The 144179-nt window shown below is 40.4% G+C and overlaps 6 protein-coding genes across 9 annotated transcripts in view; 4 read left to right on the forward strand and 2 right to left on the reverse strand.

Moving 5' to 3' along the window:
* Positions 1-4262: 4262 nt before the first annotated feature.
* ca4a (carbonic anhydrase IV a) lies at positions 4263-33785 on the reverse strand. Its single transcript, XM_055658061.1, has 8 exons — positions 33281-33785; positions 23128-23163; positions 21640-21813; positions 18737-18882; positions 16601-16693; positions 13339-13402; positions 10482-10648; positions 4263-9552 (listed from the first exon to the last, which is right to left on the reverse strand). Exons 1-8 carry the CDS (start codon positions 33339-33341, stop codon positions 9373-9375), a joined length of 921 nt encoding a protein of 306 aa, XP_055514036.1. The 5' UTR covers positions 33342-33785; the 3' UTR covers positions 4263-9372.
* A 10466-nt stretch (positions 33786-44251) lies between these two features.
* LOC129710469 (lysophosphatidic acid receptor 3-like) lies at positions 44252-45232 on the forward strand. The gene has a single exon (XM_055657424.1). The coding sequence runs from the start codon at positions 44252-44254 to the stop codon at positions 45230-45232; it is 981 nt and encodes a 326-aa protein (XP_055513399.1).
* Positions 45233-53711: 8479 nt separating this feature from the next.
* znhit3 (zinc finger, HIT-type containing 3) lies at positions 53712-58394 on the forward strand. 2 transcript variants are annotated; one of them, XM_055658066.1, is made up of 5 exons: positions 53712-53878; positions 55490-55521; positions 56030-56107; positions 56857-56919; positions 57914-58394. In XM_055658066.1, exons 1-5 carry the CDS (start codon positions 53811-53813, stop codon positions 58099-58101), a joined length of 429 nt encoding a protein of 142 aa, XP_055514041.1. In that variant the 5' UTR covers positions 53712-53810; the 3' UTR covers positions 58102-58394. The 2 variants fall into 2 exon arrangements, with proteins under 2 accessions (XP_055514041.1, XP_055514040.1); XM_055658065.1 differs by having other exon boundaries at positions 53717-53878; positions 57911-58394.
* A 2244-nt stretch (positions 58395-60638) lies between these two features.
* LOC129710812 (unconventional myosin-XIX) lies at positions 60639-108437 on the reverse strand. Of its 2 annotated transcripts, XM_055658063.1 has the most exons (24): positions 108139-108437; positions 100524-100671; positions 97365-97513; positions 97028-97141; positions 95704-95836; positions 92603-92672; positions 89819-89921; positions 88842-88938; positions 87514-87590; positions 86582-86672; positions 86150-86321; positions 84870-84943; positions 82781-82902; positions 82030-82143; positions 77943-78119; positions 76112-76252; positions 75914-76021; positions 75161-75231; positions 74706-74818; positions 73568-73743; positions 69526-69655; positions 65566-65651; positions 64947-65291; positions 60639-63246 (listed from the first exon to the last, which is right to left on the reverse strand). In XM_055658063.1, the coding sequence occupies exons 1-24, from the start codon at positions 108397-108399 to the stop codon at positions 63133-63135; spliced, it is 3186 nt and encodes a 1061-aa protein (XP_055514038.1). In that variant the 5' UTR covers positions 108400-108437; the 3' UTR covers positions 60639-63132. The 2 variants fall into 2 exon arrangements, with proteins under 2 accessions (XP_055514038.1, XP_055514039.1); XM_055658064.1 differs by lacking the exons at positions 60639-63246; positions 64947-65291; positions 65566-65651; positions 69526-69655; positions 73568-73743 and adding an exon at positions 73751-73901.
* Positions 108438-108471: 34 nt separating this feature from the next.
* Positions 108472-113060, forward strand: pigw (phosphatidylinositol glycan anchor biosynthesis, class W). Its single transcript, XM_055658067.1, has 2 exons — positions 108472-109023; positions 109936-113060. The coding sequence occupies exon 2, from the start codon at positions 109944-109946 to the stop codon at positions 111468-111470; it is 1527 nt and encodes a 508-aa protein (XP_055514042.1). The 5' UTR covers positions 108472-109023; positions 109936-109943; the 3' UTR covers positions 111471-113060.
* An 11710-nt stretch (positions 113061-124770) lies between these two features.
* The window catches only part of ggnbp2 (gametogenetin binding protein 2), a 43642-nt gene continuing 24233 nt past the window's right edge, over positions 124771-144179 (forward strand). For both annotated transcript variants that reach the window (XM_055658068.1, XM_055658069.1), the window contains exons 1-2: positions 124771-125116; positions 143249-143329. In XM_055658068.1, coding sequence (XP_055514043.1) covers positions 125024-125116; positions 143249-143329 — 174 coding nt within the window. In that variant the 5' untranslated portion in view covers positions 124771-125023. The remainder of the gene's footprint in view (positions 125117-143248; positions 143330-144179) is intronic.

Genomic DNA, 144179 nt, shown 5'->3' on the forward strand with positions numbered 1-144179 from the left:
TAACATTACCGTGTTCAACGCATTAGTACGAGGGAGTTTCACATTTCTTCACATTTAGTTTGTATAAAATAGTGAGTCGAACATCCATTTGTTTTAGTCATGTTAACTGATATAAATGACACTGCATTGGTACGTTACAGTCTAGAGAAACTGATTGCTTGCCCATATGTTGTCATCATATTATCTGATACCAAACAAAATTGTAAGCTTACCTTGATTCCCTCTTGCATGCTCTAAGGCAAACATATCTAGCCAGCCCTTCCTGTTTACCCCAGTCCCAAATGGAGGAATTCATTGTCTTCATGTAACAATGGTGCATTGTAACAAACCACCAGAATGGTTTCAACTGCTCCATCAACCAGGAAATGTATGTTGCACTTTCAGAGCTGGCCTCCTTGAAATTGGTAGCCAGTCATTTCCCACCTCCCCACTAGCAGCGAGTCTAATGGGACTGAACCGCGCTCTAGGTCACAAAGAATTACGGATGCAGTTTTCTGTAAGTACGTTTTCATGCATCGGCTTCCTGGTGTGCCTCCAATTTAATTTGAGTTTGAAGAACTTAGCGGCACCTAGATGTGAGAGAGAGCCAGCATGGAGGACCCATAGAAACAAGGCACTGCAGATGCTGGCTTACAAAAGTGCTGGAGTAGCTCAGTGAGTCAGGCAGCATATCTGTCTGAAGAAAGGTCCCGACCCAAAGCAACACCAATCCAAGGTCTCCCGAGAATCAGTCTGATGGAAGACAATGCTTTCTTCGTTGGCCATCATGTTGGAGTTGCTTGCCCATTCCCGTTGACGATTTCTGGGATGGTTGCAGGTCACACTAGCTGCAACTGCACCAAGTCCGCCCCGAACAGTTCACTAACACTATCCTGCAGACTAGGGACAAATTTACAACCTACCAAAGCCAATTAACCTACAAACCTGTACGTCTTTGGAATGTGGGAGGAAACCGGAGCACCCAGAGAAAACCCACGCGGTCACAGGCAGAACGTACGAACTCCGTACGGACCGCACCTGTAGTCAGGATCAAACGTGGGTCTCTGGCACTGTAAGGCTGCAACTCTGGCACCCTAACAAAATAAGTGAATCACTTGCCATGTAATCTGAAACAGTTACCCCTGGTTCTGGACAACTTTCTGGTCGATCTCCGTCTCGCTCCTGAGCTAGTCAGAGCAGCGGAGCAGTGGGGCGGCAGAACTCGCTGTTCATCCATGGCTTCTGATTCGGGAATATGGTCACCCGTTTGAGGGAGGTGACACTGTTGATGGTGGAGTTTATAAAGTCTATGAACAGTACGCTGTTTCATTTTTCCCCATCAGAAACATCCCCAAATCTCCATAGTGTTTGTCGTGTGGTAACTCTGGGAATTGCGATGACCTCCAGTGTCATTGGTCTTTTTATTTTCTTTTACAGATTCATAGAAGCTTTAATCGTTCAATTTTATGTTCCTGAAAGTTTAATTCCCCTCTTCTATTTCTCGCCCCCACTTTATCAGTTTCCTCATCCTTCCATCCTCGAGTCTGCCTTGTTATCTGACAACCTTACATGACTCCTCTTTGAATCTAACACCATCCCTAACTTATTTTGTTAAGCCTACGTAACTGTATGCAAAAAGGCACAAAGTGCTGGTGTAACGTGGTGGATCAGGCAGCATCTCTGGAGAACATGGGTAGGGGACATTTTGGGACGGGACCCTTTTTCAGGCTCTTTATTTTTATACCATTATACCATGCTGGAATTGCTTAGTTCATATATTCATTCCTTAGATGTCAGCTATTCACCGTCATGCCTCTCAGTGAAACTTCCCAATTACAATTAAATCTTCATAGTTGTGTTTAGATTTCGGACCCCAATTTCAACTTGAACTAATTCACTTCACTTAAGTACTCTCAGAAGCTGCAAGAATGTGAATGCCATCTGATACAGGGATTACTGTAGCTGGATTACTTGGGTCAATGAACTTTATTTGTTGGCATCTTGATTCACCACATTTTCCAGGCAAATTAAATCATTGTCCTTTTGACCGAGCTCCTGGAATGCTCAACATTGCAAACCTCCCCCCCACCCCCCCCTCTCCCTGCAAAGCCATAGCGATGTCTCCCCCAGTATTCCATCTCACTCTGTTCTAACTCCCCCAACATTCCATCCCTCCCTGCTCTAATGCTTCCGCCTTCAGATCTCATCACTGGCTTGCTCCAAACATGGACTGAACGGCTGGTTTCTAGAGGTCAGATGAGAGTGGCATCCATTGATATTAAGATCATTGATTGAGTGTGGCATCAATCACCCTTCTAAACTGAAGTGAATGTATATCAAATGAACAGAGTCACATCTTGTCCAACGGTAGATGCTATGGTTGTTGCAGGACAATTATCGCAACCCAAAGACATCACTAAAGGGTTTATCTTTTAGTTTAGTTTAGAGATACAGTGCGGAAACGGGCCCTTCGTCCCATTGAATCCGCGCTGACCGCTGATCACCCACGTACACGAGGGACAATTTACAACTTTTACCGGAGCCAAATTAGCATACATACTTGTACGTTTTTGGCACGTAGGAGCGCCCGGGGGAAATCCACACGGTCACAAGGAGAACGTACAAACTCCGTACAGGCAGCATCCGTAGTCGGGATCGAACCCGGCTCTCTGGCGCAGTGAGACAGCAACTCGCCCACTGCACCACCCTGCTTGATCCCCAGACCAAAATCTTTAGCTGCTTGTTCAATGACCTTCCTTCCGTTACCTAAGGTTTATAAGGTTGGAAGTAGGTAGTTGAATCGTACTGAATGTACGATTACAATTCCATTTGTATCTCCTCAGCAAAAAATGCAGCCCAGCCCTAGACATTCTACAGTCATCAGATGGCAAGAGACAGGAGTATTCATGCCCCAATATTGGCAGGTAAAGACCATCATGGACCAAAGATAATCTAATCATCCATTAATGACAATTAATGGGATTAATATTGCCAAGTCCCTCAATATTCAAATATCCTGTGGCAAGTGGCTTACTTCCTGACTTTCCAGAGTCTTTCCACCATTTATAGGAGTGTGCTGGAATTCTTTCCATTTGCTTGGATAAGTATAATATCAGACAATTCCCTGAAGCTTGACAATATCTAGAACTAAAGATAAACACAAAATGTTGGAGTAATTCAGCGGGACAGGCAGCATCACTGGAGAGAAGTAATGGTTGACGTTTCGGGTCAAGACCCTTCTTCTTGCTGCCTGTCCCGCTGAGTTACTCCAGCATTTTGTGTCCACCTTTGGTGTAAAGCACTTTCTGCAGTTCCCTCCAACAGAATATCTAGGACTAATCAGGCTGCTTGTTTGGCATCCCATCAACCAACCTACACATTCCTTTCTTGCACCGCAAGTGCATAGCGGTTGCAGTGTGTACCATCTACAAAATATACTGTGGTTAATTATCTAAGCCACTCCAGCATCACGTTTCGCGTCGAGACCCTTCTTGCAGATGCTGGTTTGAACCAAAGATAGACACAAATTGAGTGTGAAGAAAGGTATCGCCACAAGACATCACCCATTCCTTCTCTCCAGAGATGTTGCCTGTCCCGCTGAGTTACTCCAGCTTTTTGTGTCTGTCTAAGGACAAGCCCTTTGCGTATTAACCATGATTAACAACCACTGCGGTAATTATCGTTGAGGTCACCGGGTTATGGAGTGAAGGGGGAGATAGCAGTTTCACCTCAAACAGCCACGAGGAAACACTTTGTTGTAAAATACAGAATTCACACAAATTGATTGTTTACTGCTAAGAAGGGAGGAAACAGAAATGTCTTCAATTTTAAGTGAAAAAGCTATGTTAAGATCTGGCATGCTCATCAATTCTGTTTTTAAATGATGTGTCATTCTAACCAGCCAAGAACCTCTGTAATATAGTCCACTGTCAAGTTAAATAAATAGTTTAACCATCACATAGGTAACTCTATATTTTTAAAGAAAGAGACACAAAGCACAATTGAAAAATATTTGGATTTTTTAAAGTTTCACATTATACAACATATCTTTCAATTTACATATCGATAACAGGCTACCATTTCCCACTTTACTTCGAGAAGCATTCATACCATTGACAAAGTTATAAGCAGTTATAAAATGTATTTAAACTTATCTGTACGTTCAGAAGCTGCAGAAATATGACAGGAATTCTTTATTGCATACAATTTGTACAGAGTCCAAATGCATTTGCCATATCTGTTCACTAATATGGATTTTGAAAAGAAGATTGATAATTTTATAATTCTTATTGAACTATTCTTTTATTCAACAGAAGCAACTTGCTCCATCCAGGTAAAGACAAAAGTAGTTACATTTGTTCAAAAAGGCTGTAGTTCCATTGTTAGGTTGCGGCCACAACAGAAAGTGCAAGAAGAAATCAACTGATCTAGGTACAGCTGCTCTAACCGGGAATACGAAGGCATAAACTCTGGATAGATTCATTTTTGCTCTTCAGGTCTGCACTGTTCCCCTACTTGAAGCCTCTTCAGCACAAATCCAAATTAGATCACTAAATGGCAAGTGAAAAACATTCTTCTCCATCTACCATATTAGAGAACCTTCAATGCTTGAAATTAAGTAAAATAGCATTTATTCTCAATCTATGTGTATGTTAGACGCAAATATATATATATATATGCATGCATTATATATTAAAGGAAAGACAGCTTCCTCATGCCAAAGATAAGTGAGAGGTGAGAGGTGCACATATATTACTGAACCATCCCAGCCACTTTCACATCAAGTATATTGTTTCCTGATTTTGTTACTTGCTGTTACTGAGGATAGCACTGACCAAACTCAATGCTAAAGCTGTTAAGTTATCTGTCTGTTTATAATAGAACAGCATTACATTCTCTTCCATTAAAAAAAAATTCTGCCAAGTGTCATTGTTCACGGTCCCATTCATCAGCAACGTATCACTATTCTCAGATCTCTGCAGATGCTGCTCCATTGGTAACTGCAATGAGGTATATTGAAGCATCTTGGGTTTAACTAAGAAACAATTTCTGTTCAGTCCCTGATAAGATGCCGTAAACTAGGATCCAGGGGATGTGCATCGTGCATCAAAGACCAGCATCGTTGTAACGCTGCCTCTGTCAAATTACTGCCGTAATAATTGGTTTCTGCAAAGGCAGATTTTACATAAAAATCACGATATTACTCTGGGCTAAAACAATCAAAATAATCAGCAATACAGAAAAAACCACCGAAGCCAAAAATTCAGGCATCACTCAACATTGGGAAAACAAAAAAAACACATTTAATCATTTTAAAGATAGACACAACATGCTCGAGTTACTCCAGAATTTTGTGTCTATCTTCGGTGTAAACCAGCATCTGCAGTTCCGTCCTACACATTTCTGCATGTTCCTAATAATTATAATTTTTATAGATTCAATATTTGGGGACAAATATTCTCAGTTTTAGACACATACTCAATATCTTTGAATTATCTTACAACTTAGTGAACAAGTATAGAACATTAATTTCCTCTTTTGACTCACTTTGATCTATCCAGATTCTGCTATGCTTACTAAGATAATAAATGCAATAATCTTTTTTGATGTATTATCTTATATCAGTGATCCAGTGAGCATGACCCCAGAGCTCCAACTTCTGAATATAATATTCTGGAAGGTTAGATTCCCTTGTACGATAGAGGCAGGATGATGACCATACCAAAGTACATAGCTAAAAGCACCATCCTGAATTCAACATACTATATATCACTTCCTGGACACATTCCACAAAGCTTTATTCATAACATCTCCTAAAATCACAACCTCTTACAACTAGAAGGACAACGAGTTAATGGGAACAGCACTGCCTGTATATCTAAGCTTCACTTTAATATGAATATGTATAGTGATTTGTTTATTATCATTGGGTTTAAATTCTGGAATTCCTGAGCAATTAAGACCAAATGCAGCAATTAAGGATGGGCAATAAAAAGAAGACACAATGTGCTGGAGTAACTCAGCGGGTCAGACAGCATCTCTGGAGAATATGTTTTGGGTTGGGACCCTTCTTCGGGATGTTTGTCCTGACCCTAACACATCCCATAGATGAATGAACCTTGAATCTTGATCAAAATCTTCATTATTTAATCTATATTCTACAAAGTATTATGTTGACTATCTACTGATCACCTTAAGTCTTTGTAATTTCTTACGATGAATTTGTATACATTTTCTAAATGTTCTCTCAACGCTTCCTTTAGATATCTGGACTCTAATTCTAATTGGCTTATCCATGTTATTCCCCTGTAGTGTGACCTCAGCGTGCTTCAAGAATAAAACAAACACGTTTTTGAAATGGCTACTTGGCATGACTTTGAGGCACTGCACTGTTCAACTGACATCAACAATGCTGAACAAAACACAAAGTGCTGGAGGAACTCAGCGTGTCAGGCAGCATCTGTGGAGGGAATGGACAAGTGGCATTTTAGGCCAGGATTCTTCTTCAGACAGGATCAGTCTTGAAGAATGGTCTTGACCCGAGTCGTCACCTATCCATTCCCTCCACTGATGTTGCCTGACCTGCTGAGTTCCTCCAGCGCTTGTGTTCTGCTCAAGATACCAGCATCTGCAGTCTCTTGTGTCTCCATTACTACAATGCTTCTTCCAAGGCAATTGTTTGCAGCAATCTACTTGAAGATAATGCCGACTAAAATTAAACTGGATACATTATCAACAATTAATTTTCTTCATTAACTATCAGTGACTGAACTATTGCTTGAGTAGAAAAGTTGAGAAAATGAAACCAATTCTAATTTGATTTTAAATTCTACAGTTTTAAGAACTGTAAACTTGATGCCGAATGTGACTATCTAATTGTTATACAAAATGTATGAACCCTATTGGAACATTTAGAAAAAGTTTACAATGTTATTTTAAAGGGAAACAAGCAATTCTAACATTTAAACTAATTCCTTGATTTTTTAAATAAAGCTACTGATTTTTAAGTATGAAGTGAAGTTGAGGAATCTCAACCTGGCTAAGTCCATCATGACAGAGTGAGGCCAAATGCAACTTGGAGGAACAACGTCTCATGTTTTGCTTGGGCAGCTTACAATGCAGCAGTATGAATATTAATTTATTTAACCTCAAGTAACCCTTGTATCTCCTACCTCTCTATATCCATTCCCTGCCCGATGTACTAGCTTTAAAGTCTTCTTGTTGCGTCTCATTGTCTGTAACTGGTTTGCACCTAACAATGTCCTGTTTCCTTTTATCACCGTTACATTTTTGCATCTCTTTCATTCATTTGTTCTATATCTTTCTGTATCATGGTCTATATCTCTCATTTCTCTTTCCCCTGACTCTCAGTGTGAAGAAGAGTCTCGACCCAAAACGTCACCTATTCTTTTTCTCCAGAGATGCTCTTTGACCTGCTCAGTTTCTGCAGCTTTTTGTGTCTATCTTCGGTTTAAACCAGCATCTGCGGACCCTTCCTACACATGACATTGTCAGGCCAGTGGACTCCTTCATAGCGGATTCATACGGTATCTGATGGCAGCAGCAGATTCTGGCTGGAATTTTAATTGAACCCTGAATGGCAATATAGCTGAGGTTTTCACATTGAGTAAAATTAGCTGCGAAAATTATAGGAGCGGGATAATTATCCAATGTAGTTTTTTGGGAAGGGAGGAATAAAGCAGGATCCCCAACACCCTACAATGAATTCAGTTCCCATCTCCCAGAGAAATTTGTCAGGAACAAAGCTGGAAGAACTCAGCAGGACAGATAGCATCTACCAAGGCATAGGGATATTGTAGGCAGTTCAGGTTGAGACCATTCATCAAACTGAGAGTGCGGAGGGAAGATGGCCAATATATATAGCAGTGGAAGATTGACACAAAATGCTGGAGTAACTCAGCCGGACAAGCAGCATCTCTAGAGAGTAGGAATGGATCACGAAGGGTCTCGACCTGAAACGTCACCCATTCCTTCTCTCCAGAGGTGTTGCTTGTCCCGCTGAGTTACCCCAGTATTTTGTATCTATCTTTGGTTTAAACCAGCATCTGCAGGTGAAGTGCTTCCATCTATTCATCACCCACATACCTAACCATCAGAGTTTCTACTTCCTTGCTATCCTATCCTCTTCCCCTCCATTTGCCCATTATTGTACCTTTCCCGGTTTCCCCTGTGCTCTAGCAGCCCTTGTCTCTACCTTCTCACTCCCTGCTATAGACTGCGGATTCTTCCTCTGCACTCTGTCTTAATACAGAGTATCAATCTGAAATGTTGACTCTCCATTAGACTCCAAAGATGCTGCTTTATTGACCTGCCCTGTCCTTCCAGTAGTTTATATTTTGCTTCCAGATTCCAACATCTATTGTTGCTTCTGCTTCCAAATTCCCTCAGAACCCTAATCTGAAAAAGTTGAAACCTGAAGCATGGAAGAAAGCTATTTCAAGTGCATCGGATCTCTGAACCAAATCCCCAATTAGCCACACCACCTCGATTTTATTTTCCTAAGACATTTTTAATATCTTTACAAGTACGTATCCAGCACCCTTTGCTTCCACCACTCTAGTGTTGATCAGCACATGAAAGAGAAATGTCCTTCTCTCCACTCTGTTACTCAATCCCAACTGTCCCAGACTCTCCATATAATGGACATCCCTCTTCCCACCTGCAGTTCCATTGCATCTTGTTTAAGGTCAAGCCTTTCAGTGTAAAGTCTTCAATTAAAATCACCCTGACACTTTTCTGCAATAGTTGAGCAGATATTTACTGTAAGTAAATCCTCCTGGCAGTTAGTTACAAGCTTTTCCCATCACCGCCATCCCGTGATCCACTACCGCCACTATCGTTTTTTGTTCTTCCCTCATAAAGGGATCAATTGGGAAAGTAACTCGTGATAACTATGGGACTGTCGGCTTCCATTTCCGAAACAGAATGAAATCACTAGCTCTTTTGTTATACCGTTTAAAAGTATATAACAAAGAATTAATATAACAATGGTTTCATTTCCTTTCACTTGTAATTACTTAATATGTTATGACAATTTAAAATGCTGTCTTGGTTTGAAGGACAGGCCAATCCGTTAATTGAAGACAAACGTGTTTCAATAAGATTAAACAGCCTCTGGTATACCACTTTGCACATTTACTGGAAATAACAAGCTAGTACATGTGTGCCAATTGTCTTGGAACTGCGCTGGTAAGTTACATTGAAGAGAGGATAGTCTTGGTGTATTTGTTTCCTTCAGGAATATATTTTCCCTTCCAAAGGCAAGTCAATTGTTGCTCTTCTGTGATGTTTGGCATATTTCATTACTGAAATTTCCTTTTAAATCCATTAGGCAGGAGGGAAAATGCCACAGAATTCCAATCTGTTCGTCTCTCAGTTAAATAGTAAAAGTGCCTGGATCCCAACAACACACATCAACAGATTAAGGCGGAATAAAAGAGATCCTGAATTGAAAACATTAACCGTACGACCATTTAGTTTTTGAATTGATCTGAAGTTTGAAACTATGCGCGATGATTCATTGTAGTGAAGAATTTTAGGAAATGCATTGAGCTGAAAAAAAAAAGGTATATTCAATGTTAATTTTCCAAGTTACAGAGTTTTTTTTTGCATAATTTATGGGGATTTTTCTCCCAAAAATACTGGAAGCTAAATAACTCACACATTATTGCATGCCTTAATCTACAGTGACGTGTTAAGCTGGGTAAAAAATTAACACTAATGTGCGATCTACTTCCAGCTAGAAAAAGTTACTTAAATCAAAATACAAGGTTTTTTTTAGAAAGGCTAGTTTTGCTAGGTTAAATTGGATTAAATGGCCCTATTACCCTTCAATGGGAGAGGAAATTGGTTAAACCAATGTTGCCAAAATTCTAGTTTGAATCCATACTCCCTTACAATTTGGAAGCATGCCAATTACCATATAAAATTACCATATCAAATCTATATCGACTCAAAGAGCAATCCCATTTCTCCCAGCGCTGTATCTGTTGGAGTTTAGAAGAGTGACAAGTGACTTGATTAAGTTCCTTAGAAATTCAGATAGGGTAGATGTGTTTAGTTTAGTTTAGTTTAGAGGTACAGCGCGGAAACAGCCCTTCAGCCCACTGAGCCCGCACTGACCAGCGATACCCGCATCTTAACACTATCCAACACTGGGGACATTTTTTACATTTATACCAAGTCAAGTAACCTACAAACCTGTACGTCTTTGTAGTGTGGGAGGAAACCGAAGATCTCGGAGAAAACCCACACAGGTCACAGGGAGAACATACAAGCTCCGTACCTACAAGCACCCGTAATCAGGATTGAACCTTGTTCTCTGGCACTGTAAAGCAGGATCTCTACCGCTGCACCACTGTGCTGCCCACTAAGATGTAGTGAGGATGATTCTTTTGGGGAGAGAACAGGGGGGGGGGGTCACTGTTTCAAAATAAAGTGTAGCACATTGAAAACCGAGATGCCCAATGCACAAGCCTTACCTGATCCTTGCTGAGAGGAATGGGTTCTTTATATACAGTCCAAATTACGGCTTCATTACAAGTTGGAGTAGTTAATGAGCCTTGATAGCGATAGTATACTCTACTCTTGCTTAAATCATTCGGAATCATATTTTCCAATGAAAATGGTTTAATCGTGTATTTATCATCTAAAACAAAAACATATCAAGGAAAGAGCTAAAATTATACAGTTGATTTAGAACAGAAATCAATTGCAAACTATCAATTCAGTATTTTGACAAGCTTGCTAACATTAAATTCCTTAAAAATGGGGCTCTATAGGTGTTTGTGAATGCATTACTTGTCTTAAATTGGATTCCAACGTAAACGGAGGGAACTAATTGTGTGATGCTGGATAATCCAAATACATATGAGGATAATTCTTAACCCCCAAAAAGGTAATACTATAATTGTAAAAATCCTAAACACACTCTGACCTATCTCCAACCCAGCCCCTTCCAGCTTTAGAAAATGAAGACAGAAGGAACTGCAGATGTGCAAATGGTATAGATAGAATGGTAAAGAAGGCGTATGGTGTGCTTGCCTTCAGTAGTCGGGGCATAAAACACACGAGTCAGGATGTTATGTTGCTACTTTTTGGTCTTCGGTTAGGTTGCATTTGATGTACTAAGTGCAGGTTTGGTCACCTCATTACAGGAAAGATATGGAGGCTTTGGAGAGAGTGCAGAAGAGGTTTACCAGAATGCTGTGTGGAATAGAGGGCATTAGCTAAAAGAAGAGGTGAACATACTTGGATTGTTTTACCTGGAGCATTAATCCAGAGGGGAGCCGTGATAGAGGTGTATGCAATTATGACGTGTATATAGGGTGGACAGTCAAAACCATTTTTCCAGGGTGGAAATATCATAGAGGGTACAGTTTTAATGTGAGAGGGACAAAGCGTAAAGGAGAAGTAGGGGAGAGGTTTTTATACACTAGAGTGTGTGGGTGCTTGGAATGCATTGCAAAGAATAATGGTGGATATAGTTACAATTATTCCTTTATAGTGGCTTGTAAACGGGCATATGTACATGCAGAGAATGGAGATATCCGGATCACAGGAAGGCAGAGGAGATTAATTTAACTTGGCATCATGGTCAGCATGGTGAGTCAAAGGACCTGTTCTTGTGCTGTATTATTTGGTGTACTATGTTCGATAGTCGAATTTCTGAATCCTTTTGCATGCTTCTAAATGTTAAGAACGCACAATGAGTAATAATTTGTTGGAATATACTAAAATAAAAACAGATAACATAAGAGATATTCTATAGGTCAGGCAACATGTGTTTGATCAGAATATGCCCAGCTAATCTGAAATGTTGACTGTTTCTCTCCCTATAAAAGAGGAATGGGGAGAGAATTATAGAATAGTTCCAGATTAGTAAGAAGTAACATTTCTTGATTAGTAGGGGTATCAGGGGTTATGGGGAGAAGGCAGGAGAATGGGGTTGAGAGGGAAAGATATAGATGAGCCGCGATTGAATGACGGAGTCGACTTGTTGGGCCGATTGGCCTAATTCTCCTCCTAGAACAATTCATCATGGAAGCAGAGTATTCAGCCTACTGTGCCAATGCAGTCCTGGCTCATTATGATTAGTACCATGTATCTGTTTTTGTCAAAACCTAGTTCCACACCCTTCTTCAGAATTTTCTGTTTTTATTTCAGATTTCCCTTATCTAGCTAGTTTACTTGTGTTTGGGGTAGCCTGGTATCAGTAAACAGGCAGAGAATCTTTACGCTTTTTCTGATCCACATCCTCTAATGTGGGCTAGCTCTGCCAATTGTAGAATCCCCTCAGCTTAACTGCACAAGTAAAAAGTAGACTCAAATGCAGAAAAGAAAATGGCTGTGAGAGTGAAATGAGAGTGACATATAGGCTGCATAACAGAGTCATACAGATGATTAGAGGGAGATAATGGGAACTAAGCGAATTATTAGGCTAACCAAAGGCCAGAAATAACTCGAATGGCGAATAGTTTTAGTTAAAGGCAAATTTAAAGACAAAAGCAAAAAAAGGTTTGCAGTGATCTAGAGGTACTATTAGAGAGAGAGAGAGAGATAGAGAGATAGTTTAGTTTAGTTTATTGTCACATGCACCGAGGTACAGTGAAAAAGCTTTTGTTGCGTGCCAACCAGTCAGCAGAAAAACAAAAACATGATTACATTCGACCCATTTGCAGTGTCTGGTAAGGGAATGACGTTAAGTGCAATTGTCAAATTCCGATCAAGGATAGACGCAGGGTCACCAATGAGGTAGATCAGGAGTCGGCAACCTACGGCCCCCGGGCCGAATGCGGCCCGTAACCCAAAATCATCCGGCCCGCAGACGTTTTTTTTTTCCCCGTAATCATCCGGCCCGCTGAGCGCCGAGCCCTTGCTGTACCGCATCCTGCACAAAGCCGCCGGCACGGCCGCGGACCTTTCTGTGAACACGTTTAAGAAAGAACTGCAGATGCTGGGAAAATCGAAGGTAGACAAAAATGATGGAGAAACACAGCGGGTGAAACAGGCAAGAATTGCATGAGGCTGCCTCACCCGCTGAGTTTCTCATTTGGATAAATTTTAGGAGCATTTTTGTCTGCCTACTGTGAACACGTGATTTGATGCCTGCCAACCGGGGCGGGGCGGGGGCGGGATCCATGTGTACATGTGATAGATGTGGCCCGCCATCGGCTCACAGACATGCATCCTGGCCTGAGGTAGATAGTAGTTCAGCACTGCTCTCTGGTTGTGGCAGGATGATTCAGTTGCCTGATAACATCTGGGAAGAAACTGTTAACTCTGAATCTGGAAGTGCGCATTAGACTAGAAAGTTATTCTATTGTTATTAAGACTTACTGTGATTCTTAACATGTTTCAGATATTGGATGAAATTGTAGTCTTTTGCATCACTATCAGATTCCTGCAAAAAATGATAAATAAAAGAAAGTGGCTCAACATGGTGTGAAGCGGTAATGGTAAATCAGATAGCACTTTTACGTAATCACAAAGAGGAAGCTTAGTCATCTCAGTAGATGCGAGTGCAGTCCTTTATCTGATCTCAGTCCAGGAACAAGATTGGAAGATTACAATTAATCTTCCTACGCTAGATGAGAGAAGGATCGCTATCCGAAAAGTCACCCGTTCCTTCTCTCCAGAGATGCTGCCTGCCCCGCTGAGTTACTCCAGCATTTTGTGCCTATCTTGAGAGTTATAGTATGACTTAGCTAAATAAATTAATATCAACCAACACCAAGAGCAAAATGGGTTGCTTGCTGGTCATCAGCCAACACCTGCGATAATCCCCAAACACCTCTAAAGTCACAATTTGGCTTAATTGTGAGCTTCCAATTCTCAGGTGAACAATCTTTTGACACAAAGGACTTGATTTCTTGCTTGTTCAGAATCAGTGAACTGGATGTGAAAGGGTGATAGTTGTGGTGCATGAATGCCATAAATGTTGCCAAGCAGAAATTCCAACGGTAAATCTGAAAGTTTCATTTCTACTGAATATAACTTAAGGCCATGGTATATCAGCTCAGTCCTCCAGAGGTCAACTCAATTGCATTTTAGTCAATTGTAAAAGTCAGGTGACCCCAATCCACTATCTCCTAACAAAGGGAGGTTCTTTAGTAACTTGTCAGTTTCTTTGTTGAACTAAATTAAGGCGCATGTTGCAATCAAAAGCGCTTGAACAATTTTGATTAAGAGATTTGAGGAGGTGGTGGGGGGGGGCTTTTCTTAATTCCAAAGGAAATCCATGTGTTGAAAGGAACAGCAGATGCTGACATATAACAAAGATAGCCACAAAGCAACTGGAGTAACTCAGTGGGTCAGGCAGCATCACTGGAGAAAACGGATGGGTGTCGTTTCGGGTCGGGACCCTTCTTCAGGCTGAAAGTATATAAGGGAGGAAATTGGAGATAGGAAAAGGGCCAGCAACAAATGTCCAGAACGACCCATGGTTGGCTGGGGAAGAGCTGATGACAAAGGGATACAATGATGTGAACAGTGGAACTAGTAGGATGACTAGGGTGGGGGAGAGGGACAGGGAGGAGGAGGGGGAGGGGATGCAAGGAGAGGAATTGAAATGAGAGGAATCAATATCAATGTGTGCGCATCTCCATTTAAAATAAATCCTCGAAAGGCTCTTAACTCCTCCCCAAAGCTTCTAAAGCCTCATGTCCAGAACCAGGGCATACTCTGTAGATTTAGAGATTGTCAATCTCATCACCAAACTATCTCTTCACAAAGAAATGTCTGTAACGCTGTCTCCCCTCAACAAAATCTGTTCATGGCTGAACTTCTCAACTCCTAAAACCCTACACAGAGTTTACCCAATATCTAATCACAGTCATGGAGTTATTTGCATCATAGATGGGAGTTTAGTTTGGTTTAGTTTAGAGATGCAGCGCGGAAACAGGCCCTTCGGCCCAACTTGCCCACACCGGCCAACGTGTCTTATCTACACTAGTCCCACCTGCCTGGGATTGGTCAATATCCCTCCAAACCTGTTCTATCCATGTACCTATAGAACTGTTTCTTTGAAGTATTTCTCTGGAATGTGCAAAGGTTACAGGTGGCTGGGCTTCACCGGCACAAATAAGGAGAAAAAAGGAAATATAAAAAACGATGCAAAAGTTCATGTTTATAAGTGATAGGAGTAGAATTAGGCCATTCGGCCCATCAAGGATACTCCGCCATTCAATCATGGCTGATCTATCTCTCCCTCCTAACCATTTTCTCCTGCCTTCTCCCCATAACCCCTGACACCCGTACTACTACTACTAATAATAATAATAATGATATATTTTATTGTCATTGCACATAAGCGCAATGAGATTTGGTTTGCAGCTTCCAACCGATGTCATAACATAAATAACTAATAAATTTTGGATTTAGATATTTAGATATCCCGAGAACATGGATTGTAAAAAGAACAGTAAAACAGTCAAAACAGTTCAACAGACTAAAGTGCAGATGTGTCTGTGCGACGTGACCATCCGAGGGAGACAGTCTGTGGGGGTGGGGGGCACTCAGCAGGGCCGGTTCAGAGCCGCTATATAGCTCTGGGAATGAAGCTGTTCCTGAGTCTGGAGGTTCGGGCGTAGAAGGCCTTGTAACGTCTGCCGGAGGGAAGTAGTTTGAACAGTCCATTACAAGGGTGTGAGGAGTCTTTAATCAAGAATCTATCCATCCCTGCCTTAAAAATATCCACTGGCTTGGCCTCCACTGCCTTCTGCGGCAAAGTTATAGTGAGGTGATCTCACCTAAGGTACAGGCAGGAACTAAATGGGTGACCCCCAGGAAATGGAGATTGCGGAGAGTGCAGGAATCTCCTGAGGCCATCCGCCTCAAACACAAGTGTACCTTTTGAATACTGTTGACATTACAGAAGGTTTGCCCAGTGAGGCTATATGAGTGGAGCTCAGAAATAAAAAAGGGATGATCGTCCAGACAGATAGATGGACACTATATTGTCACATTTACCGTGAGGGTACAGTGAACTTCTTTGTTTTCGCATGCACCGTACACAAAAGAGTTGTGGCATGGCGCAGACCAAGTGACAAAGTACCCTTCAATACCTTTGGTTCCTTCTACGGCAGACTTTCAGAGGGAAGACGGCAGACTTTCAAAGAGAGGGAATGAAGGTGGCCTTTTCAGGGTTGGCGGGTTGGTGACTAGTGGTGTTCCGCAGGGTTCGGTGTTAGGTCCGCTACACTTCACGTCGTATGCTAATAATCTGGACAATGGAATTGATAGCTGTGTGGCCAGGTTTATGGAGGATACAAAGATAGATGGATACAAAGATAGATGGATGGCCACAGGTAGAGTTGAGGAAGCAGGGGTTCTGCAGAAGGACTTTGACGGCTTGGGAGAGTGGACAAAGAAGAGAATTTGTATGGCCATACTCTTTGTTAGAAGGAATAAAAGTGTAGATTATATTCTAAATGCGGTCTCAACCTGAAACGCCACGTATTTCTTTTCTCCAGAGGTGCTGCCTGACCCGCTGAGTTGCTGCACCATTTTTATGTTTTTTGGTGTCAACCAGCATTTGCGATTCCGTCGTACACATATTGTTTATGATAACCTTCCAAAGTCCCATCTAATCAATACTCACAACAAACATGATTCCCACCACAGCCAGACCATCTGGATGCTTCAGAGCTTCCTGCTTGGAATGGTAGTTTTGATTCAAATGGACTATATGCATCTGTAAAAGACAGAATCGTGAGTTTCATAAATCACGCTGAATGCTGCATTCTTAAAATCTAACGGCAGGAAACCACGGCATTACTGTATTCATAGTACAGTTCCAGAAAATAATCATATTTTGAAAATTATATTTATAAATAACTATACTTTGACTTCACGATGGCACCTTGATTGTTGCAATTGAATAACGATTACACTACCACCCACATATAGCACCCTGCTCTTTACTGATCAGATTCCAGGCCTTGTAGGCTTTGTATTTCCACTTATAACCCCCCAGCCTTCAATTCCACCTTCACCCCTCCCCCTGCACCTGGCACCACACAACCCTTTTGTAGCTCACCCCCCTGCCTCTGTCCCCTAACCCCTCTCCCTAGCCCCCCGTATTCCATATGGCCATAATCCCTCACCCCTCCCTCAGTCCACCGATCACCTACCACCCTCTGTCTCCCCCCCCTTCCCATTTCTTTATACTGGCTATCATCCTTCTCCATCCTTTCTTGATGCAGTGTCTTGATCTGAAACATTATCAATTCCTTTCTTTTTTTTTTGTCTCTAATCAGGGGTATTTTCTTCGCTCTTTTTTGTATTTTTCTTCTTTCTCTACATTCTTTCCTTTTTATTTATTTTTCCCCGATTCACTTATCAGTTTATAAAATGTTAAAAATGAAGCTGTACGAAAATTGTATAATTGTTATGCTTTATTCTTGTACAATTGCTTCTATTAAAATAAACATTAAAAAAAAAACTTCATCTGCCATGCATCTGCCCACTTCCCCAACCTGTCCAAGTCACCCTGCAATCTCATAGCATCCGCCTCACAGTTCACACTGCCACCCAGTTTTGTGTCATCTGCAAATTTGCTAATGCTACTTTGAATCCCTTCATCCAAATCATTGATGTATATTGCAAATAGCTGCGGTCCCAGTTTCCCGTTTTCTCTCTCCCGCCTTTCTTAAAAAGTGGGATAACATTAGCTACCCTCCAATCCACAGGAACTGATCCTGAGTCTATAGAACATTGGAAAATTATCACCAATTATCACCACTCCCTTAAGTACCCTGGAATCCACACCTGACTCCTGAAGAGTGTTTCTGATCTGTTGGACAGGTGTTTGGGGATCTTTCTTGGCTTGCCAGTCCCTTTTCGATTAGTAAGCTCACCAGTGCTCTCTTTCTTCTTAATGATGTTCCAAACAGTTGATTTTGGTAAGCCTAAGGTTTGGCTCATGTCTCTAACAGTTTTATTCTTGTTTCACAGTCTCATAACGGCTTATTTAACTTTCATTGGCACAACTTTGATTCTCTTGTTGATAAACAGCAATAAAAGTTTCCAAAGGTGATGGAAAGACTGGAGGAAAGACTAGGTGCTGAGAGCTCTCTTATACCTGCATTAAGGAAGCAATTAAACACACCTGAGCAATTACAAACGCCTGTGAAACCATGTGTCCCAAACGTTATGGTGCCCTGAAATGGGGGGACTATATATAAACACAGCTGTAATTTTTACATGGTGAAACTAAAATGTATAAAAATGACCTTTAATAAAATCTGACAATGTGCACTTTAACACAAATCTCAAATTGTGGAGTACTGAGGCAAATAAATAAATGACGAGTCTTTGTCCCAAACATTATGGAGGACACTGTACATTCCTTCCAGGCAACAAAAGCCATCTTTCACTCAAGATAGTCACAAAATGCTGGAGTAACTCAGCGGGTCAGGCAGCATCTCTGGACAGAAGGAATGGGTGATGTTTCGGGTGGAGACCCTCCTTCAGACTGAAGAAGGGTCGCGACCCGAAATGTCAACCATTCCTTTTATCCAGAGATGCAGCCTGTCCCGCTGTGTTACTCCAGCATTTTGTGTCTATCTTCAGTGTAAACCAGCATCAGCAGTTGCTTCCTACACTCCTTCCATCACCTTCACTCAGCTGGTTCACAAATGGCATGACTGATAGCGTTAAATCTTTCATTTCCACAATTCAGGAGATTTTCTTTTTTCCCCCCCAAGATGTTCAATTTAAGATGCTCTCGCCTTACCTCCATGGGAAACTGCATCCCATCTATAGTATGTTCTGACCCAGGAGAAGAATCCGTTCCCCAGTGGAAGTGCAAATGATCTGCCTTGTATGTACCGGGGAGCATTCCACCACTGATGGTTATGGATCCGTTTAAAATCAGCTGAACTGTAAACAAGAAGGAAACAGTGCAGAAGAACAAATTAACATATTACAGATGACTAGCCACAATTACTAAGCATATTTTTGTTTGTGATCGGACTGTCAGCTGTGATTGGATGTATGACTGAAGATTTCACAACAGGACCTCCTGCTCCAGATCCTTTCTTCCATCTACAGCCCACTTCCCCAAAGATTCATTGTTTGATTAGTCAAACAATTACAGAGAAAATCAAACACAGCACAATTGCTCAGTGGTGCAATGGTTTTCTTCTGTTTTGGTTACAGAAATGTCCAGGAGTTTAAACCTTTATATTTAGCAACCTCAAAAGAACCTTGCTCAATACAGACAGGTGTGTGGGTGGCATGGTGGTGCAGCAATAGAGTTGCTGCCTTACAGCGCAAGATTTGATCCTGGCTATGGGTGCTCTCTGTACAGAGTTTGTACGTTCTCCCCATGACCTGCAAGGATTTTCTCTGGGAAATTCCGGTTTCCTCCCACACTCCAAAGACGTACAAGTTTGTAGATTAACTGGCTTGGTAAAATTGTAAAATTGGCCCCAGTATGTGGGAGATGGTGTTTTAAAACTTCAAGCCAACGCAAAACTCTCGTATTCTATGCTTCATGTACCATCTCCTCTTTCATCCATTCTCAACCCCCCCCCCCCCCCCCCCTCAAACAACAATTCACTCTCATCATTTCTCTCTGCCCCTTTACAGGATCAATATTTTTCCCAGTGCCCGGTTATATACGTAACCGGCTCACTTCAAACTGCACAGTGATAAAGTACTCAGCATCAAATTGTAAAACTGAAATGCCCTGGGGCTCAAGACCAAGGATTTATTTTCCGACACAAAGCCAACCCAATGCAAACAACTGCATACAGTCGAGCTCTGTTGGGATCACTTCCTGGTAGTAAACATTTATTTTTTGGATGCTTTTGGGTTTGGGATATATGGATTGCAAATCTGCTACAGGTGCACAACCTTTTATCTGAAATTCCAAATAACGAAAAGCTCCGAATAGCGGACATTTTTTTGGTCCTTGAAGAAAAGTCCTTGAAGACGTTCACCGAGGGCAGCCCGCAGAGGTGACAGCGGAACCTCTGGTCGGTCCTCGAAGAAAGGGGAACTAAATCCCCATTCATTAAAGAGAAGGTGAGGGTATATTGCGCGGGAGGGTTAATAATTGACAATCTGCTGCTGCCTGCCCGCTGAGTTAAAAAGTTCCCACGGTAGACTCACGATACACAGTGTATCGTGAGTCTTGCGTGGGAACTTTTTAACTCAGCGGGCAGGCAGCAGCAGATTGTCGCTCCCTTCAGTTTCACCCCACCTACACCCCTCTGCTTCCCGGCCATGTGTGTGACCCCTTCCCTCCCCTCTCCAGCTCCCCGCCTATTGCACCGGCATGGGGGCTTTGCACTGTCTTCACATCGGCGATGCCAACAGGTCAGTGCCAGTCACCGGAGACGTCAGGACCAACGGGACACCGACCCCCAGGCCCACTGCAAGCACGGAGATCCCAGAGACTCACAGCCAGCAGCAGCCCAGCCCCGTTCCAACTCCAGAGGAAAACTGCAAACTGGCCGGAGATGTCAGGCCCACCAGAAGCAGCTCCCCGATGGGCCACTACGGCGACAAGTGGCAGTTCGCCCACAGCCCGAGTTGCGCCCCCTCATTGGGACACTGACCCCCACACCCACTACAAGCACGGAGATCCCAGATCAGCAACTCCAGCCCAGCCCCGCTCCAACTCCAGAGGAACACGCTCCCCGTAGGGGCAGAAGCTGATGGTGTGCAAGGTACATCTTGTTCTTGGGGTGGCGCAGCTCGGTCTGTGGGCGAACTGCCACTTGTCGCCGTAGCGGCCCATCGGGGAACGGGTTCCTCTGGAGTTGGAGGGGGAGGGGGGTATTGTGCTGTTTGATCGCCCCCTGCTATCACAGGGACAGGGAGACACAGCGGCTTTTGAGAATGATGGGCAATCACTTCCAAAGTTCTGCACACACAGTCAGTACACCTCTCCTACACTTGTCTCCCGCACTAAGATCATCTCGCAGAGAATGATCCCAGCCTAACCCTCCCTATTTTCTCCTATTCTGCAAGAAAAAACTACATTGAAGACTCAAACTCACGATCGAGTAACTGCCGGGATCGAGGCGCAAACTCGCGACTTTGCGGATATGAGCCGAGCACTCTACCACTGAGCCAGCCGTTAAAATCTACGCTAAAAATCTTCCATTCCGAAAGCCGAAAAATTCCGAATTACGAAAAGTGTCTGGTCCCATGACTTTCGGATAAAAGGTTGTGCACCTGTACTGTATAATTTCATGTTTATGTGATAGGAGCAAGATTAGGCCATTTGGCCCATCAAGTCCACCATGGCATTCAATCATGGCTGACCTATCTCTTGCTCTCAACCCCATTCTCCTGCCTTCACTGCATAACCCCTGACACTCTTGAGAATCAAGAATTCTATCTATCTCTGCCTTAAACATATCCATTGACCAACTCCACAGCCTTCTGTGGCAATGAATTCCACAGATTCACCACTCTCTGCCTAAGGAAATTCCTCCTCATCTCCTTCCTAAAGGAATGTCCTCTTATTCTGAGGCTATGACCTCTGGTCCTAGAATCTCCCACTAGTTCAAACATCCTCTCCACATCCACTCTATCCAAGCCTTTCACTATCTCCTGCATCTCCTCCCTTTGCGTTGTAGATCAAATCCTTTTTGTTGGATTGACTGAATTTGGAGAACTTACCTGAGTGACCATCATTATATAGGGTCCAATCCAAAGATTTATCAGGATCTATGTAGCCTTTAAAAGTAATATCACTCAATTTGGGATCAGGCTTAGCTTCTTTGGTTAGAATATCAATGGGAGACTGGCCACTCCCTGCGCACTTTGGATGGTCCCGTGGCCATGTGCTGGGTCCTAAAAATGATGACATAATTCATTAGTCAGTGCACAAAGAGCAAGAGCACTTGAAAAATAAGTAATTGATATTATGCGAATTGCTTCATATCAATTGCTTTGTTTAGTTTAGCGTGGAAACAGGCCCTTCGATCCATCGAGGCCACGCCGACCCGCGATCCCCGCACACTAACACTGTCCTACACACACCAGGAATGATTTACAATTATACAAAGCCAATTAACCTACAAACCTGTACGTCTTTGGAGTGTGGGAAGAAACCGAAGATCTCGGAGAAAACCCACGCAGGTCACGGGGAAAACGTACAAACTCCGTACAGACAAACACCCATAGTCAGGATCAAACCCGGGTCTCTGGTGCTGGTAGGCAGCAACTCTACCACTGCGCCACTGTGGTTCAGAGTTGCTGGCATTGCTAATAATCTAATTGTTTATCTCTGATTTCCCTTCAACTAAAGAGGAATTTAGGAGTCAACCGCATTAGTTAAATAAAGTCTACTTCACTGATGATGGACGATTTAATTTCTTGAACTTGATAATTAGATTTTTTTAAATAACCTAGTATATTTGTAGGTTACACAAAAAAGCTGGAGAAACTCAGCGGGTGCAGCAGCATCTATGGAGCGAAGGAAATAGGCAACGTTTCGGGCCGAAACCCTTCTTCAGATATAGTCGTATATTTGTAGTTATTTTTAGTGGAGGATATTCCATTTACTCCAATTTTCTTCCATATCCCATAGATATGTGGATTTGGAGGACCAAAGGGCCTGTGTCATTTAACTAAACTAAACTAAACTAAACATTTACTTGGAAAGACATTACCCTGAGAAAATGTATGATTTGAAACCTTTTAATACATTTGGGAAAAATCTTCTTTCAGTTCTCTCAGGGCCAGCATGGTGGCACAGCTGTAGAGTTGCTGCCTTACAACGCCAGAGACCCAGGTTCGATCCTGACTAGGTGTGTTGTCTTGTATGGAGTTTGTACGTTCTCCCGTGACCTGCGTGCATTTTCTCCGGGAGCTCCGGTTTCCTCACACACTTCAAAGACCTACAGGGTTGTAGGCTATTTGACTTGGTAACATTTGTAAATTATCCCTAGTGTGTATAAGATAGTGCTAGTGTGTAGGGATCGCTGGTCGGCACGGTCTCGGTGGGCCGAAGAGCCTGTTTTTGCGTTCTATCTCTAAACTAAACTAAAGTTAGTGACAGTGTTGAAGTGTGTTAAATTAAATGCTTCCATTTTTTTTCTAAAAAATTACGTAACATGATATTTTTTTTTAATACTATATTAAAAAATTTGACCAGCTACTTACCGCAATCCGGTGACATAGAGTCATAACACCAACCTCCTGCACAAAAGAAAACACAATTATTTGGTTGTGATCTTCAAGCATTGTATTTACCACTTTCACCACTGTGGCTTCTCTCCCTCTCCTCAAAATTTAGAATGGAAATATCTCCAAATTTACAATAGCATTCTCATAAAGATTAAATATTAACTTAAATGACTATATGTAAATGCAATGTAAATTCAGGAAACAAAACAAAATGTAAATTCACCTTATTCTTTTGTGTTTAACAGAAATGGTTATTATTACACCTTTACTATTACACTTAGAATTATTCTTGTTTTATTCTGCCTAACATTAAGGAATATCACAAATTCATCCATGTTAATTTCAATTGAATATTGGTGACTTCACCTAAAGATCTAAACTAAACTACATTAAATTAAACAAAAAATAACAAAATAATACTGGTCCACCTTGGGTTAAAAGGCTGATTTTAACAAATTTAGCCAAAGCCTATCTCAGATAACAGTTACAGTTTAGTTTATTTAGTTTATTGTCACGTGTGCTGAGGCACAGTGAAAAACGTTTGTGGTGTGCTAACCAGCCAGCGGAAAGACAATACATGATTATAATCGAGCCATACACAGTGTACAGATACTTGATAAGTGCAAGGTAAAGCCAGTAAAGTCTGATCAAAGATAGTCCGAGGGTCCCTGATGAGGTAGATAGTAATTTAGGACTGCACTCTAGTTGTGGTAGGATGGTTCAGTGGCCTGTTAACAGCTGGGAAGAAACTGTCCCTGAATCTGGAGGTATGCATTTTCACACTTCTATACCCTTTGCCCGATGGGAGAGGGGAGAAGAGGGAGTGGCCGGGGTGCGACTTGTCCTTGCTGGCTTTGCCGAGGCAACGTGAGGTATAAATGGCGTCAATGGAAGGTAGACTGGTTTGTGTCATGGTCTGGGCTGCGTCCACAGATACAGTAGCAGCAATTTCTTGCGGTCCCAAATTGCTACTTCCGGATAAAATGTTAAATGCTATTGACAATTTTCAAAATGATGTGGGTGCGAGTGCAGATGATGTGTTGCCAATATTTGCAAATATTTGCAAAATGGATATTAACATGTTAACTCTAATGTATTCTTCATGGTTTTGACATGGCAAAATTCCAGTTAGTGTCAAGAACAGTTGCTTTCAGCTCCGTAGCACCCAACAAATCCATCCCACTGGTCTACCAAAAGATCATTTGAATGTATGAGCTGTATATAAGTTGGGCTAACTATGGGTAACCTGTAAGTAATGTTTTGCTGGTCAACACAACACCCAGCTCCATTTCTTGCACTTAACCAGCACAAACCTCACACCTCACAAGCAACAACATGCCGCCAGCCATAAAGTTATACCGTAAGGAACTGGGCCCTTCTGCTTCCCACGCCTACACAAGCCTTTTTGCCCATCGACACGTCCTATTTGCCCATACTCGATCTGTATCATTATATGCCTAATAACGGTTAGCATTTAATAATGGTTGAAATAGTTAAGTGATTTATGTGAAATATTATTTTAGAAGTTAAAGAATTATATATTTATGTCAAAACACATTTAGCCGATAAATAGTACAGCCTGTATATAAAATATTAATATTAAAATAAATTAAAGATTGTTTACCTTATCTTTTCTATATAGTTCGCACTAGATATCTCAGCCATGGGTGACATGAATGTGAGGAACCAGATGTACAGTGTATCTGGCCTCTCATCTTAGCACAATTGAAAGACATGATTGGATACTGCTGACGAAATGTGTAGGAAAGAACTGCAGATGCTGGTTTTACACCGAAGATAGACACAAAATGCTGGAGTGACTCAGCGGGACAGGCAGCATCTCTGGGGAGAAGGAATGGGTGACGTTTCGGGTCGAGACCCTTCTTCGGACTCGGGTCTCTCTCTTCCCGAAACGGCCTTCATGAGGTCGTAGGAGGTCGTAGGCAGGCCGTGATGCTAGTCGTAGGTACTCGTGGCATCAAGTAGGTCGGGGCATTTTTCTAGCATGATGAAAAATGTCCACGAGTAAAAAAGGTTGTGAATTAGGTCGTGAAAGTGGGACAGGCCCTTTGTGTCTATCTTCGGTGCAGTTCCTTCCTACACGCTAGTATATGGGTTGTTATTTTAATAAACTATAGAATCTTGGAATCATTATTCTGAGCAAAACAGTCGCTATTGTTAAAAAATCACCAGATTTGGTAATATTTTTTTTTCAAACTCTCTCCAAAGGAAATGACATTTTTAATGACAATCATTCTATTTGAAGTTCATTTCAAATCAGTTGCTTCTGTGACTTCCACAGAGGGAAGGCTACAGCAGCGGCACCTGTGGAGAATCAAGGTATTACTGAATTTAATCTCTGCATTTCTGCGTTTAACTTTTTCACGCACAGACGCCCGAATTACAGCTTCAGATCGGCAGGCAGAATCAAAGATATCTTTGGGTAGAATACGCGAGGTTGTTTCTATAATGATCTTCTTGCCTTATACCATCCCGATCCGATAGGTGGCTTTTCCGCTCCGGGAATTTGCATGTTAAAAGTGATCTATGGACCAGATGTAATCCGATGTGATGTCTATCCGGTAACTCCTTTGTCAGTTCAATGGGTCAAGGAGTTAAGTGGTCTATAACCATGTTACCAAGATTTATGTGGCCGGTTATATCGTTGATCAAAAGCATCGTGGATGTATTTTAAAGACTTCCGAACTTTAAATGAAGAAATATTAAATAGTAGATCGTTTTAATTGAAAACTCGTCCATATAAAAGCACGAACCATCTCTAATGGATTAACCCTGCTGTTGGCTGATCACACGTCTCCTGGAACTACGATTGTGTGTCTGAGCTCACTCTTAAAGGTCGTTATTAATGTCAGGATTTGCACTTGTTTATCATTCCCACTTCTATTGTTCCACTTTTCGTTTTGCGTTTTGTGTGGTGAATGTTATTTCCATACGGACATTAAAGAAATACCAATTTGACTAAATTATGTTAAAGGCAAGGGGGAAGGGGGGGGGGAAGGGGGGGGGGGGGGGGGGGGGGGGGGGGGGGGGGGGTTCTCATGCCCGCAGAGCTGATTTCATGATCAATAGGGGACGACATACGATGATCAAGAATTAAGATTGACCATAGTCGTTAATATGTAAAATACAGTTGAAGGGAATAGAGGGATTGTAGGAGAACCAGAAGAATGGCAAACAATCTGTCGGAAGGAACTGCAGATGTTGCACTACAACAAAGATTTGTGGATGTATTTTAAGCTGGAGTAACTCAGCGGGACAGGCAGCATCTGTGGAGAGAAGGGATGGGTGGAGTTGGCGGGGTTCAGTTGTGTAAAGACTGTGGTCTGTAAAAGAGGTCAAACACATGAGGATCAGGACTTCTATTGAGTGGCATACTTATGTGTTATCGACTCATTTTTGATTGATTGAAAGCCACAGCATGGAAACAGGCCCTTCGGCCCTTCAAATCCATGGATCAACCATTCAGTTCTATGTTATCGCAATTTCGCATCCACTACTGACACACTCGGGGGGCGGGGCTGGGGGGAGGGAATTTACAGAGGGCAATCTTGTGAAAAGGTGCGAATTGAAATTGACTGGTGGGGTCAGAGACCAACGCACCCCGGGGGGGTTGGGGGAGGGGGCGGCGCCTGAAACATTCACTCTCTCCCCCTGACCACACGCCCAATAACCCCCCCCCCCCCCCCCCCCCCACACGCACACACATCCATGCACATCGTTCTTTGTGTTCAAGGGGAAATAATGAAATAATATAGATGAGACGTCCTCGATCTGAAAACGTTAGCCATGTTTCACGCTTTACAGATGCTGCCAGATCTGCTGAGAAGGTTCAACATTTACCGATTTCATTTCAGTTTTCCACCACTGGTCTTTATTTGTTTATTCTGTTATTGGTAAAATGAGTTTTATTATACAAAACCATGAAGTATCTTAAAATAATCTGAAGAAGCGTCTCGACCCGAAACGTCGCCTATTTATTTGCTCCAGAAATGCTACCTGACCCGCTGAGTTACTCCAGCTTTTTGTGTCTATCTTAAAATAATTCCCACTATACTCTAAAATACAGATTGCACGCATGTAGAAACAACCACTCGATCCACTCGCTACAGATTTTGAAAGATAATCTAGCACAGATCATCAGTTATTTGCCCGTTGGCATGCATTTTCGTTGTACCCGGGATGCTACCAATGGAGTTATGCAGCATTGATGCTCGAGCACTATTCTATGGCAGGCCCGAGTCTCCCCTTCTAAACAAGACAGAATTGCTGCAGTTGAAATTTCGCATGCAGGCTAGAGTATGGGAAATGAATCTCCCTCATTTAAAACTACTGGATGGAAAAGAAGATGATTGGCTTCATAATCAATCTAGTTTCTAGAACATCAAATGTAGCAGCGGCTAAACAGGTTGAACGGGAGATTTTTTTTAACCCTGCAGATGTGTGGAGTTAGATTACTGCTCCATTCACTTGGCAGTAAATTATTGCCACGGGTTTATGAGACTTGTCTTTTCTTGCTGTCTTTACTGTTTCTCAGTTCCTGAAGTTACTTTGAAAAAAAACGTCATTAGCTGTCAGCACTCACAGATGCCCTGAGATCATCGAGCTGATTTAATAATACAAAGCCTTCTTTATATCCGACTTCTTTATGCCAGATATTGGTCCACAATGCTCCTTGGAGCTCCAGTGAAAAAGCATTACCACAAATTAGCAATATAAGGTGATGACTACTTGTAAAAATAAAAGTTAGACCAGCCTTCTACAGAACCTGCAAGAACATACAGAATTTAGGGAACAAAGTGGGAGAAAAGTTAGCCATGAAATGCCAAGTGTAAAAAGTCATAGTGACTTGCAAGATTTTCAATAAATGCATTTGGCCAAGTGAGAGAAAGGGGTCAGTGTTGTGCATCCTAAATATTGCTGCAAATATTAGGTGAATATTTAGTAAAATTAAGCTCAAATTAATCTGTAAAGTCAGTATAAGCTGCAATTTAAAAATATTGCCTGGACAATGCACATTAATACACATCCACTAAGAAATTGATAGCGTTTTGTACTCTTAGACCTAAATAAAGTAAATGGAATAACGTAGAATTTACAGTGGAGAGGTTGACAGTGGAACCAACATGTACTATATGATTTTCCACGTCATTTACTTCATCTCACTACATCAGTATGTCCTTGTACTCTTTACTGAATAAGCCTTTGTTTGGCTTCTTTGTACACCACACCACACCACACCAGGACATATCAGTGTGAGTAAAGTTTGCACATTTAAAGTGGTGAAATCTAATACAAACTAATAAATACAACAAATGAATTAAAAAGGTTAGCTGGATAGGCAATGTGCTGTAACTGCAACCTGTGGGAACTGGTGGACCCCATTGTGGTAAACAATGGCCTTATCTACATCAGGTGTTGGCTGCTCGAAATAATTTGGCTCAGGTTCGATAAGGTGGAGTCTGAGCTCAAAACATTGTGATTCAAGGAGGTAGGAAAGGATTTTCTGGATACAATATTCCAGGAGGCAGATTCACTATTTCTATATAGGTGAATGGTCAGGGACTCAGTGCATTGGAAATATCCAGAGAATAGTTCTAGAGAATCCCCAGTCCAGAATGTACGAGGGTCTTGCTGCTTCAGTGGATAAGGGTGAGGATTGCAGAGAGGATGAGCAAACTGTCCATAGCACCATGGCACAGGGAGCCATTCAAGTGGGGAAGGAAAGATAAGTTTGCATAGTTAGGTAACAGACACAGTTCTCCTTCGCTATGACAGGAGGTCTTTCAGAGGCTAGGGTTAAGATGTCTCTTCTGAACTAGATTATTATATGTTATTGCTAGGAATTAGATTCTCTTGAGGGATTATGCGGAGCTCATGGAAAAAGTGAGAATCAGAATCACAACGGTGATAATCTCAGGATTATTACTGGAGCCACATGTGAATTAGGAAAGGATTAGGGAGGTAAATGCAATGCTCCAAGCAGGTGTGATAGAAATACATCTCACATAACGGGACAGCAGTAGTGGGGAAGTAGAGAGCTGATCCGCTGGGATGGGCTTTATCTGATTCATGCCAGGATCCATGTCCTGTGAAATTTGATTCCGTTTAGTTTATTGTCAGTTGTACCAAGGTACTGTGAAAAGCTTTTGTTATGTGCTACCCAGTCAGCAGAAAGACAATACATGATTACAATCGAGCCATTTACAGTGTACAGATACATGATAAGGGAATAATAATAATAATAATAATAATAATATCTTTCATTGTCATTGCACGTCAGTGCAACGAGATTTAGTATGCAGCTCCAACCGATGAAAAAGAAATAACGTTTAGAGCAAGATGAAGCCAGAAATGTCTGATCAAAGATAATCCGAGCGTCACCAAAGAGGTAGATAGTGGTTCAGCACTGCTCTCTGGTTGTGGTAGAATGATTCACTTGCCTGATAACAGCTGGGAAAAAAACTGTTCCTGAATCTGGAGGTGTGCGTTTTCACACTTTTATACCTTTTGCCTGACGGCGGAGGGGAGAAGAGGGAGTGGGATACTTAGATCTGTAGACTGGATGACAGGACATTAAACTAAATAGAAAATGGGAAAATAATGCTTAATAATAATCAAGATTATTACTATTAATAAATCAAGAGGAAATGAGATGGGGGAATTTGTAAGCAAAGTGTGAAAAGCTAGGGCAAATAATGTAAATTAAAGCATGAGGCACATAGCAAACCCAGTAAGTAAAAACAGTAAAAAGTCAAAACATAGCAGTTTTTCTATAAGTGCACATGCAGTGGCATATGCAATAAAATGGATGAGTTGACAGCACATCTTGCACCATTTGAGTATGATCTATTAAATATTATGGAGACGTGATTGCAGAGTTAGCAGGACTGGGTACTCAATATTGTAAGGATATATGATGGATGTGCTATGTTCCAAAAATGGGAAAGGAAGGATTCATAATATATTTTGAGGTTCTCTTAGGAGGTGGTGAACACAATACGATAGAATTCCAGATGCAGTTTGAGGGTAAAAAATATCCCTAACATATTGGCTAATTTAAAACAACAGGGACGAACACGTAAAAATCCAATCACGAGAAGTAAACTAGGAAACTTTAAATCGCTGGGACTCAATAACTTACATCTAACGGTTTTAAAAGAAGTTTCCTAGAAACAGTGGGACCTGAAGAAAGGGCTCAACCCGAATCGTCACCCATTCCTTTTGTCCAGAAGTGCAGCCTGTCTCGCTGAGTTACTCCAGCATTTTGTGTCTATCTTTGCAATAAATAGGTCTTAGAAACATAGAAAATAGGTGCAGGAGTAGGCCATTCGGCCCTTCAAGCTTGCACCGCCATTCAATATGATCATGGCTGATCATCCAACTCAGTATCCTGTACCTGCCTTCTCTCCATACCCCCTGATCCCTTTCGCCACAAGGGCCACATCTAACTCCCTCTTGAATATAGCCAATCAACTGGCCTCAACTACCTTCTGTGGCAGAGAATTCCACAGATCATCACTCTGTGTGAAAAATGTTTTTCTCATCTCGGTCCTAAAAGACTTCCCCCTTATCCTTAAACTGTGACCCCATGTTCTGGACTTCCCCAACATCGGGAACAATCTTCCTGCATCTAGCCTGTCCAACCCCTTAAGAATTTTGTACATTTCTATAAGATCCCCCCTCAATCTTCTATATTGAAGCGAGTACAAGCTGAGTCTATCCAGTCGTTTGTGGCTGGTAGGATGTAACTGGTGAAATACCCCGGTTGTAACTCGTGGAGTATTCAGAAATCAGATCCTGGCTCTCAATTGTTTACTATTTACATAGTTGATGGGAAGGAGGGAATTAAATGTCAGGTTCTCAAGTTTGACAATGATACAAAGGTAGATGGAAGGGTGTGCCATGATGTGGACAATGTGATTTACAACAGGATATGGATACATTGATTAGGTGAAAAGCTAGCAAATGAATTTTAATGTGGGGAAGTGTCAGGTCATCTACAATAAAAATAAGTCAAAAGGCGATTGTTATCTAAAAGGAGGGATGACAGAAAACAAGTTCAGATGTATTATTGTGAAGCATGAAATGCCTACAGGCAAATCTAACAAGTTGTCAAGAAGATATGAAAAGAAGGGTCGGCATATCTTGAAGAGATAACGAAAAGAGATAACGTGAAAAGAAGGGTCAGTGTTTAAGAATAGAGATGCTTTGTTAGTCGTAGGGCAGATGGTGAGACCACACCTAGAAGACTATGCACAATTGTGATCCCCTTACCAAAAAATGACTAGAATGTTGGAGGCAGCTCGCTAGAATCACCAGAGAGTAATTATTTAAAGATAATTCTTGCATGACAATTTATGTAGGAGTTTAGAAGATTGCCAAGCATCCTTAGTCAAACATACAAGATCCTAAGGGTGCTTGACAGGATAGATGCTAATGTGTAGGAAGGAACTGCAGATGCTGATTTACACCGAAGATAGATACAAAATGCTAGAACACAGCGGGTGAGGCAGCATCTCTCACCGGAGATGCTGCCTGGCTGGTTGAGTTACTCCAGCATTTTGTGACTATCTTCAGGATAGATGTTAACGTGCTTTTACTGGTGGGATAGCCATGAACAAGGCAATGTATGAAGCGGTGGTCGTATAATACTGACACTCGTATACATTTTTCCTCTCAGGGGAAGTGAGTCTCTGGAATTTCGGACCCGGAGGGCAAAGGAGACCAGATCACGAGATGTATTTAAGGTGGCGATAGTTCAACATTTGAAAGATGGAAGAATTGAGGATCGGGGGGAACTAGCACAGAAGAGGAGTCGAGGCCAGCAGAGATCACATTGCGTGATGGAGCGGAGTTGAATTGAGTTTATTGTCACGTATTCCGAGGTACAGTGAGAAGCTTTTGTTTTACACTGTACCTCGGTACACGTGACAATGAACTCAACTCGGCTCATTCACCCAGTATGATCACGGCTGTGATGTGTAGGAAGGAACAGCAGATGCTGGCTTACGCCGAAGATAAGACACGAAATGCTGGAGTCACCCCGCGGGACAGGCAGCATCTGTGGAGAGAAGGAATGGGTGACGTTTCGTGGCTAGACCCTTCTTCTGACTCGTTTCGACCCGGAACGTCACCTATTCCTTCGCTCCAGCGATGCTGCCTGTCCCGCTGAGTGACTCCAGCATTTTGTGTCGATCTTCGATGATCAGGGCTGATCTCTGCTGGACTCTGGCGGGCGGGCGGGTCGTGGCCACCAAGTCTTGCTCCTATTATTGCGTCCCCGTTAATGAGCGCCTCTCATTGTGATGACTGGCTTGGTGTCATTTGCCGTCAGCGGGCTGGCAATTTACATTCAACACCCTGGGTTTCAGGTCAAATATCCCTACACCCAATACACACACTACAAACAAACACAGCGGCAACCTGCAGCAAACGCCGAGTCAGTATGTTACAGTCACCAGGGATGGCATCAAATAGGACCGAAAGTGGCAATAATAATAAGCCTGTAACTAACACACACTGCATAAACTCACCGAAGAACAACAGCACAATGGAGTAACCCCTCTCTCGACAAGGATATACCTGTGAGAGACGGGGAACTTCAGATGCGTTTGAGTTTGGATCTAGCTAGCTCCCAATGAATGCGTTGGCACGCACAGTCATTGCCCGTGATCTCGTTGGCACTAGTGGGAGACCGAGCGGGCAGGAGCAAGGATCGGGGCCAACATTTCAGCCCCGGGTTGCCGAGCTGAGCAGATTTGCAGCGCGCCCGTCCCTCGCGGCAAATGACACCAAGCCAGTCATCACAAGAGCGAGAAACGACTGCACTCCAGTCTGACGCCAGACATCATCCTCAGCTGCTGTTCAGGGGCGGCTTCACCTCACTGTCACCACGAACCGACGAGACACAAGGCACTGCAGATGCTGGAATCATGAGCCAAAAAAAAGAGAAAGAAACTGCTGGAGGGACTTAGCCGGTGCAGTCTGACCATCCGACTTCTCCCAGCGCGTTATCTGTATTATTTTGTTCACATGAAAACGAGACAGTTAAAAGAAAATTTGTTACATATCCCAACAATTTGAATATCGAAAGCGATTGAAGTCCTACCTACTCCGGAGGCCAGCGAGGACAATAAAAGGCTGACGAGGAAGAGATTAAGCGAACGCATGGCTCTGTGTGTTCTTGGCTCTCTGATGTCAAGATAGCAGGGGATGAGGAACACGTTATGGCCGATAGCGAGGTGCTGGCCTTTTTATTTCTCTCAAGGACAGTGGGACCTGGCAGGGGAAGATGAGCTCCTCCTCCACTCCTCCTCCACTCCACTCAGCACATTTCTAGATCGTACCAAGGGCACGGGACGCAATGCAGGAGGTGTCTGTGTCAGCTCCGGTAGGGAGAGGGGGTTGTGGTGAAAGGGGGGGGGGGGGGGGGGGGGGGGGGTGGGGTTAAGCAGTTAGGTGATACCTCGGGGGAGAGGAAGTGACCTCTGTTGGCACTTTCACCCTCAGGTAAGCGGCATGAGGGCCAATCCAAAATCGAATTGGAGGGAACAGCTTTCAAAGTATCTTGGATCAATCCCACGTCAATCGCTCTTCCTCAATATGATTTGCCCTATACCATTTTTTAAAAAAACATTAAATGGCAATCAAGACGATATTACGACAAATGACGATTCGTGAGTCATAGCCCATGTAAGTGTAAAGTAATAATAAGTTGGCTTAATAATGTGGCCGCTGCAGCGGGAAACATTATCTCACTTTTTGCAGTGAAGACGAGATCTCCAATTGGCAAGGGTTGGATGTTTATTTCTGGCATGGTTCTGCTGTATGCAAGAATATGTCGATTCTGAATTAGAATTCACAATTTTCGAGACCATGTACATACAATTCAAGTGGTTTACCGGTGACACTGTCTGTGGAAACCGCGACCTATTCAATCCCACTTCATATATCAATTATAAAATGTGACCAACACGGAGAATTCGCGGGCGCAGACACAGGGAGCGTTTTTATTGCCGACTAGAAACGGGGGAGTGTGTACATCGATCCACGGGGAACCGTCAAACTAATGTCCATCGATAAGATATTTACTGCTGGAGTAACTCAGCGGGACAGGCAGCATCTCTGGAGAGAAGGAATGGGTGATGTTTCGGGTCGAGACCCTTCTTCAGGCGAATACATGACCGTGCCCTATAAAAAGTTACAATCATTCGCTCGTCTGGTCGTATCAGACCACAGGGCAAAACAATGAATTTCCTGATGAGGATTTTCTCTTCACCCCAATATTTCCCCAACACAGCGAGGAATATCGACACCATTGAGCGACCGATTATTCTTTTCTCCAGAATTAGAGGAGCTTTCAAGAGAGAGCTAGATAGGGCTCTTAAAAATAGCGGAGTCAGGGGATATGGGGAGAAGGCAGGAACGGGGTACTGATTGGGGATGATCAGCCATGATCACATTGAATGGCGGTGCTGGCTCGAAGGGCCAAATGGCCTATTCCTGCACCTATTGTCTATTGTCTATTAATAGGTTTAAGTTGTTTAGTGACATTCTCGCAATCGTCTGAAGAAGGGTCTCGACCCGAAACGTTGCCTATTTACTTCGCTCTATAGATGCGAAGGAAATACCTGCTGAGTTTCTCCAGCATTTTTGTCTACCTTCGATTTTCCAGCATCTGCAGTTCCTTCTTAAACATTCTCGCAATACTTGAAGCGTTTGTGTTAAATTCCTTCCCATTCATTACAGCAACAGCTGCGATGTATCATACGCACCGGAGTGCCTATTAGATTGGTAGAAGGATGGGCTAATGTACTGGACGCAAAATGCTGCAGTAACTCAGCTGGACAAGCAGTACCTCTGGAGAGAGGGAATGGGTGACGTTGCGGGAATCTTCTTCTGAAGAAGAGTCTCGACCCGTTCCTTCTCTACAAAGATGCTGCCTGTCCCGCTGAGTTTCTCCAGCAATTTGTGTCTTTCTTCGGTGTAAATCAGCATCTGCAGTTCCTTCCTGCACTGAATAAATGTGCTGATACTCACACACACACACGTACATTCTTGAACACAACTAGGATTGTTGATTACCCACGATTAGTGAGTTCCTCACTTTCGAACAATGATAACAATATAAAAAGAATAACAAAAATAAGCAAATGATTTGACTTCTCTAATTTCAGGTAGTCCTTACTTTCTCCTCCCCTTCTCAGCTCTCCCTCAGCCCACTGGTTCCACCTCTTCCTTTCTTCTTCCCGCCCCCACCCTCACATCAGTCTGAAGAAGGGTTTCGGCCCGAAACGTTGCCTATTTCCTTCGCTCCATAGATGCTGCTGCACCCGCTGAGTTTCTCCAGCATTTTTGTCTACCTAAGCAAATTCTAATTTCTGTTGTAAAGTAAAATGATTTCTCGACTAAAATCCTATCATTATGATACGTATTCAGGCACAGTGTTCTGACCAGGAATTCCGAAATAAAAGTAATTTATTTGTCACTGGAAAATGGCCTCACGTTGAATAAACTATATCCAACACCATTGTGGCACAATGGGGCAGCTAGTAGTCGATCCTGACCTCGAGCGCTGTCTATGTGGAGTTAGCACGTTCTCCCTGTGACCCGCGTGGCTTTCCTCCGGGCGCTCCCCAACCTCCCCCCCCCCCCCCCCCCCCATCTCAAAGACATGCGGGTTTGTAAGTTAATTGTCCCTCTGTAAATTACCCCTCGTGTGCTGGGAATGGATGAAAAAGCGGGATAACGTAGAACTAGTGTGAATGGGTGATCGGTGGTAGAATTATATAATTTATTTGTAGTAATTTGAACCTCATTGAGGTTCAAACGAAATTTGGTTTCTGCAGTCATACACAAGTAGAAGAACCAAGACGCAACACAATTTACACAAACATCCACCACAGCGAATCTCCTCCTCACTGTGATGGAAGGCAAAGTCTTATCTCGTGTGAACTAGTGTGAATGTGTGGACCTTGGTGGGCCGAAAGGCCTTTTTCCATGGTGTATCTCGAAAAAAAACAAATGGACAAGGTGAGTCTGAAAATATACAAAAACAGGAAATGAGAAAAAGTAATTGATTGACACCCCCCCCCCCCCCCCCCCCCCCCCCCCCCCCCCCCCCCCCCCCCCCCGGGTAATGCAGAAATTACCTGTTGTGGATTAAATAATTTACTTTGGCTCCTGAAGAATGGAATTTCAACGGAAATTTCCAACAAGAAAGCGCTCTGGTAGATATTCCCTATGCATGAAGCTGGAACTTTAGTTTAGGCTTATTATTGTCACATGTCACATCTAGGAGGTACAAATACTACACATAATTACGATCGTCAAGCTCAAGTACAATAGGAAGAGCAATGGGGAATATACAGAGTGCAGAATATATTTCTCAGCGTTGTAGCACACCAGTTCCATTGACAAAGTCCAATGTCTGTAACGGGCAGAGGTGAATTGGTCAATACTCCAAATGGCCAATGCTCCAACCTTATGTAAGAACTGATAACAGAAGGGAAGAAGTTGTTCCCGAGTCTGGTGGTGCACACTTTCAAGTTTCTATATATTTTGCCTGACGGGAGCAGGGAGAAGAAACATAGAAACATAGAAAATAAGTGCAGGAGGAGGCCATTCGGCCCTTCGAGCCAGCACCACCATTTATTGCGATCATGGCTGATCGTCCCCAATCAATAACCCGTGCCTGCCTTCTCCCCATATCCCTTGATTCCACTAGCCCCAGAGCTCTATCTAAGTAAGAAGAAGGAATGACTGAGGTGGACCAAGTCTTTGATTATGTTGGCTGCTTTTCTGAGGCAGTGTGAATGGAGTCACTGCTATGTGTGATGGACTGGGTGGCATCTCCAACTCTGCAATTTCTCGCAGTCTTGAGCAGAGCTGTTCCCAAGTGATATCGTTGAAACTATCATTGTAACCATCTTCAGGAAAGGAGACAAATCTCTGTATTAACCGCAGAGGGGTCTCCCGACTGCCTGCCACAAGTAAAGCCGTTCCTTGAATTGCAGTATGTTTTTTCAAACATCTAAAGTCACAATGGAAACGACCCTCACTGCTCCAAGCCAAATGCAGGAAGCAGAACCAAACACCTCATCAAAGCCTTTGCTTCTATCAATTGAGAAGGAAGATGAAACATTCGCCTCTTATTAAACTTCACTCAGAAATTCACCTCCATCTTGGATTTACCTCATGAAGGCATGCAAGCCATGATCCTAAAAAATGGGTCCACAACAGAACTAATCGCAGTGTACGACACTGCAAAGCAACATTCTTCTCAATCTTTCTTGCCTTAATGCTGTACCTTGCCGTCAACTACCTTGCACTGGAGTGGAACTAATCTGCACGACTAATGGGAAACTTCATACTACATTACCTCCATTCCAGAACAAAGGTTAAGTCAAACTCCATGGTTGAGCTGCAGTGTAGTTTAGTTTAGTTTAGTTCAGTTTTGTTTATTGTTGCGTGCTAGCTAGTGTGATGCTTGCAAATGTATGTGGTTGGAGACCAAGTTCTAAACGTACTCCCTGAAACAAGCAATATGATTAATGTCCATGTGGTAAAGGTAATCCATCCACCAGTCCTACTGCTCATCACCACTCTTGAACATCAAATGTCCAACACATCCTGACAAATGTTGGTCACTTCCAAGTTCTCAGCAGTCACCCCCGAAAGTGAAGCCTTACATAAACGATGAAAATTGTTATAGCCTTCTGCTAGCACAGTCTTTAGCCATCTGAGGAAAGTTAAAGACGTCAAACACAGCACAAAACTCATGTTGTACTGAGCTCCTGTGAACCTGCCTTCTTATATGCTCCTGAGACTTGAACTACTTACAGCGGGCACCTTGATCACTGAAAAGATACCAATGCTATCGCCACAAAAGCCTTTGGATCCACTGCAGGATAAGTGAACCAACATCAGTGTCCTCTCCCAGGTGAGCATCGTGGTTCTAATTACATTCATGGTTCTGATTAACAGCCTCGTTAGTCACATGCCAGACTCCCAAAGCAGACAAAATATGTATGTAGGGAAGAACTGCAGATGCTGGTTTAAGCCGTGGACACAAAAAACTGGAGTAACTCAGCGGGTCAGACATCTGTGGAGAAAAGGAATAGGTGACGTTTCGGGTCTGAAGAAGAGTCTCGACCTGAGACATCACCTATTCTTTTTATCCATAGATGCCGTCTGAGTTACTCCAGGTTTTTGTGTCTATCCCAAAGCAGACAGTCTATTCCAAGCCCTGTCATGGGAAGAGATGGACCACGAAGCATTCTACTCCATTATAGCTTCTCGCAGAAATTCATACCCCTCTTAAAAGATTCGGGGATGGTTCCAAAACCTCACTGAAAAATTGCAGTATCTCCACCAATTCCTGGGAATCTCTAGCACATGACTGCACAAAGTTGAAAAAGAGCATTTGAGTTGGCATTGAAAACTTCAAGTCTACACAGCACAATGAAACCTTGTGCAGGTGACAGGAAAGTATTGCCTCACAAACAACCTACCCAGCTCACAAGTATCTCTTGTCCCACCTGCGACAAAGTCTGTTGATCCCACGTTGACCTTCAGAACCGAAAGAAATAGAATGGAAATGTTTAAGAAGGAACTGCAGATGCTGGAAAATCGAAGGTAGACAAAAGTGCTGGAGAAGCTCAGCGGGTGCAGCAGCATCTATGGAGCGAAGGAAATAGGCAACGTTTTGGGCCAAAACCCTTCTTCAGACTGATGTGTGGGGGGGGGGAACGGGGAAAAGAAAGGAAAAAGGAAGAGGAGGAGCCCGAGGACTGAGGGAGAGCTGAGAAGAGGAGGAGACAGCAAGGACTACCGGAAATTGGTGAAATCAATGTTTATGCCGCTAGGGTGCAGACTGCCCAAGCGGAATATGAGGTGCTGCTCCTCCAATTTCCGGTGGTGCTCACTCTGGCCATGGAGGAGGCCCAGGACAGAAAGGTCGGATTTGGAATGGGAAGAGGAGTTGAAGTACTGAGCCACCGGGAGATCAGGTTGGTTAATGCGGACCGAGCTGAGGTGTTCGGCGAAACGATCGCCAAGCCTACGCTTGATCTCACCGATGTAGATCAGCTGACATCTAGAGCAGCGGATACAATAGATGAGGTTGGAGGAGATGGAAATGTCATCTTCAATCCCAAGAGACTGCCAAATTAGGCTAATAGAAGTTGACAGGCTATTTGAAAGTTGGTAGATCTATGGGAGTTGGGGACGGGGGTTGATGAGGAAATCTAATTCAAATATGTTCCTTTCCAGCTGATTTCTGTATCATTTCAATTCAGCTAATTCAGACAAATCCCCCTGCCATGTGTAACATGGTGAAATAAACAGGAGGCGAGCAGCGAGAGAGGGTGTTGTAGAGCTCCCGTCGGAGAGAGAACTTCAAAGTAGGCATACCTCGAGGAGATTTTGCAGTGGAGCAGACAAATTCCTACACATTTTTCCTTCCTACACATTTCATGTGTTCAGTAAATACATTCACCTAGTTAACACAGGCAATATGAAGATTTTTATTTGATTCCACTCCCTGCCAGTTTTGAACTTGGACAGGTCAAAACCCAGGACATAAACATAAAGAATCTTGTGTTTCGCCACATTGATTACCAAAGGTAGACAAAAGTGCTTGAGAAACTCAGCGGGTGCAGCAGCATTTATGGAACTGCTGCACCCGCTGAGTTTCTCCAGCCACCATAGATGCTGCTGCACGCGCTGAGTTTCTCCAGCACTTTTGTCTACCTTCGATTTCCAAGTATCTGCAGTTCCTTCTTAAACATAGAATACCGAAGAATTGTTCAATCATAATTGAAAGACTGATTAAAAGATACAGGATGGAAACAGGCCCTGCAGCGAGTCCACACTGACATCAATCACCCATTCACTCTCGTTCTATGTTATTCCACTGTCACATCCACACTCTACACACTAAGGGCAATTTACAGAGGCCAAATAACCTACGAGCCTGCACATGTTGGTTCACTGGGAAAATCCCAAACTCCACACAGGTCCACGCGCCCAAAGGTCAGAATCGAACACGGGCCTCTGGAGTTGTAAGGCAACAGCTCTACCATCCTCTGCACTGTGCCTCCCCTAATTCATGCCTTGTTAATTACTATTTTCACTTCCAACAGATAGGAAATGGTCAATAAGGGAATTGTACAGTGAAATCAGAGGACTAAATATATCAAGGGAAAAAGAATGAGAAGTCAAAAAAAAAATGCTCGGGGAAAAATGGTAGGGCAGGCAGCTTCTGTGCATAATGAAACAGAGTTAACATTTTAGGTCTTTCATTAGAACTTGGCATGGCCACCAACAGTAAAGTGATTAAAATTGGGCACAAAGTGCTGGAGTAACTTAGTGGGCCAAGCAGCATCTCTGGATAGGTGAAGTTTAGAGTCAGGAATCTTCTTCTATCCATGTTCTCCAGAGATGCTGCCTGACCTGCTGAGTTACATTAGCACCTTGTGTCTTTTTTTCTAAAGCAGCATCTGTAGTTCCTCGTATGTCCTGATTAAAATTGGAGGTGCTGAGAAGGGGATCAAGAGAGTTAGGGATTTGGACTATTAAAAAAAAAAAGACACCAAGTGTTGGAGTAACTCAGCGAGTCAGACAGCATCCCTATATGTTACGTTTTGGGTCTGAATCATTCTTCAGACTGCACTACATGTCTTTTTTTGCAAACCAGCATCTGCAATTCCATGTTTCCAAATTAGGACTTATTTAAACAGGATAACATCATTGTGTCACTAAACACAAGTCATAACATTTGAGTCTGAAGTAGGGTCTCGACCCGAAACGTCACCCATTCCTTCTCTCCAGAGATGCTGCCTGTCCCGCTGAGTTACTCCAGCATTTTGTGTCTACCTTTGATTTAAACCAGCATCTGCAGTTCTTTCCTACTCATAACGTTTGACATTGACTTTATTATATCCAATGTCTTGACATGGCATGAATTAAACCAGCTGAATGCAGTCTGATGCAACTGGATAATGTTAGTAAGATATTTTTGAAGCCTGGTGCAATCAATGTTGTCAAAGGCTAGTGACAAGAGGGGATGGATGAGAAGATAATTTATCTTTATTACAGTTTTATGACTTTGATAAAGCTGTTTTTGGTACGATAGCAGAACAAATCCAATTAAAGGAAATAAAACGTGGAGTTCCAGGAATCCAATGCATAGGTTAAGAAGGTGACTGCACTTTCCAAACGAGGAAAGCGAGTTTCAAAATTGTTCAGTAAATTGCGAGTGTGACTGGGGGAAGAGGAGTGGAGGGCAAGGATTATTTTCATAGATTTATTATGATAGCAAATTTGAAAGAGGGGGAAAATGCCTGATGGCAAAAAAAAAGCATGAACGATATCAACTGACTATGAATCAAAGGAGAGATGTCAAAGAATCAACATAGCGAAGGAAATAGGCAACGTTTCGGGTCGAGACCCTTCTTCAGTGTGAAGAAGGGTCTCGACCAGAAACGTTGCCTATTTCCTTCGCTCCATAGATGCTGCCTCACCCACTGAGTTTCTCCAGCATTTTTGTCTACCTTCGATTTTCCAGCATCTGCAGTTCCTTCTTAAACAAAGAATCAACGTAGGTATTAGGGTTAAGGGTGCAGAAGGTGGGTGACATTGAGATGGGTTGCAAGCGGACACATGATGAGATGAGATTGAAACCAGTGAAAGATGTGCAGTCAGGATTAGAGAAATGCAATTTCTACGTAATTTAATCTGCAATCTTTGAGGTTTCACCGTCTCCACCCAAAACATAATTATTCATGTATTTCACAAAGTACAGTGGCTCAGGTAACCTCTCCGCATTAGAAAACAAATGTTCACACTATTTATTATGTTCTGTTTCTTCATTGCGTTCCTATCACTGCAGCATTGCCCTTTTAATCCCATTAAATCAATTTTGCTTTAAGATTTGTTACGAGGAATCTTTTCAAAGTGCACATTACCTTCCCCCTCTGTTACTTAATTAAGTAATGTATTTAAACAAACAAGGTCTCCCATTAACAAATCTTAGATGGTTTTCATTTATAAATTCAAATATCTACTTACCAATTAAGTTTATTGTCTCTAAAGCTTCTCCTATCATCACAACTAATTAGATCATTATATTTGACATTAAGCTTATTATATAGAACCACTTAATATCTCGGATCCTTCATCAAAGGTATGACTTTAAACAGAAAAAAAAAACTTTGGTAGTGGTGCTGTTGCAAGTTATTCAGCTATGGACACACTGTGTAAATGCACCATTGCTCATCCAGTAAAATGCGATCATAGGGATTTGTTTCATACAGGTAATGCAGACTGAGTGTAGGTGGAGTGTAGGTGACACAACTTGATTGCACCAAGCTTCTACATGTAATGCAGACTGAGTGTAGGTGATTGCACCAAGCTTCTACATGTCTCACCGACATTGTCCAGTTGCATCAGGCTGCATGCAGCTGGTTTAATTCATGCCATGTCATTGCATACAAGACATTGGATATAAGGAAGTCAATGCCAAATGCTGTTCCTCACCCATTCCTTCTCTCCAGAGATGCTGCCTGACCCGCAGTGTTATTCCAGCATTTTGTGTCTACATATCCATGTTCGTCAGGGATGCTGCCTGAACCTCTGAGTTATTCAAGCGCTTAGTCCAGTCCTATTTTAAAAATAAGTCCAAAGATTGTTCGGCATATATAACAAGAAGACAGACATACTATCCTTAATCGGACTTTGCTGGCTTTACCTTACGCTAAATATTATTCCCTTATCATGTATCTATACACTGTAAATGGCTCAATTGTAATCATGTATTGTCTGACTGGATGGCATGATGCAAAAAAACGCTTTTCACTGTACCTCTGTACACATGACAATAAACTAAACTGTAACTGTAATCATGGGCCCATGATATGCCTGTCTTCGTGCTGGATATGCAGAACAGCCTTTGTTTCAGTCCTGCTCATCTTACTCCCCCATAATTTCCCCCCTATTTTCCCCACAATGTGGCATATCCATGTTCTCCAGGGATACTGCCTGACCTGCCGAGTTACTCCAGCATTTTGTGTCTTTCCTCTGTAAACCAGCATCTGCAGTTCCTTGTTTTCACATGGGAGATTATCTATTCTATTACAACACCATTTGGAGGCCAGAAAATAGAGATCAATAGGTGTTACCACAATAATCAAAGTACCCAATTTATAAATTTTAATAAAAATAATCTTCCCACGAAATCCCATGAATTGCGAAATCGAGAAATTATCCCTATTTATCTTAAAGTGATTGATTTGTAGAGGAAATTGGGTACAGGACTTTGTGGTTTGGGACCTTTTTAGACTATCTCACTAAAATCCTCCAGCTGTTTGTATTTTACTCAGGATTCCAGCATTTGCAATCTCCAGGGACACCTACATTGAAGTAGAGATACGAATTACTGTACCGAAGAGCATCGATTTAAAATCCAAATTAATTCAAATTCATCTCCAACATGATCCCAATCTGTCACATTTTCTTGTCTCCATTCCTTTCCACCCTCTCCAGAGACTGCTTCCTCAGCAACTCCATGCTTCACGCATCTCTTCTCACTCACATGTTGCAAGTCAGAGTGAAGTTGTATTCATAGCAGAGTGAGGAGGTGAAAGTAAACCATTGACCAATATATATATTTTTACATGATACATTTCCAACTGCGAATATAAAAGTTTCCCAGGTGAAAATCAGATTAATTGAAAACGCATTTATGTGTATCAGTATAAATATTTATCGATGATAAAAAAACAGATGTCACATTGATGTCTATACAGATAAGCCAAATGATGCCGAGTATTAAATCTGCACCACTCTGATGGTAACCTGGTAACGCAGTTATATCCCCGTGCCTATCCAGTTACAACGCCATTAGCTCGGCTGGAATCACCCACTCCTTCTCCCCCAGAGATGCTGCCTGTCCCGCTGAGCTACTCCAGCATTTTGTGCCTATCTTCAATGTCAACGATGTATCTCGTCCATTGTACGCAGCGTGGTCTTTAGGTTTGAAGAACCCATTTTGACTTGTGTGGTCCAGTCACCCAACGAAATGAACCGTGCGTCAAATGGCTCGGTGGGACACGGCAATAACACCGTGACATGGAGCCCGTGGTTGGTGTTGTCGCTGGCAATCCCGCAAATGGGCATCAATGTAATCTCCATCTTTTGCAACTGCCTAGTGATCTTCAGCACCGTCTCCCCAAGGCGTCTTCACAAGCCCATCTTCATTCTCTTTGGGAGCTTGGCTCTGTCTGACCTCCTCTCAAGCGTATCTTCCTTTTGGGTCGCTTTACTGTTTATCTCTGAGCCGGAGAACAGTGTATACGGCTCGAGAGAATTGCTCTACCCGTACGCCATCCTTGCCACCTCTACCCTGTCGACCGCCTATAACCTGATCGGCATTGGCGTGGAACGGTATCTCACGATGATGCCAAACTGTTTGCGACCAAGATGCAGGATATCCCGCTATCAGACCTGGGCGATGGCCATCACCGGCTGGCTGCTGGCAGCACTTTTCGGAGGACTCCCTCTGATGGGTTGGAATTGTTTGGACGAAGAGGCAACATCTTCTGCTCTTTACCGGCCCCTGTGCATCGACTACCTGGTCTTCATTACAATCCCTAACTGCGTGGTGACCTTCGTTTCTCTATTCTTCACCTACGTTTCCATCATTGTTATTTTAAAGAGACAGAAGTGTATCATTGCAGCCCAGGGTCACGTTAGTAACAGATACAGGGCGGCCGAGACCCAGGTGACTAGAACAAGTGTGATCATTTGGGTCATGACTGTGGTCTCTTATGCCCCGTTTTTTTCGGGAGTTCTCTGGGACGCCTTGGACCACTCGCACCTCCGTGACCTTCAAATACACGTTTTTATCCTTAGAAATGTCACCGCCATAATGATAACGCTGAACTCTCTGGTTAACCCCATGGTCTATTGTCACAGATTGAAGGGTTTGGGAACGTTTGTCGGTTCATTCAAATGTCATTTTAGTAAAAGAATCCACGTGCGAACTGTCAAAACTGTCTAAATACACCGCGTTTGCCCCAGCACCCGCTTCTGAACTTGGAAAGAAGCTGGTCTACAGGTAAGGAGTCCGTCACGTTTAAAGACTCGGGGACAGCGACAAATTGCAATTGAAGGAGAAATCAAACACGCCTCGCATACAAAGAGGGCCGGCCATGCAATTAACAGAAATGGTTAAATCAGGAACTGTTTTATTATTTGTTAACAATCCATTCTCAGCAGAGTGTCCTTTGAATATTCTTTGCACATGAACACCGACGCCGAACGGAGTTGTTCGCAACCATGATTCACAAAGTCCGTCCAATTCCTGGGTCCAAATTAAGACCATTTGGCATGATGGGGGCGCCCTGGGGAAACCTCTCCCATAGCACACGTGTGCAAACTATTCCTTCTCTGAGGGACACCGTTCGTGGCTGTTAAATCTTAACCGACGCAAAGCGGATTTCACGTTGATTACATGTCAATATAAGTAGACACTTGGCTAATGAAGGCGTGTGGTATGCTTGCCTTCATCGAGTATAAGAATCATGAAATCATGTTGCATTCTTTATAGAACTTTCGTTAGGCTACATTTGGAGTATTGTGCGCAGTGCTGGTCGCCCCATTACAGGAAGGATGTGGAGGTTTTGGAGAGGGTGCAGAAGAGGTTTACCGAAACAGTGCCTGGATTAGAGGGTATTAACTACCAGGAGAGGTTGGACAAACATAGTTTAATCTGGAGATTGAGGAGAGACCTGATAGAAGTTATATTATCAGAGGGATAGAAACTTAGAAAGGGTAGACAATCGGAACCTTTTTCCCAGGATGGAGATGTCAAAGACTAGATGATATTGTTTTAATGAGGGGCGAAGCTTAAAGAAGATGTGTGAGGCAAGTTTGTTTTTACACAGGGGGTGGTGGGTGCCTGTAACCTACTGCCAGATGTAGTGCTGGAGGCAGTTTCAGTTCAGTTTGTTTAGTTTATTGTCACATGTACCGAGGTACAGTGACAAGCTTTTTTGATGCATGCTAACCAGTTAGCAGAAAAACAACACATGATTACAATTGATCCATTTACAGCGAGCGTATAGATATATAATAAGGGAATAACTTTATACATGGTAAGGGAATAACGTTAGATACCAAAGTGGCATTTAAGAAGCATTTGGATGGGCACATGGATATGCAGGGAATAGAGAGATGTGATCACATGCAGGCAGAGGAGACTATCTTAATTTGGCATCAGGTTCTGCATGGACATTGTGGGCCAAAGGACACGTTTCTGTGCTGTAGTGTTCTATGTTCTAAATACTTATCAGTGAGTAATCAATACTCCACACCCAGGCAGTTAAAAGGAAAGCCAATCTCATTACACAGGATCCCACCCACCCCCTGCACAAGTCTTTCCAACTTCTGCCATCAGGCCGCCGATATAAAGTCCCCCTATCCAAGAAAAACATCCACAAAAACTCATTCATACCCATTGCCATAAACAGCTTAAATAAAAAATGAACAATGGACAAATTAACCCTGACGCATTGTCACTTTACACGTATCCACAACTTTTATCTTGTCTATTTTTACAGTTTTTAATCTTTATATTTGCTTTTAAGATCGATACACACTGTGTGTACTCTCAGAAATCTGTATTGTGTGACTGCTTATCAGTACATTGTCCTGTCTGTATGTTGAGCCACGTCAAAGAAGATTTTCTGTTACGACAGACAATAAAGTTTTCTGAATCTGAATCTGAATCTGAATCTAATTGTGTCATAATGTGACAGCCTGCATTGAATATTTGCTACTTTAAGGATTAAATTAGTATATTCTATTGCTTCACTGTTAATTAGTCGATTAACACTATCTACCTCATTGGTGAACCTCGGACTACCTTTGATCGGACTTTACTGGCTTTATCTTGCGCTAAACGCTATTCCCTTATCATGTATCCGTACAGAGTGAATCGCTCAATTGTAATCTTTGCACTGACTGGTTAGCATGCAATAAAATGTTTTCACTGTACCTTGGTACACGTGACAAGAAACTATACTGAACTGAACTAATTGTAATTAGATCATTTTATTTTACTAAATCTCTTTGGAAAATCAACTATTAGATTAAATTATTTTCAAGTACTTAATTGGGGCCATTGCTTAACTTTTGTTTGGGCTAAAGTTATTTGTGAACATTTTTATGAAATTCACTGCTGCAACATGGTCAAGATGTGTCAAGTTGTGTGCAAAATAAATTAATTATGAAGCTACACTTGTAGTTTGCACTTCCTCAATAATAATTGTGTGATTGAATGGAAATGAAAAGTTAGCCTTTGTCTAAAATTAAAAATAAAAATAAAATAAAATTGTTTCGGCCTGAGCAATTTTCTCTCCAAACATTTTGTGGAACTTTACTGTTTACATTGAAAAACAGAAAATGCTGTGAATACCCAGCGGAGCAGATGGCATCCGTGGTAAGAGAAACAGGGTTAACTGCAATTTTAAGCTTCTTCAGTTTAATTCTAGTTATTTTCAGTGAAACGTTCCTGCCTGGAAATAAAACATTGTTTTTGCAATTCATCAATCGCGATGACAATGAATCACTTCAAATGATCCCATCATCCTACTGCAAATCAAATAGAGCTCAATGAATCGCCGTACTCAACTATTAACATGGAAGCAAACTTCTTCTTCTTGCATATGGCGTGCACAGCCTGAACAGCTGTCAGGTGTGACACTGATTCATTTAATATCAAATTATTCAAAAACATCAAATATTTGTGCGACAAAGTGTAAAATTTCCCTTCCATTGCCCAGCCAATTCTGTCTTTTTTTTATGATCAAGATAATTTTCCACAAAATGATATTTTGAATGATTAATTGAAACAGTGACAAAGAAATCCAATTGCCAGTAAATTATGAGATCTGCTTACAGTTCGAAAGTTGAAAGTCACAATACAAGGACAGCCTAAATTATTAATCTTATTTGGAAGGAGATTTTTCATACCCCACATAGATACAGCTAGAAGTGCTGCATAAATTAATAAACATTATAAAATGTCTCTCTGGCTGGGCACACGAGACAGAAAAAAAGTTCTATTTAAGTTAACATTAATGTTAATTGTCCACACATCAGTTCATTAGATAGAAAAGTTTTTTCTTCTACTATTGCCTCACTTAAACGTAAGTGTACACCAGTAAATAAAATTTAAAAAAAATACTAGTTTGCAACTTAGTCATATAATTAAAATGTATGTTATCTTTGCAAGAAGCCATAAAATCGCATTTGCCTTCAGTATATTACTAATCATAGTTAAATATTGTGTAAGGAGGTATATGTAATTTATTCTGTGTGCATAATTAACTCTAAGAACAGCCAAGGTAAACATGCACAAAATTGTTTGGTTTTCAATAAAATATATTTTTTAAATCCCTTCTTAAGAATATTTAACATTAAACACATATTCAGTGAACAAAACATTTTAAAAAGCAGGAATTTTAGCAAACAACAACAGTCCAGGGATTTCACACATATGTTCATGTATGGAACCCTAATTCCAAAAGAGGAATTTAAGTGTTTTCTGACATTGTTTATCATTAATTAAACTTTGTCAGAACATAGAAACAGAAATATTTATTTAGCAACGAGTTGAATTAATTTGTAACCTCTCGAACATCAGTAAAGAGTTACAATATTTTTGGTTACATGCCAAAACTATCAAAAGATAAAATACAAACGGCATTTCAAAAGATAAGCATATCTTAGGAACAAGGCAGATAATTTGATCATAAAATGTTATTTTGAAAATCACCGTTGCTTCACATGATCATGTTATTTGGCAAACTTAATTGGTTAAGATAAAAATACATTATATTTTTCACTTGATGAGAATGGCCTTGGATTAACGCCAATGTACCAGACAGTAGAATTAGAAGAGAACATTCAATATTAACAACGGGGATTAGTGCTTTTAGGGATATTTACTTGAGTTTCTTGTGTCTGTGATTCACAATTATTTACTGTTTCGCTATAACCTGTACTGCATTATTCATTATCTTTCAATTACTCTTGACTTTGTCTGCCTTCTTCAGTCTTTTGTTTCTCATGCCAAGTTGCTAACCAAAGATTAATTACAGTCATACCAATTCTGCTTTTTCATTTCTGATGTTGTTCCTTTCACAAACCAACTCAGGCATGCAGACAATGCCCAAGGAACCATGCATATGTAGCCCATTGAGCAGCCTTCAGTTCTTGTCAAGTTACAGACGCTTCAACCCTGGGAAAGGAACTATTGCTCTGCAAAAAATATACTTGTTAGCTCTCTTGGAGCTCAGTGACTAACCACGCCGCACTATGTGTTGCACAAGAACGCAGACTAGAGATAAAACAGATATGAGGCAAGAACTCTGTGACAGATATGAGGCAAGAACTCGGTTTCAGCATCCATAAGATGTAAGGAGTGTGCAAAAGGACACGGTCAAGTTAAACGAGTGGTCAAGATGGAAGATGGAGAACCATGTAGGAAAATAGGAAACCACGCTTTGGTTCACAAAATAAAAGTAAGCAGAATATGTTTTTAAATGGTAGGAAACTGAAAAATATTAATATACAGCAATATCTTGGTGTGATGGTACATATGTAAACATGTGTGAAGTAAACGTGGTCATAGCCTCAGAATTAAAGGGCGCTCTTTTAGAAAGGAGGTGAGGAGGAACTTCTTTAGTCAGAGGGTAGTTAATCTGTGGAACTCACTGCCACAGTGGGCTGTGGAGGCCGAAAGTGGATATTTTTAAGGCAGAGATAGACAAATTCTTGATTAGACCGGGTGTCAAGGGTTATGGGGAGAAGGCAGGTAAATGGGATTCGGAAGCAGAGATCAGCCATGATTGAATGGCAGACTAGACTTGATGGGCCGAATGGCCTAATTCTACTCCTTTAACTTGTGAACTTGTAAATCTATGTGTAATGTAAGGGTAAACAGATTATGCAGCTAAATTAGCAGCACTGCATTTCAAACCCTCCTTAGGGAACCAAGTAGATGTTTTCAAAGAATGCTTGGGCTAATTCAAAGGGATCAGTAAATCATGAGGACACCTGAGAGGTCAATAAGATAAGATTTGCTTTCCCAGTGACATCTGTGACCAACTGGGTGTCGGATGGGACACATAATTTGCACCATTATGGTACCTAGGAGGATAGCTAGTTTGACCTGTTGTTCTTGTAGATAAAATGTATTATATAAATACAGGCTTCTACCATGAGAGCGAGCTTCATCTTCAGGGCGAGAAAAGAGCTTCACCAGAGAGGGAGAGGGGGAGAGTGAGAGAGAGAGAGAGAGAGAGAGAGAGAGAGAGAGAGAGAGAGAGAGAGAGAGAGAGAGAGAGAGAGAGAGGGAGGAGAGGTAACAGCAGACTGGAGACTCGAAAACGCAGAGGAGCGCGAGAACAATTGTTTTGTATTGTTACTTTATTGATAGTTGACAGTTTTTCTCTGTTTTACTTGTATTTTGCTTTAATAAATAGTTATTTGTGCTCTTCAGCATATGCTTTCCCCATTCATTGATCCGAATCCTTGAATCCTGCATATATTTTGTTGCAACATGTTATTATAACAAAGAGAACAAGAGGCAAATGCCATGTATATGTGCTTATTGCTAGGAGTTTTGTGCACGGAAATAAGGATGCCTTGCTTCGATTGTACAGGGCTTTAATGAAACAAGATAGGAACAATATAAAATATGTACTTGCCTCTTCTCTGGGTCTAAAACTAGGAGGCACAGACTCAGCTAAGAGGTCAGTCACTGAGGATTGGAATTAGATTACATTTCTTTACTCAATGGGTTGTAATCTGTGGGATTTTCTAGCACAGAGGACTGTGGGTGGTCAGTTGTTAAAAATATTCACAGGTGAGATTGATGAAACTTTGAACCAAATTGATTAGAGGACGTTGAGATCAGATGGAAACGATCGGTACAGGGTTAATTATCATCAGCCACAGCTTGACAAGTACGGTTAAATCTTTGCAGAAACAAGGAAGCGTAGACCCAACTCGCGGGAGTAACTCAGCGAGTCAGGCAACATCTGTGGAGAACGTGGATATTGATGTCCAGGGTCGGGAACCGTCTGCAGACTTCAGATTGAAATGAAACATCTACTATTTGTGTTTTCCAGAGATGCTGCCTGACCTGCTGAGTTACTCCAGCACTTTGTGTCGTTTTTCAACATGCTCAGTATATGCAACAACTAAGCCTGGAAAGCACTGGCACTGTTCTTTGCAGCTAACAGATTCAAACTTCCATTCCTGTAATACTTTATATGGTACACCTGCTGCTGCCAACGTAAAAAGGTTTTTGACAATAAATGTAACCATTGCATTTAATGCCACCAAGTCACCCTAAGTGCTTACTCATGCTTTTAAATTGCCCAAAATCAATTACACCTTTCTAGAAACTAATCCTTGAAAGCAAAGCCGTTTGACATCATTTCAAACATATGATAAATGATGAAAGGAAAAGCCAATACCATTGAGGACTGCAGTGATCAGTAAGCCTCGGCAACACATAATGCACCTGGGACATAACTTCATTTAAGCTTGCATTCTCATCTTCATTGTGAAATAGAATGTTCTGAAAGAACACTGGTGTCACCTGACAAAGACAAATTGCTGACTTGGACTGTTGAATGCTGGTGGATCAGCATTTGTCCAAGGATCTATTTGTCCATGCAAATAGTACAAAGGAATGAAATCGAGCATCATCTGGGCAAAACTGCCCAACAAACCATTCAACATTTATCTTGTCCACTGTCACCTATTTAAAACCGAGATGAGAAGAACTTTTTTCACACAGAGAGTGGTAAATCTCTGGATCTCTCTGCCACAGAGGGTAGTTGAGGCCAGTTCATTGGCTATATTTAAGAGGGACTTAGATGTGGCCCTTGTGGCTAAGGGGATCAGGGGGTATGGAGAGAAGGCAGGTACAGGATACTGAGTTGGATGATCAGCCATGATCATATTGAATGGCGGTGCAGGCTCGAAGGGCCGAATGGCCTACTCCTGCACCTAATTTCTATGTTTCTATGTAAACAGCAGCTTTTATGTGAATGGCTATTACCATTGCACCTCCTCCAATCTCATCTACTGCATCCGCTGTTCCAGGTAGATGTGGACTCCTATATATCGGCATGCTTGGCGATTATTTCGCTGAACACCTTCACTCAGTGCGCCTAGGCCTACTTGATCTCTCGTTCGCTTAACACTTTAACTCCCCCTCCCATTCCCATACTGACCTTTCTGTCCTCGGCCTCCTCCACTGTCCGAGAGAGGCCAAATGCAAATTGGAGGAACAATATTTCGCTTGAGCAGTTTACAACCCAGCGGTATGAAACTTGATTTCTCTAACTTCAAGAACCCTGGCTTTCCCTCTCTCCATCCTTCCCCCACCCCAGTTCTCTGACTAGTTTCATTGTCCTCCTGATTAATTTTACTGTTGGTATGCCTCCTTGTCACCTTCCCCTCAACTAACAATGAACCATTCTACATTTCCTGTTTAATAAAGAACAGCAGATGCTGAAAAAATCGAAGGTAGACAAAAAGCTGGAGAAACTCAGCGGGTGAGGCAGCATCTATGGAGCGAAGGAAGGTGTGACGTTTTGGGTCAAGACCCTTCTACATTTCCTTGTCATCCTCTGTTTAAATCTGTCGTTTTCACACCTTTCCCTTCCATACCTCTAGTCTCCCTCTCCCCTGACCCTCAGTTTGAAGAAGGGCTTCACCTCGAAATGTCACCCGTTCCTTCTCTCCAGAGAAGGTGCATGTCATGCCCCGGGAAACTAGAGGTATGAAAAGGTACAGAACAATCAAATTGACCCAAAACATCGCCTATACATTTTCTCCAGAGATGCTGCCTATCCCACTGAGTTACTCCAGCATTTTGTGTCTATCTTCAGTGTAAAGCAGCATCTGCAGTTCCTTCACACACATTCAACATTTATCTTGTCCACTATCACTAACAACTTATTGATTAGTACCGGTGTCAAGGGATTATGGGGAGAAGGCAGGAGAATGGGGTTAGGAGGGAGAGATGGATCGGCCAAGATTGAATGGCGGAGTAGACTTGATGGGCCGAATTAGTTTAATTAGACTCACCGCAGTAGTGCAGCCGGCCTGGTGGTGCAGGGGGTGGGTGGACATCGGCCCTCCGCCGTTGCCGGGGTAACGCGCCCGGTACATGGGGATGGGGTGAATGCCTCCGCCGTTGCCGGGGAAAACGATGTCGGATTCCGGGAAGAAGGGGGGGGGGGGTGAGGAGGAGGAGTCAGCCCTAGATGCTGTTGCACCCGCTGAACGAGGCCGGATTCTGGGGGTGCAGGGGGGAGGAGGAGTCAGCCGCTCCCCGTTGCCGGGGTGACGCACCGGGGGGGGGGGGGAGGAGGAGGAGTCAGCCGCCACCGTTGCCGGGGTAACGACGCGGATTCGGGGGGGGGGGAGGAGGAGTCAGCCGCCACCGTTGCCCGGGTAACGCGCCGGGGGGAGAAGGGGAGGCAGCCCTCCGCCGTTGCCGGGGTGACGCGCCCGGCCGAGTGGCTCTGGCAGCCGGTAGCGGCGGCACGATGAAGATCTGCGGCGTGTGCGAGGAGCAGGCTCCGAAATACCGGTGTCCCATCTGCGACCTGCGCTAGTGAGTGAGCGGGAGGGAGCTCGGAGGGAGGGTTACCCGGCCAGCGGCCTTGGCTCGTGTCTGAGCGGGAGCTCGGAGGGCGAGTTACCCAGCCTGCGGCCTGCTTGTGGATCGGAGCGGTGCCTGGGCCTGCGGTAGTAACTGAGTGGTGGTGGGGGGTTACCCAGCCTGCGGTAGTGAGTGAGCCGGAGGGTTGCTCAGCCCGGCCTGCGCTGCTCGGTGAGCTGCAGTGTGGGCCTGCTTGTGGAGTGGAGGAGAGCGGTGCCAGGCCTGCGGCCTTCATAAGTGATAGGAGCAGGACTAGGCCATTCGGCCCATCAAGGTCACTCCGCCATTCAACCATGGCTGATCCATCTCTTCTTCCTAATATATAGAATATATAGGAAAGAGCTGCAGATGCTGGTTTAAACCGAAGGTAGACTCAAAATGCTGGAGTAACTCAGCGTGACAGACAGCATCTCTGGAGAGAAGGAATTGGTGACAGAAACATAGGAAAATAGGTGCAGGAGTTGACCATTCGAGCCAGCATCGCCATTCAATATGATCATCTAAAATCAGTACCCAGTTTCGGGTCGAGACCCTTTAGACTGAATCAAGAATCTATCTGCCCGTCTTCATTAGAGGCCGACATATCATCATCGTTGTTCAAGTGATTGTGAGACTTTCATTTTGTCAGAGAAAACGGCCCTCTCCCCAGTTGCCTCTGTGTGACCTCTTTGGGGTAGGGAGTTGTAATTAATTTTGCCCCACTATTTCTCAGTAATTCTCACTTCCCTCGACCCTGAAAAGTCATCTATTTTTCTCCAGATGCTTCCGGACCCCCTGAGTTACTCCAGCATTGTGTGTCTAATTACATTTTAAAAGTTGCTTTTGCATTTTTATCACCATGATTTCAGACTACGTTGGGAATTCATACTTGTTATTTTGTTTTCTTTGTAAATATAACTATGCCAGTTATAGTCATACAGCGTGGAAAGAGGCCCTTTGGCCCGGCTTGCCCACGCAGACCAACATGTCCCATCAACACTAGTCCCACCTGACTGTGTTTGGCCCACATCCCTCTAAACCTGTCCGATCCCATCTAAATGTTTCTTAAACGTTGTGAAAGTATCTGCCTCAACTACCTCCTCCGGCAGCTTGTTCCATACAACCATACCACCCTTTGTGTAAAAAATGTTATCCCTTGGGTTTCTATTATATCTTTCCCCCACTCCACCCCCCCCTCGCCTTAAACCCATGTCCTCTGGTTCTCAAATTCCCCTACTCAGGACAAGAGATTTTGTTATCAATCTGTCTTCTAGTTTTTGTCATTTCCTCCAACACTGTGTCCAAGTTATGGCTTCATTGCAGTTGAGAGGTTTTGTGATATGTTCCAATTTTCAGCGATGAGTCGGAAAATATCGAGGTCCTAAGACTCGCTTTCATGGAGGACAACTGTAGCCACTTACCAGTCTGAAAACAAAAACTTTATTCTGATTTGTGTTCTTTAGCCAATTTTGTATCCATGCTGTCTCAACTAATCATTCCACTGGCTTTTATTCCACAAACTAGGCTGTCATGTGCCATTAATAAAAAAAGTGTTTTATCATCCATTGTTCTATTTATTTTCAGTTGTTCTGTGGGATGCTACAAGAAACACAAGGGTATGGACTTTCCTCTGATTTCTTACTTGTATTTTGCATATTGATGTCCTGGCTGTTGTAAAATATACTAGCCTCCAAAGTAAATGTAATTTGTATAGTCTCAGGAAGTCTGAGACTTCTTAATGAATGGATGGTCAGCCCTATCTCTGAATTTCCAGGGGCAAGTGCCAGTTTGATGTGTAGTCCTGGGCTTGTGTTAATGATGAGTATTTAAAAAAATAACACTTTCATTCTTATCCTGAACTCGTAAAAATCTAATCTCTATAATTATGACATATTGTACACATTATGGTCGATTTGAACAATTTTTGGGCATATCATCCCATCTCCAAACTGTCACTTAATTCTTTAAAAAAGCAAAGACTTTTCTTTCTAAATGTTTTGTGAAATCTATTTTTTTTCCAAGTCATCCTTGTACTTAAAAAGTGCATAACATTTTGATAACTGCATAGTACCATTTTACTTGTACCCATCTAAAATGACTACATTCAGCACTTTGTTTTACTAGGTGATTGCAAAGCCCAAGAGTCTGGTTCAGTGTCATCGATTTCAGAAGTGGAGGGAATAACATGGCAAAACCGCAAAGGTAGATTTCTAGTCCCCATAGTAAACATGATAAATACTGTATCTACAAAGGTGTAATTAAGGAATCGGGTGCAAACGGACTTTGCAAATCTTTCAAGATTGAGTTTGGATCACAAAATTAGGCTTTTTATAAAATCTATTGCAGTTAAGTCATGCTAGTGCAAACCTTGCACTGAAATACATCTTCTGTTGGCTGTAGTAAACGTAAACTATAATTGTGCAATGTCCCAGTGCTACCCGAGATACAAACTTGTCTTCTACATTTCCCAAATTAATGAAACGGAATCTCTGAAGCTCATTTACTGTTAATTCAAAGATATTTCTGGCCATTTAATTTTCATTGGGACTGGTTTGAGCATCAGTGGTCCTTTGCTAAGTGCTACTGATGGACAAAGAGGTGCAATTATTGAGAAACATGTGGAGACCGGGAGATAAAATTAAAATGGATCCAATCAACATTCCAAGGATGCAAAAATGAGTTAAAGCGAAGATTCATAGAATTATATGCATGCATGAATCAATTTTTCCTTTTAAAATTGACTTTTATATTCTGGATTAAGATTTAAGTGTGGTAGAGAGACCGATCACAATACAAGGATCCTCTTCAGCCCATTGCTGAATAGTACTTTTGTGGAAGAGCAACGAAGATTTGGCATAGGAATTTCAATTATGCAATAACCGCCTGCTCCTCTTGTTAGTGAGTGTGTTGAAGTTTTTCTATTAAATGTTCTGGCATATTTCTGTCCTCAGATGACATCTTGGGTGAAGATGAAGAATCTGATCGGGTACCATTTGAAAAATTGAAACTATTGGGTATGTAGACAAAAAAAAAAAGCATTTATCACTTTTTGACATTTACTATTGGGAATGTAATTTAAACCAGCTAATTTATGTTTAATTCGATTGGTATACCAGACCGATTTAGTTCAAGGACATTCATTACCGTATTAGTGCTGTGACATATGTTCCAGAGTCAAGTGAATATTATACGACTCGCTCATGTGACAGCGTTTCTAATGGTCACTGAAACGATCATGATAGCACTTGAGGTAGTTGATTGCTCGTCTCCATTTTATCACTCCACTGTGAAGTCTCTTCGAGGCATGCTGACTGAAGGTGTTTTCCTGTCTTCAATGGGAGAACTCTCACTGCTCCCCCTCAATGGTTGCTACAGGTCTCCTGCTCATCTACCGTATTCACAGTAAACCCTCCTCCCCGTCTCCTGTTTATATTGATCCTCTTCCCTCTGTTCTGTCCTGATACAGGATCTCAACACAAAACCCAGATCATCTTCTTCTTGCGTATGGCATGCACAGCCTAAAGTTGTAGGACAACTTGTTCTATTTGATTGTGCACGCCGGGTTGATTACATTCGTTGAAACAGGGCGGACCACGTGAAGGTTGCAATCTTCCACCCCAAAACCCAGATAATTCCTTCCCATCAACCTCACCCATAGATGATGTTTGGCCTGCTGAGTTCCTCCAAAAATTTGTTTTTTTTTTTGCTCCAAATTCTAGAAGCCTCCTGCAATGCATTTGCTTCGGTTGGATATTTCACAAGTTCTGAATGTTTTCTCTCTCCACTTTCCACTCCTTAGTCTTTGCAGAATCTTGGATATTCACAGTTGATGATACCTCTACAATCTTTCTGTACAAAATGGGGCAGGTATCAGATCTTATGCAGTGCCCTTACACACTTTTGACAAATCTTTCCTGCAAATTGTGAGCGTCATATAAGTGGACTACAGGCACTGAAACTTTAATGTCATAAACTAATGATTGTTCCATTTGCTTTTTTAAACAGCAAAATCTGAGGAATTGAAGAGTTTACTGTGCAATCCCCATCTTCGACAATTATTATTGACAATAGACAGAGCAGAAGATAAAGAAAACATCATGAAATCAGCTATGCAAGAACCTATTTTTGTGGAATTTGCTGATCGCTGTCTACAAACAGTAGAACCATCAGCAAAAGAAGACATTACTGATTCCTAGTAGAAACATTAATCTCAGAGCAAATAACTATGTATCTTATAATACATGTATTACAATGTATCTAATTAACCTATCCTGGTTTTAACTTCATTTAATTGCAAAATGAAAAGCTTGACCATTCAGTAACTATTGAATGTGCTGTGATGCCAAAGACTAGACAATTTTCCAAAGTTTTATTGAAATTGTAATTAAAATTGAAAGTAAACGAAGAGTAAAATATTTAAGCTGACAAAATAAATGCAAAGCATACTTTATAATATGAGTGTGGATAAAAATTCAAATTTTCTCTCCAATACCAGTAATTATTTAATTCTTACACTCCCCACATAAGGTTTCTGTACGCTGTCTCTATCTACGGTAAATAGACCAGATCTATTTAGATATAGCATACAAAGTATTATTTATATGAATTCAAAAATATCAATGCCATTCGATAAAGGGATTTGGTGTTTAATACTAACAGCATCCATTAGATAGTTGACAGTGTGGAAACAAGTCCTTTGGCTTAACTTGCCCACACTGACCAACAACTCCCATCTACACTAGTCCCACCTGCCTGCATTTGACCCATATCCCTCTGTTATACATTTGCTACTCCTTGTGATATTTTATCAAATGATTACGGAAAGATTCAACTATATTCAGGTTTCTTGCATTGAGGACCTTAAGTCAGAGTGGGTTGATCTTTCAACCCTGCAACCCCATAAAATTCTGCATTCAGCATATGCTGGAAATTCTCAGGTTTTGAATGACTGATCCTGTGTTTCAATATAGACTCATGGATGAGCTAAGTAAATAACTTGCCACTGCCAACCTGGTGAATGGTTGCTGTTAGTACAAGTATATCCTTCCTCGGGTAGGGAGTCCAGAGCAGTCGGTACACAATATTCCTAATGCAGAATCCCCAGGGCCCTACATAAATAGAGCAAGACCATTGTATTTAATTCCTGCATAAAAGCAAAATACCATCTAAATTCCCAATTGTTTAATGAACAGTTTCTTTGTGATCAAATGTCCATGGACCCAAAGGTTAATCTAAATACGTTTCAAAATCTTTCCATTTAATATACATTAATACTTTTTTACTGTAAAGTGGATGACTTTCCATATATTCCTTTTACCATATATCAGCCAATGCCTTCACCCAGTTTTTGAAGCAGCAGCAATCTTAGATATATTGAGACCTCCCAACCTTCATCCAGATTATTGATAGATTGTAAATCACCATGGTTGCAACACCAAATCCCTGCAGTATCTATCAGTCTCAGTCCCCCATCCAAAAACTATTTTCTGTCAAATAACGAGTCTTTAGTCAGTATTTTGTACCCAGTATTTAGTGCTCTTTAGTCTGAAGAAGAGTCCCAATCCAAAATGTCACCTATTCCTTTCATCCAGAATGCTGCCTGTCCCGCTGAGTTACTCAAGCATTCTGTGTCTATCGTTAATGTTATGTCAATTTAATAATATACAGCATTGAATCTTATTAAAAGTCTTCTGGAAGTCCCACATCACCAACTTTGCCCTTATCCTACTAGTTACAACCATTAAATATCCAACATATTGTCAAATAATTTCTTAATTCCACATTGATCGTCCCAATTTTAATATTTTTCTAAATTTATTATTACCATTTCAGTATGGAGTTTGCACGTTTTCCCACATTCCAAATACGTGCAGGTTTGTAGATTAATTGGCATCTGTAAATTGCCCCTAGTGCGTAGGGAGTCGATGTGAAAGTGGGATAACAGAATTAATGTGAACAAGGATCGATGGTTGGTAAGCTGACATGCCTGGTTCCATGATGTATCTCTAAACTACCTAGATAATAGATTCCAACATTTTCCTTACCCTTGAGCTGCGGCTAACTGGTCTTTAACTTTTTCCCCCTCTCTCCTCTTGTTCAAGAGGCTATAATTGTGAGCATCCAATTAGTGGAAACCACTCTGGAAAATAGAGTTTGAGAAGATTACCATCCGTGCACATTAAAAAATGTTATATATACCATAAGGTCTTGGAAAATTAACATCGAACTGTCCCTTTAATTTCTTCAACCTTTTTTTTTTAAATCAATGGATGGATTTCTTAAAACTTGGTCTTCCTCTAACCTTCTCTTTACAAATATTCAAGAATTATAATTTTGGTGCCTTTGTGTTCATTAATTTCAATAAAGATATACCAATGTGAGGTTTTGCATAATCGAGGAAAAGGATGCCTGTTGGAGAAAGGAGATGCAGGAATCTGGAGCAAAAATCTGGAGAAACAAAGCAGGTCAAGATGCTGCTCAACTGCTGAGTCCCTGCTGTTGAAGAAACTATCTGATTCTATCTATTTAAATTGGTTGAATCTGAACTCGTTAATGGAATGTATAATTGGAAAATACTATTTAAGAGATTGCAGACAATTCCTCAGAGGCCAAAACATTGGAGTGGTTATTTTCCCTCTTTCACAATAATATTGATTATAGCCACAAAATAAATAAGTTGATGTTGAACTGTGCATATAAATGTCTGCTGATATTAGTCATAAGTAGCCAAAAGTATTGTGAAATAATCTATTTAATGATAACAAGAACAAGAAAGTTAGTTAAAATGCATTAACTGATTAATGATGGTTAGAGTAAAATTGATCCTGTTTTGATTAAAAACATATCCAAGATGTCAAACAGCGGTTTAAATTTGTCAATAATTCCAAATTCAACATATTTCAAAAGCATTTCTAATTGAACCCATCGATAAAAACATTTAGCTTTTTTTGACAAGTATTATACAATTTTTTTTAAGACATTCTGGTTTTGAAGAACAGAGCCCAAGCAATATTCTTTCTTATAAAGTGCAGATTTGGAATAGAAATCATTGACATATATTTCCTGCTAGACATTACAAATATTACAAACTAACAATGCTCTACAAAATAGATGCTGACAAAATGACAGCTCTGATTTAAAAACAATGAATGCTAAAATGTTTATGCACATCGTAAATTCTGCATCAGTTTCCCATCTTTAAGATTTACTTTCATTTCATATGTAGCATATCTGATCTCTCACATGAACACATTCATCACCTCTGTGATTTTTCAAAAACTAATTCCATCATTGATCCTGGATTTTTGTTTGGTAACAGCCTCTAGATTTTGGAAAACACAGGATACTATGGAATAGACAAAAATCATGCACAAGATTGGACAAAATCAAATAAATAAACAAATACATTATTGGTACTTAGGCTTCTTGTAGAAAATTAAGAGATGACATATCGTTTTAAGAAATTCAGTAGCAGCAGTTCTTTTCATTGCCCAGAATAATTACTTTCCATGATAATTTATTTGAATAATTCAAATACATCTTCCAAAGTAGATTAGTTTATATTACTAAATATATTTCTTTACATTAATCCAAAAAGGGCTAACAGCTTCAATGAAGCTTTGCACAAAACCTTTAGCAGCTCTCTTCATACTCTGTCTCAATTAATTTAAAAACACATACATTGTTTATTTCTTTGAACATAGGATATCTATGAAGAATCAAGGCAAATTAGCTAGTCCATGCATATGATATTAAACTATTTGTGAGGTAAGGATGCAAACCCCAATAATCCGATACACCAAGTTAATGGTGACAATTAAGGCTCTGCAGAAAGTGATAGGAAGTTTGTCCCTTGAGCACACAATGGAAAGTTGTTCAGCATTTTGCCGATCTGTTTTTCATATAATGGAAAGCATAGTGAAGTATATAATGGAAAATAGTTGGGCAAAACACTGAACAACCAACAAATACTATGGAAAACTGAACAAAAAGAACCATCAGTCACTGTATAATTGAATGCTCAGAATTATTTTTTAAACTATATCAAAATCATAACCATATATTTGTTGCTAATTCAACCCACTTGACTAAACTGGTTTTGCAAGACAAAATCTCCATCTGGAGGAGACCGCTGCTCAAATGAGCCCTGACTAGAGCAGCATTGATAATGAAATATGGTATTATCCATAAAACAACTTGTTATCAAAAACCAAAATATCTGACAGCTGTCTGGAAAAACAGTAATCTAAAAAAATAAAACAATATAACATTTTACAGTCACCAATCAGTATATCGCTAGGAGGAATTTCAATTCAATTCAACTTTAAACTTTAATGTTTAAAGTTTAAATTTAACTTAACTTTAATCAACTTTATCAAAGCAAGATAGCAAGCTCTTTACACAATAATCAAGAATACTGATGTTGCACAAGAAAATAATATTAATTTCTCAAGTCAATATTCAGCACTAAGATGTTAGCAAAACAGCACTGACTGTTTTGCTAACATCTTAATGTTAGAATGTTAATGTTAAACAAAATATGTTCATAAAATATTTAAGCAAACAAAATCATGAGAAAGTATTTTAGTGCAGAAGCTTGAAAAACTGCATGTTACCTAGAGATTCCCTGCACAGCAAAAAACTTAAATAATTCTTATCTCGTGGAGCTAAATACCAATTTGTACCTTTTTTTTTCAGATGCATGTTGAATTGATGGCAGTTATTTTGTGTACAACCAAATTTAACATAAAAATGCAAGTATTAATGAAATGATAGGTTGGATAAATTTCTCATGAGGAAAGAATAACCATGGACTTAATAAATGTAATGTGATGCACTGTAGGGTATGAAATGCTCTTCACAAATAATTTCTTGTAGCAATCCTAATGCAAATAATCCTATTTTGTTTTCTTGAAAAAAATATTTTTGTTGACATTGTCATTGTCAATTTACATTGACATTTTACTAAATAAAATGTATGTAACGTTCATTAAACATGAAATCAGAACAGTGCAAATACAAATCTGTGCTCTTGCATTACAAATGCATTTTGCCCAAACATTATATTTGAGTTAATCTGATCAAGGGTTGATCAACATTTTTTTTTATGACTGCTATCATTATCAGAAGCGTACTGATTTTTTTACAAGGAGGCTTGTGTTTACAAGGTTCCATATATACTGTTAAGTAGACAATGGGGGCAAGGTATGTTGATAAAATGATTAACTTTACACCTTTTCCAATAAGATCTGGTTAAAGCCAATGATCATACACTTTTGATGTTCTGGATAAGTGTCAGCAAAAAGCAGCGGAGATCGTTTACAGTGGAACTTTACTTGAACCTGAGGGGGAAAATGGAAAACGATTATATGTTAAATATTTATGCTTCGAAACTGAATCATGTAGCCACTTTTGTTTTTAACTGTTAATCATGTAAAATTCATTGTTTTCAAGTGAAATCATACTAATTGCAAGACTACCTACATTCCACATTAGTGCACCTGACCCTTCCCTATATCATTATTCTGATAACATCTACATCAACATAAAAGTTATGACCTTCAATGGAACATTTACAATTGAATCAGGATCACATTGCAAACAAAAAACAACAAACCTGAGCAATGTGAAAGGATAGAAGCAAGGAACTGCAGATGCTGGTTAACACAAAAGGACAGTGTTTGAGTAACTCAACAAGTCAGGCAACATCTCTGAAGAACATGGATAGGTGTTGGGACCCTTCTTCAGACCGATTTGGAAAGGGAGTGAAGGAAACTTCCTGTCCCAGCTCTCTCCCAGATTTACTCGAGCACTCATTGAGTCTTTCAATGTGAAAGGATACTCTGCTAATAGAAGGAGATCTGATTGGGTAGCATCAGAGAATACTGCTCAATCATTTTCCAAAACCAACAGCATGGATTAAATTAATAGGGAGCATTTATTTCCAAAGGGTAGCTTGAGGTACCCATCCCATGGATGCCACAGTTGTCACCTCACTGAGAGCAATCCATTAATGAAGGTACTATCATAATGTTTAGGAGACATTTGGACAGGTACATGGTTAGGATAGATCTCGATGGTTATAGGCCAAGCGCGGGCAGGTGGGACTGGTGTAGATGGGGCATGTGGTCAGCATGGGCAAGTTGTGCGGAAGGGCCTGCTTCTACGCTGTATGACTATATACCGTCACAGGCCCAAGGCAGGCAGCAAGAAGCAAAAACAAAGTTCATCAACAAACTGCGTAATCTCAGAGAGTCACCAGTTACAACATCTTACCTGGACACTTCTGATAACCAAGGTATTGGAGGGTCAGGTTTTCCCCAAGGATGGAATCAGTAACATATGTGGCAGGAAGACCTTGGACCATTCCTCTTCCACCTGGATTGTTCACTGATCATACTGATTCTTAATTTTTTCACAAACAAGGAAATTTCAAGCAGCCAAAACAGATATATGACAAGAGACTCATTTTGTGGCTCACTGCTGTCGAGATATTACCCGTGCACTACAATTATGAAGCAATAATATTGCTTGGATTGCACTCACGTCAGTCTCACCTTTTCATTAAACAAGGTTTCTACTCTCTAAATGTGGATCACAAGTGGTAGAGGCAGGTACAATACATCATTTAAAAGAGACTTGTACAGACAGATACATGGATAGGAAAGGTTTGGAGAGATATGTGTCAGACACAGGCTAGTGGGATTAGCTCGGTAAGGCAACTCGGTCAATATGGACAAGTTGGGCCAAAGGTCTGTTTTCAAGCTGAACAGCTTTACTAGTCTATAGTTCTACAAGGCGGTTTCTTTATGTTGACCGTCACATCAGGAGTTGTGCAGATCCTATTTTAGGTCTGTTTTTTGGGTGCAAACACCCTAATGTTGCTTCACACTGGATTAGGGCCAATTTTGTGTTTTTTTGTGCAACCCAAATTGAACATGAGGAAGGCACTATCCAATATTATTCATAAATATAGCATTAGATATTTTAATTGCAGTTGTTACAAATATTTCATGTATACAAAAGAAAACATATTCCTTACCTCAGGTAATGCTCTAATGGAAGCAATACCCCGATGAGACCGAGTGTGCTTTAATTTATGGTTATTTCTCCACTTCAACTTCAAGATTGTCAGTCGAGCAAAAGCCTTAAGAATTTCATATGCAGATGGAGTCATTGTAGTAATGCAAAAAGATGACAGAGTCAGACCCAGAGGCCAAGAGCACGGGTTTAGATTTTCAACACAAATTGATTGAGACTGCTTATTTGGTGACGCACGTAGTGGGAGAAATAAAGATGAGCACTTAGGAGAACCTGGAATCAATTCTATTTCTTTAAAGTATGATGTATCATCCAACTCATCATCTGCCAAGGTTTCCATTTTAATCTAAAAATATAATATTTTGAAAAGAATGCAATTAGTTTATATGGCGGGTTGGCTTATTTATAGCCATCTCACCTAAGTATAGACTGTTTTTATTTTGTTCCAATTTAATTTGGCTATTCTTAGATCAATACTACTAGACCTTAATTCAAGTATATTTTAACATTTGGCGATCAATTTAACAATTTAATAATTTAAGGAATGTTTTTCAACATGATTATGCAACGTAGTTAAGCCAGATACCGGAGTAATTTCCAGATTCTAAATTTTAACTCACCTTCCAGGCTTTCCATGCTCTTTGTAGCACAATGGCAGCATGATTGAGTTTCTTAATCCACTGTCTGGTCAACCATGATCTAATAGCTGTGGAGAAATGGAAGGAATAATAAGCTAGCAATTATGCACTAATAGCTGTGTGCAAAAATCCCCAATGAAGTTCTACAATTTTTCAGGTGACGGAATAAGATTAATAGACATTACACCAATGTTTTAACTAATTAAAGATTAAAAGCATTTACCCAGAATTAATTAAAATACTTTAGAAGTAGATCAAGAGACCATGGCGTTTTAGAACATAGATTAATAGACATTACACCAATGTTTTAACTAATTAAAGATTAAAAGCATTACCCAAGAATTAATTAAAATAATACTTTGGTAGATCAAGAGACCATGGCGTTTTAGAACATAGAACAATAAAGCACAAGAGCAGACCATTCAGCCCACAATGTCTGTGCCGAATATGATGGCAAGACCATCACTTGCATCTACTTTCACATAACCCATATCCCTCTATACCCTGCATATCCATATGCCCATACAAAAGTATTTTAAATGCCGCTAACATATCTGCTTCAACCATCATCCCCGGCAATATGTTCCAGGCACTCACCCACCCTCTGTATATTAAAAAAAAACTTGCCCAACACACCACCCTTACACTTTGCCCCATTCATCTTAAAGCTATGCCCTCCAGTATTTTTCCTGCTGGGAAATTAATTTGGACAGTCTACCCTGCCTTTCATTATTTTATATACTTCTATCAGGTCTTCCTGCAGGCTTCATAAACTCATGATGCACGAAATGCATGAGTTTTATGCATGAAATATCTTTAGATTATCATCATGTAGATGATGGACAGAAGTTGTGAACTTTGATGATTGGGTATGAAACTAAAAAACCCTGGTTGGGGATGATCAGGTATGGCAAGATTGGAAGTTGGTTGGTGGCGACAAAAGTTGAGCCAAAATGTACAACATTTACGACAAGTAGTACTTCCCACATCATCTACTTGAATAGAGAATTACATATTAATGTATCATCATAGGATATAACGTAACCTGTCTAGAGAATTAGTAGATACAAAGAGACAAAAACATAATGTGTAAGGCAAAATTGTGGCAATTGGAGTACACGTGCAGAGTCAAGATTAAAAGATGTGCAAATCAAAGTATCTTCTTAATACTAAGAATTGCTAAGACATTGGAGATGATGAATGAAACAATGGCATTTATATGATCATGTACATAAATGAATAAAGTATAAAGTATAGTTAATTCATAAATTACTGGAAATTAATGCACAGGAACAAAAATGATAAAACAACACCAGAACTATGAATTCAAGGGATTTTCTGTGACTTTGTAAGTTTTCCTTCAATTCTGCAGCTCTGAGTGGACACCCAGCAGTATTACTTTGACTTTTGTACTTTGCAATTTAGAAACAATATAATGGCCTTGAGAGATTAAAGTACAGATTGATCAGAATGATACATAGTTTAATGGCCTAAATTATGATACGTTTATAGAAACTTAGTCGTGCTCCTTCAATTTAGAAGATGAAATGATACTATACCAAAATAATTTAAACCTGATAGAAGCATTGGATAGATAAGATAAAGAGGTCTCACTCATACAAACAGAATCCAGAATGAGGGCTTAATCTTACAAAAAGTGCCAAGTCAATGAAATGTGAAAAATGGGAGAACCATTTTAGTCAAATGAAAAAAAAAAAAAGGACCTCTCCCCCCCCCCCCCCCAATGACAAAAAGATGAAGGTATATGCATCAAAGGCAGACTTAGAACAGATGGACAGATTGGATATGTTTAAGAAAGAACTGCAGATGCTGGAAAAATCAAAGGTAAACAAAAATGCTGGAGAAACTCAGCATGTGAGGCAGCATCTATGGAGCAAAGGAATAGGTGATGTTTCGGGTCAAGACCCTTCTTCAGACTGATGAGGGATTGGGGGGGGGGGGGGGGGGGGGGGGGGGGAGAAGAAAGGATGAGGCGGAGACAGGAGGCTGTGGAGGGGAAGGAGGGAGAAAGCAAGGAAACGTCAATGTTCATACCGCCGGGCTGTAAACTACCCAAGCAAAATATGAAGTGCTGCTCCTCCAATTTACGGTGGGACTCACTCTGGCCATGGAGGAGGCCCAGGACGGAAAGGTCGGATACAGAATGGGATGGGGAGTTGAAATGCTGAGCCACCGGGAGATCGGGTTGGTTAATGCGGACTGTGTGGAAGTGTTGGGCAAAGCGATCGCCAAGCCTGCGCTTGGTCTCACCGATGTAGAAGAATTGACACCTAGAGCTGCGGATGCAATAGATGAGGTTGGAGGAGGTGCAGGCGAACCTCAGCCTCACCTGGAAAGACTGCTTGGGTCCTTGGATGGAGTCGAGGGGGGAGGTAAAGTGACAAGTGCAGCATTTCCTGCGGTTGCAAGGGAAAGTACCAGGAGAGGGGGTGGTTTGGGTGGGAAGGGACAAATTGACCAGGGAGTTATGGAGGGTGCGGTCAACAGGTAATCCTCCGACATTTTCACCACCTCCAATGGGATCCCACCTCTGGCCACATCTTACCATTCCCTCCCCTCTCGGCTTTCCTCAGAGGCCGCTCTCTTCGTAACTTCCAGGCTTGCCGATCGCTTGGCCCAACACCAGCGGTATGAACATTAACTTCTCCAATTTCAGGTTCTTGCTTTCTCCCTCCTTCCCCTCCCCTTCCCAGCTCTTCCACAGCCCACTGTCTCCACCCCCACATCAGTCTAAAGAAGGGTCTCGACCCGAAACGTCACCTATTCCTTCACTCCATAGATGCTGCCTCGCCCGCTGAGTTTGTCCAGCATTTTTGTCTACCGACAGATTGGATATGACCTATTTAATTTGCAGGAGAGATCAGAGGGTCTTCATGGCCTCTGATTGTAGCAAATGAGAGTTTCAAATCCAGTTATCTATATCAACAAGATCACCAATAGAAATAGTTACCTAAACTGTTCATTTGTAAGTTCAAATTATTAAAAGGAACAGAGAAATAGATTACTTCACATCCTAGTGGCGATTTTCTACATTGAATCTCGAGTAATTTGTTTAGTCGTCTTCTAGGTGAGGCAGAAATTCACATACTTCCTCCAGTTTAGTATATGGCAAGGTGCTCAGAACTCGTGCAACCAAATATAGAATGGGCAACTACATTGTAGAACACCTCCTACATAGGTCACCCTATATTTCCAGTACCGTGTCATTTTAATTGTCCACACAACACTCTCGTCTTTGGCCTCTTTCACTCTTCCAGTGAAAGTCAAACAATAGCACTTTGTGTTACAATTAGCACCTTTACAGCCTGATTTACAGTACCGATTTCAGACAACTGTTTATGATGAAGGATCATCAACTGGTAACATTAATTCAGTTTTTTTCCCCCTCTCGTGGCAGATGTTATCTAACCTATGGCGAATTTCCAGTATTCCTTCATTTTTGAATTCAAGCAATTATATCTCAATATCATGTTCTCATTCATCTCAGTTTATTTAAACTCCCTCTGGACAGGTCATCTGTGACTAACAAGCCTTCACCACTCTCAGTCAGCACCCGTACCTCCATTTGCATCATTCAGTACCCATTGGTCTCCACACATATTCTCCTCGTTCCCTTCATTCCCTCACTCGCTCTATAGCTCAAAACATGTTTGTCATCTAAATTTCCTATTTTTGATCAAAGGTCATTGACTTGCAACATTCACCGTAACTCTCTCCATAAAAGCTGCCTGACCAGCTGAACATTTTCTGTTTTTATTTCAGGTATTGGCATCATTTCTTTCTTGAACATTATTCTGTACCTATTTACAAGTAATAATTTTTGAACCTGCGCATTAATTTACAGTAATTTTGTGGTTGAATGCGTTTCATTTGATTCTTTTCAACTTTTATGCAGCTGAGCAATACAGGAACAATCTTTACCTGCTTGAATGAGGGTTGCTGCCCGTCTTGATCGTGCTAATTTTCTCTGGCGGTATCTGCGCCAGCTATATTGAATACAAAGCGCCTTCTTGTCAAGTGTTTGATTTCTTGCACTTTCAAGCAGTTCAAGCTAAGAGGAATACAGACAAATGTTATAGACAATAATAGACAATAGGTGCAGGAGTAGGCCATTCGGCCCCTCGAGCCAGCACCGCCACTCAATGTGATCATGGCTGATCATCCACAATCAGTATCCTGTTCCTGCCTTCTCCCCATATCCCTTGACTCCGCTATCTTTAAGTGCTCTGTCTAGCTCTCTCTTGAAAGCATCCAGAGAACCAGCCTCCACAGCCCTTTGAGGCAGAGAATTCCAGAGATTCAGAACTCTCTGTGAAAAAGTTTTTCCTCATCTCCATTATAAATGGCCTACCCCTTATTCTTAAACTGTGGCCCCTGGTTCTGGACTCCCCCAGCATCGCGGACACGTGTCCAAACCATTAATAATCTTATATGTTTCAATAAGAATCCCTTTCATCCTTCTAAATTCCAGAGTTTACAAGCCCAGCCACTCCATTCTATTAACATATGTCAGTCCCGCCATCCCGGAAACTAGCCTGGTGAACCTACGCTGCACTCCCTCAATAGCAAGAATGTCCTTCCTCAAATTGGGAGACCAAAACTGCACATAATAATCCAGGTGTGGTCTCACCAGGGCCCTGTACAACTGCAGAAGGACCTCCTTGCTCTTATACGCAACTCCTCTTGTTATGAAGGCAAACATATCCTTTTAAAAAGTGAATGGCATGTCTTTTCACACCCATCCATCGATTACCATTATCTGCATTATCAACATGCTGTATGTTATTTTGACTACTAATATGATTTTGGTAAGATTCCACATGCAAGTAACTTTGATCTAATATAAAAGTCCACGGTACTAAAGATAAAGTACTGATCTGGTTTAGAAATTAGCTGGGGGGTATGCTGGAATCTTGGGCAAAAGAAAATACTAGGGTAGCTCAGGGGGTCAGGCAGCATATGAAGAAGGAATGAACAGGTAATGTTTTAGGTCAGGACCCTTCTTCGGACTGATTAGAGTAGATAGGGGCGGAATTAAGCCCGGCATGTGATAGGTGGATTGAGGTGAAGGGTATTGATAGGCAGATGAGTGGAGTAAGTGGCAAAGACCAGAGACGAAATGGAGACAAAAGGGTTGGGTAAGGAAAGAAGACCCAGAGTAGGATATGGGTTGAAGGGGGAGAAGAAAGAGGAGGTTAGTTGGACAATGAGGCACTCTGCGATGGAAGATGAGTGTACGAAGGAGGGGAGATTAGCAGTCTGAGACAGGAGGGAGGTGCGCAATGAAACATAGAAACATAGAAATTAGGTGCAGGAGTAGGCCATTCGGCCCTTCGAGCCTGCACCGCCATTTAATATGATCATGGCTGATCATCCAACTCAGTATCCCGTACCTGCCTTCTCTCCATACCCTCTGATCCCCTTGGCCACAAGGGCCACATCTAACTCCCTCTTAAATATAGCCAATGAACTGGCCTCAACTACCCTCTGTGGCAGAGAGTTCCAGAGATTCACCACTCTCTGTGTGAAAAAAGTTCTCCTCATCTCGGTTTTAAAGGATTTCCCCCTTATCCTTAAGCTGTGTCCTGGACTTCCCCAACATCGGGAACAAATGAAATGGATGGAGAGGGGGGTATAAGAAAGCGAGAGGAGGGAGTAGGATTATTAAATAAAACTAGAGAATTCAATGTTCATACCATTGTGTTGTAAGCTACCCAAGTGGAATATCAGGTTCTGTACCTCCAATTTGGTTGTGGCCCCACTTTGGCAATGGAGGGGTCCAAGAACAGAAAGATCATATGGGAATGTGATGGGGAGTTAAAATGGTTAGCAGCTGGGAAACCCAGCAGGCCTTGGCGGACAGAGCGCAAGTGTTCAGCGAGACAGTCGTCTAGTCCATAGTTGGTCTCGCCGATATAAATTTGGCCACATGGGAGCTCTGAATGCAATACACAAGGTTTGAATAGGTGCATGTGAATCTGTCACAACTGTAAGGGTGACTGGGATCCCTGAATGGAGGGTCAGGAGAGGCTTTGCATCTCCTGCGGTTGTAGTGGAAAATACCTAGCGAGTTGGGTGGGAAAGGAGTAATGAACCAAGCAGTTGTGGAGATATTGGTCTCTGCTGAAACCGGGTGGGGATGGAAAGATGTGATTGGTGGCGGAATCGTCGGAGAATGGTGTGTTGGATGCGGAGGCTGGTGTGGTGAAAGGTGAGGAATGTGGATGGAAGGAGTGAGGAATTGGGATAAGGGGCTCTGCATTGAGTGCATCAAGGTGCAGAGGAGGTGATCCAACCTAAGACCATTGGGGTGGGGAGGAAGCCTGGAATTAATATGAGAATTAGGTGGGTGGCATTAGGAGTGTGGAGATTGGACATGAGGATGAGTGGTTGGAGATTGAAGTTTCCATTGTTAGTCACAATAAGAAAGGGAATCAATTTTGGTCATTATAACGTTGAGGGGTGCTGAATGAGATCAAGAGGTAGTGAGTTGGGGAGGTTTGGGCAGTGTTCTGGAGAAAATGACTAGGAATAAATATGGCAGTTGCCTGATAAGAGTTAGTAGGATCTCCTTATCCCAGGCTGCCCAGTTAGGGTACAATGCTGACTCACTCTTGAGTGCCTCATTGAAATTCCAGTGTTAGGCAACATCTGGAAATTATCATCCTTATGCTTTGTTCTAGGAAAATGAAATCATTTTTCAATTGCACAACACTGAAAATATCATCATTTAATTTTTAGGAAATTATGTCTTGCAAACAGCTGACTTAGTTTCAGCATTGTTGTAACTAAAAATAGTGGATATCTCTAGTTCTCTTTTCTGCAGTCAAAATCATTAATTAATGTATATTTAATGGTTTTGATTGCAAAATAGGCCTTAGCGTAGATCCTTGAAGGGACGTCATGAGTCACTGACGTCCAAGTTATGATCATAAGAGATAGAATTAGACCACTCGGCCCATCAAGTCTACTCTGCCATTCATTATAAATATGCCTTTGTCCATATTTGCTCTTGCTAGTCTTTTTCCTTTATAAATACTCAAAGGAAATGGGAGTCCAGTGCCAGAATGTAGTGATAGCTTCAGAAGAGCGAATCTCTTAAGTCTGGAATTTGAATGTAACCACGGAAGTCTGAGATCTACAGTGTTTTCAATAGCTGAATAGCAACCATAAATGTTGTGGATGACCAACAAGATCTAGACCATTAGAAGCTTTGATACATGTTCAGCATAGATTCAACAGATGTTTACAGAGTTTCAATTAAATACTATTAAAATACAAAGTACTTGTGTTATAAGGATAATCATTCAACCAAGAAAACCAAACCCCAAATCAAAGTAGTATCTAAACTACTTATACATGCTTATGTTATAAGACAATAACAAAGTCCATATTCCACAATAAGCGATCTACATGTTAACAAGCACATAAAAACTCATTGTGTAGATTTCACTGGGGTTATCAAGTGGGCACCTCCCTTTACTGGTGTTTCGTTGAGTTGGGCCCACGACACCTTTGAAAAGCTCAACAGTTAGTTTAGGCGTCCCAGAACCACCGCCCTCAATACCTGCTCTCCCCACCTATGCTATCAGTTTAATCAAGATTTTTGGGGACTTTGCAAGTAATTGATAGATTAGTTAGCAAAGTATCTTTACTATTGATGAAGGAGAATAGGACAAGCATACATTACCTTAAGATCAAAATCAGCCAATTCGGAAGTTAAAGCTTGTTTTACACAAAATTCAAGACTAACCAGTTATTAATATTAAATTTGAGACGAATACAATTTTTATCAGTCAAGGAATAATTAACCAAGGAATCCGAATGGCATTTGGATATGCATCACTCATGATCTAACTGAATGACGAGACAAGACTGAGGCCTGAAATGAACTATCTTTGTTCATTTGCAGCTTAACTGGAAAAGCAGATGAAAACCCCCCAAGATAATTTTGACAACTTACCATACCATGAGTCATGAATAATTTTGTTTTGCCACAGTGCACTATTGAGCGACGAAACTGGTTCGCAGCTGGGTTATGGAATGACGATACAATACTTTGACCATCTAATACATGAGAGAGAATGTCCTGCACAGCGGGCTGCAAAGTCTCACTGCTGCCATCTGTTGATAATGAACCTGCAAAGGCAAACTATATCCATTTCCATGGCAACAGCATCTCCATTACAGGCAGATGTGAGAGCATCAGAGACAAGGCAGCAAAATTCGAGTCAAGAAGCAAGTTGAAGACAGCAAGAAGAAATGAAGAAATTGTTGAAGTGTCAAGTTGAAAGATACTGGAAGGAAGAGGGAAAACAGAGTGAAAATTAAGATTTAAAAAAAATTGCAAAACAAATGGTTTTAGTACCAAAGTGAACAAGTCTATATAAAACTTTGCTTAGCACAGAGCTATAGTACTAGTAACCTATTAATTAAACTAAATGTTTCTTCTATTAAAGTTTTATTGTAAATCTACAACCTCAAATGGAGGACAAACGCAGACCACATCTATGGAAAAGCCCAGCAAAGACTTTTCCATCTCCGACAGCTCAGGAAGTTCAGAGCAAGGTCTCATCTCATGCTCCGCTTCTATACAGCCATCATCGAAAGCATCCTCACTTCATCCATCACAGTCTGGTTCGGCAGTCTCGACTCACTCTCCCGGAAGAAATTACAGCGCATCATCAACAGAGCATCTAAAATTATTGGCTTACCCCTACCATCCCTTGAATCACTTTACCACAAACGGACATTACACAGAGCCCGCAAGATCATCTCTGATCCTACTAACCCTGCACACTATGCCTTTCAGCTACTGCCCTCTGGGAGGCGCTACAGGACAATTGCCTCAAAAACAAACCGCTTTAAAAACAGTTTCATTCCCACTGCAATTAACATTTTAAACTCTGTACGGTGAGGAATAAGAATAAGCGTGGCCCTTATGTATTATGTAATGCGTCTGTTTGTATGTATATCTATGCTATATGTTTAATGTTTGATGAAATGTTGGAACCTGTACCAAGCTGTACTGATAACAAATTCCACCAGCCTGGCTGTGTGGTCATTAAAATACAATACAATACAATATATAGAAAACTAACCTTTCCCTTTTTTTGTTGAAAAGCATCCATTAACGCTGGCTGGACTTGGTAAATTAATTGGGCCATATTTTTCTAACAGTCCATATCGTTCCAGAAAATGCTGGCATGGGACCCTAGATTAATAAAATAGTATTAGACAATATTTCCAGCAACAAAAACACATGTCATACACCTGTTAGTTTTGAATCCAAGCTAAATGAAATGTAAACTTTCCCAAGTAAATCACCTAAAACATTTTATTCAGAATTTCCAACATGATATGTATTTTTTAAGCAAACAATTGGCACAATTGGCTATTCATAACCTTAGGAGCAACAAATTTATAATTATTACAGATAATGTTCCAGTATATTTTAGGTATGAGCAAAAAGCTGAATTAAGATAAAAGATTCCTTACATATCACAATTATATAGCCAAATTTTAAAAAGCGCAGATTGATAACGGACTAACATACCTAATGGGGAACCCAGCTGCACTTATGTTAACTGTTTCAACTAAACCACAGGCTTCCAGCTGGGTGAAAATCTGAAATCAAAACCAAATTTATGAATATTTTTCATTTCAAAATAAGAGGAAGTAACATAAATATTTGATGTGAATTTCCATCTATTTACAACATGGATAAACAAAATGTTAAACTCAGATATTGTTTAGTTTAGTTTAGAGATACAGTGCGGATACAGGCCCTTTGGCCCACCGAGTCCGCACCGACCAGCAATCCCCGCACATTAACACTGTCCTACACACACTAGGGACAGTTTACACATACACCAAACCATTTAACCTACATACCTGTACTTCTTTGGAGTGTTGGAGGAAACCAAACATCTCAGAGAAAACCCACGCAGGTCACGGGGAGAACCTACAAAAACCGTAAAGAGAGCACCCATAGTCGGGATCGAACCCGGGTCTCCGGTGCTACAAGCGCCATAAGGCAGCAACTCTACTGTTGAGCCACCGTGACAATGTTGCGCAATACTGCCTAAACCTAAATACCACCAAAGTAAACCCGTAGAAATTTTAAATCTAAAAAAGTTCAAATTTATATTTTATTTTTACATTCATAGAAAATGAGTTATCTATCCTTTAAAGGAAGATGTGGCAAAATACTAAAAAGGTGACAATTTTCATACGATTCATTCAAACAACTGAAAGTTTTATAATGTCTTCAGCAATAAATGCAACTTTTCTTATTCTACTACTGTACCTCCTGTGACGTGAAAAGATGAGGCTTGCAATCCATATTTGGCTTTATGCATCTGATGTAGTGAGGTGTAGTGCTGTTCAAAATACGCATGAGGCTCTCTAGTGAACCCTGCAGGAGTAAATGGTGAAAAGCATTGGATAACACCAGGGGCTCATCTTCTATGACAGGTACCACAATCAAGTGTTAATGCAAACTGACCTTAAATTTAGAGACCACAGTAACAGCTTTGTTCTGCACTTTAGTGTCATTGTGTGCTTTCTCTTCGATGGGAAATAGCTCCATCAGTAGGACATCCCGGGATGTCTGCAACAACTGCATCAGCTCTGGTGGCACAGGATCCTGAAGCAAGAGGAATATTAAGTAGACCGATATCTGAATGATAGTCACGGCAAGGCTACCTGCAAAGCTCTTAACAAGAAGTAATTTTATTAACATAGAATTAATACCAATGGTCAAATTTTCGAAGCGGTTCTATCCTGCCTATTTATATACCGCTACCCAACAGGCCACACTTTTTTGAGAATGGTACAAAAAATGTCTACATTTTTTAAAATACTGGATTAATTTAAAAAATATTGATCTAAAATACTGAGTAATTTATATTAGCAGAACAGAATCAGAGAAATGTTTAAAAATTAACACAAATTCACAAGGTTAAGCTAGCGGCACCAAGGAATCAAATTATCTTCCAATTTATCAAGGATATTATTGCAACTCATAGTTGGTACATAATTTACAAAGACGTTCTAATGTCCTATCGTAGATTAGATACAATGCAACACAATCATGATGTGCTTATTTTCAATGCGAGTGCATTCTTCACTCCCTTCCTTCAAACCACAATTTTCTTCCATACCAGGTTGTAGTGTTGGATCCAGATACCTTCTACTGATTTTTTACCCCATATCTGATAATAACTAATCCATCCCTTGGTTCATAGGACTCATTGGCTCCCCAATCTAAGAATATAAAAAATAGAAGTGGGAATAGAGAATTCAGCCCCAGGTGTTTGCACTATAATTTATAAACTCATCCCCGATACTCTGCTTCAGTGTCATTTCTCTGCACCAATTCCATTTCCAATGGTTCTTCGAACATTTAAAAATCTATTGATCAGTCTTAAATGTACACAAAAAATAGTGAACAAGATGATAAAATAGTGCATCAGGGGAAGTAAACAAGGAAGTTTGCATGGGATACACCTATCCAACCCTGTAAATGAAAGCAACTGAGACTGTAGATGGTGGACTCTTGAACCAAGAAAGTACATAATTAGAATCAGCGGATCAAGGACCATTCAAGGAGGTAAAGGTGCAAGTTGACATTTTGGGTCGAAACCCTGCATCAGGGCCGAGAAGGAAAGCTAGCCAGAATGCAGCAGTACAAGGGACACAGACTGGTAGGCGGTAGATGGAACCAAATGGGGTGAAGATGATGGGCAGATGGAACGAGGTGGTGAATAGAGTGGGGAACGCTAGGTAATCGATGAAACACTAAATTTTCAATTTCAGGTAAGCCACAAGCCGTGCACACTCCCAAGCACACTCACCTAATCACCTAGTTCTATTCTCTCTTTGTTCACATTTTCCATCTCATCTCCTCTCCTTCCTGGTCTCATCTGCCCATCATCCCTTCCCCATCTGGTTCCACCTGTAGCTAGCCTCTGTATAAAAATGGCCTTTAATAAAATCTGACAATGTGCACTTTAACCACATGTGATTTTTTTCTATTACAAATATCAAATTGTGGAGAACAGAGGCAAATATATAAATGATGGGTCTTTGTCCCAAACATTATGGAGGGCACTGTACAGACTAGCTATTTTCCAGTCAGGAAAAGTACATCAATGCAAATAAATATTACATAATTAGACACAACTTAAGTTGGAAATCTGCTGATTTAGGACTCCACTAAGGAACTTTAGCACATAATATACATCATTACTGCAGAGGATCCTGCATTGTCAGAAGAATCATGACCCATTTAATGTTTATTGAACCAATGCCACAAGAATACTGGGTTTTCTTACCTTGTTTTTCTCCACCATTCCTTTAATCTGGTAGTTGACCTTTCCTGCATAATGAGCAACAATGAAGTTCGGAACCTTACTGAACACATCCCAGCTGATACAATGGTTCTTAGCCAAAGCTGTCTGTAGGCGGGTTTTAAATAGGTTTTCATCTGAATTTCGGTTAAGGCGGCTCTCCTACAGTGAAAGCAAATGCAAGTGAAACAAAAAAATAAATCACAGGACATTCATTATCCACAGTCAAAACTGCATAGACAAATAATTCACAATGGGGAGGAGGTGAAATAATATTCAAGGAAAATTAAGTGAAAATCAATTTCATTGTTAAGAAATGGCATAACAGTGTTGTTTTACAAAATCATGTCTTTAAATAACTTCCCATCATGAGTTTGTTTTATAGCTCCCAGTGAAAGTAAAACTATGTCCACGTCGACCAGTGGGCATGTATCTGTATTAATCCAATATTCCAGCACTTGGCCCATGGCCTTCAATGCCCAGGTGATTCAAGTGCTCACTTGGACTTGTCTTAAATACTGCATCCACCACCTTCTCCAACAGTGCATTCCAGGTATTCACCACTCTGGGTGAAAGAGGTCCCCTTGAAATCTTTCCCTCGTTACCCAATATATCCTAAATATGATACTAGTTATGCTAAACAGTTCATTATTCTGCTGCATGCACAATTTATTGATGTTAAATATACCTTGGACCATGGCATGATGTCACTTAGGTTGGGAGATCTAAATTTGAAAGAGAATTACAGTCCAGGAAAGGTAGGTAATGTTAGTTCTGTTAATTTTTCCACCAGTCTGTTATGTTCCCTAGAAATGCTTAAAAGCATTAAAGCAAAACCATTAATTCCCCAGAAATGCTTAAAAGCTAAACTGATAGCACATAATTTTATCAGGCCAAGGTATTTTTTAATGATTAAATGCAGTGAGAACATAAAGAATGAACAAAACTATAGAAGCTAACAGCAAACAGTTTCTAATCAATTTCCACATCAAGACTTTCCAGAAAACGTTACTACTAGTGGATTACTTTAAAGAAAAGTTAGCCGCTTTGAGCATACAATGAATCACACAATTAATAAATCTGTTTTATTGTTTAAGAGATTGAATGGAAAGTAGAAACAGTTCCCAAATGGGTTAATTCAGGTGAATACTGCAGTAACTCAGCGGGACAGGCAGCATCTCTGGAGATAAGGAATGGGTAACGTTTCAGGTCGAGACCCTTCTTCAGACCCATATCAGCCAGAATAGATAATAGACAATAGGTGTAGAAGTAGGTCATTCTGCCCTTCGAGCTAGCAATCCCCAATCAGTACCCCTTTCCTGCCTTCTCCCCATATCCCAACTCTGCTATTTTAAGAGCCCTATCTAGCTCTCTCTTGAAAGTATCCAGAGAACCGGCCTCCACCCCCAATAGGGTCTTGACCTGAAACGTCACCCATTCCTTCTCTCTAGAGATGCTGCCTGTCCTGCTGAGTTACTCGAGCATTTTGTGTCTACCTCCGATTTAACCCAGCATCTACAGTTCCTTCCTACAAAAAATGCAGGTGAATAGACAGATTCGAGTGCAAGAGTTGAAAGATATGCAAATCAGATTGAGAAAAATCCCAAGGGAAACATGAACACTGACATTTGATTGAACCGATGGGCCGGTATAAAATTCTATACATAAACATTAACCACAACAACCTTCAAATCTGCTGCCTAATTAATATCACCATGCCTCGTTCATTCATCTGAAAAGGGAGATCGACCTCAATCTCAAAAAATCCCAAATATTGATTTTCTTTCTGCGGCATGCATATCTTAAATACACTGATATTAAATATAGTTTAGCCCTTGACATAAATAAAGTCCATCAAATTAGCAGAACAGTAAAGACAATTACAATCCAGGAAAGACAGATAATGCTAGTTCTGTTCACTTTTTCCACCAGTCTGTGTGCCGGCCATTAATTCCCATGAAATGCTTACAAACTAAACTGATACCCGTATATATACCCTTGACAATGCCACAGTCCCATACTTTTGTATTGATGTGTTATTTTATATTATGTGTACATTCGTAAAGTGACAATCAACTCTATGACCTACTGATTCAGATGAAAGTGCTACCAGTTCATGAGTTCTAGGAGCAGAAGGAGGCCATTCAGCCCATCAAGTCTACTCCACTATTCAATCATGGCAGACCTTTCCCTCTGAACCCCATTCTCCCGCCTTCTCCCCATAACCCCCAACAACCTTACTAATCAATAATCTGCCAATCTCCACCTTAAAAATATCCACTGACTTGGCCTCCACAGCTGTCTGTGGCAATGAATTCTGCAGATTCACCATTCCTCCTCATCTCCTTTCTAAAGATACGTCCTTTTATTCTGAGGCTATGGCCTCTGGTCCTAGACACTCCCACTGGTGGAAACATCCTCTACACATAAATATGGGAAATCTGGAAGTAATTACTGGATGATATTAGACTTTTATTTTAAATGAGGGAATATTGTAGGAATGAATGGTTGAAGCAGATGAGAAATTTCAGTTATTAGGTACAGGAAAAGAAAGTTAAGATATCAGTGAAGATTTGAAGGCTGATAATTCACTAACATTTGTCCTAAAAAAAACCTCTTGCCACTCTATTCCCTTTCCCTGACAAGAGGCAAACCACAAACAAAATCTTTATTTTAAACAACAAATTTCCTAGGGAGAAATAAATAGCTGAAATCACTATGACCATTTAATCTAGATAGTCAAGGAGTCATACAGCGCGGAAACAGCTCCTTCAACCCAAGTTGTTCATGCCGATCAAGATGCCCTTTCTACAATAGTACCACCTGCCCATATGGGCCATATCCGTCCAACCCGTTTCCATCCATCTACCCGTCCAAAAGTTCTTTAAATGTTGACACAAGGAACTGCAGATGCTGCTTTACAAAAATAGATAGAAAGTGCTAGAGTAACACAGCAGCCATCATCATGTTCTCCAGAGATGCTGCCTGACCCACTGAGTTACCGTACCTCAGCACTTTGTGTCTTTCAAATGTTGTTATAGTACCTGCCCCAGCTCATTCTGACACCTCATTCCATATACCCAACACTATATGTGTGGAAATGTTACCCCTTAGGTTGCTATTACATTTCCTCTCTCTCACCTTAAACCCATGTCCTCTGGCTCTTAATTCCCCTACTCTTGGAAAAAAAGACTTTGTGCATTCGCCCTCTCTATTCCCCTTGTGATTTTATACGCCTCTATAAGATCACCCGTCAACCTCCTGTGCTCCAAGGAATAAAGTCCTAACTTGCCCAACCTCTCGCTGTATCTTAGGCCCTTGCCCTGAGTCCAGGCAACATCCTGGTGAATCTTCTCTACACTCTCAATGACATCCTTCCCTCAGCAAGCAGGATGACCCAAAACTGAACACAATACTCTAAATGCAGCCCCATCAATGTGTTGTACAACTGTAACATAATATTCCAATTCCTACGCTCAATACCTTGACTGATGAAGGCCAATGTTCTGAAGGCCTTCTTGACCACCTTATTTATCTGTGACACCACTTTCAGGGTATCTATACTGCTCGATCCCTCTGCTCTACAACACTCCCCAGGGCCCTATAATTTACCGTGAAGGGACTGCCCTGGTTTGACTTCCTAAAATGCAATATCTCGTTCTTATCTGCACAAAGCTCCATTAACCATTCCTCATTCCACTTGCCCAGCTGATCAAGATTCTGTTGTGATTTTAGATAACCACCTTCACTATCTATGTTACCACCACTTTAGTGTCATCTGCAAACTTACTAATCATGCTGTATTTTTGCATCCAAATTGTCGATATAAACCACAAACAGCAATGGGCCCAGCACCGACCCCCGAGGCATACTACTAGTCTCGGGACTCCAATCTAAAAAGAACAACCTCCCATCAGCACACCCTGCTTATTTCCATGAAACAAATTCTCTATCCAGGCAGCTAGCTCTCCCTGGATCCAATGTGATCCAACCTTTCAGAGCAACCTACCATGCAGGCCTGTAATTCAGATTTGGCATATGCTTACAAAGAACATGTGAAGAAATAACCAACCTCATTTAAAAGGGAAAAGATGCTGGTGGGGTTCCCCTCAATCAGATCCAAACACCTCTGGTTATCTTGGTAACTGATGAAAGACCACTCTAGACCCTCTGAGGTATATTCCTCCTGAAGAATAGAACAGCAAAGAGGGAAATGAGGGAAGCAAGTGGTTAGAGTACAATAAATCTTCCAGACACACAAGCACCACATTCTGCTTGTAGAAATGTAATTATTTGCCCGTTACTGGCAGTGTAGCAAATTGAAATTAATTTAATCTACTCTTGGAAAGGATCAATCAGAGGTAGATAGCAAGGATTTGTTAGTGGCAGCCTCACTACCTCCTGGTGCTCCTAATGCATGGAATTAATGAAGTTGCATCTACTTGTAATGGATATCAATGCCCAAATATTAAACAAGTAGAATTGATCAATGCATCTGGATATAGATTGATCAAATACACATTTATATCTTTCTAAAATTCTGTTGAAATTATATATCTCAGCATGGTGCCCTAAAATGCATTATTTTCTTCCGTAGGTTTCAATATCTCTGGGCATTTGAGAAATTGGGAAGGAAAAATAAGATGGCTCTCACAGTATTTTATCATTCTGCCTTAGCTGTATTAATAATGATAACTATTTTAATTCAACGTATCTTTTAAGATTCTCAGGTCTTTAATTTCCCGAAAACTAATATATCAGAGCACGTGAAATAACTGTACTATGCTTTTGAAAGGTTACATTGGAATAAAGACTTGAAATACCTGCTGTGCCTTGAGATAGTGTCGAACAAAGTGCTGCTGGAGCTTCTCATTTGCATAGTTAATACAAAGCTGCTCCAGGTTATTTTGTGGAAATGACTCAAATCCATATACATCCAGTAGACCTGCACAAGCAAGTGGTGGAATATAACTGCTTTGCTCCAATAAAAACCATACTTCCAACATTTCATGACTTAATTTCAAAATTTAAGTGGTCGCTATCACGTTATCATTTTTTAATGTTTTACAAACACTTGTCCTATGTCTATAGGATGTGTATTATTAAGGCTTAAATTAATAAAATAAAAGCAAGAAATCCCACATTGCACAATGTAACATACAATGATTAATCATCACTTTCGGTTTTATGACAGTAAGTCACATTACAGCCATGGCTTTGGAACTATTTTTAGAAGATCACCCGAATGGCAAACAATAATTTGAAGTTCTGAAGGGTTTTGATTCACTTTTCTTCTCAGATTGGGCATTGATTCAGTCTTGATGTAATGCTCACTGGGAAGCAAAATTAAATTCATTTAATCTACTCTTGGAAAGGATCGATCAGGGAAAGGCAACAAGGATTTGTTAGTGTTCAAGAAAGAACTGCAGATGCTGGAAGATCGAAGGTACACAAAATTGCTGGAGAAACTCAGCGGGTGCAGCAGCATCTATGGAGCGAAGGAAATAGGCGACGTTTCGGGCCAAAACCCTTCTTCAGACTCGGCGACGTTTCGGGCCGAAACCCTTCTTCAGGATTTGTTAGTGGCAGATCCTGTCTGGTTCATCCAATTGTTGGTTTTGAAGAGTTAACTAAATATAGTGATGAGGTGCAGTTGATCATGGTTACATGAACCACAGTAAGGATTTGGCAAGGTCACACATAGAAAATGATCCAAAAGGTTGGCAAGTTGGCAAAATGGGCTTGGTAAAAGGAGGAAGACACGAAATGCTAAAGTAACTCAGCGGGTCAGGCAGCATCTCTGAAGAAAATAAATAGGTGACGATTCGGATCAGGACCCTTCCAAAAGGAGTAATGGTTGATGTGGAGGATCCTGGATCATTGCCAAAGCTCATGCTGCTTGTTACATACACTAACAACTTGCATGTGAATGTAGGAGGGATGATTAATACATTTTGTTGATTACATGAAAATTGGTGTTGAAATCAACAGGAAAATATTGATCTGCTCGGAAGTTGTGATAAGTGTGAGATGATGCATTCTGTGGCAGGGGAATGGGAAATCAAATAAAGGTAGAGCATATCCCATGAATGGCACAGCCCTAAGGAACAGATTCCTTGGTGTAAAGCCCCACTATGCCTGAAGATGGCAGCGCAAATACATGGTGAAGAAGACTTTTGAGATGGTTGCCTTCACTAGTTGTGGTTTATAAAACGTTGGTTAAGCCACAGCTAGAATATATTGTGTGCAGGTGTAGTCACCACATAATAGGAAACATGTGATTATGAGACTCACCAGGATGCTGCCTGGGATGGAACATTTCAATTAGGAGGTGAGGCTAAATTGGTTGGGTTTGTCTTCCTTGGAGCCAACGTGGCTGAGGATGGGAAACTAAATTCTGAGAGCCGTGGATAAACAGGTAAGACACTATTCTCCCTGGCAGGATGCGTCTTAGACCAGAGGGCAAGAATTTAATGTGCAGAGCAAGAGATTTAGAGGAATACAGTCTGGAACACACGAGAAAATGGTGAAGGCAAGCAATCCCACAATATTTAAGAACCATTTGACAAGTTCTCAAATCATCATGGCGTATTAGACAATGGACCAACCAGTAAATAGGATTAGGATAGCCAAGTATTTAATGGTCAACTTAAGGGTAAAAGAGCCTTAACATTTCTAGAATATATTGATGCATGGCTGAATTTTCCATTCAGAAGATCATAATCCCACAATATTAGATTTCTTATTTCTATTTTATAATTAGAACACCAAATCATTTGATTGTCTTCACACTTTACAACAAAAATTGCTTGTAGAAAGTAGTAGGTAACTATTCCAAATTAAAATTTTACCAAAAATTGCTTGTAGAAAGTAGTAGGTAACTATTCCAAATTAAAATTTTATAAAATGTACCTATAAAATTGGTCCATCCGAAAGAATGCGAGCAAATAGAGCCATTTATAACTTTTACCAGCCAGTCAAACAGTCTGTAAAAAAAATAAAAGTTATCGCAAACACAAAACATTTAATCAAACAATAAATTTTCATAAAGATAGACACAAAAAGCTGGAGTAACTCAGCGGGACAGGCAGCATCTCTGGAGAGAAGGAATGGATGACATTTTGGGTCGAGACCCTTCTTATAAGCATGATTCATTTGGTAGCTTCAAATTTATACTGACAGATCTTCCAACTCAGGTGTTACAAAATTCAGAGTTATTGAAAAAAAAGTTTTGCTGACATGCCAGCTATTAAATTGACCAAAACCATTAGGATCAATTATCTGGACATTTACTTGAAAGTTCCCAATTTACCAAATTGTGACCATAGTCCAAGATGTCATAATTTGGAGGTAAGGCTATCATTATAAAGATTTTACCACCTAAATAAGCAATTTATTTGTCCTGCCTTTATTGGCATCACATTCTCAAAATAATTCAAATCACTTCAGCTCCAATTTGTAATCTACATGCATTTGAGACTCCAGTACAAGATCAGAAAATCAGAAAATGGAATAACGATTAATTAGTAAATGAATACTCAGTTGATTGACAAAGAAGTGCAAATTGCCTGATTTAGTAACAATGATTTTGACCATTAATACACTAAGTCAACAGTGCACCCATAATAAAAACATAGGTAAGTCATGTGCAAGTTTCAGATCTTTTCCAATAAAGGGCCTGTCCCACTTTCACGACTTAATCCAAAACATCTGCCGAGTTTAAAGGACCTAAAAAAAAATCAAGATCGAGGTAATCTACGAACTCCTACGACCTTCTACGACTATGTTTACGAACTCCTACAAGTATGTCTACGAATTCCCACGACTATTTCGATGCCCTCCTTACAAGTAAAAAGTTGCAATTTCTTTCATCCCGAACATTTTTTTTACTCGTGGACATTTTTTATCGGGCTGGAAAAAACATCCCGACTTACCTGATGCCACGAGTACCTACGGCTAGCATAACGAGCCACTACGATATATCTACGAACTCCTACGGACTTGTTACGGACACTCTGCGAGTTTGAATCAAGGGGAAAACTCGGGAGAATTCGTGAATTATCTTGTGAAAGTGGGACAGGCCCTTAATGGTTACACTTGCTATCTTCAGTTTGGTAAAACTACCATGTTCAACTAAATTAACTAATGCGCTTCAATTTCATAACTTTTCAGATAAATATTATGACACCTACTTTGCATAGATAACTTTTGCCACACAGTCTCTTCTTGTCTCACATTCCATTTTAGAGCATGGTTTTTTAAAGATCTGATGCTGTTTGCCTGCTTTTATAGTCCGAATTCTTATCTGTTCCAAAAGGTCCTCCTCAGAAATTTTCAGTAGATTTGCAGTGGTTGCAAGAAAGCCTGGAGAAATCATGCATTCCTATTAATAATAACAGCAAAAATGGCAAGACAGGAATTGATGCAGGATCATTCCCTGTACCAGAAGGTACACTAACTGTAAAACAAGCCAAATAGTATACACAATTTTGAACCGAATCATGTTCACAAATTTAATTATAAAACCAATGATCCGATAACTACCAGAAAAGTATTAAACCAGAACTTTCTCAGAACTCTAATAATTTTGTTTTAATGGAAATAATCAATTATACAATTCTTACTTTTAGCTTCTGCTTTGAGATCACAAGGATAAGACTCATCCATTGGAGAGCTGAACTGCACATTGCCGAGATGCAGAAGGCCAACGAGAATCTATTCGAAAAAACAAATATTAAGAAACCATAAATATGGGGAAAACGCAAACAAATTGAATTAAAATTAATATACTGGTTTACGATAGGACTTCCAAAAACCTGCTTTAATTATTACAAGTATTATTATTTTTTATAAAGCATTGTGACAGTAATGTGCAGTGATTCACGACATGAGCACAAAAATAATCTGGACGACTACTGTGATGGAGTACTAAATAGCTCCATATTGCCAGAGATGCTGACTGCAGATCACACCTTAAATTGTGACTCTCGGGACTTCTGTGCTACCGGGCGGGCGGGCACGCTCGCACGCGCGCGCGCACACACACACACAAGATATATATTTTTAAAAAGGATATTAGACAGTAAAATAATATGTTTTAGAGCAAGCCTGACATGACTCAGTGGAGCACTGGAACCAATTCCCAGCGATTGAAAAAGAGCATGGTAACCAGGTCATCAGATGAGCCAGGTACAGAACCACTGGTATTTCAGAGTAGTCGGAAAATTAATTATTAGAGTTGTAGTGCATTAACTATTAAAAGGAACTACTCGCCATCTTTCATTTTTTAAAAAAGGAGTGATATGCTCATTAAAAATATCTGGATACCAAAATATTTGAACCAACTTTCCTATCACTTTATAGGATTCGAGTTGTTGTCAAATAAAGAGGGAAAAATCACACATTTCTGAGCCTTTGGCAGCTTTCATCACTAATTTCACACATGGGGCCAAAAGCTTTCCTGTAAAAGCTACAGAGAATTAAGTTATTCAATGTCAATAATCCGACAAATAAAATTTCACTTAATGTAAAGTACTAAATTACAATGCTCACTTACCGTGAACACTTGATGTTGGGTGGCATGATCAATACCCAAATGTAGCATTGCATTTTTGGTTTCATCAAACTGGTCCTCTGCAGAACAAGTACAAAATTATCTGACTGATAGTTTGATGGCTACCCAAAACACCAACATAAACCATTTCCATTTTATTCTTATTTTCTTATTGCTCATTTCGATCCCTTTCTCAGTAGATCATTTTGTCATTTGACTGACCAAATATTCTTTAGAACTGTGCGCTATAGGTTACCAGACACAATTAATGTGTGTGCAGGATAGACAAATACAAAGCGACAATAAACTGGAGAAAATATCAACCTTCAAAAAGTCTGAAGTGTTGCAATAATAGTTTAAAAATCAATTAAATATACTCTTGACTCTACTCTTGACCAAATGTTGGATACACAAGCAAGGGGATTCCAAAATCTCTTTCACTGTAAAAGAATAGTTTCAATGAATGTATCCAATGGAAAATATTTTACTCAGATGGAAAGCAACAGTCAAAAATAGGAAGACACCAAGTTCAATTCTTGGCCTGTGCCAATGAGGTAGAGCAGCTTTGTAAGTACAACTGTCCTCAAAAATCAAGGTTTGTGCAAGAGATAAAGAACTGCATCTGGCTATTCACGACTGGTTTGCTCCAATGCCATCTTTAAATTTGCTGACGACAGCACCAATACTCCATGGAACTCGTACAAGTGTATGGTGAAAAGTGTACTGACTGGTTGCTTCGCTGCCTGTTTCGGTAACGCAAACGCCCAAGAACGAAGGAATACTGCAAAATGTGGTGGACATTGCCCATTGTCCATCACAAGTACTAAGCAGACACAAGGAATTGCAGATGATAGTTTACTAATAAAAAGACACAAAGTGCTGGACTAAAATGGTGGCTATGGCAGGATTTCTGGAAGACATGTATAGCAATTTTTCAGAACAATAGACAATAGGTGCAGGAGTAGGCCACTCGGCCCTTCGAGCCAGCACCACCATTCAATGTGATCATGGCTGATCATCCTCTACCTGCAATGTGTTTGATATAAATTTGCAAATTCTTGAAATGTGTATTGCCCCCCCCGGAAATTAAAATTATCCCTATTCATATTTATATACAAGAATTAAGCTTTAGTATATGACGGGCTTGACTAGGTTAAACACAGGTTATCTTGCGTGTTTCAATAATACAATATAAGTATTCTACAATTTAATGCACAAAATGCAGCATCGTCCAATATCACAGAAGAATTGCTAATGAATTAATGTCTGCAAGAACTGTACTTAAAAATTAATGTGGATTCCTGTATTGTTCGAGTTTTAAAACTTCTAACCTTCTAAAGTATTCTCAGCATTTGGTAACCAGAAGAATTCTGCTGCTTCATGAAGACCCCACTCCGATTTCTGTTCCTCAGTCGCTCCTTTCACTATCTGAAGAAACATTACATTAATAAATTCTAGTTTTCAGCCCATCACCATATCAGTAGCATAACACAGACAAGTTATGCAAGAGAGGGGTCAAGTACTGTGTAGGGAGGAACTGCAGATGCTGGTTTACACCGAAGATAGGACAAAACACTGGAGTAACTCAGCGGGTCAGGCAGCATCTTAAAGAGAACGAGAATTGGCGATATTTTGGGACCACAACTCTTCTTTCAATTATCTTGCTACCTCTGTTATCGTTTCTCATTTATGCCCATTTCTCTCTAAGATTTTGCTGTCAGAAGCTTATCAAACCTCAGTTCTAGATCTAACAGCTGGAATGAAAAGTGGGGTGTCGAAAGCCAACAATTTAAAAAGAAAATTTGCTAACCAGAAATAAATAAATTAATAGAAATATTCCACGTGTGGAAAAAGCAATCTAACTACCATATTATATACCCAGAATCTATGGTACATTGATAAAATGAATTTACCCGTTTGCTCTGCAGAATCTGCTAAATGCTGTCATCACCTTGTTTCATCTTCATTTATGTCCCAACATATGCCATATCCTAATATAAATCCCAATTGAACAAATGGTATTTATTTTCCATTTATAAAACGAGGTACGACATAATTTAGATCCATAAAACCTAATTAATTAATCTATTATTTAGTTATTGTTACATGTGCCAAGGTATAGTGAAAAGTATCCTATCCAGTCAGATCGAAGATATTTACATACGTAGATACAATCAGTTCAAAGTCAAGTACAATAAAGAGCAAAGTGGAAGACAGAGTGTATAATATAGCTCATATTTTTCTATTTTCCCCAGTTTGAATTCTAACACATCAGAAAGCCATATTACATGCAAGTCTACAGACATACCTGATAAAAAATGTGAAAATTTCTTTCAGAAGGAGCTTGATAGGCAACTCGTGTTTTCTCCAACAGGTAAGTTTGCACAGAAGCTCCCTGCAGCTGCTGGCATCTGGAAAATAAAGCAACATATTTTGTAGCAAGGGGCTGTAGAAAAGATCAAGTCTGAACTTTCTTAGTGGAGCAATCACAGATTTTCCCAGGCAACCACTCCTACAGAAAAGCTTTGAGGAACACATTTAGCAATCCTTTATTTTCATCCCACCCCCAACCCCTTACCGCCTCACACACAAAGACCTAATTTCAAATTGCATACACATTTGGTAAGCTGGTAAAGTAGGCAGCCTAAATAATTACAGGCCCATAGCTTTAGCCAGCATATTGTCAAAAGTCTTAGAAAGAGTTCTGCTGGATAGAATAAATGAGTTTGTTAACTCCACAGATAACCAGTTTTGCTTTAAAGCTAAACATGGCACTGACTTATGCATATATGCCCTAAAGGAGATTGTAAACAAATATAGAGGCAAAAACTCTTCAATCCTTTTGTGCTTTATTGATGCTTCCAAAGCCTTTGACCGTGTTAATCACAGAAAGCTGTTTGGTAAAATGAGTCAAAGAGGGGTGCCTGAATACATTATTAGAATTCTGGCCTACTGGTATGCCCACCAGACTATGCAAATAAAATGGGGCAATAGGGTCTCAGCCCCATTTGGGGTTAGCAATGGTGTTAGACAAGGGGGAATTTTGTCCCCAGTCCTTTTTAATCTATATATTGATGATCTGTCTCATCCAATTTAAAACATTACATAGATTATATTATTCAAAAACTAAATTAAATAAAATCTTCCCTAATGTTTCACCAATCTGTGATAAATGCCTGTGTCAAGAAGCTACCATAGCGCACTCTTTTGTTTTTTGTACAAAAATCCAAAAATTCTGGTATGAAATATTTGATATTTTTTCAAAATTGATCAAAATAAAACTGGTACCAAAACCAGAATGGATTATCTTCGGAATATCGGAAGGTAACCCTGAATTAAATGTGTTTCAGAAGAATTTATTTAATTACGGGCTAATAATGGGAAAAAAGCTTATACTTAAATTCTGGAAAAATGCGCCGACACCAACAATAAAAATGTGGATATCAAATATGTTTGAAACATTACATCTGGAAGAGATGAGATTCCTCCTAGCAGGTAAAGCAGACCAATTCCAAAAGACGTGGTCTATGTTTCTGGACCTATTACAAGTATGAGGTGCAATAGTAATTAAAAAAAAAAACAAATATATAAATAAGTGGTATCAGGACCTGGTAACGGGAGGTAAAACAACAAAAACAGACTTGGTTGGTAGTCCCCTTTCTGCGGAGTTTAATGTTATAATAGAGCGATTGTTTCTATTTTCTCTTTCTTTCTTTTCTAGGGTCTATTTTCTCACTTTACTTCCTTCTCTAACTTCTTTCCTAAGGGGCTTTCTTTTCCCAACACTCTTGCACTTCACGACTCTCGCGCACTTTCTTTACTTTCCTTACTTCTACCTTTTTCTTAAAGCTCAAAAAAAATGAAGCGGTACAAAAAATGTATTAAGATATATGTGTTGTGTAGGATTGTAATTTACCGTACTTCTAATAAAAAAATAAAATATATATATATATTGATGATCTGTCTAAACAATTGAAAGCCTGTAACACTGGGTGCGTGATTGGTAATATTTTAGTGAACCATATTATGTATGCAGATGATCTTGTGGTCTTTAGTCCATCTAGCGCTGGTCTCTAGCAGCTCCTTACTATATGTTCCGTGTATGGTGTGGAACATAACATTAAATATAATGCTAGTAAGAGTGCTGTTATGGTCTGTAGAACCAAAGAGGATAAATGCCTAAAATATCCTGTTTTTAAATTGTCTGACGACAATCTTATTGTCTGTAATAAGATAAAATATCTAGGGCATATTATTACAGAACAAATGACAGATTATGAGGATATTTATAGGCAACGACGCATGCTGTATGTACAGGCAAATATCTTCTTGCGTAAATTAGGTGCGTGTGCCGATGTGGTGAAGATGTCGCTATTTAGAGCATACTGCACACCACTCTACACTGCGCACCTGTGGTCGAACTATTTAAAGACAAGTATGCAGGGACTAAAGGTGGCATATAACGATGCCATGAGAACACTGCTAAGGCAACCTAGATGGTGTAGTGCCAGTAATATGTTTGTGGCTGCAGGAGTCAGTTCTTTAGAAGCATTCCTAAGACACCACATGTATAAATTTATTTTCAGGATAAATGACTCTAAAAATTTGCTTATTGTGGCCTTGACAATCATAAGGGTTAGCACTACACGCTACGAATCCCAGTTGTGGAGACACTGGTATCCTTGTCTCGTTGTAGGACATTGATCATCTTTTAATCTGGATTTTTAACTTAAGTATTGTGGGTTTTTGTTAAATATAAATTATAATGTTTTTATGTGATATACCATGATTTTATATATATTTATGATATTTGATATGCAATGCTTTTTTAATGTAATGTTGCCCCTTGTCTGGACCTTGAGCCCGTAATAAAGTTTATTATTATTATTATTATTTTCACTTTCAAAAACATGTTATCAGATAGGCATACAGAAAGACTGAGCGACACTTATCCTACTAACTCACTCAGGCATTTTAAAAGCAGTTAACTCACTTACAAATGAGCTAACTGCATTCAACAGTTCTTCGTCTTTCAGGCAGTGGCTAACTGGAAAAAAAGAGAGCAAGTACATTCTGCTGCTCCAAAAATTACCTGTTTAATTGGAGTTGGATGTATTTTCCAAATCGGCTACTGTTGTGATTCCTTAAAGTGGAAGCATTTCCTGTGAAACAGTATGCAATGTTGGTAACTTATGACTCCCTCATTTTATATTTGCCTTTGCAAATCTCATTTCCATCTAATTTCACAATCAATATTTAATTAAACAAAACAAAATCAACTGAAATACTTTGGAGACCATGTAGCATTTTAGATGGGTCAAACTGCACCTCTTCTTCTTTCGTGTGGCGTGCACAGCCTAAAGTTTTTGGACAACTTGTTCTATTTGATCTTCCGTTTGTGCACGTCGAGTTGATTGCATTAGTCGAAACAGGGCGGACTACGTGAAAGTTGCAATCTTCCAACACACTGCACCTCTAATTCTGGATGATTCAGCATATCAAACTTGCCCATTTGTATTATCAATTGCTTCAGTATGGTGGGCTGTCAGAGTCTGACACGGAAGCATAAATGATGTTCCATCATCATTACTGCGTCTAGATCGTTGAACTCCCAGCTCAAAATTTGAGTATTTGTCACCGGAAAAGCAGCATTGTTTCAGACATGATTCAATGCCATATTTTCCAAGGACAAAATAAAGATGGGTAATAAATGCTGGTTGTGGTAGCAATTAACAGATTCTGGGAATTAATTGGCCACCATCCAGTCATTACTGACCTCTTCATCATAAGAGGGGTCTATAAAAGGCGCTGCCGCAAAAAGGCACCCAGCATCATCAAAGCCTCTCAACACTCTGGTCACACTCAACCATCGGAGTCAAAAAACTGGGATTACAGGTTCAATAACAGCTTTCCCAACAACCATCGTGCTCTTGAACGCTACATAACACTAACCTATGAACAATGTATATTTTTTGATTGCACCAACGACTTTGGGCTATTTTTGTTATTAAATGATTGAATTTGTGTTTATTATATATTATTATCCACTTGTGTGGTGTTACAGGCCTGTTGTGCTGCTGCAAGTATTTAATTATTCCGTTGTTGGTACATATGACAATTAAGCACTCTCGACTTGAACAAAAGAATCAAATATCCATAGGACCTAAAGGCTACCAAGAAACAGCTTGTCATTATTTTAATTGGGGTGGGAGATTGCAACCTTCATGTGGTCCATCCTGTTTCGACTAATGCAATCAAGCCGACGTGCACAATCAAATAGAACAAGTTGACCTACAACTTTAGGCTGTGCACGCCATACGCAAGAAGACAATTTTAATTGATTTAGTCATACAGTGCAGAAACAGGCCCTTCAGCCCAACTTGTCCAGGCCGACCAAGTAGCCCCATCTAAGCTGGTCTGATTTGCCCACATTTGATTCATATTCCCTCTAAACCGATCCTACGTTTACAATTGTCCAAGTGTCTTTTAAATGCTCCTATTATACATGCCTCAACTTCCTCATCTAGCAGCTCATCCCATATACCCACCACCATCTGAATGAAAATATTGTTTCTCAAATCCATATTAAATCTTTCCTCTCTCACCTTAAACCTAAGCCCTCTGGTTCTTGATTCCCCTACCCTGGATTACAGACTCTGTACCTTAATAGACACAAAATGCTGGAGCAACTCAACGGGACAGGCAGCATCCCTGGAGAGAAGGAATGGGTGACGTCTCGGGTCGAGAAGCATCACCCATTCCTTCCCTCCAAAGATGCTGCCTATCCTGCTGAGGACCCTTCAGACTAAAGAAGGGTCTCGACCAGAAATGTCACCTATTTCTTCTCTCCAAAGATGCTCTCTGTCCCACTGAGTTACTCCAGCATTTTGTGTCTATCTTCAAGAGTCAAGTCAAGAGTTTATTGTCATGTGTCCCAGATAAGACAATGAAATTCTTGCTTGCTGCAGCACAACAGAATATTTTAGGCATAATACAGATCAGATCAGCGTGACCATATACCATAGAATATATATATACACACACATAAATAAACAAATAAAGTGCAATAGGCTGTTATAGTTCATCGTTTGTTTGAAGTTGTGTTAATAGTCTGATGGCTGTGGGGAAGAAGCTGGTCCTGAACCTTCGATTTAAACCAGCATCTGCAGTTCCTTCCTACACATTCTGTACCTTAATAATACCCCTCATGATTTTATGCACTATAAGGTCACACCTCAGCCTTTTGCACTATAAGCCTGCCCAATCTTTGCCGGAAGCTCAGGCCCTTAAATCTTGTCAACATCCTCATTTGAAATCTTTATATTTTATATTATTGGATGCCCACTTCCAGGTACGTTCAACTGAGTCAATTTTCCTCTTTTTGCATTTGGAACAATTATTTCTCTGCCTCTTCTTCCAAAACAAACACCCCACATACCCATCTGTTCCACGTATTATCTGACCACAAGAGTCTCCGGTAATCTTTCCAATATTTTAGTAAATGGCATTCAGCAGTAGCCCACCAGGTGGTGAACAAGACTCAATAAGGAATTAGTCAACTCCTTCCTACATCTCCCAAAATTCAAAGGAATTGTTACCATGTGCTTGCAAATGGATTGGAACAGTTGATTGCTCTAAACAATGGGAACTGTACATTAATCTGATGGAAGTGTTTCGACCCAAAACATTACCTATTCCTTTTCTCCAGAGGTGCTGCCTGACTCGCTGGGTTACTCCAGCAATTTGTGCCTATCTTCGGTGTAAACCAGCATCGGTAATTACTTCTTACGTATTAATCTTTAGTTTACTAGTTTGCAATATGTATAGTTTCACAAGACAAACTATCTCATCAGCTTCAGTACAATGGATACATTAATTATCAAAAGAATACAGTCCCCAAATTGCGGAATGGCAAGTCAGAAAATAAATTAAAAAATTTACAGAAGAGCAAGTCAGTGGAGATTCTTGCTCTAGAGACTGATAATTCTCACACAAAATTATTCCACACAGCTCTACTTGATCCCCAGAGTATCAATCCTGCAATATCCAAGAATTTATTTGATGGTCCTGTTAACAATTACACTTCGAATTGAAATGACAATACAAAGAATATTTCATCTGAACCTGTACATCTAAATATATGTCTTGAAATTCTTAAACATTTTATCTAACACATGCAGAAAGTTTCATTACCAAATGCCTCCATCACGGGATTGGAGTCCAGTACTCTCTTTTCTATCCGTTCCACATTTTCTTGGCACTTTACAGAGGTGGATGAGGCAGCAACTGTAGCAAAGTAATTCATAAGGCATCGAGATGTCCATGTCTGCAAAAGGAAATTTAAATTGGCTTGAGAACAAAGTTGAGAAGCTGTTTTATGAGGAAAGTTCCTGTTATGGAACTTGAAAACAAACTGTGAACAAACAAGCATATTTCTTGGTCATCTTTTTTTTTTAACATTATGGGAAGTCTAACAAGGGCAGGGCCTAAACAGTGAAACGTGGGGCTCTGGGGAGTGTTGTAAAGCATAGGGATCTAGCAGTTCAGGTACATAGTTCCTTGAATGGAAATAGTCCTTTGGGTGGCATAGTGGCATAGCAGTAGAGCTACTTACAGTGCCAGAGACCCGGGTTCGAACCAGACTATGTGTGCTTGTCTGTACGGAGTTTGTATGTTCTCCACGCAACCGTGCACATTTCCCCCAAGATCTTCAGTTTCCTCCCACACTCCAAAAACTTACAAGTTTGGAGGTTAATTGGATTGGTATAAATGTAAATTGTCCTTAGTGTATGTAGAATAGTGTTATTGTGCGGGATCGCTAGTCGGTGTGGACTAGGTGGGCCGAAGGACCTGTTTCCGCACTGCATCTCTAAACTAAAAAACTAAAAGAAAGGGGCATCCAGATAGGGTGGTCAATAAGGCTTTCGGCACATTTGCCTTCATCAGCCAGGGTATTGAGCATAGAAGTTGGGAGGTCAAGTTACAGTTATACAAGACCTTGGTGAGGGCACATTTAGAGTGTTGCACTCAGTTTTGGTCACCATGTTATAGGAGAGATGTTGTCAAGCTAGGAAGGGTGCAGAAAAGATGTACGAGGATGTTTCCAGGACTCGTGGGTCTGAGCTTTTGGGAGATGTTGAACAGGCTTTATTCCTTGGCGAGCAGGAGTATGAGGGGTGATCTTATAGAGGTGTGCAAAATCATGAGAGGAACAAATCGGGTAAATGCACAGTATTTTGCCCAGAGTTGGGGAATCGAGAAGCAGAGGAGATGCGTTTAAGATGAGGGGGGGATAGAGTTAATAGGAACCTGAGGGGTAACTTTTTTTTTTACACAAGGGTGGTGGGTGCATGGAAGGAGCTGCTGGAGGAGATAGTTGAGGCAGATACTATCGCAATTGGTTACCTATAATGATCAAAATCTACTTTATAAAAATCATACCCCAATGATGAACTTGTTAATTTATGAGGTTTGTTTCTCTGTGAATCTAACAACATTATGCTTGTTCAGCACTTACCTTTCCAGCACCACTCTCTCCACTAACTATCAGTGACTGGTTAATTGGTTCAATGTGGCTATGTACATTCCTGAAGGCTTGTTCAGCTACCGTGAAGATGTGAGGCTTCAATTCCTAAAGAATATAATTTTTTGAAATTTTGTTTATGTACAAAGCAGCAAAAATCACCAGTACAAAAAAACTCAAGTTATTAATCATGTAAAACTGATGCAATAGTATGCAAAATAAATTTTAATGTTATGTTTGTATCCATTATAGAATCTGTAAAAAGGGAAAATAATGCAATAATTTGCTTGTTAAGTTAAATAAAGAAAGCACCAAAGTGTACTTGAGTTACCTGCGGTTGGGACACATGGTGGTATTCTTTCATGACCTCAGAGGAATACAAGTTAGGCACACACTGGAATGGATTTAGAGCCACTAGTGTACAACCTGCATTAGTGTAAAATACACCAGCTGCATATCTTGCTTGGAGACATCTTAAAACTGGGAGACAGAAAATGGTCAATATATTCAGGCTGCTTAGTATTTCAGAGAGAAACTGAAATCCGAAACATTACACATTGTTAATCTAAATGCTATGGGTTATAACCAAATGTTTGCAGAGAACATAATTTTTAACACAAAATTATTTGTATCTTCATTAGAAAGGCAAAAAAAAAGATACTTGATGTATTTAATAAAAAACAGAAAACATCATATGTATTCAGTAGGGCACACAACACCTGATAGATAAACAAGATTTAATATTTCAGGTCAATGATCTTTCATCGGAACTCGGAAAAGTTAGAAATGAAACATACTTTAAGTTGTAGAAAGGGGAAGGATGGCAAAAACATGTCTACGACAGAGTGGAGACCACCATCAACTAAATGGATTTTTTTAAATGGCTGTACTCATTGATAGAAAATGGTAGAAAAATATATAATTACAGCCAATTTGTCTGGCATTATAAATAGAAGATGGTGAATAATAGAAAAAAAGAATGCTGCAACGTTTGAGATACAAAACAATGTAGTTGGCGGAAATAAAATAAAGAGAATGCTAGAAACATCCAAGAGGTCCACCTGTGCCATTATGTTTTTATCCCTACATGGATACTGCCTGCCACAGGGTTTGCAGCATTCTGATTATTTAGAGTTCCCGCAACCACAGTATTTTAAATCTCTCATATTTAGTATTTTAGTATAATGCCCTCATTCATTATCTTCTATATACAGCTGCTCCTTACAGAACAACTGTTTAAGCCATCACCAACCTCCCTCAGCCTGCACCAACATCTTTCCTATGATTCAGTCCCTCCTCAGCTCCATGTCATCCCTACTATTCTCTCAACTTGCCCAGCCCTCTCACTCTTCATCCCCACACTTAAAACACTATTTCTAACTTTTCCATGGTCTGATTAAAGTTATTGCCAGAAACAATAACTCTGGTTCTCCCTCCACAGATGCTGCATGGCTTGATGAATGTTTTGAGAACTTTGTTTTTTCAAAAATAAAACATTAATATAATATACAATGACTTCTATGTAGAATAACACCATTGATAAGGCAATACGAGGCGAAAAGATGAAATATGAAGGCAAGCTGGCTAATAATATAAAAGAGGATAGCACAAGAGTTTCATCAAGAGTAAGAAAGAGGCAAGAGTGGACGTTGGACCGCTGGAAAATGATGCAGGAGACGTGATAATGGGGAATAGAGAAATGGCAGAGGCGTTGAATAACTTTTTTGCATCAGTTTTCACAGCGAAAGACACCAGAAATATGCCAGAAATTCAAGAGAGTCCGAGGGAGGAGGTTAGTGGAGTGGCTAATACCAAGGAGAAGGTGCTTGGGAAGCTGAAAGTGGATGTTACATGGACTGGATGAGTTGCACCTTAGGGTTCTGAAAGAGTTGGCTTTAGAGATTGTGGAGGCATTAATAGATATATTTCAAGAATCACTGGAGTCAGGAGTGGTTCCAGACGATTGGAAAATTGCCAATATTACCCCGTTGTACAAGACGGCAGCAAAGCAGAATAGTGGGAACTGTAGGCCGGTTAGTCTGACTTCAGTGGTTGGGAAGATTTTAGAGTCCATACAGAAGCATGGTTAGCAGGTTGGCTGTAAGGCAGAAGGCAAAGTGTGGCAATAAAGGGGGCTTTTTCTGGTTGGCTGCCAGTGACTAGCGGAGTTCTGCGGGGTCGATGCTGGGGCCGCTACTCTTCACATTGTACATTAATGATTTGGATGAGGGGATTGAAGGCTTTGTGGCCCTGTTTGCAGATGATACAAAAATAGGTGGAGGGGCAGGTAGTGCTGAGAAAGCAGGGACTCAGCAGAAGGACCTGGACAGGTTAAGAGAGCAGGCAGAGAAGTGGTAGATGGAATATAGTGTAGCAAAGTGTGAAGACATGCATTTTGGTAGTAGGAAGAGAGCCATAGACTATTTTCTAAATGGGGAAAGAATCCAGAAATCGGAGGTGCAAATGGATTTGGGAGTGCTGGTGTAGGATTCCCAAAAAGTTAATCTGCAAATCAAATCAGTAGTAAAGAAGACAAATGCAATGTTAGCATTTATTTCAAGAGGGCTAGAATACAAAAACAGAGATGTAATGCTGAGGCTCCATGAGGCGCTGTTCAGGCCGCATTTGGCGTATTGCGTGAGCAATTTTGGGAACCATATCTGAGGAAGGATGTGCTGGCCCTGGAGAGGATCCAGAGGAGGTTTACAAGAATGATCCCAGGATTGAGTGGGTTAACCTATGACGAGTGTTTGACTGCACTGGGCCTGTACTCGTTGGAGTTTAGAAGAATGAGGGGGGACCTCATGGAAACGTACCAAATAGTTAATGGCTTGGATAGAGTGGATGTGGAGAGGGTGTTTCCACTAGTGGGAGAGTCTAGGACTAGATGTCACAGCCTCAGAATTAAGGGACATTACTTTAGGAAGGAGATGAGAAGGAATTTCTTTAGTGGTGAATCTGTGGAATTCTTTGCCTCCGAAGGCTGCGGAGGCCAAGTAAATGGACATTTTTATAGCATAGATAGATTCTTGATTAGTACATGTGCCAGGGCTCATGGGGAGAAGGCATGAGATGGGGTTAGGAGGGAGAGGTAGATTGGCCATGATTGATGGCAGAGTCGACCTGATGGGCCAAATGGCCTATTTCTGCTCCCATCCCATATGACCTTATGATAATATTCATTTCCCAAAATTGGATAATAAACATGGGAGAAACATCACGCTGAGCCTATCAAACTAGCATATTTTAAGGTTAATTCTGTTGAAGGGACTTTTGCGTGTACTTATTTGTTTCCAGCATAAAGGTGTCTAGTATGTAGTTGCCCAAATATAATTACTGTTGTACTTGATTTCGACATGAGTGCCTTGATCTTCCATTATTATTAAAGGAAGTACAATCTTGTATGAAGCGAGTATTGTGCTCAAACATCCATCATTTTACAAGTACAGGTAACTACATAACAAAAATAAAAAACTAATTAATTAGATACCTGTGGCAGTTGTTACTGGATTGACTTTGGTGAGATCATCAAACTGGTGCAACTCATCTTCATTAATGAGAAAAGCTTTTATCTCCTCAACTGTATGATTCAATGTAGTGTAATCTAAAACCTTTTGGGAATCTTTCAATCCATTAGTCTGAAAAAAAGAACCATAAGACATTCAATATGTATTTCTAGAAAAGCAACACTTTTTTTATTGCCCAATTTAAATTTTATTTTTATTGCCCACTATTATTCTACCTAAGAGACCAATCTGAAGAAGGGTCTCAACCAAAACATCACCCTTCCTTCTCTCCAGAAATGCTGCCTGTCCCGCTGAGTTACTCCACCATTTTGTGTCTATCTTTCGTTTAAACCAGCATCTGCAGTTCCTTCCTATAGTTTGTTACATCATGGAAGTTCTACGTTTGGTAGATTATCCTCAAGAGTGGTGTACTCAAATTAATAGAATTTGTTAAGTTTGAACACAACTTTGGAGCATCTGCAGTTCCTTCCTGCACATTTGTCTTGTTTTTGTTGGAACAATACTAGTTTAAAATCTACAAGAAAATTACATTTTTGGATTGAAATAAAGTTAAACACAAAATGTGAAAAGTAAGAGTTCTAATGTAAAAGAATATAGATGGAATCTGCATTCAAGATGGTGCACTCAAAAGGGATTTCAGCCCGACTCATAATTGCAGAAAACAAAATTTAGGTTGCCATTTGATGCAGCTCTGAAGAAATGCTGCATTGTCTGAAGTGCAATCTTATAGAAAATATGTAGAATATCGGTTCTGACTGCTTTCTTAGGTGCAGGTATAGGTTCTCTGAACTCCAGGATAAAGGATAATCAAAAAGATACAAATATGGTATCCTAACTGAATAGTTATTGCCAATTAGCCTCAAAATCAAAACCGAGCCGATTCTTTCGTTTACAACTATTTGTGGAAGCTTACTGTGTTGAATGAGTCTATTGTACATGTTTTCAGCTGTTGTCATGTGTGAAATATTTCTTGGGTCCTTTCCTCTGACAACATCCAGTTTGCTATCAAACCCAACAACCTTTTGATGAAGCTATCATCTCAAACAGAAAATTCCCAACTCCTTCTGCATTTAAATATCCCCCAATGGGTCTTATCTGCTCAATGAGTTTGAACTCCTTCAATGCGTGCTTTACTCGCTCATGCTCCTAGACACAGTTAAAAATAACAATGTGTAATGTTGACGACTCTTTAATTCCACAGCTTTTGACTTGGTTAATCTCACCAATGAACGTCCACTATCTAGGTCACTGACTTTCTGGCCTATTCAATGTCACCTCAGAACAACCTGCAAAAAAAAAGCCTTCCAAATTACTCCCGTGCTTCCTTAACAGTTGACATCACCAGGCACAGGTCAACTGCTATTTCACTGTTAATCACTCAGGTTTACTAATCCATCACTTCCCTCACCACCTCTCTGCTGCTTGACAGCCAACCTGATCCAGAACCCCTGAAAGTTTACATATTTTCCAGAATGTACACATAGTGGAAATATTGAAAAAACATTATTTTACGCACCACACTTTTTTTCTTCTTCTTCACCTACTTGCTTATCATAAAGCAAATCTTCACCTCAGGCCATTTGCCCAGAACAACAAATTCATTTTATTTTGTTGGAAATAGAAGTTTAAGTTTAAACCCCATATCCTATCACCAGAACCATCATGCATGCCACAGTTGAGGCAGGTACTATAACAACATTTCAAATACATGGATAGGAAAGGTTTAGATGAATATGGGCCACATGCAGGCAGGTGGGACCACCATAGAAGGGGCATCTTGGTCAGCATGGGCAAGTTGGGCCAAAGGCCCTGTTTCCATGCTGTATGACTTTATCTAGCCAACAGAAAACAAAAACGCTAGCAGAGGTTTGGGTACGTACAACGGTAATAAAAACGTCAATTACAAAAAGGGTTTTCTACCCATTATTAGGCCTATATATTTTTTTCATCATAGTCGCAGCCTTTTCAGCTTAACCTGCTGTAAAAATGAGATCACCACCTTTGACAGCAAAGTGCAGAATATCACTTGATACACTCCAAGTTCTGTATGGAATCCTTTGTTGCTCCACACACGTCCAGTAAATCTAAATTGCTCCAGCACTTTTTCAATACTCCTATTAGACAATTATGTACAACCGTCCCCTCCACCTTAATATTTTCTGCTCAATTTAGTTTTAATAACTGTGCTGCTATGTATTTAAACTGCTGATTGATTCCTCATTTCTGAACAAAATACAAAACCTCCTTCATGTTAATTCTACATTGAGCATAGAAAAACAAAAAGCAATTTAAGCAATGTCAGCTAAAATATTTAGTGGCTTTGATAGCCTTCAGACTGATTGATTTTTCTGAAGTTTTAGCGTTTTTAGATGGGAACATGCTCTGCATCTCTCCAGAAGACATCTCTGATGAATATGCAGATGTGTGGGGTTTTTTTAAACTAGAAGAATGTCACTTTACAAAATTATTTTGTTCCAATTCCTGTCATTCATTCAATCAATAGAGGCTCACGGATTGGAGCAATTCCTTTAAGAATATGATTGCTTCAGCAATTAAGACCAGCAGACATTCTGTTAACTCAAGCAGCTTTACAGAACAATTATCAATGAACAGTAGCAATTGCTCCCTGCCACAGGGATACAGTTGTATGTCTGAGAATATGTATACATCTAAAAAGAAATAAATCATAGTTAGTTCAATGATCGATATTTTCTTTTTATTTTAAGAAAGGCAAAAGGTTTGTCTGATGATGGGTGCTCCCCATTTTTCTGGCTGTATTTCTGACATATTTCTGTACTGGGTTTTCAAAAACATGAAGCCAAAGGGCTCATTGCAGCAAATTATTTGTTTTTATCATAATAATGTCATATGTTATTCAATTTAGTATTTGCACATAGCTGATGACCTTTACTTTTTCATTTCAGCGATCCGTCATTGTTATTTTAAACCGTTCTATTAATTAATACCGTGGCTAATATTTATTTGTTTTACTTTTCGTCTCTTCAGCATTTTTCATATTTGCAGATTTTTTTTCATCTAGTTTTATTTTCAAAATGGAATCCCAACTTCCCAATGATAAATAAAGAAAAAAAAAACAAGTTGTGTAGGTCACATTTCGACTTGGGTTAAATTCCTTTCTGTGCTAACTTCGTTAATCATAACTATGAAGGTTGTACTACAATGACTTGATCGCGATGGATAATGAAGTTGCTTTATTGGCAATAATAAAAATGCAGAATTCTTGATCACCAACTCATAAACATTACTGGAATTTACCTGGTGAACTTCAAGCAAGGTCATAGAGAGATATCACATGCTGAAATAATCTACCAGCAGTGGCTAGGCTCATGCGTGGAACAACCGCTTAGATAAGAAAATAATAAGAAAAATACCATCAAACTAGGAACTAATAACATTCAACAAGGATCAGAGCATAGCAAATTAAATGGAAATCTACCATCTAAATTATTTTAAAAAAATTTAAGGACACAAAGTTGCAAAGTAGAATTGTATCTGTTTTTAAGAGAATTTCACCCGTCACTTAATCCTAGCAAAACTGGTTCAACACGTATTAATTTACATACACAACTAAATGATCACTTTGAAGATAGACAAAATGCTGGAGTAACTCAGTGGGACAGGCAGCATCTATGGATAGAGGTCTGAAGAAGGGTCTCGACCCAAAACATAATCCATTCCTTCTATCCAGAGATGCTGCCTGTCCTGCTGATTTACTCCAGTATTTTGTGTCTATCTTCAAAGTAAACCAGCATCTGCAGTTCCTTCCTCCATAAATTATCAGTCATTTTCTTCTAATTTATAGAAATATGGACATTGATTTATGAAATATCTGAACTATTACAGGTGGAACATTTTTCAGCAATAATTTTGATTATTCCAAATGTAACAGGACATTCCCCAATAGCAGTGGGGTGTCTTTGTACCTCAATTAATTACATAACATCATACATCTCTTACTAGAATAGCTTCAGTTTTAATCAATTGGTAGGTCAATAGTTCGTAAAACTGTCATTGCTCTACTTGGATTCAGGAAAATGACAAACAATTTTTGCTCCAAAATTATGTGTAAAGTGATAAATTTGACAAAAATCAGGATGATATTAAAGCTAGACTGAATTAGTATAAAGACTGGGCTCCGGTTGTTAGTTCTGGAGTTCCTTACTCATGATTTCACAGCTTGTTTTGCTTTGTGGATTGATGATTTGTACGGAATTTTTAATATTTTACTACATGCTAAAAAAATTATATGAATATAAGTTCATTAACGATAGACATTTTAATTATTTTATCCGGTATGGTATTTTCAAGGTCATTACCTAAAGGGCAAATAAATTAAAAGTTACTGACGTTGGTTATAGCATGGAAGTTATTTTTTTGAAATTCAAGTATTATACCCAATACATTACACACCAGCATGGCCGTAATGTCACTTGCATGCACTGCAACTGGGGTGGTTCTTTTCTAACTTGCTACTCTTGCAACAGGACACCATGACCAACTCTAGAAGACTGAAAACATTTATGAATTATTCTAATGGAATTACATTTTATTAAGCCAAGTTGGACTCAAAAACCTGTTAATTACATGATTGTTCCTGTAGGATCAGACACAGAAAACAGACTCCAGTAAAGTGAGAACGATATGCAAGCCATTTGAATGGTGCTTTATTATCACAATTCATTTCAGCCAAAGAGAAGCATGTGCACTAGAAGTTTAATGACTTAACTCTCATCTTGAAACAAAATTCTCCTCATAAGTACAAATATTCAGTCACAACATTTTTGGTAGACTATTGCTCTCAAAATTAAAGTTATGTATATAATTTCAAACATACCTATAATCTGAGGGTGAATTTGCATTGAATAAGACTGCAAGAAGCTGCATGAGATTGCCTAGAGCACGTACAAAGAAAGCAAGTTGCACAACTATTGCTCTCAGTGTAAGTAAAGCAAAACCCAGGCTCGTCACAGTTAAAACCAATTTAGATGAAAATCAAAACATTCAAAGTAACATGAATGAATAACATTTAACATGATCACAACTTATTTAATGAAATTCACTCATTTAACATTTCATTGATGAGACACAGCAAGACATTTGTGACAAGAAAACTCAAGAATCTAACCTGCTATTCAAAATGTTTTCCATATTCCTCCCTTTCTGGACAGGAATGCGTTTCTCTTCTTGTCAGTCACATATTTTAACCCAACCACTCTGTCTTTATTTCTGCACAAAACCTAGATAGCAACATTTGTGGCGGGGATCACATCAGAATGGATGCTAGGATGCACACACCTCCAAACAAATAAAGAAGAATGCTGGTTTGGAAGTAGAGTGAAAGTTCACATTGTTTTGTATGACTATTGTCCCTTCAAGTATGAGAATCACAATCAGGCGTTTTAAAAGATTGTTTCCCTCCTTGTTCAGGATTACTCAAAACAAAACATTAAAAAAACCCTGAATTATTCACAATTGTGCCATTAAAATTATTAAATGTTATCTCAATATGTTTACATAATGTAAGTTTGTTTTCTGCAGCATAAATAAATGCGCCCACGCAGAACATTATAGCGCCAGAGACTAAAGGTGTTGTCTGTACGGAGTCTGTACGTTCTGTCCATGACCTGCGTGGGTTTTCTCCAGGTGCTCGTTTCCTCTCGCACTCCGAAGGCGTACAGGTTTGTAGATTAATTGGCTTGGTATAATTGCAAATTGTCCCCAGTGTGTAGGTTAGTGTAAGTGTGCGGGGATTGCTGGTCGGCGCACTCAATGGGTCAAAGGGCCCGTTTCCACGCTGTATCTCTAAACTAAACTAAATGTGTCGGCAGAGCACTGGGTGGGAAAGGAGTGAAGAAAAAACAAGGAACTGCAGATACTGGAATGTTGATCAAAATTTGTGCGATTCCAATCACACAATGATCAAATTGTCCCTTGTGATCAGAATTGTGATCAGATACCCAAATATATACCAAAAGTATGAGATTTCAAATTCCATTTACCTTACTAGAGGAAATTGATAAATATATGATGAAGCTAGAAAGTGTCAGGGACCCTACAGTAAAATGTGGGTCTCAGTGTTGACACAATACCCCTATTAACTGAGAAAGGGTCTCGACCCGAAATGTCACCCATTCCTTCTCTCCAGAAATGCTGCCTGTCCCGCTGAGTTACTCCAGCTATTTGTGTCTATCTTGAGTTTAAATTAGCATCTTAAGTTCCTTCCTACACAGCCCTATTAACCTTCTGTGTAGCAATGTTTCTATAATTTTATGATGAGAAAGATGGGTTTGGATACGATAATTTGAGAAGTATCTCATATTAGCAGATAGTTCATTATCCCAAGTTCACATATTTAAAGTGATTGGCAAACGATTCTGCTGATACTAAATACTTTATTTTACACAAAGAATAGTTTCAAGGTGAAACGCATTACCTGTAAAGGTGGTGGAAAAAGGTCAACCAGAGCCTTCAAAAAGGATTTATGCATTTGCTTGAGGGTGTCACAGCCGGTCTTTCTCAATGTTAATACAATTTGCAGCTTGACTCATGTTCAAGCCTGAGCGGTTGTGCAGAGCGAGGGCGAGTGAAACGCACATGAAGGTGACATCGTCCTTTCCATGGTCATTCCTTCCACTCACGACTTTTAGTTTAGTCGGTTTTGTTTGTTTAAACTAACTAAAACGAACCTAAACCCTTTCCATTGTAATTCTAGCACAACCACTCTAGTTGTAAAGCTCAAAAACTACAACGGTTGGACTGATTCATGATTGTGTTTCATGTCACATTTCATTTTAATAATTATTCATGATTGTGTTTATGTAGTTCGATTTTACTGAAATTGTATGCAAAACAAATAACTTGACAACGTCCTACTGATCCGCTGCTGCATTCAAACTGCGGCTCGTCCAACAATCTGGCTGTTGACAGTGTGTGTAGAAAGCAACTGTAGATACAGGTTTAAACCGAAGATAGACGCAAAAAGCTGGAGCGGGTCAGACAGCATCTCTGGAGAGAAGGAAACTGTTGACGGTGACTGTGGGACTGTGGGAACATGTCCAACACCCCCCTCCCTCCTCTCTCTCCCCCTCTCTCTCTCTCCTCCTCTCTCTCTCCCCTCCTCTCTCTCTCTCTCCCCCTCCTCTTCTCTCTCCCCCTCCTCTTCTCTCTCCCCTCTCTCCTCTCTCCCCCCCTCTCTCTCTCTCTCTCCCCCCCTCTCTCTCTCTCTCTCTCTCTCCTCTCTCTCTCTCTCTCTCTCTCTCTCTCCCCTCTCTCTCTCTCTCTCTCTCTCTCTCTCCCTCTCTCTCTCTCTCTCCTCTCTCTCTCTCTCCCCCTCTCTCTCTCCCTCTCTCTCTCTCTCCTCTTCTCTCTCTTCTCTCTCTCTCCTCTTCTCTCTCCCCCTCTTCTTCTCTCTCTCCCTCCTCTTCTCTCCCCCCTCCTCTTCCTTCTCTCTTCTCTCTCCCCCTCCTCTCAGATTCAGATTCAATTTTAATTGTCATTGTCAGTGTACAGTACAGAGACAACGAAATGCATTAACATTTACCCTTACTCTCCCCTTACCTGGCGCGTTGCCATGGCTCCCTTAGTGTTATAGTCGGCCACTCGGGCCTGGGCGTCGGTTAGTTCACCGCTGCATTGGTGCGGGGTGGTCCCGGGCCAGGAGCGCGCGCTCCCTCTCGTTCCCTCGCTCCCGCCCAGGGATCTGGCGCCACTCGCGCCTTCAAACCAAAGAAGCTTCAAACCACAGATCCTATAGGATCTTTGCTTCAAACGGCCGCCCCGCGGGGACGGGGACGCGCACGCACGGACGCATGCCGCCATCTCGCGCGACGTGCGGCCGGGAGCGTGCGCGTCATCTCTCACCCTTGACCCGGGGGGAGGGGGGGGGGGGGGGGGGGAAGAAGCCAATTAACCTGCAGATCTATGGTAGCAGGTGCAAACTCCACCCGAGGCACCGTCTGAAGAAGGGTCTCATCCCTAGACGTCCCCCATCTCCAGGGATGCTGCCTGCTGAGTTACTTCAGCATTTTGTGTCTACGGGATTGAACGCTGGTCTCCGAGGCAGCAGCTTTACCAACAGGGCCGCATTTCTTAACTGTTTCTAATTGAGGTTGAGGATCGATACCCCTGGGGAGACTGACTGCAGAAGGCAGAGGTTCGGCTCCCGCTCTGGCCTTGACTCTGGTTCTGGCAATCAATGAGCGCTGGACCCCACGATAAACATCACCTGTTGTAGTAAATATCAGCATCTCGGGCAAGGCTTGCTGCTTCTGAAGTGCTCACGGAAGTTCTCTCCAGGGATACTACCTGACCCGCTGAGTTGCTCCAGCATTTTGTGTCTATATTCGGTGATTTAAGTATAAGCCATCTCGGAATCATTGCGGAAGAAACTTCCTTGTGGCTCTGTCCCCCAATCTACATAATACTGGCTCCCTTTTGGTCCAGGTGAGGCATAGGTGATTGCACGACATTATTATATTGTTGCTGAATGGAAATATAAACTTGTGAGCAGATATTCTTCAGCAGTAGAAATCTAAAGCCAAAAGGATAGTAGCAGAATATACTTCCTCTTCAAGATCATTTATCCTTGCGTAACGACGCTGGGATCAGGCAAACACTTCAAGTGACGGAAAAGGTCACTCCTCCATGATAATACATAGCTTTTAATTATTTCCACTGATCTTTCTAAATTCTTCTAATGCAGGTGGACATTGGAATAATTCTGGAGCTATTTGTGTTGCACCATTTTGTTTAGAGATACAGCGGAAACAGGCCCTTCAACCCACCCGTTCACATTAGTTAACCCACTTTCTTATCCACTCCCTACACAATAGGGGCAATTTTACAAAGGCCAATTAACCCACAAATCTGGTCACAGGGAGAATGTGCAAACTCCACAATGACAGCACTTGAGGTCAGGATTGAACCCTGATCTCTGAGGCAACAGCTTTACCAACTGTGCCACATGTATTATCTGTTTCCAATTGTTGTTGTGAATTCATTGAATTATTAGGGTAATTACAAACTAATGCAGCAGGACCAAATTTAATGTAAGGTGATGACACATTGAGGATTGAATACTTTCCCTGCAGTGGTTGAACTACCGAAATAACTTTTGGAAATGGAAATGGTCTGGTCAAAAATTCAGTAGTAGTGACTTATTAAAGGAAATGGTGACCAAATTGCAAATGACTTTTAAAATGGATATCAAAACCAAGAATGTTAAATCTCTTTGACTGTTCATTTAATCGCACAGAACATTGAATAAATATGTAATTCCAGATTATATGTGTGGTTAAAATATCATGTATATATTTTCTATTGTGTTTTTCAGTAATCATTTTAATTTTTTTTCAGGGAGTAAAATGGAGCAAAAGCTATCCAAAGAAGCCTTTGTCAGCAACTTCAATGGTACTACTCTGACTGAGAATTCAGTGGGTTTGGTTTCATGTGCATTGCCTGTTGCCTATCGAGGCTTGATTTTAATGTATTTCTTTGGAGAAAACACCGAATCGACATGGAAAAGATTCCTATTCGTTGACTTTGTTGTACTGGTGGCACCTCTTGTATTGTATTGCACTGTTTTGTCAGCTGTGCTTCATTGGGTGGTGCTGGTTCTAGCAGTTGTTCTGGTGATATCTGTATTTCAGATATACTATCAAAGAAAACGACGTGCCCATCAACACTTGAAAGAAGTCATAGCAGGATTTTTGGATACCAGCCTGGATATGAATCGTATTCCCTTTGTCACTTTGTTTCGAGTCTATGTTAACATAGTGACTGCCATCTGCATTTTAGCTGTGGACTTTCCAATATTTCCAAGACGCTTTGCTAAAGCTGAAACATATGGGAAGGGGTATATGGACTATGGTGCAGCAGCTTTTGTTTTTTCAAATGCACTTGTTTCTCCTGAAGCAAGACAGAAGAACAAAATTGGATCACATTTTAAATTTAGTTTTGCAGTCAAACAGATAATAGCAGTTTGGCCGTTAATTTTCTTGGGATTAGTTCGTCTAATAAGTGTTAAATCTGTGAATTATCATGAGCATATCTCTGAATATGGTTTGCATTGGAATTTCTTTTTCACACTGGCAGTAGTTAGGATCCTGTCATCTTTTATTTTTGTATTGTGCCCTGTAAGAAGCTCATGGATTTTGTCAGGTGGTATCGCCCTATGTTATCAATTCCTCCTTGAAATGACAAATCTGAAACAATTTATATTACATGGCAGCGATGGCAAAGGTACGAGGGATGGGTTCCTTAATGCTAACAGAGAAGGGATTTTTTCCATGTTTGGATATGTATCTATTTACATGGCTGGTGTACAAGCTGGCATTTTTATTATGAAGAGGAGGGTGTTAGTAAAAGACTGGATAAAAATGCAGTGCTGCCTTACCATAAGCAATTTTATATTATTGTTGCTGTTGCATGCGTGCGAGGCACTTGTAGAACCTGTATCCCGACGGATGGCCAATCTTGCTTTTGTCCTCTGGACAGTTGAACACAGTTTGTTTTTTATCAATCTGTACGTGCTGGTTGATCTTGTTTTATTATTTGTCAAATTTCTGTCGGGGATGTCTAAAGCGCCGTGTTCGTGGAACATTTTACCAGATACTCCCCAGCACAGAAAAGAAAATACTTTGTCAAAAAACAATGCTTTGGAAAAAGTAGATAAAAACACAGTACGTTTCTGTCTTATTGATGCCATAAACAGAAACCAACTATTGTTTTTCCTGCAATCTAATATTTTGACAGGTTTGGTAAACTTTACAGTGGATACTGTTCATAGCAGCACATATATTTCCTTATTTGTACTGATGCTTTACATGTTCTGCAATTGTATCTCTGTATATATTTTACACATCAATGACATCACTTTAAAGTTTTGGTAATTCAGCATACACATCCTTAGTATCGCAACACGTAATATAAAAGAAAACTAAAACATTTAGAAATGTTCAGCCATTGGTTTATGCCAAGAATACATGAAACAATAGAAATGTTAACTCCAAGAGATTTGGCAGAGCAATCATTACTATTCCTTGCTTTACAATGTTGTTTTTCATCAGAGGATGCTGAAGCATACAATATAACTTTGATTCCACTGTTCTAGCAACAAGTCCTACTCAGCCTTTGTCCCCAAAATGCAGTATCCACATGTGGGGCAGATGTACATGTAAAAAATACTTAGCCCTTCCTCAGTTAATTTTTAACAAGTTGAAAACAAATCTGATCCCTGCATTAAACAATGATTGATTAAATAAAAGTCATTGGGCAATGCAAGGCATTCAAGGAGGAAGTGATTTGGGCATAAAATTGGACTTTGTCTCAAAGGTGAAAGGATGAAAGGAGGGAATTAAAACTGGTGCTTCCTTGATGAGAGAATAAAACAAAATAAAATATAATCTAGAAATGTATGACAAATGTAAGGTTCAAGTTGGAGTAGAAGATTAAACTGAAAGCACAAGTATAGAGTATTAAAAAAAATAATAATGGAAATGAGGAACAGGGACCATGAGTAGATTAGTAACTAGCATAAATAAAAATGCAATTGTCTTTTATGTACACAAATGATGAAAGAATAGTTGAGAGGAATGGATAGGGTGGATGTTCTTAGAACCATAGAAAATGGTGCAGGAGAAGGTCATCTGGCCCTTTGAGCCAGCACTGCCATTCAATATGATCATGGCTGATCATGTAAAATCAGTACTCTGTTCCTGCTTTTTCCCCAATATCCCTTGATTCCCTTAGTTCCAAGAGGTAAATCTATCTCTCTCTTGAAACTAATAGCTAAATCTCACTCTCTTGGAAAAATCTAACTCTCTTGATGGGCAGAGAGCTGAAAGCCAATCTCAGGATACAGAATGTCCCCTTGAGAGCTAAAATTGGAAGACATTTCTTCACCCGGAGGGTGATGAACCCACGGAATCAGTCCAAATAGTTAAGTACATTAATGGTGGCAGATAGATATGTTCTTAATGTTTACATATTTCTAATTTTTGTTATCTATTTCTATTAAACTGTTGAAAATATCACAATTTTACATCAATCTTGAATTTTTCAGTTATTAACAGATTAAAAAAAAAATTAAATATTAATATATTTTATTGTCTGGGGCCATTAAAACATTTCTTTCATCAACCATAAAACATCAGTGTGTAACCATGTAACAAATAAGGAAACATTAATCTTCAGAACTGCAAAATTAAAATTTTAATTTCAAAATCGGTGCCATTAAATTAACATATGCATAAGACTTGTTCATTTTTATCAATGATGTACAACCTTTGCATTTAGTTTCTTCTGTATGTGCATTGGTCATTCCTACTATGTTCTCTACATTTAGCCAGTGCTATGTTACAGTAGTGGAATTATAAGCATGGAAGCAGGCCCATTTGACCCACCTTAATATTGATCATTTTCATACTGGGGTAACACTTTTTGCCTGCATTTGGTGCATATTATACTGTGCATACTATCTGCATATTATACTGTGCAATTATTCTTATGATGTCTTTTGTCCATATAAATCCATTGGTTATACTGATTATGACTCCCTATTTAAAGACTGAATCAGCAGTTCTCAGTCAGGTTTACGAATGAGGGACCAAACGTAACCCACCAAATCCTGAGTAGAAAGAAGAAAATTAACTGCTCCATTTCACTCTCCGAGAACATCTATGTACGAGTCTTTAGTAAAGATTTGATAATAATTGGTCATAATAAATTACCTCATCATAAATAACAAATGTTTATGATAACCACGAGAGTAGAAAATCAAAAACACCCATGCCTATAAAGCACAGTGAAGAGAAAATTAGTTTTGGATTAGTTTAGTTTGTTATTTCCATGTGTACTGAGGTACAGCTACACATGAACACAATCAAGCCATCCACAGTAAAATCTAGAAAGTTAACAAAACCAATTAACTTGATTAATACTTTGTATTATTTATTTTATTTCCATCAGAGTTAATTTTGAAGAATAATATTTATATTTTGGTAGCATTTTTTTAATTGTCACATGTACTGAGGTACAGTGAAAAGCTTTATTCTGCACGCTATCCAAACAGATCAGAAAATATTATTCATAAATACAATTGTCAAACTCCAGTATAATAAATAGACTAATGGGTAAGATACAGAGAACAGAATAGTATTGGAGTGCTTCAGTTCCATAGACAAAGTGCAATCATTGCCATGGGGTAAATGTGAATTGGACAACAACTGAGCTTTTGGAAGGACTGGTCAGAAGCTTGATAACAAAGGGAAAGAAGCTAAGTTTGGTGCTGCAGCTTTCAAGCTTCTATACCGTCTGCCGGATGGGAGCAAGGAGAAGAAGTTATGACCGAGGTGGGACAAATCTTTGATTATGTTGGCTGCTTTTCCAAGACAGTGAAGTGTAGATGTAGTCAATGGTGGGAAGTCTGTTCTGTGTGATCGACTGGGTTGTATCTACAATTCTGCAACTTCTTGCAGTCTTGTGCAGAGCTGGGACACCGGTTTTGAGGATTATTGTGGAGGTGATGTCACCTATCCTCATTGATTTGTGGGTCAGAAAGTTGGGGATCCAAAGGTATATGGGGGAGCTGAGGTCCAGGAGTTTGGAGATGAGTTTTGGCAAAAGTAGCCATTTTACAATTATACATTAAAACAAAAATTAATTTCTATTATTACAGTACATACAAGACTATAATAATATGTGGAGACAGATAATGTTTTTAATGATTGATAAAAACAGAAAATGCACAGCAGGTGGGATGGTATCTGAGGAGAGAAAAACAATGTTTAAGGCAAATGTCCTGAATTATTTTTAGTGATATTGTCAGAAGATAAATATTGGCATGGGCTGTGAGAAATCTACAGTCGAAAGGGTGCCTTGGGAGTTTTTACGTCCCCTGAAAAAGCGAGGGTGATATCAACATAACATATCTAAATGTCATCCACTGTTAGATGTTTAAGTCTCAGCTGAACTCATGACTTTTAAATGTACGCCAGAGATATAAGAACCACAAAAATAATTAGCATACTGGTTGAAGAGCACCTGAGGATTAGGCAAAGAAATATTAATAACCTTGTGTTTGTATGTGAAAACATGTCCAAGGTTAATTTTGATAGATTTGGAGCATTTCCATTGGTATGGTCCCTTTTTCATTTTCCATCTATAAATTAAGGTGTATAAAAATCAAGAGAGGAATAGATCGGGTGAATGCACGGAGTCACTTGCCCAGAGCAGATTAATTGAGGATCAGAGGTTTAAAGTGAAGAGGAAAATTGTATTAATTTCTGACCTTCACATTAATACGTGAATTTTGTAGAAGGCCCTTAGACATAGAGCTGTACAGCCATTCAACCTCCCTTGTCTGTGATGACTAGAGCCTGGATGTTTAGGCAAATTTTCAAATTATCTGGTGTTAAATTATGCCGTCTGTCAGACAGAATATGCTTCAGTTGTGATAAACTTATTTCTACCTCAGCTGAGGTTACTGGTGCATACCCAAAACTCTATATTCATGTCGATATCTTGTGCATTACAACTATCTTTGAGAACTTTAGCTATGTCTTGTATTTCTTCAAAATCTTTGTTAGCTAAAATCACTCTCTCACATTTTCCTTGTATGTCTTTACCTACATCGCCAGGAACTTTACAAATATCGTCAGTTACTTTGTTGAAAACCTGCACGTTGTTCACTAATGTTTTGCAACGTTTCTCAAGGGAAGTGGTGGCTTGTGGGAAATTTGCAAAATTGGAAGCAATAAATAGATTCTGGAGAAGACTGAACCAGCGGGCAGCGGCACGAATGAATGAATGACCGACGGTTACGCCCCTGGTTTTGCCCCGGTGGTGGAAATTTTCATGTAGTTTATACTAAGTTAACACGTTAATAATAACATTAATATTAACGTGTTAACATATAAAACGTCATTGTGATCACGGTACAAAAGAAAAAATAGCACAACCTTTTAGCAAAATGGCAAAAATAGTCTAATTTAGGCACTCGATTGTGAAAAAGGCATTATCTTGGTGAAATCATCAAAAAAGGCATGAATAGGCACATGGCATTTATGGCAAAATCCTGGCTCTAGTATTGACCCAATCCAGCAAATACTTTTGGGGTGAGAGACCATAGATACAGGAATAGATTAGAGCGGTTACAACTGTATTCTTCACACAATGCTAGAGTGAGATTTGACAGACACAGTGATGAGGGATCTGGACAATGTAGATTGTGGATCAATGTTCCCTCTGTAGAAGGAACAAAATGTCCTGGGTATAAAGATGAAGAGATTGAAGAGTGACATGAGGAAAAATATTTTACATAGCGTGCAGTCGGAACCTGGAATGCCATTGTGGTGGAGACCCTTTCAGAGGGAATTGGTGAAATATATTTTTACTTTAGTTTAGAGATACAGCGTGGAAACGGGCCCTTTGGTCCACCGAGTCCATGCTGACCAGTGATCCTGTACACTAGCACTATCCTACACACTTATAGTCCATGCTGACCAGTGATCCTGTACACTAGCACTATCCTACACACACAATGATAGTCCCCACCAGACTGGCCGGGAAGCTAATGGAATTGGGGCTCAACACCTCCCTGTGTGCCTGGGTCCTGGACTTTCTCACCGCCAGGCCCCAGGTAGTCAAGATGGGAGGGAATACATCGGAGTCCCTCACCCTGAGCACAGGATCGCCCCAGGGTTGCGTCCTCAGCCCCCTATTGTACTCCCTGTACACACATGACTGTGTGGCTAGGTTCAGCTCCAATTCAATAATTAAGTTTGCTGATGACACTGTGGTGGTGGGCCTGATCTCAGACAACGATGAGAAGGCCTACCGGGAGGAGGTGGCTGATCTAGCACTCTGGTGCCAGGATAACAGCCTCCTCTTGAACATCAAAAAAACAAAGGAGCTGATCATGGACTTTAGGAGGGCACATCATCCGAGGACGTACACTCCATTGAGGATAAATGGGGATCCTGTGGATAGGGTGAACTGTTTTAAATATCTGGGAGTCCACATCTCTGAGGATATGACATGGGCATCACACGCCTCGGCACTCGTGAGTAAGGCAAGGCAGCGCCTTTACCACCTCAGGCAATTGAGGAAATTCAGAGTGTCTCCGAGGATCCTCCAGTGCTTCTACGAAGCGGCGGTGGAAAGCATCTTGTCCGGGAACATTACCATCTGGTTTGGGAATTGCTCTGCCAAGGACAAGAAGGTTCTGCAGAGAGTAGTGCGTTCGGCCGAACGCACTATGGGAACTTTACTCACCCCCCTGCAGGAACTATACAACAGGAGGTGCAACTCCAGAGCAAATAAAATCATGGGAGACCCCTTCCACCCCTGCAACGGACTGTTCCAGCTGCTACGGTCAGGCAAACGCCTCCGTTGCCATGCGATGAGAATGGAGAGGTTGAGAAGGAGTTTCTTCCCAGAGGCAATTTGGACTGTAAACGCCTATCTCACCAGGGACTAACTCTACTGAACGTTTTTCCTTCCATTATTTATTATGGAAAAGAATATGTGTGTTATGATTGTGTTTATAATTTGTTTGGTTGTTTTGTTGTTTGTCTTTTGCACAAAAGCCCGCGAGCATTGCCACTTTCATTTCACTGCACATCTCGTATGTGTATGTGACAAATAAACTTGACTTGACTTGGAGCAATGCACAATCTTTACCGAATTAACCTACAAACCTGTACGCCTTTGGAGTGTGGGAGGAAACCTGAGCACCCGGGGAAAACCCACGCGTTCACGGGGAGAATGTACACTTTACCGCAATTCAGGAACTGGGCCTCTGGCCTAGGCAAACCTGTGGAGAAAGGGCCGCCTTTGGGTCTCAGTGCAGACACAATAGTGGGAGGAAACCTGAGCTCATTAGCAGATGTTGCATTATCCCAAGTACAAACCCACGCGTTCACACAATGGTTTCGGGAAAGTAAAGGTGTAAAACAAAAAGGATTTAGGCATATGCTTGAGAGAAAATAATTTGCGGAGATACATGAGAAAAGCAGCAGACTCACTTGATTGCTTTGTAAGAGCCTCATGGACTCAATGGGTCAAATAATAATAATAATAATGTTTATTTATATAGCACTTTTCAACAAAACCAGTATTTGAACCAAAGTGCTTTACAGAGATTGATTAAAAATTGAACAGATCAAATGTCCAAAACCACCCCAAAAAAATGTGGGTCTCAGTGCAGACACAATAGCCTAAATTCCCTTCTGTGCTGCACCATTTCTGTGATTTTATGATGTGAAAGATGGGTTTGAGTAGCTCATTAGCAGATGTTGCATTATCCCCAAGTACACAGATTTAAAGTGATTGGCAACAGGTTCAGGTGATATTAGAGACCTTTTATACACAATGGTTTCGATTTGAAACGCATTGTCTGTAAAGGTGGTGATAAAAGGACAATCTTTCTTCAAAGGGGTCTTCAAAAAGGATTTAGGCATATGCTTGAGAGAAAATAATTTGCGGAGATACATGAGAGGAAATCGTCGCTCCAGCACTGACTCACTTGATTGCTTTGTAAGAGCCTCATGGACTCAATGGGACTAAAAATGGCCTTGTATGTTTCAAATCTGTTTCATAGAATGGTTACGAAGGTAAGGTGGTGGACAGTGAGCAACTTCCATGCAGTAAAGTGCAAGAAAATAATCAGATTTTTGACAAAAGTAAACTTTTTTTTAATTTGATTTTTTTGGCAGCAGAGATACAGTAGAGTGTTATATGCGGGTGACACAGAATCCTTCAATTCCTGTCTATAATAGATCTCTTAATATTCATGAAAAATCTCCATCTTTGTAAATTCTCTTGGACTATAAATTTATGGACTATGCTACTTTATTACTCTGGAGGGGGCGGAAAATCAGGTGACTGTCTTTTGCATAAATTCTAAGTGTACCACATTGTCATGCAACCATGACATCAGTAACCAAGGCAACATTACTTGGGACCTACAAGTACTGTCCTCAGTTGAAAACTAGAATTTAAGCTTGGACTATACATTAATAATTTTATCCAAGGAGAATGCAAAATCACAAATAAAATTTTACCAATCCTCAGAATCCCCCATTAAACATTTGCAATTTCAGGCAGAAGAGTACCACAAAACCATATAATTTTGACAATGCAAGAGACTGCTGATGTTGGGATCTGAAGCCAAACAAAATAACAGCTGGTGGAAGAACTAAGCAAAATCTTTGGAGACAGTCAATGTTTCAGGTCAAAACCCAGAATTGGGGCTGAAAGGGAGATAGCCAGTGTAAAGAGGTGACGGGGAGGGAGCGACATAGATGCTAGCAAGCTATAGATCCAGGCAGGGGGAGGTTGATGGGGCGGGAAGGGTGCATATAGTGACATTCATTTGCCTCCACTGTAGCTGCCTGACCCACAGAATTCCTTCAGCAGCTTGTTTTTTCTGTATAGACTTCACAATAATCTCAGTAATTTTTATTTGCGATGGATCATAATGGTTTTCCATTGAATGGATAGAGGAGTGCATAGTCTTTAAATTTGACTAGTTTCTGTGCAGTTTGCTCAGGGCTACAATGGGGGCAGAGGCCGGTGTGGGGAGGGAGATGAGGATGAAGTGGAACAGAATAACAATTCATCCAAGTGCCCATGGTTTAGGGAATGAAAAAGTGACAAAAGTTCCTCATCCATGAACCTTTATTCAGTATGCTAAAGGTACGGATAAGTTGATAATATGATGGGATTTTGTTGTAATCTCAACTTTCATTTTACGCATGAATTTCATATCAATGGTCAGCTGCTACTTGGCAAATTTGAGTTGATAGAGAGCCTCCTCTAAGGTAAGAAAATTCACAGGCAAGAGTATGAAGAAATTCATCCGAGCTAGCCAGCTTATATATTTAAATATATACATTAAAACACACTCCCAAAGAATCCTCATAGTGCAATGAAGACCAGTCCTAAACAAGAAAAATAAAAAATAAAGTCTACAAGATAATTACAATTTAAATATAAACCAGCTACAGCAAAGAAAATAAGTGCCCAAATTTTAATCATCTATCATAATCACCTTCTTAATGGCTTTCAACTGCTCCAAAACCCTAGTCTCAAAAACTGATTAAAACATCCTTTTGTTTCACCCAACATTTCCTTTCCAGTAACTCAAAATAATTATGTTTCGTGGGCAAGCAGCAAGCAAATTCTAGCGTGCAGTTTATGTACCATAAGTCATAATTCCATCAAGTTTGTTTTATTAGCTATTCATACAGACGTAAAACAAATTTCTACAGTTTACAGTATTTATCCTGTGAATCTGAGCGATTGGAACATTCAGTCAAGTAGCAGAACTCAGTTATTTACAATTGGGTGTTGAACTTTTGTTCTCGGTCCCAGTTACATGTCATATGGTTGTTAAACTTTAAAAAGTTAACCTTAAACTTGATTAGAATTGGAAAAAGAGCTAATAAGATTGCTTAGAGATGGGAGATCATTTGGTTATTGTCTCTGCCTTGAAAATTGTTTGGGACATTTTCTCTTGTCTATTGTTGCAAGGTAGAAGGACTCTGAAGCAATCTTGATCATTGCCATTTTTGGCAGTGCATATTCACTATAGTACAGAAATAACTAAATTTTACAGAAGTCTCTCTTTCCAATATCTCCGTCCCTATTTTAACCACCGATGTCAAAAAATAAATTCTGTTTATTAGCTGTAACCACTTATAATTTGACTGACATTGAGGAGTAGAGCTCATTCTGTGCTTTCTCTCATGTGATTAATTTCACACGTTAAGACTCAGGAAAAAAATCAGAGATGAAGACTTCATTAAAAAAATTGTCAGGTTCCCCTTTTACAGAAAAGTAAAAGTTATTAATTTTGTGCACGTACATTGTAAGTGTTATCAGCACTGGCTCAGCTGGGGGTATTCTTCCCCATGACACGAGTACAAAATCTACACTGTAATTTAAAGCAGTACTTGGGATGGATTTGTTTGGCTGTTCATTGGCACAACCCAAGTGCCACTTACTATGCCAGCATTCATTGCCTATTTTTTATTGCCCTTCAACTTGTCAGGCCATTTAATTGGTCATTTAGGAGTTGGCCACGTTGCTTTGGTTCTGAAGTTATATATAGACCTAGGTAAGGATGGAAGATTGCCTTCCTTAAAAGAAAGCTATGACAGCAGAGCCAAATACAAATTTCTCATGTGTTGCAAAACATACTTGGCTAATAAAGTATTATTGTATTGTGTCATAGTTATCATTGTTGATACAAGTCTAATTTCAGATTTAATAAATTAACTTTCACCATTCAGATTCAGTAAATTAAGGCTCACCATTAGTCAACTGCCATGTTGAAATTCCTTTAAAAAAAATCATTGGCCTGGACTTGTGTATGGAACACCTAGTTGAATAATCAAAACACACAGAGCTGGAGGAACTCAGCAGGTCAAACCACCTGACCTGTTTAGTTCCTCCAGCATATTTTTTGTTGCTCAAGATTCCAGCATCTGCAGTTTCTTCTGTCTCTAATTTAGTTTAGAGATACAAGAGGAAAGGCCTTTCAGCCCACCGAGTCCACACCAACAATCGATCACCTGTTCACATGAGTTCTATGTCATCCCACTCCCTACATACTGGGGTCAATTTAATAGGCCATTTAACCTACAAACCCGCACGTCTTGGGGATTTGGGAAGAACCTTTACTATCTAAAGGAGGTGCTGCCTTAAGAAAGCAGCAGCATAAAAGAATCGCACCTCCCTGGCCACATTCTTATTATGCTCTTACCATCGGGAAGAAGGTAATGGAGTCTGAAAACTGTGACCTCCAGGTTCAAGTATAGCTTCTTCCCAACAACCATCAGGCTCTTATAACTCTTAAAACTAACCTCAAATATGAACTTTTATGGACATCTTTGGTTGCACTTAGGACTTTGGACTTTTTAAATCTCTAGTACCGGGGTTATTGATTTATTGAATTTTTGTTTATTGTATATTATATCTATGAGTATTGTGTTTACAGGCCAATTGTGCTGCTGCAAGTAAGAATTTAATTGTTCAGTTGTCAGTATGTTTGACAAATAAACAGATGCAAGGAACTGCAGGTGCTAGTTTACAAAAAAACATGGGTCTGAAGACGGGTTCAGACCCAAAATGTCGCTTATCTATTTTCTCCAGACTTGCTGCCTGACTCACTGAGTTACTCCGGCACTTTGTGACAATTAAACACTCTTGACTGGTTAGGTTTATGATTATCATGTGGATTGAGGTACAGTGAAAAGCTTTGTTTTGCATACTACTTCAATCAAATTAGATAATACTATACACAGATACATCTTTGGAGATGCTTCCATTTTCCATCCAAGCCAATGGATACACTTCTTGAGAATCACAGGGATGCTAGGCATGTGGGTCAGGGAGTGGACAGATTAATTGGTAATTTTGTTCTGCCAAGAAACTCCTAGGATGCGACAATGACAGTGGAAATGAAAATTATTTGATTTCTATTCTTGATGTAAGTATGTCATCTCGGCTTCACTGCTGTACAGTAAAGTGCTCAAGATGCACGCTTTGTAGATAGTTATCTTGGCCTTGACTGAGTTTCCTGTTCTTCTATGCCCACTTAGTTAGCCTCCTGAAAGTGGTTGCTGCCTTTCCTGTAAAGGGAGGTTGACAATGCACGGAGGCTGAGAGATAGACCACAGTTTCGCTACAAGGATAGGATTAAAAGAGATTTTATTAATTTTAATTTTAACCAATGGCACTTAGAACTGTGAAATTGCTGCTGAGGATCAGGTGGGGTGGAGAAGGGACCTCCAGGTGTGTATGAATCACCACAACAGCATGTGGTTCAAGACCCTGAAGGTTAGACGCCAACGCCACAAAAGGCTCAATGGCAACAGCAACACACTCCCCAATCCAATGGCCAGAGACAACAGGGGCTGTCTGTCAAGGCTAGGCCTAGTCAACCACAGCAGGAAATACAACCACAGATGAAACATTCCGCTCTCCGAGCAGGATGTCAAAGCCGCAACGTCATCTCTCACGGATGGCAACAATATACATAAATACAATCATACCAAACTCAAGTACAATAGGTGGAGAGATGGAGAAAGATACAGTGCAGTATATAGTACTCTGCATTTTAATGCACCAGTTTCATAGAGCACGTCCATTGTCCATAATGGGGCAGAGGTGAAACGGACTGTTCCCTAGTTTATGAAATGATTATTCAGAAGCCTGATGATAGAGGGGTAGAAGATGTTCCAGAGTCTGGTGGTGTTTGCTTTTAAGCATCTGTGCCGGTTGGGAGCTATGAGAAAAAGGAATGACCAGGGTGGGACGAGTCTTGTATTATGTAGGTACAGTATAAGAAACTGCTGCCATTTTTTTTTTTAAGTGCTGGAGTAACTCAGCAGGGCAGTATCTGTGGAGAACATGTACACACAGTGAAACTCAGCAGGATGACAAGTGACCCAAGCCTCCCCTCTCTCTCCATCCCCACCCCCTCCTAGTCAATATACTAGTTTCACTGTCATCCTGCCGAGTTTCACTGTTAGTATCATTATTATCACCTTCTGCACAGCCATCAGTGGAGCATTGTGGGCTCCACCTTTCCTTGATCATCGTTGCATTTTGTACATCTTGCATTCATTTGTTCTATGTACCTTCTATATCTCTCGTTTCCATCTCTCCTGACTCTGTCCGAAGAAGGGTTGAAAGTTCTACCCGAAACATCTATTCCCTTTTCTTCAGAGACGCTGCCTGAGCTACTCCAGCTCTTTGTTTATCTTTGATGTAAACAGTTCCTTCCTGTATGTACATAGTTTTTATGAATATTGATTTCACTAACATCAAGTAACCCTTGCTTTTCCTCTCCTTCCCTCCACCACCCTCAGCTCGTTCTCCGATTAGTTTCACTGTCCTTCTGATTAATTGTACTGATTGTATCCTCCTTGTCACCTGCCCCTTAGCTAACAATGAACCATTCAATATTTTTTTATCGTCTGCTTTGATCTCTTTTTCACACCTTACCCTTCCTTATCTCTAGTCTCCCTCTTCCCTGACTCTCAGTATGAAGAAGGGTCTCGACCTGAAACGTCACCCATTCCTTCTCTCGTGAGGTGCTGCCTGTCCTGCTGAGTTACTCGGGCATTTTGTGTATAACCTTTGATTATGCTATTCTGAGGCAGCGTGAAGTGTAGATGGAGTCCAATGGTGGGGAGTCTGGTCTGTGAGCCTTGCCCACCGAGGATCGACACAAAATGCTGGAGTAACAGGCAGCATCTCTGGATAGATAAATGGGTGATGGTTCGGGTTGAGACTATCCTTCAGACTGACGGTCATGGGTGAGGGAGACGCAGAGATATGGAATGGTAAGGTGTGAAAACGTGATATCAAAGGTGATGCGGTTCAATGAAAATGTAGAATAGATCATTGGGGAAGGTGACAACGAAGCACTCAAGAGATAAAATTTAATCGGGGGCAGTCAGATTGGTTTAAGAACTAGGATGAGGGAGGGATGGAGAGGGAATACAAGGGTTACTTTAAGTTAGACAAGTGGAGGAAGGAACTGCAGATGCTGGTTTACACCGAAGATAGTTCACCTCCAGTTTAAATTCCATTTGGAATATTTTGGAGGACCAAGAGACCAAGAATGCTGAAGTAAGTCAGTGGGCCAGGCAGCATCTCTGGAGAGAAGGAATGGGTGGCGTTTCGGTTCGAGACCCTTCTTCAGACTGGGAGGATCATAGAAGGAATGGTTCGACATTCATACCGAATACAGGGAGGGCCTCGACCTCTTTCTTCCCCTTGGGCTCGGCACATATTGGGTGTGCGCGCCCCCGCGTCGCCCGCCTTCCTTCCACCAGCGGCGGCGGCGCGCACACGCAGCTCGGGACTACTTTCCACAACGTCTCAAGATGGAGGGGAGAAGAGAGAGAGGCGAAAGGTCGATGTTTTTAATCCGTCGCCACGTATCTCGCACCTCGCCGTGAGAAGGGGGAGACGGAGTTTAAAATAAAATCTGATTTAAAAAAAACAACCCTCCAAGCACACTCCCCTCACACACACACACATACAAAGAAAAGCGGGGAGTTAGGGAGGGAGGGTGGTCGGTTGGCAGGGACTCTTTGTCGGGGCGGATGGCGGCGGCGCTGGGGCTGTGACGCGCTCCATTTTTATTCGAATATTTTGGTGGAGAGCGGGCGAGTCCGCGTCCCGCCCTCAGCCCGGCCTCGCCTCATCTCGTCGTCGTCGTCGCCGCCGCTGCTTCTTCCAGCCCACTACCCCTCTCCACACCACTCGCAGCTCAACCACCCTCCCTCTTTCCTCACCCTCTTTCCCCCTCCCCTCCTCCTCCTCTACCGCCGACGGCAGCGGCCTCTCCTCGGGCTTCTCCTGTCAGCAGCAGTCGTGTCAAGGATCGTCCCCTCGCTTCTTCCCCCACACACTGACTGTCGACATGGCGCGCCTGGTGGCCGTCTGCAGAGACGGCGAGGAAGAGTTCCCCTTCGAGAAGAGGCAGATCCCGCTCTACATCGACGACACGCTGACGGTGAGTCGGGGGGTCGAGGGAAGGCGCTGCCGCTGGAAAGAGAGAGGAGGGGGGAAGGAAAGGAAGGGAGGGAGGAGGAAGAAGAAGAGTCCGCCTCAGGGCCTCGGGCTTTCACTGTAGGCCCCAGCCGCTGCTGAGCCGAACTCTAGTTCGCTGTGTTTTTTCTCCTCCCCTCCCCCCTCGCTCAACCCCTCCCTCCGTCAAAGCCTCTCGGACAAGGCGAGAGATTTCCGCAGAGGCCGGGGCCCGCTTTAGAAATAAAACTTGTTTCCTTAGGCCTCGGACGCTATAAGTTGCAAAGTTCCGGAGTACTGTAGCTTCCATGGTATACGTTTCTTTTAATTTCCAAATGTAGTCTCCCGAGCTAATAATTAATTATTCTTTAGATTACAAATTATAACTCTTAACATCAATGTCTTCATATTTTTACTTCATGTGAGGCCCAGAATTGACTTGTCAGCATTTGCAATGTCTTTGGAAGGCGATTAAATTAAGACGGTCGTCAGCTTGTGCAATTTCCCATGTTGACCTAGAATACATACATTTTTTAAAAAATTGTTGCACAACGTTTATGACAACTTATGGTCCACCTAATCATCTAATAAATGTGTGTAAAATTCAATGTAAATTGTACTGCGAATTTTACTACAAAGCAAGATGCAGGGCCTTTATTTAACCCTTGAAGAACACTGGCTGTTTTAGGAACTTGCTTTGAGGTATTAAGTAGGCCATTTTAATATGCAAAATATGTTCACTCACGCAGTCTGTTTCCAGTTGGTTGTTGGTAAAGATGGCATTATTCCCTTTTTATTTTACCCTTTGCCTCCATTTTTTAAAATCCGGTTGTTAGCTAAATGGAATAAAGGATAATCTTCACTGACTTTTAATTGGCCCAATTTCACAATCAAGAACGGGCAATTTCACAATCAAGAAAAAGTAAAGAAAATATTATGTCAAAGAAAAAGGCTTGAAATTACCCAAAAAAGCAGTTGGTCTGAAGATTTTTTTGGGGGGAGGGGGAAATCACAATTCAAAGAGTACCGAGGTATTAATGAGCAAAAGGGAAAATAGAGTATTTGTGCGTTAATGAAGAATGTAAGAGCCTGAAAGGTTCCATGGAGATGTATAAAAGAAATAATTAGCTAAAGTTAACGTGAGTTCCTTGCAGACTGAGATGAGAGAAATTATATTGGAAAATCAGGAAATAGCAGAAAAATATTAGCTGTTGTAATGAGGGGACAGAATAACACTGGAATTGGTGCCTATCATACAGATTCAGTGTTTGAGAAGTTATAAGAAATTAGCATCAACAAACATTAGTACATCTGTGTTAGAGAAAATGGAACTGAAAGCTTATAATTCGACGACCTGACGACTGGATCCTAGGGCTTTGAAGGCAGCGGCTATGGTTTCCCACAGAAAGTAGCAAATGTAACCCCATATTTTAAGAAGTAAGGCAGAAATAAGGGAACAACAGCCAGTTAGCTTGTAGGCGCAAGGAACTACAAATGCTGGTTTACTAAAAAGATACAAGAGTGGGTTAGGCAGCATCTGTGGGGGGCATGGATAGGTGAGGTTCAGGGTCAGGACCTTTCAGTTAGTTTTATGTGGAAAAAGGAAATGTTGGCATCAATTATTAAATAATTGTTAATGGAGCATTTAAACAGGATCTGACAGTCAGAATGGATTTATAGAAGGAAAATTGTGTTTGACTAATGTTTTTCAAACTTGTCAGTAAATCAAATAATAAATAAAATTATACCAGATGTTATTGGAGGTGATATACTTCTGAGTTGAGGATTTTATTAGACTAAAAAGAGTTGCAATAAACAGGTCATTCTTGAAGGTCAGTGATAAGAAGGGTCTTGACTCAAAACATCACCCGTCCATGTTCTCCAGAAATGCTGCCTGACCCTCTGAGTTACTATACAATTTATTGTACAACTGTCTTTAAAAAATAAAAAAAAAGAATAAAAGGTGTGAAAGGGCATTAATAATATTCAATAGTCTCGAAAATCTTTATACTGGCATCAAAGTCCACAGGGTATCAGATTATCAAAGTTTTCCTGTACGTGTTAATGCAAGAAAGTGGTACTGAAATAAACGATCGGCTATGAATGGCAGAACGGGTATAAGGAATGGAAGGACCTACTCCTATTCCCCAGGTAACATTCTATTTTGTATGACCTGACCAAGGATGATATTATAATATGTAAGATTATAATGAAAGCTGCAGACAAGTGTTTTATATTAAAAAAAAGAAAGCGAGGATCAGTACAAAATGTTGGAGTAAATCAACGGGACAGGCAGCATCACTGGATAGAAGGAAAGAGTGATGTTTCGGGTTGAGACCCTTCAGACCTTTTTCAAACAATCTGGGTATATCCTTTTAAATTTTAAACTGTACTATTTGAGTTTTGCAAATATGCTTTATTTGATGGGAATGTTACTTCATGTGTTTCAGAATCAATTTAAATGGATATCATAGCTTCACAATTTTGTGAAAACATTCATGCTTATACCTGAGCATATTCATCTAAGTATATTGCACACAGTGCATTTAGAACCATTTACACAAGCAGTATGTAACCAGTCTTGGTAAGATGAGGCATTTTGGCCGGACATGTTGAATGGTCGGCATTTTGTTGTACAAATCGGAGGATCCCTGAAGGTGGCAGCACGGGTAGTTAGAGGTTATGAAGGTATAGTTGCTTTTATTAACCAGGGAAGTTATGACACAACCTCATAAAACTGGTTAGATCAGTGCAGTTCTGGTTGCCACACTATAGAAAGGATGTGATAACATTGGTAAAATTGAGGAAAGCATGTTGCATGGGATGGTGTGTTTCAGTTCAAAGGAGAGGCTGGAGTTTGTTTTCCTTGGAGTATTTGCGGTTACAAGAGGTCATGATGGAGATATGCAAAAATCCCCCATTGCAGATCTGCCTAAAACGTGTGGCATAAGTTTAAGATAAGTGGTAGGAATTTTACAGGGGTTGTGAAGAAGAACTTTTGTTCCACCAGAGGATGGTTGGACTTAGGAATGTGCTGCCTGAGGGAGGTGATGGAAGAAGAGAAATTCGAACATTTGCAAAGTATCTTGATGAACACTTGAAAATGTTGTGGGCCATGTACTGATGGGTACTTGATTAGGGCATGGATATGATGGGCTGAATAACCTGTTTCTGAACTGGATTCTATGACTTTCAGACCATGTTGCCTACCTCTCTTTGTGGTCTGCTCAGGCATTAAAACATGACTGAATTCTCTGTGCACATCTTGTGCCTGAGGACTTGGAACCATTTCAACACAGAAAGGAACATGTAGTCAGATCCCTTTAGGTTCAGGTGGTGTAAACAGCACAATAGAGCCATACAATGAGAAATAAGGATCACTTCCTCTGTTACTTCATCTAGCTATTTCTGAACAGTCAATCCGGTCATGTGCCAGAGTGTGCAGTCTTAACTGCGTTGCTGTACAGGGAGTTGGCCCGATCAGGCCTGAGCCAATTATTATTTTATCTTGAACACTTTGAACAGAGTCATGCAGCGTAGAAACAGGCACTTTGGCCCAACTTGCCCGTGTTGACCAACTTACCCAATCTACAATAGTCCCATCTGTTTGCTTTTGGCCCACATTCCTCTAAACCTGTCCTATCCATGTACCTATCCAAATATTTCTTAAACACTGAACATGGGGTTGGGTAGCCAGTCAGAGTTGTTACCAAGACTGACTTCTCAGAACCTGAATTTAGTTTAGCTCTGCCTCTCTCCATGCTTATGAAATTTAAAATCCATCCTTGTCTAGCCGTTTCCTTACAATCTCCTTTCCTTTTTCTCCCAGCCTGTCCTAATATTTTTTTACATTTTGTTATATCCTTTCAGCTTACTTAGGCCTTGTTCCACTTAATCACCTTTCCATTTTTAGAAATGTCAAACCCATTTCATCATTCTTCTGGTTTTCTTTTCTAATTGTGTCTGCAGAATATTCATTTAAATGTAATTGTTGGAACTGGGTGCAAGTTTAAACCACTTTTGTTACTTGGCTCATTGGTACGCTTAGATTGTGCATGCAATTTCCTGAAACCTAGGCTGATAGTTTGAAGATAGTCGTCATAATAACTTTTGTAAAACAACCAAAGATGTGTCTCTATAGTGAGTTCCGATTAACCCTGATTATGGATATATGGTCTTTGTAATAGGTGATCCAAAGCCTAATTAAGGATTGGGATTTAAGGAGCATAGTAGTTAGAATGGTGTATGGTTTTAAGAAAAAAATTCCAGAGGTTATGCATTAAGCAGCTGAAAAAAGTTGATATTGGAGTGTACAGGAATTAAAGAAGTGCCAATAAACAGATGTTGGGGTAGAGTTGGTTAGAAATTGGGAAGGCTGTAGGGATTAGAAATTAACGAGAATTTAAAAATTAAAGCAGCCAATTAATTTTTTTTACAGGTGGTTAAATAAGTTTTGTTTTGTGTTAAAATATCAGCATATCTTTGTGGAAAGTGTAAGATGGGAGTTCAACCGATTGCATTGGATTTCTGATGTAATAATGACACGTTGGGGGTTGATTCGGTAATATTCAGAAGATGGATATTAGTGGTTATGTGGACATCCTTATCTCACATTTTCATCACAATCTTCCCACATTCCCTACAATTCTGCCCACTCCTCACTAGAGACAATTTACAATGGCCAATTAATCTATGAACCGTTGCATCTTTGGGAAGCAGGAGGAAAACATGTGGCTGTAGGATGGACATTCAAGCTCTGTGCAGATAGTACTGTAGTTTGGGATCAAAAACAGGTTCCTTAAGCTGTGAGGCAGTAGGTCTACTTGCTGAACCACAGATATGGATGATTGTTTTTCCTAAATCATTTACTGAGTTGGGAGTGAAATTGATGGTTTGGGAACATGGTGTATGGCAAAATCTGAAGAAGCAGTTTGAAAGAGGGAAATGTTCAGTGACTTAATTGTAAATGTAACAATTGGATTTAAGTATTCTGCCACGATGAGCCATGGAGCTTCAATGTTCTTCCCTTTCTACATTGGAAGGATAATGGTTCCTTCTTGATACCTCATCCGAGTATCTATTTTTGGGTAGTACTGGATGTTTAACCCAGGTACTTTTTGAACTGGACGCTACAGCTAATTTTGATTGATCCCCCCCCCCAGTGGTTACCTTGAGTGTGGGATTATGCATAGAAATTTACTGTCATTCAGCTCTTGGGTACTTTTGCCGTCAACCCTCCTCTAAGTATGTGTGATTAAGCCATTGCAGTATTGCTAGGAACAACACCTGGAACCACGAGGAATTTTAACTTTTCCATTTGCTTAAAATCAATGTTTCAAATAATAGATTGACAGAAACCAGCGTCTTAATTTTCCGAAGTGAAAGCAGGCATCGTACAGGTCCACCACCGATTTTCTGGCACTCTTGGTCCCAGAGCCTTTTTGGATTATCTGATTTGACAGACCAACAGAGGCCACGGCCTCTGATAGGAGTGGAACGGTCCGCCTCTGCTGCCAAGGCCGCAAGGTCTGCCTCGGACATTGGATGTGAGAACGGAGATGCCAGCTCCGGCCAAGCTGGAGTTCCAGAGCCCCGGCCATGGTGGTCCCAATGAGGTCAAGATCAGCTGCGTTGCCTGGCCTAGGCGCCACATTTATGGTGTGGGGGGGGGGGGGTTCTAGTGCATTCTCGTACTTTTGTCGGGATTAAAGGAGGTGCTAGGCCATTAGTTGCCAGAAAATCGATAATGGGCCTGTTGTGAAAATCTGACCAAAGATTCTCTAGTTCTATTTCAATTCCAAGCTAGCTGATCCAAGCAGCTTGAAAATACAAAGAAAAAAGTTGCATTAAAATAGTAACATAGAAAATCAGTTAGGAAATCAAAAGAGACGTTGTGGTAACTACAATGCCTTTTGATGTGATCTTTGCGGATTATGAAAGCTGGTCTGACACTTCACAGGTTTTTAAAGAACACTAAAATGAGATCAGTTTATTGGAAATACTCAGCAGTTCAGGTAACTGGAGAGAAGCAGTTGAGTTTTTAAACTGTAGGACATGTTAAAAAATTGAACGCTTTACTTTGCACGGCAGGTTTGGGAGGATGGTGAGAACCAGAATCTGGTTTTGGGCAGATCGAGGAACTAATAACGATTGTAGTGGAGCCTTATGAACGCACATTCTCAACTGGCTGATCTCCAAACATGTCTATGTTGGCCTAGAACAAGGAAATGGCTTTCGTCATTACTTCACATCTTTCTCCAGTCCTCATGTACAATCTTTATATTTTAAGGCCAACTGGTATATCTTCACCCTGACAGAATTATGACTATACGACCGACTAAAATGAGGCGCTTATGCACGACGCTTGAGCTTATTGAGTCTCCTGCCTCAAAATCTTTCTTCGGGGCATTGCGTGCTTTCTTGGATCCTCGGCAAGGCCTCATTTCTAGGCCACACCTGTCCATCATCTTGGGTGATAGTGATCCCATTTTGGACCCTTGCTTGACAATACTGGATACAGAAGCTTGGTTCGTCCCAGCCAGCTTTGCGATCTCTTGCTGTGACTTCGAGCAATGGTGATACAAGGTTATGATCTTATTAATTTGCACCTTAATCAACATGTTATTTTTTTCTATACTACACTGGGATAATACCAGAAGAACCCTTTCAAGAGATTTATAGGGTTTCAGAAAAATACCAGAACAAATGGTGGGCATAAAAACTCCATATATTAAAAATATAGCAAAATCATAATCATCTTCATAATCATTCTTTATTAGCCCAAGTATGTTTTGGAATTTGATTTGCCGTACAGTTATACCAATAAAAAGCAACAAGACACAAAATATATTTTAACATAAACATCCACCCCAGTGACTCCTCCACATTCCTCACTGATGGAAGGCAAAAAAAAAGTTCAGTCTCTTCCCTTTTTTTCCCGCAGTCGGGGGCCTTGAGCCTTCCGTTGTCGGGCCTTCTGCATCGGGGGGGGGGGGGGGGTTTTCAGCTCCCCGCACTGGGCGATCAGACCCTGGGTCGGTGCAGGTCGAACCTCCTGCGACTTTGGAGCTTAACTACTTCAGTTCCTACCCGAGACTGTGAGCTCCTCGATGCTGAAATCCGCAGGCCGTGGTTGGAGTGTCATCCCAGGCAAGGGATCACAGACTCCATATAACCATATAACAATTACAGCACGGAAACAGGCCATCTCGACCCTTCTAGTCCGTGCCGAACATCTAGTCCGTGCCGAACATGGTAAGTCCACGGCCCCCCGTGGTAGGGCTCAAAGTTAGTCTCGAGCAAGGCTGCCAGCTCCATGATGTTAGGCCTCAGAGCGACCGGAGATACGATCCGGAAAAAAATGCATCTCCGGCAAGGTAAATCAACCTGTGATTCAATTAATTTGCACGAGTGTGTATGTTCATTCAACTTGCGCTACCAGCTTTTGCCAGTTGTCTTGTTTGATCTCCAATAGTCTTCCCTCTTTCCTATTCTCTGCAACTTACAACACTTCCAATTTGCTAACTTGCCTTGACTCTGAAAGTTAACTGTTTATCACTCCACATGTGACCTGAGCATTTACAACATTTTCTGTTAGTTCCAATTTTCAGCATTTACAATATTTTGCTTTTTAACACAAAATATTAAACACTATGGTTTCACCTTTTTGCACTCAAGTTGACTACAAAATAAAAATGGACTAGTGAGCCATGGAATTTGTGAAAAAAACAACCCAATATCGCAGGTACATGATGCTGGTGGCCTCACCTATATTTTAGGGTGATCTTTTTCAGTTGTGTAGGCCATACGCTCGATTTGTCTTTTTCGAAACTTTGAGCAAGATGTTATTGTTGCTTTTGTTTATATTTGAACAGTAAGTGTTTCTGCGCTTATCACTAGAGTTTTCAGAAATGTTGTGCGTGGGTTTGCCAAATAATATAGCTTATCCACAAAATAATAGGCATAGAACTTGCTGCTTAAGTGAATTGTCAGATGGAATATAATCAACCAAACATGACTCCCCTAATCTTGCCACCATTCTACTTGCAGAACCAAAGAACATGGTACAGATCTTGCAATGGCCATAGTGGTTCCCTGGGCAGGAAAGAAAAAAGTCAATTAATTCTTTAGTTGATGCATTTTACTGGGACCCATGCCGAGGGAATGACTTTTTGGAAACATTAAGCACTGGTTGAAGATGAAAGTAGTGAAAAATGGGCACAGATTGGCTGATCTTTTGAAGTTGTCTCATTTAGTTGACTTAATTGAAATGAGCCTAAATGTTGTTTACCCTTTTGCGGAAAGCAGAGAACAAATACCAGGCCTCTGCTTTCTATTTATACTGCTTAGTTTAACCTTTGGCTAATTTGATGTTGTTGGTGTTGGATTGTTTAGACATTTTCTGTGGCTTCATGGCAGTTCTGTTAGATTCCTATAAAGTTAAGATGAAGATTTGTATTAATCCTATGAAATGTCAATGTTTTTTAAGCCAACATCATAGTCATTTTTTGTTTAAACAGCTAAATTAGTCGTATTGAAGAAGCAACATGATTCATAAAATCTATCCAGATAAATTGGGGCAGTCAGGAGGACCCTCAGTTGATGGTGCCTGCACAGTGCAGTTTGGAGAATTTAAAAAGTGAAAAGTTATTCTTCTGAATATTCATGTAGTTTTGCAATCTATGGAACCTTATTATACAAATGCATTGTTTTGTTTTTTTGTTTATTTTATTAGAAGTTAATACAGTACAAAACAGTACAGTGGAACCTAATTTTAGGTGCCAACTATGTCATACCGTAATCCATTCTATGTACAACCTCTAGTTTTATGTTTTGAGAAGGGAGTAAGCAAGACAAGAAAAAGAAAACAATAGAAAGGGGAAAAAGAGGAAAAATAGATGGTAGAGAATAGAAAAACGTGAAGTGTGTATATAAAAAAAAAAAGAAAAAGTGGAAAGTAGAAATAGGAGAGAAGGCCCCTAAAAAGAGAAATTTTCAAATCTTTATTCGGAGATGTAGATCTATCCACGGCATGAACTGAAATGAGCAATCTTTATGGTACCGCTGCATCACATGATTCCAAAAAGTCGATGAAAGGAGACCAACTCCTTAAGAATTGGTCATATTTATCTATTTGTCGGAGTCTCATTTCTTCAACAAATGCATTGTTAAAGTAATGAGAAATGAAAGTTTGAAATCCAAGAATAGTAACACTAATTCAATAATGCCATTTTGAATGATGAAGTACAGTATTTTAATTTGAAATGTAATAATACACTTTATTGTCACTGTAAATACAACAAAAATTCAGGCGCACTGCCCGAGCGGAGCTCCAACTTAACAGATAAATAACAACGACAATGGAAACCACAAAAACGGCAAAAAAATCGTCAGAATATGCAATATTTCACAGTATAGTGTTGTGGCAGTACAAAATATTGGCTATGGGGGCTGTGTGTTCAGTGCAGAGTTCAGAGTGGTGATGGCCTTGGGGCAGAAACTGTTTGTTAATCTTGTGTGTGATTTGATGGACCTGTAACGCTTTCCTGAGGGCAGAAGGGCAAACAAGTGATGTGCGGAATGAGATGAGTCCTTTAGTATGCGTGATGCCTTCTGCAGGCAACGAGAGGGCAGGCAGGCAGGTGTGTGCTGGTGATATTCTGGGCTGTATTGATAATTCTACAGAGCCTTCTTGTCAGCTGCAGAACTGTTGTCATACTATACCAGGATGCCATGTGTCAGGACACTCTCTATGGAGCAACAGTAGAATGACACTAGCAGCTGTTGTGGCAAGTTTACTTTCCTGAGTGATCTTATGTGTTTTTAGAAATTTTAGGATAGTGCTAGTTTTTTTTCTAATTATTGCTATGGTCCAAACATTTATTTCCTGAAAACTCAATTGAGCAAAGAAATATCCGCAATCACAAATCTATTTTAAATCTCCATTTTGACTTTGAAATACCAGATAATTGAAGAATTTGAAAAGTCACTTTACTTTGTTCTCTTCTGATTTTGTATACTAAATCTGTTATTGTGGTTAAATTCTGTGGGACATTTGATCAAATCTGTCTACCGAGCTGGAAGTGCAATGTTGGCAACTGCACAAAATAAACCAGTCATAATTATTTTGTAATGACTCTGGTACCACCGGGGGGCGCCCGTAATGGCCGCCTCACCAGCAGTCTGTCTTGTCCCTTCTCTGTTTTTATTATTTTAACTATGTCTTGAATGTTTGTTTAATGTCTCTTGGTATGTTTTATGTGGGGGGTGCGGGAGGAAACATTTTCCTTACTTCGGCGGACATACGATTTTTCTCCCGTGTCGCATCTCCCTCCGCCCACCCCCGGAGTTGTGCGGCCTTTCCTGGAGACCGGAGCTTCAAGGTGCGACGTGGACTTACCATCGCGGAGCCTGGGATCCGTTAAGAAGAGGCCGACTCTGGAGCTCCATGGAGTGTTCCGATCCATCCCAACGCCAGAGTTTTGATCATCCCGATGAGGGTTTGAACAGCGGACCGTCAGCAACGGCCCCGTTCAAAGACCCCGACCAGATGTGAACAAAGGAGGAAGATGACTGAACTTTATTGCCTTCAATCACACTGAGGAATGTGGATTCCACTGTGGTGGATGTTTATGTTAAACTTAATTTTATGTGCAGTGTATTTTTGCTTTTTACTTAGTATGGCTGTAAGGTAACTCAAGTTTCACTGTGCCTTAATTGCCTTAATTAAATTGAATCTTGATCTTGAATCTCATGATTATACCTTGCTTCTTATACATTATTTATTGTGAAAAGATCCCAGGAAATGTCGGGTTTAATCGATGAAAGGACCATTATGTGATCATTAAGGTTTTGCCTGATTTACTTCTGCCCTTCCTTAAATCTTTTAATGACGAATTAATTGAAAATATACTCAAATAATAACCACAGCAGAAAATAAATGACTTTGCCGTGATTTGTCCTTGTCTCTCACGTTTGAGAGGTTGTGTGCAGGTTAATCAATTGCAATTGAGGACAAAATGTGTTAAGTTTTTTTACTGTTTTCATGAAATAAGGTTTCACAGTTCCTGTGACCTGGATTCAATCGTGGTCTTTGGGCACTCTGGTTTTCATCCACATTGCGAAGATGTGGTTTCTTAAATTGCCCCTTGTGAGAATGTAAATGATAAAATCCGTGAATGTGAGAATGGGTTATGTGAAAAATAAGCGGGCGTAATGGAATTGCCCAATGAACTGGTGTAAACACGATAGGCAGATAATTCTTCATGCTCTATGAATTAGGTGACTTTACTTTTAGAACAAATTCTCAAGAATTTGCATATTTTTTGGGTGATCCTAACTTTACGTTGAGTATCCTATCAAACCTTGATCTTTCCATCTGCTTGTCTATCTCTGTCCCTTCTCGCTCTCCCCAATCCTCCCCCATTCTTAAAAATCTTTGTCATAACGTGATGAAAAGGTCAATGAAGGTAGTCATTTGATCAGGATTTCACATTGCCCAGTCATGCTTTGGGCTGAATGATATCTACATCTTCAAACATGTTTCAGTGTGCATATTGTCTTGTCTATTTTGAATTACTTAGGAAATCACATACAAGAATTTCATCTGTAAGTGCTTAATGATGCTTTTGTTGTTTTACTGCAGTTAGATGTAGAAATGAGCCATACTTGCCTGGAAGTCCCAGGTTCAATCTCTGGTCTTGATAGATTGGAAGACCTTGGCTACAGTAGGCTCCTAATATTCACTCCTGATTAAACACTAGCCCCGTGGAATATGAATGCAATTGGATTTTGAATGACACAATCTATTTCAATTATTATTTGGTGCCTTTTAGGGCATTGTTACAATGTCACTTGTTTTTGTGGGATTTTTTTTCGCAATTTAATTCTTTTTTAAAGAAAATCTGCTAATTTGATTAGTCCAGGCAAGATAAAGATTTAATTCTTGAGATGGAGCTTTGGTGCACTATTACTAAACTAAATATTAATTTTAAATATATAGTACTCAGTAATTCAAATTGTAAACACCAGGACTAAACCACCTGGTTTATTGAGCATGCCCTATCATTCATTAAATGTACGTGGTTGTGCTGATTTTTGGCCATGGCTCAACTTTCCTACCGGGTTCCATAATCAGTAATTTCCCCATTAACCAAAAAATTGCATTTCTGTAAGGAATACATTAAATTACATTAATGATTGCATTAAATGCACACCTCTGGGTAGCCATGGTCTTTGAGTTAAAAAATCCTCATCTGTGACAGATGGATGATCCATGTCCCTAATGGTTTCTTCAAAGATGGGAAATGTTTTCTAAGCATCTACCCTTTCAAGCCCCTTCCAAATCTTAGCTAATATCTTTCAATACGATCATCCCTTATTCTAACAGCAATGTATACCTAACTTGCTTACTCCTTCATAAGGCAACCCTGATTGATTCCCATTGATTCTTTGGAGTTATTCATGGGAAGCTTCTGAGAACTGCCTCTGAAGTTAGACACACAATGCTGGAGTAATTCAGTGGGTCAGGCAGCATACTACCTCTAAACTAGTCTATATCCCCTTAAATGCAACTAGAATTGTGCCATACTCCAGATATTACCACCAATATCCTTTATAATTATAGCACCATTTGTATGTAGATGGTTTAGTGAGTACATTTGCCAACAATACCAATATTGGAGGAATTGCTAACAGTTTGGCATGCTGTCAGAAGATACAGCAGGATATAGACCAGTTGTAGAATTGGGTGAAGAAATGGCAGATTAGGTTTATCCTGAGCATGTTTGAGATGATGCACTTTGTGAGGTTGAATGTAAGGAGAGAATACAGAGTTAATGGCAAGACCCTCAACAACATTGGTGTGCAGGGGGATCTTGGAGTCCAAGCTCACAGCTCGCTGAAGGTTGCAAAGCAAGTATATGGGTGGTTAAGAAGGCGTATGCAATGCTAGGGGCATTGAATATGAAAGTCGGGAAGTCATAATGCAGCTTTGCAGGCCTTTGGTTAGGCTGCATTTGGAGGATTGTGTGCAGTCTGGTCGCCTCATTACCGGGAGGATGTGGAGGCTTTGGAGAGGGTGCAGAGGAAGTTTACACGAATGCTGCTTGGCTTAGGGGGTTTCATCTTCCAGGAGAGGTTGGATAGACTTGCGTTGTTTTCTCTGGAACATCTGAGATTGAAGGGAGTGATAGAAGTATATAAAATTATGAGAAGCATAGATAGGGTAGACAGAACCTTTTTTCCCCAGGGTAGAAATGTCCCACACTAGAGGGCATAGCTATAAGGTAAGAGAGGAAAGTTTAATGGAAATGTGCAGGGTGAGTTATTTTACACGGTGGTGAGGGCCTGGAAGGCATTACCAGGAGGCAAACACAGTAATGGCATTTAAGAGGCTTTTGGATGGCACATGGAAGTGCAAGGTTCAGAGAGATATGGATCAGGCATATGAGATCAGTTTAACTTGGTATCATGATTGGCATAAACATTGTGGGCCATAGGGCCCATTCCTGTGTATATTCTACTAAGTATATTCTATTTCACTATTAAATTCCATTCCCTTTTTTTTTTACAAGACCATTTTCCCACTTGCCGCCTTAATTCTTTGCTTAATCTTATTCTTGCTGTACACTTTGTACTTGTATGAGGAATCCAGATTCCCCTGTGCAGCAGCACCCTGTAATGTAAAGTGCTGTTTTTGTTACTAAAGCAGATAACTTCCCATTCCTCCCCTACTCATCCATCACAAGCCACATGTTTAACATATAAGTAATTTATATAGATCAAGGCTTCATCACTAAACTCTGCGGCACCCTGCAAAATGAAAAGGATCCATTTATCCCAACTAATTTATGTTGTTTAATCAATCCTGTCCATGCAAATAGATCGCACCCAATTCCCCGTACTCTTACCGGGTAACATTTTATGCAAGTTATTTTTTGAATGCCTTAAACAAACACAAACTTGCATTTCTGGTTCCTCTTTTTACCCATCCTACCTACAATATGAAGGACTGATAATAGAGGTATATAAAATTGTGAAGGGCATAGATAAGGTAAATAGCCACAATCTTCTTCTGAGAGCACGGAATTCTAAAACTATAGGGTGCAGGTGTAATGTTAGAGGGACCCTATGGAGAACATTTTCACACGGGTGTGAGCGTGCATCAAATAAGCTACTAAAGGAAGTGGTGGAGGCGAGTTCAATTGCAAAATTTAAAAGACATTTAGACAGGTACATATATAGGAAAGGTTTACTGGGGCATGGGCCAAGCAATTTTAGTCAGCATGGAGTAGTTGGGTCAAAAAGTCTGTTTCTGTACTGACTCTCAATGTATGATTACTTCCATAAATGTGTCTTTATACAGATAGCAAAGGCAAACACAATTAAAAAAAAAAAAAATGTATATTCACTTCAATTGTCCAAATATCTGTGCCGAAAATTAAACTAATCATCTCTCCACGTGATCCATATCGCTCCATTCCCTGCATATCCATGTGCCTATCTGAAAGCTTCTTGAATGCCGCTTTTGTACCTGTTTCTACCACCACCCATGGTAGTGTGTTCTAGGCACCCACGTTAACCCATGTTTAAATAAAAAACACAAAAATAAAAAACTTGCTCCATACATCTCCTTTAAACTGTCCCCTCCCCCCAACCATCACCTTAAAGCTATGCCCTCTAGTCTTTGACATTTCCAGCCTGGAAGAAAAGGTTCTGATTGCCTGCCTCTCATAATTATATATACTTCTATATGGTCTTCCCTCAACCTCCGTGACCGGCGTGGGTTTTCTCCGAGATCTTTGGTTTCCTCCCACACCCCAAAGACGTACAGGTATGCAGGTAAATTGGCTTGGTAAAATTGTAAATTGTTCCTAGTATGCAGGATAGTGTTAATGTGCAGGGATTGCTGGTCAGCACGGGCCCCGTGGGTCGAAGGGCCTGTTTCCGTGCTAAACTAAACAAAAAACTATCCATCTACATTTACTTCTAAGTCGTTTTATATATCATAGCAACAAGAGGCCTCAGCACAGATCCCTGCAAAACACCACTGGTCACGAAACTCCAGTCTGAATAACACCCTTCCACCAAAACCCTGTCATCAATATAATTTCCTCGTTTTTTTCATAAACAAGGACTTCTTTGTAATATCTCCATCTGCTGGAATCATTTCGGAAACTGAGCAGGTTTGCAAGATCATGAACCAGTGCATCTGCTATCTTTACATCTACAATATAGCCACTTAAGATTCCAGGCTGCAACCCACTAGCTGCAGGGAACTTAGTTTATTAGTTTATCTAATATGTTTCCTGTTGATAATGATTATTTTACTTTCAGCCCTCTCTCTTTTCCTCCATCTTGCATGTAGAGTTTCTGGTGTTGAGTTAATTCGATGTCTTTTATAGTGAAAATAGATTAAAAAATGTCCAAAATATAAATGAACAGTGGGAATTTGGTGTTTAAATAAATGAACCAACATTTTTCCTTGGAGCATTTAAATGTCAAGACTGATAAATCTGCATTTGAGAAATACTGATATTTCTTTGATTTTAATGTAAATATTTAGAACTTAGTTGCATCTGGATCACATAGTTAAAATGTATAAGGAAGTCGACAATGAATGAATCTGCTGCTTCTATTCTCTCAATTTCAAGATGGAATAATTAATAACAAAATATTTTTTTCCCAAATGGGAGGTGGTTAGTATGGAATAGAGCAATCTTGTGTGTATGTTAAAAATAATAAAATGTAAATAACTAAGCTTATTGGCCTTGATTGCTCTAAGAAAACAGAAGCATTTTTTTCATGTGCATTGAAATCATGTGTTTTCATTCTCCATGTTTGTGTTTGCCCTTGTAAACTTTATAATGCTATGTCACACCGCAGCCACCTTTATCTCCTTGGGAAGATCTAGCTAACTACTTTCACCTAGGGTGCATTGGCAAGAGCACAGTGTTGAGTAGGCATTGCCTGTTGTGCCGCTGAAGCCCCACGCTAGAGGGTAATGGAGCAAGTGGAGACTATTTTTATCAAAGGTCCAGGGTTTTCAAGTGAAAAGGCATGGTTTAAACGAGTACATCATTTGCATTCTCCCCTTTTGGCAAGAAGCAATGATCGCCCCAAAGATTATTCTTCAGGGCTGCTTCCTTTTTTCATAATGATTGCAATGGTTGATCCAACCATGCCAAAATCCTGGAGCGGGAGAAAAGGATGACTTTCTTTCTTCCCCCATTTAAAAAAATAATAAATCCAGATTTGCCTCCTTTTTTTCATCTTGAAGATCGTTTGCAAAGTTGATACTGTATGACAGGATGGTGTTGCAGAAATTCAGAAGAATGCTGCGTAGTTTCAAAAGCGAATGCAGTGAAATGCTAATATCTCACGGCGATGCTCTGAGATTGTTGCACTGATGAATGTGAACACAAAACATCATGTGTTGTAGTAGAGGTTTCTACACAAGATACAACTCACATTATGAATCGATCCTTTGTTAAACAGAAAATTCCATTAAATAACACCTTGTTTCAGCAAACATTCAAGTAAATGTTAATTGTGGAACAGCTATATACAAAATATGACCTTGTAGTGCTTTTTATACCGTTTATTAATATAAATGTCAAGTAAATTCAATATTGTGGGATATATGATGTTAAACATTTTGAATTTTCTGATGAATTATTAAATTACTGTGGATCAGTCAACTGATCCATAGAATTAGCAGTGCCAGTTGGGTACTATGACTTAGAAACATAGAAAATAGGTGCAGGAGGAGGCCATTTGGCCCTACGAGCCAGCATCGCCATTCATTGTGATCATGGCTGACCGTCCCCTATCAATAACCCGTGCCTACCTTCTCCCCATATCCCTTGACTCCACTAGCCCCTCGAGCTCTATCTAACTCTCTCTTAAATCCATCCAGCGATTTGGCCTTCACTGCCCTCTGTGACAGGGTATTCCATAAATTCACAACTCTGGGTGAAAAAGGTTTTTCTCACCTCAGTCTTAAATGACCTCCCCTTTATTCTAAGACTGTGGCCCCTGGTTCTGGACTCGCCCAACATTGGGAACATTTTCCCTGCATCTAGCTTGTCCAGTCCTTTTATAATTTTATATGTTTCTATAAGAGCCCCCTCATCCATCTAAACTCCAGTGAATACAAGCCTAGTCTTTTCAATCTTTCCTCATATGACAAGCCCGCCATCCCAGGGATCAATCTCGTGAACCTATGCTGCACTGCCTTAATCACAAGGATGTCCTTCCTCAAATTAGGAGGCCAAAACTGTACACAATACTGCAGATGTGGTCTCAACAGAGCCCTATACAACTGCAGAAGAACCTCTTTACTCCTTTACTGAAATCCTTTTGTATGAAGGCCAACATTCCATTAGCTTTCTTCACTGCCTGCTGTACCTGCACGCCAATTTTCAGTGACCGGTGTACAAGGACACCCAGGTCTCGCTGTACCCCCCCCCCCCCCCCCCTTACCTAACCTAACCTAACCCCATTGAGATAATAATCTGCCCCCTTGTTTTTGCCGCCAAAGTGAATAACCTCACATTTATCTATATAACCTTGATCAGTGACATCAAGAACTTTGACTTTAGGCTGTGCTCTCCATACGCAAGAAGAAGAAGAAGAAGAAGAAGATCAAGCACTTTGCATCACAATTCAGAACCTTTCTCACTTGTAAAATGTGCACTGGTTTGGCACATTTATCTTGCCATCTGGGAATGGTACTCAGAAAAACCTGTATCCTGATTTGGAATTGAGGGTGGATTTCTTCAAATTGTTGCTCCAACATTTTCCTTTCTGTTATGAAATATATAGTTCAAAATATTTTGACATGGGCTTCTCTCTTTGATCAAATTACATAGTATAATGGAAATGTGAATGTTTAAGATTAATGCTGGGATTTAAAAACATCTTTAAGTCTTTAAAAGCCTTTTGCAGAATAATATCTGATAAGTCAGTTTAACAGAACATTGTACTATTAGATTTGACCTTTTTAGTGTAAGTTGTGAAAAGAGACAATAAACTTCCCGTTGTGGCAGTTGCTTTCAAATGTTGCAAATCACCTAATTTCTTTTGTTATAACGATTGTTAACTTTTTTCCCTCCAGATGGTAATGGAATTCTCTGACAATATGTTGAACCTAGATGGTCACCAGATCAATGGTGCACAGTTAAAGCAATTTGTTCAGGTAAGGAGGTACCGTTTTAAAACGCCACAGACTTGTGTACTCTTCAAAAAGCAGACAAAAGACCGTCTATATTCCACTGTTCACTCCCACGGCTACATGTGGGCCAGTAGATAACCCCCCAGTCTTTTTTTTTCAAGAAAGTAAACATTATTGAAAACATCAGTATTAAAAGTAATACAGATGTTAGAAATCTGAAATAAAAAACTAATGCTGGAAACACTCAGCCCATCAAGCAGTATAAGTGGAAAGAGAAATGGTTAATTTTCATACTGGAGACCAAGTTCTGAAGAGAAGTCTCTAATCCAAAAAGTTAAATCTATTTATTTTTCCACAGTTTTTGCATGACCTAAATATTATTTTGTATTTTCAATTTTGAGAGATAAGGTAATACTGGAAAGTGATTTGTCAGAATGATGGCGTGTAATAGCTATTTGCAAGCATTAGATTTTGCAGCTAGCAGGCCTTTTGTATTAGAAATCCAACATGTTCCATGTTAAATGCTGTTGGAGAGTCTTGTAACTTGACCTGATGTTGAGGACTTCATATTATGCCTACTTACTTGACAGCATGATCCTATTGGCGTGATATGATTTGATTCAATTTGAAATGTAGTTCCTGTTAGATGATTGGTGGACTGATTGACACATGTGACAGTATAAATGGGCACAAACAATAATCCTTTACCTATCCCTGTTAACATGTGGGATCAAAGGACAGGTTTTAAAATGTCTTACAACCGAATAGTCAAAATCAAGTTGAACAGATAATTAATGTGCATTTAAACATCCATTAAACCACAAGCAGAGAGCAATATGAGATATACTTAGCTATACCTATTGTTAATTAGTCA

The sequence above is a fragment of the Leucoraja erinacea genome, chromosome 28 (assembly GCF_028641065.1).
Source record: "Leucoraja erinacea ecotype New England chromosome 28, Leri_hhj_1, whole genome shotgun sequence".
In the NCBI taxonomy this organism is placed as follows: domain Eukaryota; kingdom Metazoa; phylum Chordata; class Chondrichthyes; order Rajiformes; family Rajidae; genus Leucoraja; species Leucoraja erinaceus.

Coding starts and splice junctions, on each gene's coding strand:
- ca4a (XM_055658061.1), bottom strand. CDS start 33,341: ATGCGTTCGCTTAATCTCTTCCTCGTCAGCCTTTTATTGTCCTCGCTG. Junction 21,814..23,127: donor CTCTATGTCACCGGATTGCG/GTAAGTAGCTGG, acceptor CATCATTTTTAG/GACCCAGCACATGGCCACGG. Junction 18,883..21,639: donor ATATAATGATGGTCACTCAG/GTAAGTTCTCCA, acceptor TCTTGTTTACAG/TTCAGCTGATTTTAAACGGA.
- LOC129710469 (XM_055657424.1), top strand. CDS start 44,252: ATGAACCGTGCGTCAAATGGCTCGGTGGGACACGGCAATAACACCGTG.
- znhit3 (XM_055658065.1), top strand. CDS start 53,811: ATGAAGATCTGCGGCGTGTGCGAGGAGCAGGCTCCGAAATACCGGTGT. Junction 56,108..56,856: donor AACATGGCAAAACCGCAAAG/GTAGATTTCTAG, acceptor TTCTGTCCTCAG/ATGACATCTTGGGTGAAGAT. Junction 56,920..57,910: donor TGAAAAATTGAAACTATTGG/GTATGTAGACAA, acceptor TTTTTTAAACAG/CAAAATCTGAGGAATTGAAG.
- LOC129710812 (XM_055658063.1), bottom strand. CDS start 108,399: ATGGCGGCATGCGTCCGTGCGTGCGCGTCCCCGTCCCCGCGGGGCGGC. Junction 88,939..89,818: donor ATTTTCACATTTTTTATCAG/GTATGTCTGTAG, acceptor ATGTTTCTTCAG/ATAGTGAAAGGAGCGACTGA. Junction 65,292..65,565: donor GAGCATGGAAAGCCTGGAAG/GTGAGTTAAAAT, acceptor TTATATTTTTAG/ATTAAAATGGAAACCTTGGC.
- pigw (XM_055658067.1), top strand. CDS start 109,944: ATGGAGCAAAAGCTATCCAAAGAAGCCTTTGTCAGCAACTTCAATGGT.